General features: G+C 46.6%; 1 protein-coding gene and 1 long non-coding RNA gene across 12 annotated transcripts; one reads left to right on the forward strand and one right to left on the reverse strand.

Annotated features, from left to right (window-relative positions):
* Window positions 1–295: 295 nt before the first annotated feature.
* Window positions 296–109,777, forward strand: POU2F2 (POU class 2 homeobox 2). Of its 11 annotated transcripts, none has more exons than XM_083515492.1 (18): window positions 28,170–28,771; window positions 30,184–30,236; window positions 38,420–38,528; window positions 81,497–81,562; window positions 83,369–83,403; window positions 83,527–83,583; window positions 87,012–87,131; window positions 88,253–88,453; window positions 89,477–89,582; window positions 91,480–91,571; window positions 92,394–92,555; window positions 94,893–95,034; window positions 95,978–96,126; window positions 97,834–98,010; window positions 99,091–99,157; window positions 101,861–102,032; window positions 102,348–102,421; window positions 104,414–109,777. In XM_083515492.1, the coding sequence occupies exons 3-18, from the start codon at window positions 38,429–38,431 to the stop codon at window positions 104,764–104,766; spliced, it is 2,073 nt and encodes a 690-aa protein (XP_083371618.1). In that variant the 5' UTR covers window positions 28,170–28,771; window positions 30,184–30,236; window positions 38,420–38,428; the 3' UTR covers window positions 104,767–109,777. The 11 variants fall into 11 exon arrangements, with proteins under 11 accessions (XP_083371620.1, XP_083371623.1, XP_083371618.1 ...); XM_083515493.1 differs by lacking the exon at window positions 28,170–28,771 and adding an exon at window positions 28,864–28,928 and having other exon boundaries at window positions 101,882–102,032; XM_083515489.1 differs by lacking the exon at window positions 28,170–28,771 and adding an exon at window positions 28,867–28,928.
* Window positions 31,168–38,520, reverse strand: LOC310712542. The gene is made up of 3 exons (XR_014528917.1): window positions 38,418–38,520; window positions 35,157–35,685; window positions 31,168–34,847 (listed from the first exon to the last, which is right to left on the reverse strand). It is a non-coding gene; the product is annotated as an uncharacterized lncRNA (long non-coding RNA).
* Window positions 109,778–129,182: the final 19,405 nt, after the last annotated feature.

A 129,182-nucleotide genomic window follows, 5' to 3' on the forward strand; every position in this document is an offset into this window, starting at 1 on the left:
GCCCCCCACCCGTCTTAAAGTTCAGAAGCACCTTTCTCATGCCCCCGACTTTGATGCCCTCCTTCCCTACACCTCATTTCCAGATCCTAAATAACCCTCACCTTTCTGTATTGCCCCTTCCTTCATTTCTCCCCCGCCCCCCACCCTCCCCCCGTCCCTGCCCCAGCTGAAAACACTCTGGGCATTTTTCTTTCTCCCTCTGCCAAAGACCCGCTCCCCCCCCCCACTCAGTCCCTCAGTTTAACAAATTTGGAAACAGCCCCCCCGCACTCTAAAATTCGGAAGCTCCTCTTATTTCTTCCCTCCCATCTGCTCCCCCCTCCAATCAGGGCTCCCTTTCACGCGCGCCCCATCTCCATCCCCATCTGCTGTTGCTGCCCTGAGCATCTTTCATCCTGGTGCTGATGCTGCTGCATCTTTCTCGTTGCCCGGGCAACCGTAGCCGGGGAATGGGGAGGGGAGGGGGGAAATGATGGAGAGAATCCGGCGCGCGCCCTGGCTCGCGCTCTGACTGCTGCTGCTGCCGCCGCCGCCGCCGCCGCCGCTTCTGCTATTGCTGCTGCTTCCCCCTCAGCCCCTGTGTATCTGGGCTGCACCCATGCGCGCATGGAGGAGTCAGCTTGCGCCCACCGATGGAAGCAGAGGTAGGTGCAGTCTCTATGCAATCCCCCCCACCCCGCCTCCTCCTCCCTGTCTCCTTCCCTCTCTCTCCCATTTAAAAATCTTTAAAACTTTGCATATTAATATCTGCGCTTTGCATAAATCTCACCCGCTCTTTATTGATTGCAAAATGCTTAATGCAGCAGCTGGTCTATTGCACACACACACACACGCACACACACACAAGGCAGTCTATTCCTTTCTCTCTCTTCGTCTCTCAACACAGCAGCTGCAATTGTTCCTTCCAAGAGCTTTCTTTTTTTCCTCTCCCTGGCATATTATTTTTGCTGGTGTCTGTGGCTCAGCCTTTAAGGAAACGGACAAAAAAAATTGCAAAGAGGGAAAAATAATAACGGAGAGATGCATATATAAAAATGCATTTTATTTTTATTTTTTTACAAAAACAAATAAAATGCAAAAATGATACAGGCGTGTTTTTAAAGGGCATTTTTATTCATTGCAAAGGGGAGGCGTTTTTTGCAATGGCAAAAAATGATATTTGCTGGCCGTTCTTTCCTTTTGCAAATGGCTTTGTGCACTGAGCGAATGTTTAAAAAATATATATCTATATAGTTTTTTTTTGCATGGATGAAAATAAAATCAGAAGACAGAGAAAACGCTGTAGAGGATTTTCTGTAAATGTCTCTTTGCTTTTCGGTGGCGGTGGCTCGGCTTTTGATGCTCTGGCGATGGAAGAAAGAAGGGAGGGGAAAAAAGGAGGAATAGACAGAAGGAACCTGAGGAGATGGGGGGTTGTGGCTCCGGCGTTTACGGTTTTGCAAAGCGGGCATATATTGTTAGGAAATGTGTTGCAATATTTGGATTCCTAACCCCCCCGCCGCCCGCCCCCGAAAAAGGGGGGGTTGTGCTGTGCATTAGCAGCGATTGCTTTCATCCACTAAGGGGGGTGTCCTGTGTTTATTGGGGTATAAGTGAGTATATTAGACCCCTCTCTATTATAAACTCAAGTTGCATAATGCGGGGGGTGTGTGTGCGAACCGAAGATAGAATGGTTTGGATTGTCCAAAGAACCGGTGGTGAGGGGGGGGGGGGAGAAAGTGAAGGTTGTTGGGGGGGGGGAGAAGGTGCAATGGCCGAAGCGAGGAGGGGGAGGCAGATACATACAACGAGAACTGGACTCTTCTTTTGTCCATGGACGGGGTGGGGGTGGAGAAGAGGGAGGAAAGGAAGAATGTTATTAATAATTATTAGCAGCCCATGGCAGCTATTGTGTGGAGGGAGAGATATTGCCAGGATCTGGAGGAGGTGGGAGCGTGGGGGGGGGGCGCTGGGGAGACCTGGGGTAGTGGCTGGATGGGTGAAGAGGTCAGATTCTGACGGGGCTGTGTTTTTTTCGGGGTGGGGGAGTGTATGAGAAGGGGACCTATATGAGGGGAAGGTGAGAGGAGGTGGATATGGGGGGGTAGGGTGTGTGGCTGAGGCAGGGAGGAGAGTTGGGTAAGAAAGAAAGGAGACCGCTGGATAGAAGAGAGGGGAGCTCCTGGTAAAGGAAGGGGGTTCAGTGGTCTGGATTCAGTGGGGCAGAGAGAGACAGAAAGATAGAGCCGAAAGAACGATGGACAAAAATTTCGAAATTGCGTGTGTGGGATGTGAGGAAGGGAGATAGAGAGACGGGAACACATCTCCTAAGAATAGGGTTAAGATTAATGGATCTAGGGGTGTGGCTGTTACCTTCAGCCATCCTGAACCCCCAAATCCAGAACCACCTACTCCCCAAATTCAGGTTTGGTGCGATAGCTGTCTCCCAGGCCAAGTTGGAACACCATCCCAGTTTTCCAAAACAGATGCTATTTCTGTTTCTTGAGTTTTTAGAGAGTGAGCGAATTGAGGGATGCCTTCTGTTCTTCTGTCCCAGAGCCTGGCATTTCCTTGGCGAGTCTCTCTCTCTCTCTCTCTCTCTCTCTCTCTCTCTCTCTAAATTGGCATTCCCTAACTTGTCCATAGTTACTTGGAGTTCAGAAATGACTGGCTGGGCTTTTCTTGTGGGGTGAGATGGGCTGGGCACTTACAGGACATTGCCATGGGGAAATTGGGAGCAGTGGTTATATGCTGTAAAGACCCCCTTAGTCCTGACAGGTGGGCACTGGTGTAAGTGAAGCTGGCAACATACTAGGCTGCTTGCCACTGACCTCCCCCCTGTGCTTTGTCAGTGGGTTCATTTAAGACACCAAATTTTTACCTCTTGGCTGCTTAAAGCACCAACAGCACTGTTGCATTTTTCTTTAAGCAGTTGCAAGTCTACCCGTAAGCAGCGCTGGTAGATAATTCACAGGTCTTACTTTTGTGACAGGGAGAAGTGGAAATTACTCTGGAGTAGGTTCTGCAAAAACCTAATAAATGCAGAAGCCGCAAAGAGTTTTGTAACAGTCCTTTCCCCTGCCAGTTGCATTGTTGGGTGACACAACAGCTTTTATTTCTTCTTAAATATCCCCATTCAGGCCTCTGCAATTTGAGATGTGTGTGTCTTATGTCCCTGCAAGTGTACAAATTGCCCCCGTGGGTGTGCATAATCCATCTATTTGTCATCTATGGGAGTTTACATTTTCCTATATGGATTGCCTCCCTTTCTGTTCCTTGTGTGTCTGAATTGGCATGTCAGTTGTGGGGCTGGTAAGTTTCCTTGAACGCATAAAAAAGACCACACAGTTTTGGTTCAGATTATTTATGGGGAAACACCTGTATTTTCCTAGATTAATCCTCACAAAACAGACTGGAACTGCCACCACCCGTATAAAGATTAAGTCAAACTCTGGAAAGAACTCTAACCTTCTATCATTCTTTCATTACCCTAATCTTGTGCACTCAAGTTCAAACGCTTGTGCTCCATATTAATTAATCGGGGGAAACTAACACCTCCTTGTTCGCTAATGTGGATTAGAATCTTTTACTTCATCCATAAACATGGATTGAAAGGGTGAACACCCCCCTCCCAGCCTTTTATCACTCGGCTTGTGAGTACAGTGTGATTAAAGCTCACTATGGGGTAATTAATCTGCATTAAGTGATAATGGGTGTGTGCCCTGTGTGTGTACGAAAGGGTTGTTGAAGTGTGTCAAGCGGTAGCGGCGATACATTGTCGTGCCCTCTTGTTTTGTGCGTGGCCTTGTGGTGTGTGCGTCTGTTGATATAATGGAGCAAGTCCTTCTTGGAACAAGTCCTTTAGTCACCAGGCACTTCCGAAATCTCTTTGCTATTACTGCCTTTTCCTTGGATTCTGCAAAGGGTTATTCCCTTTTGGGTTTGGGGTGCAAATCACGGGAAGAGCTCCTTTTGCCTAAACTGCAGAGAATGTCTCATTCTCCCCTTCAGGTCTGGTCCTGTCAAAAGGTTGGGCGCGCCCCCTGACATTTTGCTGCGGGAGGGAGAAGAGCAAATGTCCCTCACCCTCCCTTCTCAAGCCAAGGTGCATAGTTAATTGGCTCCTAACTGGAATATTTCACAAGAGCCCCCACCACTTCCTATAAAACAGAATAATAAAAAATCAAATGATTCACAATTTGCTGCCTTTTCCTGACATCCGAAACCTGCCTCAGGTGGCTGCTTCACTCTACCTCATGATAGGGCCGGTCATGGTCTCTCCCCCCCCCCACATGTTTACTAGGCCTCGTTTTCATAGACCTATCACTGAAACACTGCATTTCAAAATTACATCCCAATAATCGGTTGATTTTTTTTAAATCTGGAAGAGTTGCAGCTCCTTGCGGGTGGTAACCCCGACTGGGTTTGAGGAGGGAGCTATGAGCTAGAATTTGCGTTTCTGCGTCGGATTTCTCTCATGAGGAGCCATAGTGACTGAGGGGATTGGAGTGCCCCTGACTTTGTGAGAGCTGGGCCTAGTGGCGAGGGCAGAATGGTTAAAGCTTGAAGCCATGTACACAAGATCACTCCTTTACTCTGCGTGATTGTTGATCCGCAATGATTGCGGAATCTCCCCTGGAGTTTTTGCAATCACTAATCTGGATTAGAACCCACGAGTATAAATTGAAAGAGGACACCATCCCCGTGTGTGCAATACAATGTGCTGACGAGTATCGGCAGGCAGTAACGCTGAATATATATATTTGGAGACGTCCCCTATAGAAGTGTGGTGTTGAATCAGTGTCCTTTTATTTTATTTTATGGCACCCACATCTGCTGTGTGTTGTCTGTGTGTCTGACTCCCGTGATTTAATTGTATTGCTTTATGTGTTTAGTACAGCCTTGCCTTTCTCCTGCCCACCCCCAGTGTCCGCTAGATGCTACACATAGGGTCAGAGGAGAAGCGCCGCACTGTTCTGTTGTTGTGTGTTGCTCTGTGGGTCGGTGCGGTTGCTTGTGTGTGTGTCTGCCTTTTTCTGTTAGGTGTGCATCTGCTGTTGTCAAGTGAGACCTCATTTCTCTGCAGTGACCTTTTTTTTATTGCTGCCTGGCATGTGTATGTGCATTTGTATGTGCGGGTGCCTCGGTAACCCTTTCAGCGCTGCAGTGCCTCTGCCCCTTGCCTTCCTCTACAGCTCACCCTACTGGTTAGGTCCAGTGCGGAAGCCCTTCCAGGGTCTGGCCTGCGATTTCCTCAAGCGACCTGCTTACCGGTCCCTTGGCAACAGGGTGTCCTTCACTGCCCCATTTCCCTACATTTCCAGTCCCAATACACGCTGCTCTGTGAGCTTCTCGGTGCCTGCCCTTGTCTGTCTGGAACTGTGTGGCAGCCTGACAAGATGTTGACACCCTTATAATGTCCTCGTTCTCCCCTGTCCTGAGCACCAGGACTTTTAAGTATATGTGTATATATTTTGCCACATCCCTCCATCCATCCTTATATATGATCCGTATATTCTTTGAAACCTCTGCACGATTTTGCCAGTTCCGTGTTTTGTGCGCCATACCTTTTATTCTTGCTCTTTTGCTGTTTTTTCCTCACCTTCCCTTTTAATTTCCTCTACTTTCCCCTCTAATTGTCATTGCATTATTTCCCCCCCCCCCATATCCACTCCCCTTTCTATCACCCATTTCTCTCCTTTTATGTTTCCTTTGGCTATACCTCCTTCCCAACCTCTCTGACAAAACCCCTCCAAATTCCGTTCCTATTATACCATCAGACTTGGTCCCCTTTGTCCAAACTATATTTCGCCCTTAGGCCGCGCTGGAAGTCGTATTTCTGCTGGGAACGGAAGGTGCCTCTTTTCGACCTGGCTTTCCTAAAATCCAGAATGTGAGATGCAGTGGCACAGAGAGAGCCTTTAAAAATAAATAAGTAGTTTTCTTTTATTTAATCCGAACCCAGACTCTTAATTTAGGTTTAGTGGGGTGCTTTACTCCCAATTGTGAGAGATGACGCGTTAGTGGAAAAAGCGATCCCTAGTTCTCCACTGCTACATAAGAGCAGCCATTTCCTGGTCAAGAAACTGACCGCCAGCTCCATCTCACCCGACAAAGAGTCCAGGTCATTTATTCCATGAATGTCACCTGGGGAGGAGGGGAAGGGAGAGAGAGAAAAAGCAGTCATACCCTTCAGCCATCAAACACTCCATCCCCCCACCCTCCCACCACTTTGGTGTCAGTTTCAGTGGGAATTAGATGCTTCCCACCCCCCCAAACACACCTTTACCATATTTTTCTCTAGGGTGGTGGTGGCCAGAAGGCCAGGGATGTGGTTGGTGTGAGGGCGTATCGGGGAGGCAGAAAGGGAAAATGTATCTGAAATCAGGGGTCTGTTTGCTTTATCACAAGCAAAGCAGCCTCACATTCTAGCCCTGGAAGAATAGAGGGATCCGGGAAAGGAAGAAATCATAGAAAGAGGTGCATAAAAGGATTCGTTCTGTCGTTCACCTTGGCTCTCCTGAACAGCTGGAATTTTTAAAAGAAAGAGTAAAAATTACAGACAGATAGAAGAGGGGAGCGATAGAAAGGCAGCCGCACATCTTAAAACGAAGAGCAGGCCCCAATAACAATTAGTAAAAACCCATCGTCGTTCTTGTTCCTGGTGTACAATTTATCTGTTGTGCAGTCTGTGTAATTGTGTGACCAAGAGATTCATTTACAAATCGATGCATGTTAAATGGGAGGCAGTCAATTTAATTACCACTCTTTCTAAAACTTGATTTCCCCATTAGATAATTTATTTTTAAATCTGCATCTTCCAGATGTAAATATAACGATCTTTTTGCAAATCAATAAGGGTAGTTATAAATGACTGTTGTTGAAAAGTTTTTAAAATGTAGCCAGAAAAAGATGGATTTGCTTGTAAATATATAGATCCAGTTAATCCATAAGCAGCAGATTGATTTGTAAATGGAAGTATCAAGATACATCCAGCCTGTATCTTTAAAACAGAACCTTTTGGAATTGTAGGTATAGCAGTTATTCATATATATATATTACAATTGAAGATTTGTATGTAAAGTCTCTCAGTTTGCCTTTCCATATCAGTACAGTACAGTATTATGCAAATATATACACCTGTCCTAAATAGCAGGTGCCTTGCTCAAGATCAACACATCTGTAAAAAACAAGATCAGTGCTCCAATAATGAAAACAAAACGAGTTAACTCTACATATAATTCCACATTTGAAAGTGTCTTTTGTTTTGAGCGTCTGTAATGGATCTATCAATAACTGGATCAGTCAGTAAATACATTCATCCATATCAATAATATCCGGTATCTATCTCCAGAATACAGTTCAATAAATATAAAGGGATCGATTTACAAACCTATAAATAATATACATCACTACATTGTGTCCTTCATTTTCCATTACACCAAGAGCACTTCAAAGCACTTATGCAGTGTAAAAGGACTATTGTGAAACAGCCGATCGGGCCCGCTGCCTGCAGTTTTTAAAAAGAGCCTTAACAGGAATGAAGTGGTAGGCCATAAATAATAACTCTGTTTCTAAATATGTTTGCATAGATTTGCATCGACATTTTCAGATGCAAACAAATTGCATAATTAAGAAACATTTGCCGTCCCCTGCCAAATTGTGGTGCAATATTAATAACTGTGTCTCTCTTTCCTTTTACTTTCTCTTATTTTGGCTTTCTTGTCTGTGTCTGTCTATCTTCTTATCTATTGTCATCTGTCACAGCCAAATTAAGTCCAACCCATAATCAGTTATCCCAGTTCCAAATCATACTTTAAGGTATCATAGATACAGAATAATGGGGCCGGGGGGGGAGATCTATTCTATTGGATCGGCTAAATTATATATATATAATCAACTTGTATGTGTTTTTAAATATATAGCTACAATAGATCCAATTTTTTAAAAAAGGCGTAAATATATAGAAAAGCCGTATGTCATACAGTTTTTTAAAGAGAACCCTTTAGGTGCCTTGACGTGTAATGATTATTCCTTTCTACAGAGTTCACTGCAATTAAAGATTTATATGTGCCTCTTTTATTTTCTATCTTTTATTGGCATGATTCTGATTTATTTGGGAATCTGGGCACCTGCTAAATACCAGATGTGTAAGGAAATTGAGGGCAAACATCGTATAGATATTCAGAAAATTACATTGTAGAATTATACACTGAAAAATGGCTTCATCAGTTAACAAAATTATTATTTTAATCTTCCCTAAAAAAACACCACAGTTCTTCTAATCTGAACATTCTGCGTCAGGATTAATATGTAAATTATTGCACAGATATGAATTGTTAGTGCGAGAGGGAATGTTCTTCTGAAGATTTTGGAGGTGGGTCCAGTGTTATTGGTACGTGGCTGAGAAAAGGGGGTACAGGATTGGTGCGAATGGAAAACAGGATGGGAGGTGGAGAGGACGAGAGGAATGAGTGCAAAAACTCAGCAGCCTGGGTTAGAGGAAAGGCGACCGTGGTGAAATTTAGATGCATGGAGGTCTTGTTAGACTTTTGACATGTTTTAAGTAAATTCAGAGGGTCCATACCTTTTGGACATTGCATTTGTCTTTGTCTGGATGTGTGAAGAGGCAGATATCACCCCCGCTGTCCCAATAATCCCCCCGGTCTACCCCTCAGCCTGCTACTTTAGAGAGAACGGAGTCATTCGGCTCCTCATGCTAGGCTGGCAACCAGTATGTTAAATTTCCCCACAGCTGTGAAGACAGCCACTGCCACCTCACCGCGCAGGAAGGAAACAGCCTCCATGTTCTGAACAATGATGAACATTAATGGAACCCAGCGCAGGAAGCAGACGGGATTGTTGTACGCTATGTCGAGAAAAATAATTGTGCCGCCACGGCGTGAGTTCTATTCGACAGTGGCCCTACGCTGAAAACTACGGTGAATTCGGGTCTGTAAAACACTTTCCCTCTCGCCCTTTTTGTCGACAATTTAGGCTTCGGGAAGCATATTGGACCAGAAGTGAGACAGTTTTTTACAACCCCGAAGCCTAACAGCTATACAATTGACACCTTGCTTTCAACGAAGGCAAATTCTTACCCCTTCCTAGACTGCAGTTTGCACGTAACGTATGGTGGTTGTGCGAAGCCTCCTCTGTGGGTCTCGGCCACATCTGGGCAGAATGTTGTGCAAAACACTTTCGGAAGGTTTGTGATGACATGCCCCATTCATATTCCAACCACAGCCCTGGCTAAACATAAAAATGGGTCATGCATTTTGATCCAGTGACTTGGCTGTGTTCCTGACGACCTTGTTGACAAGTTGGAATAAAAGTACCCTAGAAGACCCATTTTAAACTTAGCCACATAAAGCAAGCTCGCTAAATCGGGGGCATCGCCAGTTTAGTTGCATTGTAGTTAATAGGACCAGCTCGCTTTAAATCTAAGTACTTCAAATTAATTGGTTTTGTGGATCAGTCTAAGAAACATGTTTTGCTTCATTCGGTGGCCTTTGAGTGTATATCTAGCTAGATCAGTAGTCTTTGTACAGAGTTGGGATTAAATGTTACCTTCCAGATTTGATCATGTAGATCATTGGGTGAGTAGCAGTGAATTATAGTCCAGTGTAAAATCTAATCTCCATGCTGCCCCCCCAACTCCCTATTTTAAATATGGAGTAAAGACCCTCGCTCCAGATTGACGCCAGAACATCTGTAGTTTTTGAAACCGAAACAATTTCCTTCTGCCTCTGAAATAGTAAGGTAAATGCTGATAGGTATTTTATTTTGCATAGTGTAGAAAAAAAATGCCTAGGATGCAGTCTTGGGATATTGCAACATGTTTTTATTTGTTATGAAGTGAAATAATCCCACCTTTTACCCTTGTTGAATTTTGTGTGTTGCAAAATATTTTATGTTTGTTTCCACCACCCCCACAAAATAATTGCAAATCATAAATTTCATGTTTGTGTACCTTTTTTTTAAAAAAAAAGTAACTGGCTGTTTCGGGATTTGCCTCTCCCCCACTTTCTGCCTCTAAATTTCTTTTTTCTTCTTATCTTTTCAAAAGAACAAACAGCAAAAAATAAGCTAGAACTGATTGCAATCTTGCACCTGATATTTCTAACATTTAAAGCAGAAATAATTCCTTTTGAACGGAGGCTTGTATCCTGAATGATTTGTGAGAAGATGCAGTTTTGTGTTGCTTTTTGGTTTCCTCTGATTCTTACGGGGGTGTGTCTGTGTGGTTGAAAACAGTATCCTTGCTACTTGTACAAACCATTGTATTCTGTGGTAATTAACCCAGCCATCACAGTTTTGCTGTGTGCTTGAAGTCACTGCGGTGGATTGGAATTCTACTTTGCCCATAACTATACAGTGTGAGAGGATTAAAAAAAATCTTATTTCCCCACTTTTTAATCACCCTTGATTGTTTGTTTTTTTAATTTTTACTGGGATTTGAGTGGGTTTGAGGGTGCACTAATTTCAGAGGAGACCTTTCTAATTAAAGTTCATAATAATAACGTTGATCATTTGATGCTTTCCTAAAGTGTGCGAGTAACTCCCATTTGTTCTCTTCTCCTCAGACAAAACTGTAAACGGGTGGTGTCCGTGCTGGCCGTGTGTGTGTGTGCCATGGGCAAATACACAGCATTATCTGCTGGTACACTTTAGTCTCATTTGGTGCTTGGAGTCAAGTCTCCGAAATTGTAATTCCCACCTTTCCCTGTGCCTCTTTAGGAGTGCGTATTGGGGATGGTAAACCTGTGCTAGAGACTTTGAATGTTGAACCAGGGGTGGTAGTTATTCCAAGTTAGCTAATTTGCAGTAAAGGGGTGTGCTCTTTTGTAAAGGCACAACAGGGCCACCACAATCTGGGGTTGCTCCCCTGTTTGCCCCTTATTTGAAGGGGCACTACTTACGTTAAATGATTGTTCCTTATTCTGGAGCATTACTGCTTCTTTGGTCTTAATGGGTGTCCTTTATTTCTGAAAACTACCGCTCTGGAAGAGCAAAGGCAAAGCAGAGAAGAACGTGAACGAGGCAGTGTTCAAGGAAAAAGTAAAAAAACAACAACCAACCCTAAATGGATTTGCAGATTAAGATCCCAGCAATTGGAATGTGACTGGGGCAGGAAGGAAATTGGTTATTGGCAGAGGAATATAGACAATAGTAAGGAGTACAATAGGGAAAAGGGTTCGCAGCGGCAACCTAGCGTTTACAAGAAGGCCAGAGCCTCTGGTAGATGGGGATATTTAAGTCTATGGAAAAGTATCAGCGATTCTGTACGTTGTAGACAAGGGTCTTCTGCTCGTATTTTCACTATAGCCTTTCTGTTGTGGGTATATATTTTGATTTGGGGTGGTGGTCAGAAAGTAGATTGAGATCTGTCAGTAGATCTCTGGGTCGTTTGCAGTAGATTGGAAACAGTTTCGGACTTCTAATTGCTCAACACACACACACACACACACACACACACACACACACGTTAGGCTGTTAGTATATCCGTGACCTGTAATAACTGATGCAGTGTATGGCTTGTGGGGTGCAGTAGTAGGCAATTGTCTGTCTTCCTGACCACCATTTTGCATCTGGCACCATCCCCCTTAGCCACCATTTTGCCCCACTGGGTTCCAGCTGGTGAGCCACATGGGGTGCTAGTAAAAAAACCAAAACCAATAGACCCCACAAGTCCAGAGTCTTTCCACGCCTGCACTTCTTTTGAAATACTGGTACCTTGCAGATCAGAAACATGAGGGCTGATCCTTTATTGCAAGTCAATGGCTATACTTAAGGTACCATAGCCACTTTTTTTTAACCCTTAATAGAGGCTATTTTTTAATGGCTCCTATGCAGAAGTTCTGTAGGGGCAGGCCCTCTCTGCTTTTTTAGGTCAGAAAAAAAGCACGTCTCTTGGAATTGCTGCCTGTTGTATAGCTGTTAGGTAAGGTAGCCAAGTCTGTAGTTGTGAGGGATTTGAAAATATACTAGAAGCCTGCAAAGAGCTAAAAGTAGGGAGGCTGTGGAATTAAACGGACCCTAATTAAGGTATCGCACCACAAGAGTAAACTTAGTGTACCTGGATTGCTGCAGGCAGAGGAAGGAGTGTGGTAACTTCACCTGAAAAGTGTGCAATAAGGTGCCTGTTTTGGGGTAGAGAAGGAAGAAACAGCACTTTCATAGTTTTCGTAAGTGCCTGTTGGGTCATGCTTGGCTGAAAAACTGGCAGCTCTTTTAAGTCCTTTTTTCCTCTCTCCACGCGCAGGGTGCTTACAGTCAGACAACCTTTTACACCGCCACAATCACTTGAACATACAGCTCATATATGAAAATAGGCACACCCTCTAGGAAAATTGGGACGTCCTGATTGCCACAACCAGTGACCACGAGCACACCATCACCACACTATCATTTCACATTGGGAAAAGTCTCACACTACTTAGTGCTTGCAATAGAAACACTGTAGTTTTTGGGGTATTTTGTCACTCCTTGATTGTACTGTATTCCAGTTTCAACTATATTGTATATTTGGTGCTTGCGTTGTGTTATTTATATATTATTGCACGCTGCCTGGAGAGGTATGTGTAACAAGCAGTATTTAAATAAATAAAGAGAGTCCCTTAGCCTTACCCAGGCGATTAGTTGATGTATGTGTTGCCAGAGCTGCAGAGCAAAGGATGCAACACTACGTAATTTCACTCACTGTGTTTAAAGTGGAGTCCCACCCCTCGCCAAGAGTGTATTGGGTTTGCGCTTCAGGTGCGAAGATGTATGTGGCTGGCCCTGAATGTATAATCGCCTTCTTGAAGGTCTATAGAAAGGGAGTGGCTCCGATAGGCAGGTCTCAAATATGGTTTGTTGGCCGGTGAGTTATGTTTTAAGCATGTCAGCTAAGTCAGCTGAAGCCCACCCACCTCTTTGTGAAGGGGCTGGCGAAACAAAACACAGCGTTTAAACACCTTGCCACATGCAGAGATTGATTAATGCATGTAATTGACACCTCTTGGCTATCGTATTTATAAAAAAACCACGCTGTACATTCACCTGCCGCGTTGCGTCCCAAGGGACTTGCCCAAGGTCACTCAAGAAGCTTGTAGCAGAGAAAAGGAACTAACCTAGACATTTGCCTCTCAGACCAGGGCTCATTGCTCCTGTATTATCTGTCTGTCACCGTCAGGGATAGGGAAGAAATTCAGTTCCCATTCTAATGGGAACCTATCTAATTTGCCCTTTCCGAAACAATACGGGAATAGCTATGTCCTCAAATTTTGTATTCTCTGAATTTTGCAACGCAGTTCTCTAAAACAAAACAAGGTGTGAAAAAACGTACATATTATGGAAAAGTGTGCGTGAAAATGAATTTATTGGTGAAAACAACTCACAAAAGTGCATTATATCATGCAAAATTGATTACAAAAAATTGTATATTGGCATGAATGCACACAAAAATGCTAATAAATTTTTGTGATGGTTTTATTTTACTTTTTTACTTTTTAAAAATGCAGATTGTTATGGAAATGTGGCAAACTTAAAATGGAAAAATGAGAAACTGAGAAGCCTAATACCTGATACAGCAAGGTTTTCATTTATGGTCTTCACCGAATGCTAAAGCTGTTATAGATGTACAAAATGAATTTAAAGTGTAAATGTAGGGTTGCCATATTTCAGGCAGTGAGAGTCAGGACAGAAAAGTTGTTGAGCTTTTCTTTGGCAAGATAAAAACAAACAAACACCGAAAACGTTTTTGAGCCATACGTCTGGATTTCCCCTTTTTGTTGTTGTCCAAAATAAGATTTGTATTGGTACTGGAATTTATTTATTGATTAGAAATTCATAGTGTCCTCCATCCAGAGAGTGCAGAATGCACAACAACCCTAAGAGGTAGGTTAGTCTGAGAGACATTGACTAGCTCGGGGTCATCCACTGAGTTTTGTGGCTGAGTGAAGATCTAAACCCAGGTCTTAACAGTGCTGTTTTGCAAGGGTGCTGTATAGGATATACAGTGGTACCTCGGGTTACATACACTTCAGGTTACATACGCTTCAGGTTACAGACTCTGCTAACCCAGAAATAGTACCTTGGGTTAAGAACTTTGCTTCAGGATGAGAACAGAAATCGTGTTCCGGCAGTGCACTTAAGCCCCATTAGCTTAAGTGGTGCTTCAGGTTAAGAACAGTTTCAGGTTAAGAACGGACTTCTGGAATGAATTAAGTTCTTAGCCCGAGGTACCACTGTAATCTCATAACATAGAACAATGGTCTAGAGTCCTTCAGGATCCCTTTGTACATCAACTCATCTGCGGAGGAATCACTACAGAGGTTCCACAAAACCCCACAGGATTCTGGGTCATCTTCTACAGTGTGCTCACACAGGCTGGAACTCTTTGGACCTCACTACTGTGTCACCAGAACTGAGGGAATGACAAAAAACTGGGGTCTCTAATATGCTGTCCATGGGCAGAGGTGGAGCTAGCTGCTCCGGCACCCGGGGGGTAGGGCTAGCTGCCCGCAGGGGTGGGGCTGCGAGTGTCCCAGGGGGCGGGACAGCAATGTCACCTCCCCAGGGATGACACCCGGGGCAGACCGCACCCATCGCACCCCCTTCCTACACCAGTGTCCATGGGCACCATAGCACCTTCAGAAAATCCACTTGGCACCCACCAAAGCCCACAGCCCCCCTTTTTAAATTGAGGGGTTTTTTGCGCTTTGGTGCTAGTTTCGCTTGTTTTCATTAGTTCCCCCCTCTGTGAAATAGGTCCTTTGTGGTGACTCCTGGCTAAGGCGTGCATCTGTGTTGTACATTTAAAGTGGTATTATACCACATTTAAAGTGGTATTATATTATATATTTGACAGTAATGGCTTCCCTTAAAGAAACCTGGGAACTGTAGTTTCTTAAGGGTGTTGAGAGAGTTATTGGGAGACACCTGTTCCCCTCACAGAGCTACAGTTCCCAGAGTTCCTTGAGAAGAAGGGTTGATTGTTAAAACACTGAGAATTGCAGCTCTCCGAGGGAGTAGGGGGGTCTCATAACAAACTAGCACCCTTTGCAGTTCCCAGAATTCTTTGAGGAAAGCTGTGACTGTTTAAAGTGGCATAATACTGCTTTAAATGTAGTAGCAGGGGAAGCACTGGTAGAGTTGGCAAGCTGCTTTTTCCAGGAACTATTTTCTGCCACTACCAATCTCTTCACCAACGGACCCATCGGAAGCTTCTGAGGAACTCAGTGCTGCCCAGAACACATTTTGAAAATAAAGTTGGCTGTGTAGCCAGGAGATCATTAAGTATCTAAGGGTGTGTTCACATTTCTCTCCTCCAAAACCGGTTGCTTAGTTAGTGGCTGATCTCAGCTTCGGTGGCTGCTCTGTATTCCCTGGAAATTGAGTAAGGGACTTGGAAAAACCCAGCCTTTGCATCAGATTCTGCCTAGGAGGAGAAAGGACTTTAATAAGACACACCATAATGCACTTTAAATTATGCTTTTGTACACACTGCCAAGCTTGTTAAAACATGGATCTTTCCTTCACCTTCTCAGCGGATGCTTATGCACTGAGTGACAATTGTGAACTATGCTGGATATCGTGAAGATCGAATCAGAGGGGGTTGATGGCCAGTCTGGAATAATTATTTCAGAATTAAAGAGCGCCACGAGCAATAAAATGCGAAGAGGCAATGTAGAAATGATAAATAGTAATATTGATCTTTCGGCATACCCCCTTTGATAGCGTTATCAGGTCTCCGCTACGAAAAGCAAAGAACCTCTGTCCACATAGGATGGGACTCTTAACTCTCTCGTGAACTGCCCTGGGATTTTCAGATGAAGGGCAGTATACAAATTTAATACATAATAATAAAAAGGGAGTCCCTTTCTCCTTCTCTCTTTGGAAATGACATGGGGACATGCCACCAAGGGGACAAAACTATTGCTCCTTGCACCACCGAGGGCTAGTCAAAGCCCTGCCAGGGAAGGAAATTGCTGTTGAAATTCTCCATCTTCAGAGATAACCCAGGAGAATTTTGGCCATGGACTCGCTACCTGCTGAGGAAGATCCTAGTAAATGTTTTTGGCAATGAAACCTCACCAATCTCAGTCTGCCCTCAGCCACCCCCCACTTTTCTTCCTTCCTACTTTATGAGTCCAGAGGATGCCTGCCAGCTTCTTCCACAGTAATCTCCATGTTGCCATTGCAGAACTCAGCCGGCAAATGGATGGAGACACAGTTTAGAATGAGTTTCCTCCCACACCTGATGGCTGGCTCCGACCACCAGTGGTTCTAGGATGAACACATATTCCACGACTGGGTCTTACCATTGCCCCATATCAACTGAGAGCACATCAGCACTCCCTTGCAACGGTGGATTGTAGGGGAAGTTCTGGTGGGGCAGGCTAGCCACTTTCAGTGCACTGTTGCCCACAAGTTCTGATCTTTTCATTGAGGAACCCCCTGCTAAGCTTCCAGGGAAATCCAGGGTTTTTTAAATTCATTGCATTATCACTGCTCTAATGCGGACAGTAGCAAAGTTTGCTGGAGGGCTAATTTGAGAACAGAAGACCACCGGTTGGAAGCCAGTCTTCCTTCCCCACCCCTCTTTTGCCTTTGGTTAGCAACTGGGGGCCCAGACTTGCCCCTTCCCCATTTTATTTCACTGCTGCTCTGATGCTGGGGAAGGTTGAGGCCATATTGAGCCAACAGCTGCCAAGGGCCCTGGGAGGTTTTTGATTTTTAGCAAGCAAATAAAGGGGAAGAAAACAGAAGCAGCAGATTGGGAAAGTAGTTGCCTAACGCCATCAATGGTAAAAGTCCATTCCTTAAGTTTGTCGCGAGTAATTCCACTTTCACCAGGGGCGAAAGCACATTGTCACATACATTTTCCTGATATAATTGCTTGTTTCCCTGTCCGCGACAATTGATGTGTAGGGCTTTCATAACTTCAGCATGGCATGTCTTCTGCAGAATTAGGTTCCCCTGGACAAAAACACACAGTGGAGATGGATTCACAATCTATGCACATCACTCTCAGGGTGTATTTCCTCTGTTTGGCACACTAGTGGAGCCCCTGCCAGGCTGGAATGCGAAGGGAACCCTTGCAAATGAAGGCAGAATGCAATGGACAGCTAGCCACTTGGCTGTCCTTTGTTATGGAAGTCCACCTGAGTGCCTGCAAACCTGCTTGCAGAATGCCCAGCTCTAGTATGTATTCAGAGGCTCTGCATGCCTCAGAGGTGTAAGGGTTGCCAGCTTTTTAACCGGCCCTGCTCCTGTGCTTTAAGCAGTTGAAATTTTCTCCTGGCATGTTGATATAGCGAGGGGGAAAGCTTCACCTACCAGTGGCGCAGTTAGATAATGTTAGCCTCTAATACCCTCCCCTTTTTTATTTGGTAATGTGCAAGAACGTAAAGAAGAGACCTGCTGGATCAGGACAAAGCTCTGTCTAAGTCAGGCATTGGCAAACTCGGCCCTCCAGATGTTCTGGGACTACAACTCCCATCATCCCTATCTAACAGGACCAGTGGTCAGGGATGATGGGAGTTGTGGTCCCAAAACATCTGGAGGGCCGAGTTTGCCTATGCTTGGTCTAAGTCCAACATCCTGTTTCACATGGTGGCCAACAAGATGCCCATGGAAAACCTGCAAGTGGGATGTGAGCGCAATAATCTCCACACCGGATCCTTAGCAATTGGTGTACAGAGATACACTGCCTTTAATACTGGTGGTAATATTGGTGCTGACCTTTAAAGCCCTAATCGGCCTCGGTCCTGTATACCTGAAGGAGCGTCTCCACCCCCATCGTTCAGCCCGGACACTGAGGTCCAGCGCCGAGGGCCTTCTGGCGGTTCCCTCATTGCGAGAAGTGAGGCTACAGGGAACCAGACAGACGGCCTTCTCGGTAGTGGCGCCTTCCCTGTGGAACACCCTCCCACCAGATGTCAAAGAGATAAATAATTACCTGACATTCAGAAGACATCTTAAGGCAGCCCTGTTCAGGGAAGTTTTTAATATGTAACGCTGTACTGTTTTTAACACTGATTGGGAGCCGCCCAGAGTGGCTGGGGAAACTCAGCCAGATGGGCGGGGTATAAATAATAAATTATTATTATTATTATTATTATATAGCCATCATGAGTGGTAGCTGCTGTTAGCTTTCCTGTCCATGAATTTGTCCACCCTCCCTTTAAAAAATCGTGCAGGTTGGCAGTCATTTCTGCATCTTGCAGATTTTGTAGTTTTCAGTATAGTGCTGTGTGAAGAAGAACGAAAATGACTTCCTTTTGTCTGGCCGGAAACTTCTACCCTTCATTCAGAAATGTGGTACGTCAGCTGCCTTGCTGTGTTTAGGTGAGCCTCTTGCTCATTCTGTGGCTGGAATCCCTCAACTTCCAGCCCAAAATCCTTTCCCGATGGCGCCACTGAACATGAGAGCAGCTCTTCCAGATAAGTTCCATGCAGTCCAGCATTCTGTTCCCCATCGGATGCATCTGGGAAGCTCAGAAGCAAGGCAGGAAGGCAACAGCGCCCTGTCACCTATTTGTCCTCAGCACCTGGCAATTCAGAAGTATTCTGCCTGAAAACATCAAGCTTGCACTTAGCGATAGAAACTAATGGTCACTGATAGACCTGCCCTCCATGAATTTGTCTAATCCCCTTTTAAAAGCCGGCTGAATTAGTGGCGATCACCATATCTTGTGGTAGTCAATTCCGTAAGTTAATTATGCCCTGTGAGAAGAACTACTATCTTTTCTCTGTCATGAATCTGTCTTGCTTAATTTCTCTGTGTGAGGCTGCTGTTTTAATGGCAAGAAGAAAAGCCAGTGGGAAAGTTGGCAACCTGACAAAGACATGGAGTTCAAGACGAGGGGGAACCTCAAATTCTCCCCAGCCTTTTGGTTTTCAGCATGGCAAAATTGCTGGGAAATCCTGGCCGTTGTGGGGTGTGCGTGAGAATCGAAAGGCACACTGGTGAAATGAACAAGTGCACACCCCCCTTTCACGTGTATTGCAGTAATGCCCAGTATTATTGCTCCTGCATTTTATTTCCATGGGTATACTACACTGTTGAGCAGTGCTGCCAAATATTTAATAATGGGATGCTCTTGCGCCCTGGTGGTGTCTGAAATGAAGGACATCTTTTACATGCTGCGGGAAAAGGAGGGATGCTTATGCCCTCTGGGACTGTGATGCTCTGGGTTAGTGAAGAAGGCAAAGCATGGTTCACTGATGACGTACTGGCCAGTTTTTGCTGGACTGCCTGAAACGCTGTTGGTTTCTTTTCTTTTTTCTTTTTTAAAGATATTTATTAAAGGTTTAATAGTTACAGAAGAAAGAAGAAAAAAACAGTAAAAAATTCACAATACATCAAAAATAAAAACAAAAAAACAATACAACAAAACAACAAGAAAAACAAAAACATTCAAAAAACACACACCCAATATTTCTATATCTCTACCTTTCGTTTATTTGTATCATTGACCTCCTCACACCTCCCTTTTTTGTATTCTTGTTCAATTAGCTATTTCAGCAAATCCTTTCCATCTTTCTCAATTTTTGTTCTATAATTTATCTTAACACAATCTGACCTTAAATTTTACACTTTGGCCCATTAACAATCTATTTTACTTAGTTCTTTATAACATTTCTGCTAAAACCATGTAACTTCATTCCAGCATTCATTAATTTTACAATATTTCTGTAGATATACTTTGAATTTTTTCCAATCTTCTTCCACCAACTCTTCTCCCTGGTCTCGGATTCTGCTGAAACGCTGTTGGTTTCAAGCTGCCGGGGCTGATGGGGGTTGGAATCCAATATCTTCTGGAGGGCACCATGTTGGCTACCGCTGGTCTGTAGGAAAAGGCAACCTTTCCTCCTCTTGCCTCGAACAGAAATAAACCTAGTGATTTAAAATAATAGCAACTTGCTTCGTTCTCCAGCCAATTTGTGGCCCCTGAAAGCAGCACCTTGGCCAAAATCAGCCAATCTTTTGATTTGAGCTCCCGGGAGAAAAAGGTGGGATATAAATGCAGTAACTAAATAGCAATAATAAAGAAGGAAAACTGATGTGGAGTGGTGGTGGCAAGCCCACCTTTGGTATAAGAGAGTTCCCCTTAGGGGGAGGCTTTTGAAAGGGGGGAGCTTTTCAAAGATTACAGAACCCATGCGAGTTTGTGGGACAGGAAAAGCATGGCATAAAATTAACTATGTGCTTGCACTCATTGTGTTTTCTTTGAAGCTGCTGGTAAGCAGTGCCAACCCAAAAAACATCACATCCCAGAAGGAATTATTTCCCAGGTTTTGTCTCGGTGTCAGCCGTCTTGAGCCTCTGAAAAACAGCATATAAATGTTTAAAATAAGTAAAGATAAGGCCATGAAAAAGGCGGTTGGAATGGGTGCAGCAGCTTTGTGTAAAGATCAACCCTGAGCCCCATCGGGTGAGAATAAGACCGAAGTGTTTGCCGCGTGGGCTGATAAACCAGATGCTAACCGCAGATTTATTTTAGGGGTGTGTGTGTCTCCCCCAAACAATGGAGATGTAGTGGGAGGAATAAGAGCTTACAAGATCAGGTCCTCATCCGTGACAGTGAATCAGAGGCTAGGTAAGAGCTTGGGCTATCTCGGCGACAATAACCATCCTTCCTGATCAATAATACATAATGAACACCGCATCATTAAATAATTCATCGGCAGCAAATAATTTCTGTGCCCCGAGGAGGGGAAGAAAAGCCATCTCTTTAGTGCCCCGCTGGGCCAGCCTTGTGGTTTGCAGTGATTAATTAGTTTTATTTCATAATTAGCCCCCATCCTGCTGCCCCTGATAGAAGATTCCCATGCAGGAAAAAAAATAGCTTTGAAAGCCTCAGGGGTTTGGTAAGAAAGGAAATAGAGCAATGCTTGCAAGATTGGACCTGGTGCAAACGCGTTTCTTTCTTCCCATTTTCTCTCCCATTCTTCTTCCTTCTGTCTTTTCTTTCCTGTTGTGTTCACTGTTGTACATCTTTCTTGCTCATTTGCGTACATCCGTGCGTTTTTCTTTGGCCAGCTTTCTACTTCTTCTTTTTTAAAAAATCCTTTTCAAGTTTCTTCTTTGATCCAGACAGCTTTTGTTTAAAACGAGCCAGCAAAATAACCAGCCACCCACTCACAACACCCCCTTCCCCCTTAAGAAAGAGAGAGACTCTTTCCCCAAGTCTCCCCCAAATGAGACAAACCAGAGGACCACGTCTCTTCTGATGTAGAGGATCACAACCCCTGTCGCTGATGGAAGGCAAAGACAGCCATGCAAAGTCCTCGTTTGCCATAAGAGAGTGAACAGTTCTGTGGCCGAATGTCTAATTTCCGTGCCTAAATTATCCCAGCGTATTATTGGTTGCCAAAGGGGCAAAATCTAGGCATCCCAAAAATTTAGCCATGTTGACCCAGAAGAAGAGTCTGTACTTGAGCAAATTGTGTGTGAGGTTTAGAGTTATCTAGAACTCTTCATCATGCTAAATGATAAACAAATCCAAGGTGTTGGTGGAAAAACTTAATTGTCAGCCAAGTTACTGCCTCCTGCCCTCTTTTCTTTGTTTGCCGTATAGCTTGATTAGAACTTTTGGAAAACCTGGAAAAAAAACTTGTATTGTGTTTTATGACATTTTGGTTGGCTTAATAAATACATACCCAAACACAGATTTTTGGAATCCCAAGACTGTGAGAATGAAAAGGTATGTAAAAAACTTGACAGATAGAAAACCATTGGGGGGGGGGTTAATATTCCAGGACTATTTCCGCTGAGCTGGCTTGCCAAAATACCCCCAATATTTGGCTTACCAAAATACCCCCAACTTTTGATCATACAAGAGTTCAGAAACGCCAGATTTATATACCTGCATCTGTGCTTTGACTACTCCTCCTTTCTCCCCACCCTTCCCAGAACATGGAAACCTCTTGCCTCAGCTCCCCCCTCCCCCAGACCAGCCCTTCCAGTCTCCTGATGCAGTTGGAATGTAACTGGATTCCACTAACCGGATTTCTGAAGCAGATTTTCACAGGTTCAGCAATTCCCGACTGGGGATGGTGGGCTGCGCCGTTCTTCGGTTGCCCTGTCCCTGTTTATTCAGGTCCAGCAGTTCGGCAGCAAGCGAAGAGAGAGAAGGGAGTAGGAAGAGAGTATATGGATGAACCTTCTTTCTTCCCTTAAGGATGCTTGGGGATGATGGGGTCCAAGGATGGGGCAGTTTCTTCTCTCGTCTTGCTTCCTGATGGCCTTAGCACGAGCTGTGTTCTCTCTTCCATGGCCAGACCGTCGGAGAGCGCTCCTAAGCAAGATACCTCTGAATATGTAAATGCAGATTTATAGTCAATTGACAGAGTCTGCATTGGGTCACAGTTCCCAGGAAACTTGCATATGCTTCAACCATTCTTACGGACACATTTGGACAAAGTCTGCACACAGCCACATGATTGTGAGCATGAGTGACACTAAGAGCGCCATTTAGCCTGCCACACAACAACTTGGGAGTGCATGTGAATGTTTCTTTGGATGTATGGAGATCCCGTTTTAAAAGGTGGGCCCTGCTGGATGGGGGATTTACATCTGTGATGAAGCTCAGTGCTATGCTTTTCCCACACCAAGAATTCCTGCAGTGCCTAATGAACGAAGGGAAAAGGTTTTGTGGCACCTCGTAAGGCTTTCCAAGTACTCTGCACCTGGCTCTACCATAAGAAAGCACGCAGAGCTCTGCTGCATCAGAGCACACCCCATCCAGCTCTGCGTCTTGCTTCCAACAATGGCCAAACACTGGAATCTGGATGGAATCTGGAATCTAATGGACCTTTGTCTGATCTAGTAAGGCAGTTTCCACAGCCTTATCCAGCAAGCATCGTTTAAATCTCAAGCACTCTTAAATGTAAATCATGCAACTCAGCCCTGAAGTGCATGAAGTTTTGCTCTGCTTTATTCTTCCCCTTGCTTGGTTCACTAAATCTGGAGACTGACAATTGTCTCTCGTGTGATTTCCTAGATAGCTGGAGACACCTCAAAAGAGCTATTGCTGGTGGTCATGTGAATTTTCACCAGTGCTGAACAGGTTTGGCAGGTTTTCGTATTGTTTCAAAAACCTACCAAACCTGTTTGATCAGCGAGGCAAAAGACGGGAACTGATGCCTCTCCCAAATCATTTTCAGTTATCAAAAATTAGCAGCTATTTGACAGATCCATCTTAAGAAAAATAAAAAAAAGCCAGCAGGGCAGAAACATTATTCCCTATTTGGGAGGGGTTAGAACGCAGCCCCCACCCTCTTTGGCCAGTGGTTTTATACCTTTCCATTGTATGCTTTGCAACATGGATGAATTCCTCTGCTTTTGTATCAGTTCCAGCATGTCTGCATGTCTCAGGAGAAGTACCGTATTTTTTGCTCTATAAGACGCACCAGACCACAAGACGCACCTCGTTTTTGAAGGAGGAAAACAAGAAAAAAAATATTCCGAATCTCAGAAGCCAGAACAACAAGAGGGATCTCTGCGCAGTGAAAGCAGTGATCCCTCTTGCTGTTCTGGCTTCTGGGATAGCTGCGCAGCCTGCATTCGCCCCATAAGACACACACACATTTCCCCTTACGTTTTAGGAGGGAAAAAGTGAGTCTTATAGAGCAAAAAATACAGTACATCTTTCCTTTTACGTGCTGTGATGCTGTTTCTGTCTGGGCATCCTTGGTTGTTTGCCACTGCTTTGGTTCCAGTTTCCTCCGCTCTCTTCTTCGGCCCTGGCATATTTTGCGGCCGGTGGAAACACCAGAGCCCCATCACCAGTCACGTCCTCGAGCCATTATTCGTTCGTTGCCCTTGTGACCTTCACCAGGATGGTTTCGAATTCATATTTATGGGGTCACAAGGTGGGGGTGAGGGGAGGAGGGGCGTGCAGGGCAACACAATGGGATCTAGGGTAAACATGACCCCTCTTCTACATTGCAAGCCATATGGGCATCCAAACCAGTCCAAAGCAGAACATGTACTGCTTCAGCACAAGCCAACAGCACACTGTTAAACTTTATTAAAAATAAAATGTGCTAATATCTTCAAACTGGAGTGTGACTATGCTGTCCTGCACCATGAACGATACACACAATGTACACAATTAATTAAAACAGGCTCCGGGGTGTCTGCAGATGACAATATCCTAAAAGCCAGTACCCATCTCCGTTCTCCAGCTTGCTGTGCAACACCCACTCAACTCTCCCCATCCAGAGCCCTGTAATCTGTAGACAGTAGTTGTGCACTGAACATAGAATTGTGCAGCTGAAAGGGACCATGGCAATCATTTAGTCCAACCCCCTACAGTTCAGGAATCTTTTGCCTAACACAGGGCTCAAACCCACGGCCCTGAGATTAAGAGTCTCATGCCCTACCAACTGAGCTAGGCACTTGAATGTGGTCAAGCTGTCTTTTGGGACCAGTATTTGGGCACATCTGAAATTGAGCCTTCGGGAGGTTCCTTCCAACTCTACAATTCAGCGATTCTATTACTCTAAGTGGCGAAGGCACATCAGGTTGACGAGGGTTTTCGGTTACTTGGGATGCTTGACTTATTGCATATTTGCACCAAATCATCATGTGGCATTTACCCTTCCGAAGGAATACACCACGGAGGCCAGCATGGCTGCACAGAATGGGATGCAGAGTACATGCTAATTGCCTCTCAGAAGTCAGATTATCTGAATTTTAGGATGAGATAAAGCAGGCTTACAAGTAGGCACTTGCAAGGTTACCTGTGGCGAGTTAAAGCTTTGTCTGCAGGTGACCAAGCAATAAAGATTTTGTAAAATGGATGGCAGCGGGTACTTTTTTGTCAACGGGCTACAAACAGCAAGCATAGATAGGTGTGAGAAGATGGACTGGCAAACACTCGAGTGGGAATTATTTACAGATTTTATCCAAAGGCAGAATTGGTTAATGCTGTATTGTTTTTAACACTTGATTGAAAGCCGCCCAGAGTGGCTGGGGAAACTCAGCCAGATGGGCGGGGTATAAATAATAAATTGTTGTTATGATGATGATGATGATGATAAAATCCAGGTGTTGTGGTATCCAGTTGTGCATGGCAATATGTCTGACTATCTATCTCTATCTATCTATCATCTATCTATCTATCTATCTATCTATCTATCTATCTATCTTCTATCTATCTTTGATAAAGGATAAAGATGCAAGTAGCTTAAAAACACGCCATAATCTGAAACCTTCACCTACCACCCCGCCCCAGTTGTATTTCTGAATCTCTTTCTCTTTACTTCCTCATCTGTTTCATTCATGCTCCCTTTGACATGCAAATTCACTTGCAGTCAAGCTCCTCCGGCCCATTTTGTCTGCAAAAAGAGATTTTTCTGGCCTTGATACAGATATATAACCAGAATGGGCAACATCAGATTGTCCCCTCAGTGACTTACTGTGCGGCACATTGATGCATACTTAAAGCTCCAGAATCCTAAGTTTCGTTCAGAAACAAACAAACAAGTTTCTAGACCTCGGGAGGGTAGAGATAAGATTTAGATTTAAAATTGGACAGACATGGTAAAGGATTGGAAATTAGGAAGCACACTTTGCATATTATGATAGATGTATGCCTGTGAAGTGCTATTTTATGAGTTGCACTAACTTTTAGAGTAACAGGTCCAAAAGAAAAATGTGGGAAAAGTACAGGATGGCTGTGATGAAGCAGTGCCAGAGTTGTGGAAGTTTTGTATGGAAGCATTATTAACATCGTGTGCCATTGAAATAAGCACATTATAGCTGTGGCCCTCTCATTTGTGGGGGTCTTCATTACTAAGCAAGTATATGGCAACAGGGCGAAGAGTTGGGAAAGTGGCCTCTTTTTTTCACATGTTCACTTCCCCTGCCCCCTCTTTCCCTGCACAGGGGTCTTTTCCTGTACCTTCTTACCCCACAGCCCATGTATTTCCCCTTGCCCCGTTCCTGTCGATAGGTTAATTGCCCAGGGTCAGGGTTATTGACAGCCTGATTAGTGCCCCTGTCAGCTCTGTACCAGGCTAATCTAGGCGGCCACAGCCCGGAAACACCAGCGCATTGATTTTTTGGGGGATTCCCAGCGACCCCCGCGCTGACACATTGATCCGGCTCCCGGGAGCGAACTCTCTGTCAGCGCTTTGCTGCAGGCCTGCCTTCCTGTCCCAGCCGCACGCACTCTGCGCCAAACTCAGGCTGGGAAGCTATATATATATAAAAGGTGCCAGGTTTTGTCATCGCTATACTTGCTGGGATTAAAAATGCCCAATTTGTGATCCCTTGCTTGAACTGCTAGGCCACAGATGTCTCCCACAAGTGGCAACAGTAGAGGGACCTGACTCCCCACTTCACAGTTTGAGGCAAAGTATTGAAATGCCAACCTCCTTCTGCACTGTGTCTCAGAGTGCCTAACATAGAATCAGAGAATCATAGAGTTGGAAAGGGACCCTGAGGGTCAACTAGTCCAACCCCTGGCACGGTAGGAATCTTGCCCATGTGGGGCTCAAACCCATGACCCTGAGATCTCATGCTCTACTGACTGAGCTATCCCAGGACTAGGACATCCCAGAGTTTCCTTCACCTCTTCCCTAAGCAAAGGCCCAAGAGGTTTTGGTGCCTGAGGCCAAACTCTAAACAGTGCCCCCACAGAAGTAAATAACACGGCCAACAACTGCGTCGTTGACAGTGGAGGCTCCCTGTCCCTGAAAATTCATTTTACTTATTTATCAGATTTATACCCCGCTTTTCCTCCAAGGAGCTCACAGTGGCATACATGGTACTCTTCTACCCCATTTTATCCAGACAGCATCCCTGGGAGGTAAGCTAGGCTGAGAGACTGTGACTGGCTCCAGGTCACCCCCAGTGAGTTTCATGGCCGAGCAGGGATTTGAACCATGGTCTGCCAGGTCCCAGTCCAACACTCTTCGCCCTGGTGGGGTTTCTGCTCTTTCATTCTCCCACCTGCGCTGCATATGCCCTGCTTGCTACAGCTTACACCCTTTCCAACATCTGCCAAGGCCCTCCTTACCTCCTTCCTTCCATCTTGGGGGATGCAAATGCAAAAGAGGATAGGGGTCTTGCACCTTGAACAGTGGTGTGGAAGATGGGAGTCAACACCCTAAGCCCTGCTGTTCCTAGGCCCGTGCATCGAGCGGCCACAGGGGAAGGGGGCTGAAAAAGTGCCATTGTGGCCGACCCTCCGGATCAGCTGTTGGCAAGGCCAGTTCATCTCTTCCACCTAACTACGGGCGTCTGCAGCTCCTTCTAGGGCTGCAGGAAAAGAGTCGAGCTGTCGTGATGCTGGACGTTCTCAGGTAGGCGTAGAACCCCCAAACCCCAAATCTGCAACCCCAGAAAGGCACGGAGAGGAAGCTCATGCTAAGAACTCAGCGAGCAGGAATAAGAAATACAACAAGCGGAGCTCCTTCCCAAAGGGAAACAGCGAGCAGAAGATGCCGGGATCCCCCCCCCGCCTTTTCCGCACACGCTTCCTCTAGCTTTCAAGTGCTTTCGTGCCAGACTGGGGTTCCCCCCCTCTTTCCCCTCCCCAACTGCCCCCTGCCATCACTTACACAAATATTGACGCTAATGGTGTGTAGCGGGATGTAGAACATCCCAGCCTTCTAATTGTTGTGACTGGGGATCGGCAGGCCGATTAAACGCCATTGATTTTCTCATACTAACCGCATTGATTTTTAAATTTCCTATTGATTCCTGCCCTAAATCTCTTTAAGCAAAGACTTCACTCCGCAGATGACATCGGCTGATTAGCAGGAACAACTGTGGGTACGCTGCGTAGCCAGGGGTGGGGGGTGTGAGGGGCAGGGGGGAGTTTTATGTCAATTCTGGAGGGTACGGAGTACCAGGACACCTGGATTCCGGCACTGGGAATGGGGAGTGGCTTCAGTGGGCCATAGCAGGAATGCCACAAGCTACGAGCCAGGACTCTGGAAGAGGTGTGGGGGGTCCTAAGAGGACAGTTGTGGTCGTACACTTTGGGTGTGGCCTTATGAGATGGGTTGGGTGTTTGCAAGTGAGCTCTTGCAAATGCAAGGCCGTTTTTTGGTGGTCCCTGTTTTGACAACAGCGCTTATTCCTCTACAAAGGAATTCTTTGCTATGAGCCCTGTTTTAAAAAATGCTCGGAGGAAAATGTTTCATCTGAATTGACCATCCGTGTGTATTTTCAAAGAAAGATCCATAGCGTTGCATTTCTGCTTATTCTTCTCAAGTACCGATTCCGAAAAATTAATGTGGATCTTTAGCTTCCCCCTGTTTCTCCACAAGGGAGGATAAACACAACTTTGGAAGAGGCCCGTTTGTGGATTGCAGAATTTGTGTGCCTCTCCGCTGTAGTAGCTCACTATGAGTGCGCCTACCTTTCTATGTTCTGTGTAATGAAGGGCACTGGGGAATCTTAGGATCCAGCAAAGTTTTATAGGAGTATCCTGCTTTCTGGCGTCTGCAGGTCTACTATTTTAGGTATGGAGAGTCTGGGTTTTTCTATCCTGGTGCACATATAGTTTGGCAAAGGCTACTGTTGGCATAGGTGCTCAATGGTGCTGGCATCAGAGGTTTGTGGTACTCGCAGATAAAAAAATAGGAAGACCCAGCTGTGGTTGGCATAGATCTAGCCGGGGCCTTTTCTCTGCCTTGCCGTTTTGCAACACTATGATCCTACACCCTTTGCATTTCCATAGGATGGAAGCAACTCCACTCTGAGGCATTTGGGGAAAGGTGCATACTATCTCTCGATATGTGGCCCCCTTGCCAGAAAGGTTGGCCACCTCTGTCTGAGGTATACCTACAAAATTAAGTTGCTTTAGTAACAGGCCCTGTCATGGCCGACCCCACCATTAAGCACTATTGTGTAGGATTGGTTCTGTGGGAGAAGAGTGTGAGGCATCCAGGAATGAAACTGTCAGAGAAGGAGGCCACAAATGCACACCACCTTGGTACCAATTTAAACAGCCATGACTTCCCCTCCCCTCACAAATCCTGGGAACTGTAGCTTGTCACAGGTGCCGAGGGTTGTTAGGAAACACCCTATTCCCCTCACAGAGCTACAATTCCCAGAGCGGTTTAACAATTAATCCCTCTTTAGGAGGAAATCTGGGAATTGTAGTTCTGTGAGGGGAAAGGCTCTCAGCACAAATGACAACTCCCAGAATTCTTTGGGGGAAGCCATTGCTGTTTACAGTAGTGTCTTAGTGGGGTGAAAGTGCGGCCTGAGTTTTATTGAGGCTCAACTCCATGTGAACAGTGCCTGTGTTTAAATCTAGGCCCGATTTAGTCACACTTGAAATGGGGGAGCGGGGGCTGGTTTTCTGAGGCATGAGGTCGGGGGGGGGGGCGTTTCAAAGCTGCTGAGAAACCTTCTACCTCAGGAATGCATCTTCCCTTCTCACAGTCTCTTTCCTGAAGTCACTTCTCCCCACTTCTGGGCAACAACCATGGAAGTAAGCTCAGGAGAGAGAAAAGTTTCTGTAGCGAGATGCTATGGGGAGATATGTGGCAGATTGGGGGCGGGTAAGGATTCAGCTCCCCTCGTCCACATATCGCTTTGCTCTAGAAAATGGCTGCACCCCTGCTTTATACATGACCACTGTTCAAACCATTTTTGTCTTGAGTCATTTGAGCCTGGTGGAGAGTGGTCTGAGTTAAAAAAAAAAAAAAGCACCAAGGAAAATCCCCAAACCATAACACAGAGCTAAGGTGAGGCAGACTAGGAAGAGACCACATAGTCTCGTAAGACGCAGGCTCTGTTTTGCGGGGGAAAGAAGGTGGTACCTTTAATGTTTTGCCTAGCTTAAAAACAGATTATATATTTGTTCCCAGATGGTTAAAGGTTGCTGGAGAGAACCACTGTTTTCTCTGGTTATGGAGATTCGCTATTCCTGTGCTATTAGCATATCCGATCAAACAGGTTGTGCAGGTTTTTGGAAAACCTTTCAAAGTCTGTTTGACTGGAGATGACAGTGAGGCAAAATAAATGTGAGTGTGTGTGTCCGACTGAGGTAAAGATACTTTTTAATAACGCTTTTAAAAACGTCTGCTTCCAGTTGGGCCCTACTGAGCATTCAATGAAATCTCATTTCTTTGTGTGCAAGTTGTGCAGTATTTGTGCATACATTGCTGTTCCTTTGACATGTGCCCGTGAGAGTGGTGTTGTCATCCCAGGCCTTTTCTGACACTCTGTTCTCTCCTCAGGTTCTGGACTGGACTGGAGTGAATGTACTACAGCTGCCACTTCTGCCTGAAAGGTCAGTAGTTCTGCAAAGTTTGTTTCTGGGGCGTGTGAGCAGGGGGGGGGGAGGCTATTGACTCCCCACCCGTAAAGAAAAACCAACGAGAAAAAGTCACTAAAAACCACGTTTGGAACTCTCTCATTGTATTAGTGACAGATGCAGCGGCAGAAGTACGTGTTACATGCACAGGCCTTTATCAAAAGATGGCTGCTTTTCTTGGGCAAAAGCAGCACTGGGGAGGGAGTGGTTTCGAGCAGAGAAGCAGCTGAGTGTGCCTTGTGTGCCGAATCCTTTCTCGGCTGCTACTTCTCCACTCCAAATTGCTCCGCTCCAAGCCAGCCCTGTGCACCTCCGGTGCCCAAAACGTGCATGCTCTCTGCAGGGGCTGAGGGTGTGTGTGTGATTTGGAGCCACAGGCAGGGAAGGGATTAAGCACACCCCTGCCACTTCTCTGCTCAAAAATTGCCATCCAAAAGTTGGCTTTTCCCTAGGCGAAACAGTTAGTTGTCAGACTCTTGTTACCCACGTATGCATGCAGTGTGAAGCTACGCTGTAAATATCACTAATGCAGGGTAGAATACGGAAGGAAAAGCACGTATGGCCAACGTAGGCTTTTCTTCAAGGTATGCACCAATTTAAGCGTAAGCTGGTTCCAGGGTCTTTCTTTCTCCCTTGGGAACTGTACTGTGAGGGGAACTAGGAAATTCCAAGGAAGAACTGCCAACCCCATCACCATATCACAATTCCCAGCATTCTGTGGGAGTAGCCATAACAAAGGGACTTTTTCGAAACCAAAATTTGTAGTGTAGATACACCGGACATTTTATGTATGGAAATATCACTGGAGTGTGAATGAAGGAGGCCATCCTACTGAAATAAATACAGAGGCACGTGCTCCAACTTTCTGAGGCTAACCCTGACCCCAAACGCCTAACTGGATGATCAGCCACTTGGGGGTCTTGATTCAGTGTAGAACTACACGAGTATGGCCCTTTAACCCTTTCTCCTTGCACTTCTACCCAGATTCAAATTGCATTCCTGCCCCTGCCCCTACCCCTATCCCAAGAGTAGCTATTAGCCATGTAGGAGGTATAATATAGGTACTTCCCCCCCCCCCTGCAGCTAATAGCAGTAGGTGTGTGCATGAGGTTTTCATTGGTGAAATCAGCACCTGGCATGCAGAGGGTTAATTCCCTTTCCGCTGTTCTGCAGCCCCAACTGACTTTTCCCACAGCTGCTACTTACCTGGAAAGGAAAAAGGTGCTGAGAGATGCATTAATGCCACTCCAATATCATGTCTAGTTGGGGTCTAAACTATTAGCAAGATAAGCAGACAGAGGTATTTTGCTTTTAGGATAGGGATAGCTTCAGCACCCAGATTTCTAAATTTTCTGAGGGAAATTAATGCTTTGATTTTAGGGCACACAGCTAGGAAACCAAAATAACCAAAATATGTATGGGTGGGCAAGCCTTGACTTAAGTGCCTTGTGGGTAGACTCTGTCCTTGCTGCTCACCGACTGTTCGTGTGACCCTTAGAGGAATCCCACTGTCTCTTTTTTGATTCCATCTCACTTTCTGGGCAAGCTGATGGGCAGGGATGGTTCATGGGCATCACTGTGAGTTCTGGCTGAAGATGGGGACATGCTTAGTGACATCTGGCAGTCTTGCCTGCATTCTTCCAAGGGATCTTAACCTGTGTCCTGTGTCAGGAGCAGAGCATATTGTAGGTGGCAGGACCGTTATATTATTTTAAGCACATACAATGAAGTCTGGAGAAGTCTTGGCTATTTGATTGGCCAGGCATGTGAAATTTTGATGCTGTCGGTATCTATCCATGGGTGCCTTGGCTGGCACTGGAGAAGTTGCTATGTCTGTAAAATGGGAATTATAATACTTAACCTTGCAGGGTTATGAACTCGGGAAGATGAAAGAGCTAAAGGGGTAGGGTCCAAATATATGCATGCAGGAGATGGACCCCACACACAGGTAGTGTTTTACTTGCTGTTTTTGCTGACAATGGGAGAAGCCTCTTTTAAAAAAGTGAACGGTGGCTTGATATTTCACTGGTGAGAGCTGCTGCAGTGCTGGCATTTCCCCTCTTCCTGAACATACCTGCCCCTTCTTTGCTTGCTGGCCAGAAACTGTAAGGAACATAAGTGCCAAATACATCATCATACAAAAAAAAAATACTGCTATGTTTGATTCTGTGACATGGGATTTTATTCATACATTTTCACTATTGCCTGCTGCTAATAGTTCAAGTTAGAGGAGCAGGGAGCAAGAACAGATCTTTGTACAATCAGGCCAAATGTCTACATTTTCTACAAAGTGGCAAGGAAAATGGATTTGGCCTCTGTTTTCTTCTAATCCAGGGCTGGAGGGACTAGGTGAAACATACCTATGAATGTGATTCTGGTGTGCATGTTGTCTTTTCTTCTTAACAAGGCCCACTGAATCCACAATACTGTACTTTGAAATAAGTGACAGTCTCCGATTACTTATTTTTCAGGGTGGGTTGAAATTGGCTTTATTGTTTCGTTGAACATTTTTTTAATGTGTAAAGCATCAAACTGTACAATTTCTGATCATGTTAAAAGGCACAGGTTACTGCAGTGGAATTTCGGTGGAAAAATTCAGGATGACACCTTTCCCCAAAAGTCATAAAGGATCACTCTAAAAAAACCAAGCTGATCTCATTGTCCATGTGTGTGATAAAGCAAAGTTGAACATGGAGCCCCGGCCCCCTATTGATGAAAGCTTACCCCAAATATTTTCTCTTTCATGTCTTACATGAGAAAACTCCTCTGTATATTTACTAGTTTCCCACTACAGCAATCTTTTTGCAAATATCACATCCACTTTCCTACCTTCCCTTTTTTAGGAACTGGGGAATGAGGGTAAAACGCTTTGCAGGTATCTCCCTATCCCCTAAAAGAAGATAGAGTGGAAGACAGCCAAATAATGATGCCCCCCCCCCCCATTCATTGACGATATCCCAGCGAGAGTTCCGCAGCAACAAAGAAATCCCATCTTCCATTCTTTTTGTTCCTTTTATTTCCTCTTTTAATTGTATGTTACTTTCTGTAGGAGGAGAACTATTTCTGATTAAATCTCAATCTCTCTTTCTCTCTTTAAATTATCACCTCCTCCAAACCTCTTTCTAGATTTCCCCACTATTGCCTCCAAATTAGCAAATTGCATTTTAAAAAGATAAAATGAACCAACCAAATCTTAATAAGATTTGGAATGAAAAACTGGAAAAGAGTGTTCATTCCAGATTTCTTGGTAATTTTTCAGAGGGTCCATTAATTGCTCTATTAGATCACTTATTGAATTTTTCTTCCAAATCTTTGTTTCTTTGGTATTGAGCTTGTAAGCCACGGCATCATAGTCCTTTAGATCCTTCCATTTCTTTGAAGGTAGGCCCAGGTTGTAGTGAGGATGCTAGGTTGTACAGGAGGAAAGGCTGAAATTGCACATCTTTTTACAATAAACATTTAAATGGTAAACAAATATGATACGGTAGGGGTAGAAAGAGATTTCTTGTTTCCCAGTTTTTAATTCTAAATGAAGACAGGAAGTATCTTAATACATGCAAAAGACATACCGTATCTAACTCTAGAACTGCAAAGTAACATCTTGTACATTGCAGGATAGCAATAATGTTTTCTAAATAATATTTAATAGAGAATGGCTTCTCTCTCTCTCTCTCTCTCTCTCTCTCTCGCTCTCTCTCTCTCATTTCAATTAACCTTTTGTACACGTAATCTGCATGGTTGAAGTGACCAAAGAGTGTGTATGCATGTTTAGTGATGATTCTTATCCATCTAAGTTGTTGGTGCTACTTGCTCTGGATTAATCAGCTCACAGAAAAAGGATATACAAGTTTAACCAATCCAGCAAGAAGTATCCATACATAATGCAGGTTCATCTTCTGGATCAGGATCTCTTTACACTGCAAAATTGCTACATGAGCAGATCTTTTGTTTGGATGCCAGCACCCAGCTATACATACAGTTCCAGATATTGGATTGGGAATCATGCATGCAGTGCCCAGCGCTTCATTGCTGATTGGATCCGCATTAGCACTGTGTGGTGTGGATAGGATATTCCTTCCCATCCATCTTGTGTGATGCAGATGGAAACGCAGAATGCCCACCCCTTACTTGGAGTCTGCACGTAGCTATTACCTGCATGCTAATTAATTGCGTGCCATTATATTTGAAGTTTGAATGCACAAATAACAATGTAAAAGCTGGATTATTTAAGAAAAAGCAAACAGGTGTATGCACACATCTATATGATCTGTCTACAGAGAGAAATTAAGGCCAACATCCATAGAACGGCACAACTGGATCCTCTTACCCAAGGAAGTTTGGCATGCTAGAAAGAAGTCATTTTTGAAACTAAATAGTTTGTAATATGACACGGAGGAGAAAATTTGGCTGTTTCAAGAAATAAATACTGTAGTCCAGAATCCAAGCAGGGACCCACCCACAAGCCATTGAGCTCAACTCTTCGGATGCTGGCTTATAGGGATAAAACCTTCCTCTGTTTACTCATTATTCCATACACTTTTCTGTTCCACGTCTCCTTGTTTAAACATCTTACTCCATGCATCAGTTCTGTTGTAGAAAGGTGGAAACAATGGAAACAATAAATAAACAAAACAATAAATTCTTTTGCCAGCAATTAAATTTGAGATTAGCGATGTATTTAGGATGAATATTTTTTATTTCCAATCCACCCAATTGGTTTAGAGTAGTTACAATATAAAAATAAATCACATTGAAACAATCCTTCTAATGCCCAGTATAGTAGATACTGGTGCAGAAAGGGTGGAGACTGGAAATGGCATATCCATGCTGCACATTTTAAAAGAGCAGTGTGTTTCTTTTAGTTTGTTTGGGATGAAATAGAAGAGGGGGCAATACCTCATTGGACCAGCAGTTATAAGGGCATTTTCGCAGGTGCTGCTAAGAACTCCCTTTCATCTACAAAGCAATACTTTTAAGCATTGTTAAATGCAGATTAGAACGTGGAAAGGAGTAATTTTCAAGGTAGCCTGTTCAGGATTTACATTTGGTGGGCAATTCCAGTGCAGGCTGAAGCAGCTCTCCTGGAAACGAACCAAGTCCTCCTGTTAGGTGACTGCCTTGTTTCTTTGGATGGGTGGATTTGTGATTAACTCAGCTCCTCTTTCCTACGGTGGTTTATTATTAGCATCTACAGACCTTCCTTTTCCCTTTGAAGGCTAAAATGGGGTGCACATGTACCCTCTTCCCAGCTTCACTCCAGAAAGAGAATTTCTTCAGGTGAGATCAAACACTATCCAAAAACAGCCATCATCCCCAGTTTGGCTTTTGTTATTATTTTGGAAAATGTCTACTATAATAGTCTTGGTTGGTTGGTTCGTTTGTGTGTGTGTGTATGTGTGTATGTGTACATTCCATCTTCTGTGACCTAGAGACAGGGAGAAAAGGAGAGAGAGAGAGAGAGAACATATTAACACCCCCACTTTAAGGCTAGCGGCAGTTAATTTCTGACCTCAGCACTGTGGTACTGAATCAAATAATTGCACTCTTTCTATCCCACCAACTCTTATTTTTTCCTCTTCTTTCTCTCTCTCCCCCCTCTCTCTCCTTCCCTCTCTGCCCCATGCATATTCATCTATTTGCCCCTCCATCAATCTGATATCTATCTATATTACACCATATATACCCCTCTCCTCTCTCCTTCTGCCTCTCACTAATATATTTCCATCCCATTCTCTGTCCATCGCTTTCTCCGTCTCTCTCTCCCCCTCCCTTTCATATATTGTCTGTCTGTCTATCTTCCACTCCGCGCTCTCTCCCCACACATTTCTATCTTTGCATCCATCCTCTATCTACTTTCTCTCCATGTTTCCAGGGCTGTTGGAATAAAAAAAAAGGGGGGGGGGGAATCAAATGATACATGAAAAGAGAGTTCAATGGGACACAGATAATGGTATCTGCTGTTGATCTCCTTTTGGACCACTTGTTTGAAATGCAGTTGAACAGGACTTGCAAGATCATAATAGAGTAATAAGGGATATGTGCATGGAGGTGGGGAGAAGAATCCAACTGCACCCAGAGAGTAAATGGGAAAAAAGAAATATCCTGCGATATTGGGGGAGGACTCAAGTTTTGGGGTTTGGCTGGCTCTAGCTGTGACTCATAGCTCATCCACACAACAGTTTCTCCAAGGGCTGATTTGATGCAGAAGCACCAAACTGGAAGTATGGCGGATGGGGTTCAGTGAGGGTTAGTAGTAGCAGGAGAAAGAGGTACCAACTAGCCTGTAGCATCCCTCCACTCCAGAGGGTTGAAGTCACTTCGGAAAAGCGGTCCTCTAGTTAGACAGGTCTGGCAGGGCTTTCCCCCCAGCCTTGTTGCAAAATCCTACCAAACCCCTTTGGAGCATGGCAGCAGGGTGGGTGCAGGAGAAATTTGTGTGTCGATGACAGGCAACGAAGCCTTTAGCGATCCATGTTGGTGAACTCCCTTTTGAAACTATTGTCTGTCTCAAATCTTGCCACCCTGCCAGTTCCGAGGAAGCAGCGCTGGCTGGGGTTGAAACTTACAGCTTACACAGACCTGACACTGTTGGGGGAAGGCAGTTGGGGGAAAATAAGGAAACCAACATCGCCTAGAGAAGCAACATCTGAATGCATGTGCATTTTTTTAAAAAATGTGCCAATTCCTTCAATGGGTGATAAGGCCTGGGTGGGGAGAGAAGCACGGTGTGATCCTGAGCCAGGAACCAAAGTGATCACAGAAGAGGTCGCTTTCTCACACACGTCCCTCCCCAAAGCCTTATAGAGAGAGACTAGGGGATGAACAGACAGGTGCCTCTGCTTTCCCCCTTGAAGGAAAGTAAAAGAAAGTGAGTCTCCTGGAGAGAAGTCAAAGAGTTATTACAGAAACTCTCTTGGCCTCATTATATATCCCATGGGCTGTTTTTTGGGGGTGGGGAAGGTCACCCCTTTATTATTACAGTGCCTAGTAGTAATTATCTGTGTAAATCTCTCTTCTTCTAATAATAAACCTGGAAGGGGCTGTGAGCGCTGAGTGCCTGGTTTGGGGCCACACACACACACACACACACACACACATTAATTTAAGTAAGGGGATGGAGGAGCCTTATGAAGCTGATTAAGGGGTTTATTTTTAGCCCTGGAAAAAGAGGGATAGTGGAAGTGTCAGGTGTAGGGTGTGTGTTAATTTTTTTTTTTTTAGAAAGAAGGCAAGCGAAGGAAGATTATTTGCTTGAGGGGGGGTGTCAATAATTCATCCATACTCTCTTTCCCCTCCCCCCCTTTCAACACCCACACTAAGCTTGTACCTAAGGAATAATTGCTTTTGTCTGGGTGGACTGTATTTGTGCAAAGAGTGAAGAAGGAAGGGGGGGGGAGATGTTGGTAGCGGAGCCCCCCGCGGGGGGGATTGCGAGGGACGGCAAGTCGCTGGCTCGGATGTCATTTGTCAAAGCGGGGTGGTTGGAAGGAGAGAGGGGAGGTAGAAGCAAGGGGGGGGGAGATAACGGGGAAGACAATAAAGTGGGAATCGTAGGCTGTGTGTGTGTGTGTGTGATGGAAAAGGGGGGCGAGGTGAAGTGGGGGGGAGAGAAAGATTCGGACGGAGCTCAGGGACCCCCGTTGATCTAGTGAAAAGGGGCAACACACACACACAGGCACTGTCGGGGGGCACGCAGTGTTTTACACACACACACACACACACACACACACACACACTTGCACGCACTAGCACCCCCTTTTCCTTTTCTGCAAAAGCCTTAAAACGATGCACACTGTCCGGCTGTAGTGCCCAAACCTCACACGTCCTTGCAGCACGGACAAACACACACGCACTTGCCCGTGCACACACCCATGCACGCACGTGTGTAAGTGCAGAAAGCGGAGCAGTGTGTGTCGAAGGGGGGGAGAGAGAGAGAGAGAGAGAGAGAGAAGAGAGAGATTTCCACTCCCCCCCCCCACCCTGAGTTGATTGTCATCCTCGGTCGATCGTCACCTGTCCAGCGTGTGTGTGTATGTGTCCCCCCCCCCCCCACTTCGCCCGCCCGCCACCCCTTTCTCTCCACTCACCCACCCACCCTTTTATATATATATATTTATATTTTTTTCCCTCCGTGGGGTTATGCGGAGTGTCACTCACAGGTCCCCGACATGTTCATCCCACTGCCGGTCCCCTTGGTCTTCCAAAGATCCGCCGGCCCGGAGAACGGATGGCGCCTCAAGTCGCCGCTCGCCCTGCGCTCTGCAAACGGTAAGAAGAAGGGGGTGTAGGGGGCGGCAAGAGAAAGAAAGCAGCCGGCAAGTCAGCAAGGAACATAATGGGGAAAAGGAAGGGAAAGGGGGAAAGAAAAAGACGAGAGAGAGAGAGAATGAGAGAGATGCCACCAACTCTTGCAGGCGAGAAGAGAGAGAGAGAGAAAGAGGGGGAAAGGAGGGGAGAAAAAGGGGAAAGAGGGAGAGGAAGAAAGCGGAGATGGGCGAGCGGGGTTTTTATTCATGCGGTATTGATCCGGAGTGTCACTGCTCCGTATCGAACCTCCGGCGCCGGCATCCTGCGGTCGATAGACGGAGGGGGTGGGGGTCGGTGGGGGTGGGTGGTAAGCAGGGAAAAGAAGCCAAAGGCAGCCGCCGAAACCAACAGCACGCAGATGCCGGTGGAAGAAGACTGGGCAAAAAAGAGAAAAAAGAAAGGGGGAGGAAAAAAAAGAAAAGAGAGATCCCCACACTTTCACTTTTGCTGGGTGGGGGGAACCGGTGAAGCCTTTGCTCCCACCCCAATCATCAAGTTATTTTTATAATATTGCTATTATTTCCCTATGAGGTTCTTCCTCTGTTCGGTATATGGGAAACACCAAGTAAGGTTTAGGGCTAGGCAGGTGGTGGGCTGGTGGGGGAGGATTTTTCTAGCCCAGAGAGAATTAGGGGGTGGGGGTGGGCAGAAAGCACCTGTGAGATCCAGTCTGGGAAGGTGCCCCCAAATAACCCCACCTGCCTCTTCTCCAATGCCAGCCAGTTCTGTCAAATTGTTCACAGCCTCCCATAAGTACCCCTTTTCATCAATTGTCCCCCAATAATATCCTGTTTGAGTTTCAGGTGCAACCCTGGTAAATGGTTACTCTAGTGCAATCATGCCAAACACCCCACCAATATTTTCTGGTTTTATGCTTCAGATCCTCCCTCCAAATCTTCCCCACATCTAGTCAAATGCTTCTAACAATAAGCTCCTGTTGAAGTTTGACTAGTTCCCCCCACCCCATGTCTGCTTATGCCCACCCTCCTCCACCCACCAATTCTGCAAGTTAAATTCTGGAATTGTGAATAGTTCAGATTCTCTGTCTTCCTTGAGATGGGATGCTTCAGATGGGAAATGAAACAGGACCGTTGCCTTGTGTTTAAGGGGGATTTATGTCCCCCTTAACACCCCACAGCATTTGGGGTCTGCTTGTGGCTCACTGCCCCCTCTTCCGATTTTAGACATTTCCTCTGTACTCTAGTTACTGTTTGTTGTCAGCGTAAGATGTATAGTTCCTCTGCCCCCCCTGTGTCAAGCTATTTCATTCTGCTATGCTCCCCCCCCCATCTACACACCTCACTATTATGTCTGGGCGCATCTTAAAAATAGACTTTTGGATTGCACCTCTCGACCATTAGACTATGGACGGTGAACTCAAATGATAAGTGGGGATGTGTTCCTTTGAAGTGGTGGGCCTTCAGAACAGGGGAGAGGGGGGGTTCATGGGGGTCTAGTAGTTAGAGAAGGGAGGTAGGGGAGGGCTGTCTCCAGAGCTGGGGCTCCCGAGGTCTATGAAGGGCTTTTCTAGGTGACCTTGGGGGAAAATTCTCTTCTGCCTCCTAAAATTATGAGGCAGTGGATTATATGGAATGTGCTGGGTAAGAATCTGGGTAAGAACTGGGACGGCAGTGATATTTTTGGGGTGGGATGTGGATGCTTATTAATGAACAAATTAGCAATAACCGCTGACTGGTAGATCTCCTTCTTCCCCTTCCCCTCCCGCTCCCCACCTCATGGGAGAGAACCCAGGCGTCCTGATGACTGATTTCCCCTACTCTAACCAACTATACTCTGGGAGAGCTTCCTTTCCTTGGTAGACCTGACAGCTGGAGATTTAGGAGTATCAGGGATAGGGAAGGGTCAGGGCATGAAGAGAAATGTGGGCATTGGTGCATCAGTGGGTAGGGAGAGAAGCAACCCCTGAGAAAGGGTAAAGGCAAGAACGGGGCGACCCAAAGGGAGGGGGGAACGACAGGAGGCAGTTTTATAATCTGTTTCTGACACATTCTATGGCTGACGGGTGGGTGGTGGGGGTTCAGAGAAGTGGCTTTGCAGAGCTGGCCCTGCATGCACACCCCTCCCCCCCTGCTCTGCTGCAGCCAGCGCGGTGTGGAAATTGTATTGGTGTCAAGCCCAGTCCGTGCTAATGAACCCGGAGATCTGGGAAGCGAAGCTTGTTCAGAGGCAGAAATCGATTTTCCAGCCTGTAGTAACTGCCCCCACCTCCACCCTCTCATGCTCCTTCCTTCCCTCTCTTTCTTTCTCTCTCTCTCTCTCTCTCTCTCTGGTCAGAGAAGTCAGTGTGTTTGGTGTGTGTCCATCCTTCCATCCTTGGCGCCTTCCACATCTAGGTCTGGATGTGGGGTGTCGTGGGATGGCACAAAGCCAGCCAAAGTTCTTTTCGTGGTGGGTGTGGAACCTGGATGGCTGTGCACGAGGGGAAAATGCGCATTGTGGACCATGTTACATTTGTGTTGTGCACTGGCAAAATAACCATAAAGTAAAACTCCATGGGGCAGCCATCAAGGTTTTAGGTACTAAGATCAATTCAGGGGAACTTAACGTTATTGGGAATCAGTTTTCCTTTTCTTTTCTGGGCATGATAATATGTACTTGGTCAGCTGAGTGGGAGGCAGAGGCCCAGATGGTTGGACAAGCATCCTGTTGCTGTAGGATAGTTACACCATGCCCTCCTGCATGCAATGTGTGAATGTGTTTTTTTGCAGGAGTGTTTGCCACTGGTATCTCTACACAAGGTTGTGCCTCCTTAGTGTCTTGTGGTCTGTTTACAGTGACACGTACATCCAGTTCATGTTTTTGCCTGTGATTTAGGCTGTGATCTAGGCTGCTTTTGCATTTTTAGCATTACCTAGCTCCATAAGTCAAATAAAAGAACCCATGGTAGATAGAACATGCATTTCAAATTGTGATGTCTCTATTCAAAAACATAATACATTTTGAAAAAGATTTTTTTTAAGGTTTAGGAACATGCCTTTTTAGTGTGTTGCTTCTAGTTTTTAATGTTGTCTTTGGAAACTTTAAAGATCCATGTAGGTAATACCTTCATTTCACCAGTTTTGGTGATGGCATAAGGTTGCAAGCTTTTGAGCTGGTCAGAGCTGTTCTTCAGACAGTAGGCACCCGTCTTTGTAATATTAAGTGCCAGAAAGATGAGAAAGAATTTGGCAGTGATGAAGGTTGCTATGATTTTATTTAAACTCCCCAGATGTATTGGGTGATATCCAGTGTTTGTCATACACAGAGTAGACCCGGTGAAATCAGTGGACTTAAGTATATTAGAAGAGTCTTTCTGGATCAGACCAAAGACCCAAATAAACCATTATCCTTTTCACACGGTAGCCAGCCAGATAACTATGGGAAGCCCGCAAGCCCAACAGCACTTTTTCCAAATATTCTCCCCAGCAATTGGTATTCAGAGGCATACCACTTCGGATTCTGGTTGTAGTACACAGCCACCATGACTAGTAGCCATTGATAGCCTTATTCTCCATGAATGCATCTAATCTTTTTTAAAAGCCATGCAAGTTGGCTGTTACAGTAGGAAACTCCATCTTTGAACCATGTGAATAAATGTGGATAAATATTTCCTTTTGTCTGTCCTGAATGCCAAGTCCAATCATTTCAATCATTTCTGCTTTGACTATGACTTGGATATCACCCAGCGCAGGATGGCAGAATTCGGAAAGGCACTGTAACTCAATAGGCAAGCCACCCCCAAGCTGACCCTGAGCCTCCACAGTGTATTTCGGATTCCGTTTCAGACTTGAGCATCCATTCCTATTGATGGCTTTTGGGATTTGATTCAAACCCATGGAGAACTTCAGCTTTGAATCTTTCATTTGGCTAAACTTTGATTTGGGCTACATTGCTTTGGTCGCTGGGAGCTCGTTTAGTTTGCTTTGTGGGCTGATTAAAATCAAAGCAGGCACCTGTCAAAAAATCTGAGCACAAGTTATATACTGAATTCCCATATACCCAGTTGACACTGGCAAGTAATACATTTGCTAATAGCAAACTAGGCCCTCAATGAGTGTGGATTTCAAGGACAAAGTTTCTGAAAGGAAGGAAAAATTCCATGAATGTGCATTATTTTGGACTGAAATTTATTATTTTATAATATAGCACATCATAAAGTGATATGCAATCTCTACTTTACTGCCTAAGTACTTTAGAGGTTGCTCTTATTTCCATTTCATATATTGAGAACCTAAGCACCAAAGCGGATGGACAATAGCTTGTTTAGGATGTGCCGGTAGCAGTCGATGCATGTAGCCATTTTCATTGTAAGGAGTGCATTATGAAACCACCAAACATTTGACTTTTTTTGACATGGTGAGAGGCCTTTTATGAATGCTCTGATATGTATCCGTTCAAACCAGATATATAGCTATTTGTTTGACCAGAAGCTGGTCAGCTGAGTAGACCAGGCATAGGCAAACTCCGGCCCTCCAGATGTTTGGGACTACAGTTTCCATCATCCCTGACCACTGGTCCTGTTAGCTAGGGATGATGGGAATTGTAGTCCCAAACATCTGGAGGGCCGGAGTTTGCCTATGCCTGGAGTAGACCATTCACATCACAGGAATTTCATGGCATCTTCCTCATGGTGATTTTTACATGCCATTTTTCCCAAGAAGTCTGTGGTTGAGGTGAGTGCAAAACTCAGGTCTGCCATACCCACAGTTTGGTTCTTGTGGACATTGTATGTTTGCAAGTGCTTTATTTTTAACCATGCACAACTGATGGTAATAGCTCATGGTACATGCCTTTATGTGTGTATGAATGACTGCCGCCAAATAACTGGGTTAAAAGAGAAAGGATAGGCAAACAGATGGAGGAGACACTAACGTTCGTACTCAGGGGGTGCAACTGCTTAAACTTGTCAAAAAAGGCATGGCTGTATACGATACCTAAATCTCCTACTTCCTCCGCGTGGGCAGATCTTTCCCTCTAGGCTCGGTAGCTGTGCTTAGAAGCCCTTGCAAATGGTCCTCTCTTAGAAGTGGGATATTTGGTGAGATGGGACAGTCAAACTGATGTGGTATGGTGGGGATTCTGCGTGGGGTTATGTATGCAGGCAAGTGATGGCTATGGCACTGGGCTTGATAGTGTCTTCGCTCTCCTATGGTATCCGGGGCTGAATCGCCATGTCATTTCCAACACCTCTCGATCCAGTTGTGCTCAGATCCTGGGCGGAGCGGTTTCTTCTTATGGCACGGGCAGACAGGGATGTGCCCCTTGCTGGGTTGTGCCCTAGCTGATCCCAGACAATATGGACTCATAAGGAGCCTGGGCAAGGGGGATGGGAGATGATTAGTGCATGTGGGGGTATTTCTATACAGTGGCTGCAGGAGGGCCGGCTTGTCTTTGCAAAGCTCCGGTCCTCTTCCCCCCTCCCCCCGCCTCCCTTTGCTGCCTCCTCCCCTCCTTTCTCCTCTCCTCGCCTCTGCTTTTTCCCTTAAATAATAATCATAAAAAGGTCAGCGGCAGGAGAGCTGCACACCCTGATTGGCCGAGCTCTGGGCCCTTTGTTCCAGCCGAGCCTCCGGGCACAGCCACGCGCCAGGGTCAGCAGGATTGGGGGGGGGAGGAGGACAGGCCTCCCAAGGGACTGGCCATTGGTGATGGGAGGGGGGGTCAGTGCTGAGGCTCATGTGTGTGTGTGTCTGTGTATGAAGGGGGGGGGGAGATGAGGGCAGGGTGAAAAACCTTCTCTTGCAGAGACAGCTTTTCCACCCTCCCCGACCCCTTAGCCTCTGCCTGCTTCTTTTCCTCTCTTCCTCTTGCTGTCTCTGTCCACCTTCCTCCATCCATATCTCTTTTTGTCTTTTCCTCCTGGAGAAGATCTCTGCGTGAGGTGGGTGCACCTTGAAGTCGCCCACACATATATGTGTCGACCTGGTATCACTAAAAATTGTGTTGGCTTTGGGATGTAAGCCAGTGTTGCAGAGGGTGCACCTGTTTTCCCCACTTCTACAATCCCCATGTACACCTTACACAGTTTTCACTACGTATTGGTAATATCCTGCCCTCCTGGCCTGTGTAAAGTGCCCTACTCATCTCTAACACCTCCACACTATGTTTCCCATTTCATCTGCCTTCCTTATTGTACAAGCCTTTCCACTCTCCTTGTCCCCAGATCTTTCCCTTGTTCTTTTTTGCCCGAACGTGCAACCCTGCCAGCTGCATCAGTTTCTCATCTCTTGAGTTCTTTCCTCTTCATTCCAAATATTTTGGCTTTCATGCTTTTCTCTCCCCTTACCCTGGAATTGTTTCAGCTTGTTTCCCCTCACTCCCGTGCTGCTACAAATAAAGGTTTCTGGGGTGACACCTATTTCAGGACAGATGCAGCACCACAGAAAACACCCACACCTAGCCCCAAAGTGTGCCAGGTTGTTGACATTTTGCGTGGAAGCTGCCAAGTTGACCGAGCAAGCGAGAGACGACAATGCAGTGGCTGCAAGTTGCTTCAGGGTGATGGCTCACCCAGGAAATCACCAGGAGCAGATATTTGCCTGCACCAATACTTTCTCCTACTTTGAATCTTCCCTACTACCTTGTGCCTTGCTGACAGCACACCTTTCCCAGAGTCAGGAACCCTCTCTGATCTCCGCATCTGCTTGCATTTCCCATCCTGCTACTTCTTCCAATTTTCTGCAGTCCTCCTTTCTGTTCAGCCTGGTGGGTCTCCTTCACCAGTTCTTGCAATTTTCACGTGCCGAAACTCTCCCTGTAGCCCCCTTTTTCTGTTCTTTTTCTCTCTTCAGCCCTGTCACAGACTGGACACAGGGGATGTTAATTCTGATAGCTAAGGTAAAATGGCTGCTGTACAACAGTGGGCATGAGAGCTGTCACTAGGCTGGTGTGTGTACTAGTGGCAGTGAGAGCAGCATATGGATAAGCACATTGAGCAGCTACTGGGTTAGCCAGCATGAGACTGATACCCATACCCTGGTTTTAGACAAACTCGTGGTTGGTTGGTTTTTCAACCAGCGTATTCTGCAACATGTCGTTGATGCAATAACAGTGCATTAGTGGTGGATTTACAAAGGACCATCCACACATTGTTCCTCTTTATTGAGTGTTCTGTGATACTTCCTCAATGCTGCTGCATTGCTACTACCTGAAGGGGCTATAGTGCACAAAAGTGGGACAACCCCCACCCCAAACCTTAGAAAATTTGTGCTATTAAAAAGTTACAGGATTTCAGTGGTATATTACAGCAGGACATGCACTGATTGGAAACGAAGCAGTAAGGCCATCACAAAACTCTTGCAGGTGCAAACAGTATTGAAATCATGTGTAACTGCCCTGATACCATCATGTGCCCGAATGGTGTCCTGAGGGGCCTTTTGTCTCTTAGGTTCACTCCCCTCCCTGAAATGTATTATAGGGGATAAAAATAGTGGCCCGTCTTATAAGTGTGTTTTGAGGAAAAGTTGCAAAACTGTACCCAAATGCAGTGCTTTCCTTTTCCCCATAGCAGTGAATGGCTGCTTGTATAGTCTATCCTATAGAACTTGATGCACATGTGTCTTAATGGTGGGATTCATGTAGATGCATATTGTTTGAATCATTTACAAATTGCTCACATGTGAGATGAGTTTTGTGAACTTCCATGAAGCTCATAGCATGCTGTGGGGGTGACTTGAGGACAGTGAGTCCTCTGTGCATACATCCAATAGATTTTTTAAAACAAGAAAGGATCTAACTATGCTCCAGACTAGAGCAAAGGTGGGCAGACATTAGTTCAGGATCTTCTGGTAGATCTTTTGGTGATTTGCAGTATATTAGCAAGAGTTTCTGACTCCCAGTTGTTTTAAGAATAGCAATAACTAAAAAGCTTCCCACCTCCTTACCCTAATTACATTGCTGAAACAAAAACCAAGAGGTGGGTGGGTGTGACCAGCAGTGGGTTTTCATGTGAGTGGACTTATCAGATTGGTTCAGGTACTGACTGCAAATTCCTGGACTGAGCATATGCTCAGAGACACCCTGCTCCTCAGTTCTTACTGTATGTCTGCCTACCTGAGCTTCAGTTTTACGCCAGGCTCTAGTTGGTGAACTTCAGGTAAAAAGCAAGCAAGCAAGTCTGAGGTCTGCCTACTCCAGCTCTGGAGGAAATGGAAGGAATATGTGACTGCATGACTACAGATTGCATGGGATTCTGTGAGTACAAAAACACATACAATCCTTTGTATAGATCAGTGTTTCCCAAACGTTTTTGGGCAACGGCACACCTGTTTACTGAAAAAAAATCTCGCGGCACACCACCATTAAAGCCCCGGCCCGTGACGTCAGCGCGCAGCGTCACGCCGGGAGGGACGCACAAAAGTGAAAGTTTTTTCCCTCCCCCTTGCTGGGGAACCTCCAAGCTTTGGGGGTGGGAGGAGGCAGCAGAGCGAGGGACTGAGGGACGGCGGCAACTGAGGCGGCGGCGGCTGAGGCAGAGCTGGGAAGGGGGTTTCCAGGGGACACGGCAGCTCCTCGAAAGGCTTCTCTCAGCTGCGCTCAATCCGCCTCGGAGAGGATTTCCCCTCCGGTCCCATGCGTTCGTTTGGGGCATCGCTCCGGCTGCTCCCTCTCCCGCCGCGCAGGAGCGATGCCTCTCTCTGGCTCTCCCTCCGCGCAGGCTGAGGGAGGGAGGGAGGGGCGCGTGTGACCCGTCTCTGCTGGGAGACCAAACCCAGCGAGGCAGAGTCGCGCGGAGGCGCCCAGGCAGCGCTGCCGGCTGCGAGGAGGAGCGCCAGGCAGCAGCAGGAGGCGCGGCCTCTCCTTGTCGCCGCCGCCCCGCCTCTCGCCACCCAACTCGCCCGCCTCCCTCCAGGCATCTCGCGGCACACCAGGCAACGTCTCGCGGCACACTAGTGTTCCGCGGAACACCGGTTGGGAAACACTGGTATAGATTCTTGCAGAACACGTGTGGCATGTGTGGGATATCTCCTTGAGCATTGTGGAAGGGTGGCTGTGCACTGTAGGCTGAGTCTCTTGGGTTGAGTATGTGCACGAATGGCTATTGGACAGCCGGTTGCCGATGCCACTTGCTGCTGGAAAACCATATCGAATGTACAAGGTGCTCTGGTGGAACAGTTGCAGAACAACTGTTGGATTATTGCATGGCTACATGTGCTGGTCTTCATGGTAGAGTTGGTCATGTGTGTGTGAGTCGTTGTGGGGTGACTGTGCATTCAAGTTTTTGGAAATACACGGTTTTTATTTAATGTGCCTCCAGATTACATTATTGATGTGGCTAGCGAGTGTTTGCATTCTCACAGTGTTGGAACCTTTTTTTTTTGTTCCAAACCATCCTCCACAAACTTATCCAATCCTGTTATGTCAGAGTGAAGTCCTTTGTGTATGAACAGCAGAACATTTTAGCAGCCTTGAGATGATGAAGTTCAAGATATGCTGTGCCTGTGAGTGCCAGCATATGCAGAAACATGTAGGCTTTAATTGAAGTGGGCAACTGAAGGAATAGTTGTTGCACAGATGGAACCAGCCAGAACAGAAGAAGGCAGATGGATTTTCTCGGAAATCCGTGGTTTGCAACTCAAAGGGAGAAATTTGCAACACAATTCCTGCTGTGGGTTTGCACATCACCACCGAGAGTAGGACCAAGTATGGACTGCTTAGTAGAATAGAATTCCCGCAGCAAATAGTTAAAGGGTTTTCTGTTTTGATTTCAAGTCAGGGACAGTATGGTCCAGTAGATAACATTGTGATTGTTTATTTACTAGGAAGTCATTATGACAGGTGGCATGTGTGTTTGTGTGGAGAGAGGACTTGCATATTGCAAGGACTCATGGGGGGATAGTAGTGCTTCTCTTTGTAATGTGTACACACCATGGGTTCCCTGTTGTTGAAGGCCAGGCCACTCAGAAGCAAGGGGATAGGGCTTTTTTTGCCCTCAACACAGAACTGTCCCCAGGTACAGTACTTTATTATCCCCTATGGGAGTGAATGGCAACTGTTCATGTGTGCTGGAGAAAGCAAGGAGTTGAATTAAGGCATAATAACTGGGATAGGGGCTAATTCTGCTCCCTGCTCTTGGGAGGGAGCCAAGCTTGCCTCCATAGGCATACCTCCACCCTGGGTTAGTTAGATCACTTTTGTTTTTGGCTCCTTCCACCATTGGCTCTGGCTCCACCCACCACCAGCATGTGGGCCCCGACAGATTACCCCTGAAGGAATGTGGCCCTTGAGAGGAAAGAAGGTTGATTTCCCCTTCTGCATGCTTCATTCCTCCAGGGGACACATGGTGGAGGAAAGGTGTGCATGGTCCCTCTTTGCACATCTTTTGTCTCCACTCTCACATCATGCGCAAATGCCTTTTTTGCTTGAGCATCTGTGCACTATGAGCCATAGCAGCTTGTCTCATGAGTGGCGCTGTGAACGTGGAATAGATGAAGATTGGCTTTGCTCGTTAAAAGTCACGCATAAACGATGAGTGAATATAATTTCTATAATATCAAGTTGTCCTATATCGCAGCGTTGTGACCAAATGGGAATGGAGCACTTTGGGGAATTCAGGTAGTAAGGCATGTAGTAGTAGTGTAAATGGTGCACTTAGTCTAATGGGTCGCTCTGCAGGTGGGCAAAAAGGAACAGCTTTTATGTTCCAGAACCCCTGTTCTTCTTCATATACACTTTCCGCCCAATCCTATGCAGAGCGAAATCCCACTTAGCAGAGTGGAACTGTACTCTCAAATAAGCACGCGTAGGATTGCTGCCTTTGGGTGGATCTCCATGTTACGAAGCAGACACAGCATTCTCGTGTTTGCCTGGCAAGGCAAAGGGGGAAAGGATGTTTGCAGGAGAAAATCCACGCATGGGGGCTGCTCAGCACTTCTTGCGCCTGTTGATTCTCTTCTGCAGAGATCTCCTGCTGCTTCCATCCTTTTCCATCCCTTCATCCCTTCCCAGTTGGCCTCTGGGAGCCTGGAGGGAAAATGGACTCATTTGCAGAGAGGGAAATCAACAGGCAGAGGAAAAACAACAAAGTAAAGTAGACGCACCCCCTTTTTTACCCACTGATTTTCCTTATGTGTTCCCTGCATTTGTATTACTTTAGCAAATTTAGTTTTGGTACTGTGTGTTTTGCCTTCAGGTGAAACCACACCTGTGTTGGTACTATTCTTCTGACACATCCCAACCCTGTTCTAACCACTTACAGGGACATGTAAAGGGGGGAAGTTAGGGAAGAAAGCTGCAGTGGAGGATGTTAGGACTTTGTACCTTGCCCATTAGATGGAAACAGCAAGGATTTATTGCATCAGTTGTTTAAAACATTTATATCTTGGCCCTTTCCATTACTATCAGAACCTCAATGCAGCTTCCCAAAATCAAAACACTCTGCCAATATAATCTGATAAAAGCCACAACTAAAATAGAGAGCATCGTCATTTGTCAAAAAGTCCAGGCAAAGAAAATTGTTTTTAATTCCTGTTAAAGGGCAGAAGAAAGGATGGTAAATAAATGTTTCTGAGGGAGGCATTCCACAGTCTGGAAGCCATCACAGAGAAGGCTCCGCTCCAGATCACCTCTTGCCTAATCCCGGTGTGCCTGGAGCAGGGCTTTCAAAGACCATCTTATGGGCAGAAGACAGGGATGTGTGTGTAGAAAGTGGGAAACTGGGAGGCAAATGCTCAAAATGTGGCTAGAGATTTGCTTGAAGGCTAGAAAGTTCTGCAGACGGTTTGTGAGGTTGACAGGTTTTATGGCCAAATCATTGAAGCAAAGGGTCTCATTCACAGACGCAACTTCTTTGCCCCCTATGGCAACGGTTCTGTTTTTCCTGAAGTGTGGTTACCATTGATGCCTAATGACTAGCTGTGTAGGTGTGAAACAAGATTGCTGCAGTGATGAGCAAGATCCAGGGTGGGGGATGGGAGGGAGGGAGGGAGGAAGGAAGGGGAAAGTTCCACAGCAAAAATGGTGCATATAAATATCTACAGGACCCTTGCAAGCCTGGTTTCCCCACCTGCCACTGCTTTGGACTACAACTCCTGATCCATACTATCTAGAGGGCACCAGGTTGTTGAAGGCTGTTCTGTAGTATCAAATATTAGAATACCTTTGTTTGAAATTTGTTAGCTTTGTGAATCTGGTTTGATTTCAGCAACGTCCAAGTAAAACGTACCTAGTATTGCAGGCTCATGCTAGGTTGGGGAACCTGTGGTCCAGCTCTATCAGCATGGTTGATGGCCAGGGACTATGAAAGCCCAACTGGTAATATGAGGGACTCAAGTTCCCAACTCCATGGTGCAACAAATCAGGTGGTTCTTCTGGAGGTAGTTAATTTTTTACTCAGGGAGGGCGAATTAGTACAGGCGTGGCTGTAACTCACTCTACAGGTCAAGGAAAGGGGAGTGCAGAAATAGTGAGAGTGGTGTGATGGATATACAATTGGCTTTGTTAGTTCCAGGTCTAAAGCCTTCTCAGCCATGAACCACACTGGGTGAGCTTGGGCTCGTCATCGGCTCTGTTGGCACGTCACAATAAGCAAAACAATGACTTACCATGAAAAACCAAGCATGCTCATGCACAGGAAGAAAACAGTGTCCTCTTCACTACTCACCTGTTTCTGCTGCTGCCACACTGCTAGGTGCTAAGCCATGGTTTGGCACAGCATTACACCAGAGCCTGGACTCATGGTTTGCTTCCTCTAAACAAACTCTGAGCAGTAAGCCAAAAACAAACTTTGGTTGCAGCTCATGGTTTCTTTTGCAAACCACCCTGTGCTCCTTGGAGGATGGACAGGAAACCAATGTAATATATAGAAAGGATAGAACATGGGTAGGCAAACTAAGGCCCGGGGGGCGGATCCGACCCAATCGCCTTCCCAATCCGGCCCACGGACGGTCTGGGAATCGGCGCGTTTTTACATGAGTAGAATGTGTCCTTTTATTTAAAATGCATCTCTGGGTTATTTGTGGGGCATAGGAATTTGTCCATTCCCCCCCCAAAAAACAAATATAGTCCGACCCCCCACAAGTTCTGAGGGACAGTGGACCAGCCTCCTGCTGAAAACATTTGCTGATCCCTGGGATAGAACATTGGCAGAGTGTCACTGGAAAGTTCAGGCTGAAAAGGTCTTAGTGAAGAAAGGGTAAACTTAAGCCACAGCTCCTTGGATGTAAGGCCTGGAAGTTTGAAATGCTGGATTTGAACATTTTTGTGTCTAAAAAACATGTTCAGTGGCTTATTTTTGTTTATTTTTTGAATAGGGGGATATATTTTGAATTAAGGCGTGGAAGCTGAAGGTCAACCACACTGGCTCTATCTTGTAGCATTCTTGAGTCATGCAAGAGTGTATGTGGGCATCAGCCACGGAAGGTGTGTGTAGGGCTATGCCCTCCAGCTCTACTCTCACCAGAGTCTTCATGCATTTTTCTGAATATGCTTAGAATCGTTCTTGTGAGGATTGTGATTTGGGAACCCTGCATGCAGAGGATTCCTGATTGCCAGAAGGTTTCTTCATGTATTCAGCCAAACATGCAACTAATCCCATGGTGGGTGGCTGGGTATGTAGTAAGTGGGGATGGGGATAGAGACAGGGAAGACTGGTCCAGTTGCTTTTACAGTTGTCTGCTGCAAATGAACCTGGTGCTGGTCTGCCAAAGCCACACCACCCTTGCAGTACTGAGGGCAGGGCTAGTGCCCAGGACCTCCATAGTTTATTCCCACAGTGTCCTTTGAACAGGTTGAAGAGGGCTACTGACTCACTCTTTTGTGTTGGCAAAGGGGGCCAGATGGAAAGCTTCAGGGGGTCAGATTAAGTTCCTGGCCCACCGGTTGTCTACTCCTAGTTTAGAACTTTGGAATCTGACACTTTGGGAAGTTTTGTGGTTAAGAATCTTGGAGCTGGAACGTTTTCATGCTGGTATGTTGGGAGTGGTGGGTGGGAGGGCCACTGTGAAGAACCTTGGCGTTTTGAAATGCTCCCTTACAGACATTAATGGTAAATCATTGGCTTATCTGATGTAATTTGGGAACGGTTTATGACTCAGAAACAATGAAGAAATACTTAAAAAAACAAAACCCAACAGGCTGTTAAAATCTCTGTTTTTTAGTAGCTCAGATGTAGGTTTTTGCTTCTGTAGGCAGGAGATATAAGGGGTGATGTGGATCATTAAGAGGCTCTGACGCTGAGCTGCCACCACACAGGTGGCTTTGCTTGGTCGACACTAGGGGCGGGGGTCTAGGCAACCCCCCAACCCCAAAAATCAATCCTGCCCATGCCTGTTCTAGACTACAGCATGTTATTTAAACACACACCCCATACTCAGTTATTGTGTGAAGCTTTAATCCTCTTTACATTACACAATGAGGTTAGATCATGTGGGTTCCTAGCTGCTGTATTAAGAGGGGGACAAAATAAAGGACCCAGGTATGAAATGGAAAGAACGAAAGAAAGAAGAAAGAAAGAAAGAAAGAAAGAAAGAAAGAGCAGATAAGCGATTGATCAAGCTGAGGTTTAGAGAGTGATCACATTTACGCACGCTCTTTCCTGCTCTCTCTCTCCCCTCATCATCATTTAATGAGGTCGGAAGTGGAGCTGCTTAATGAAGTTTAACAGGGTTTTAATTACTGGCAACTCAGAGCCTGCTCTACTAGGACAGGGCCTGGCCGCCAGCAGGAGTGATGGGGGGAGCTGCTTCCTTGCCAGCCTCAGAAAAAAGGCTGGATCTTGGGCAGCCGGCAGCGGGGGGGGGGGGAGGGAGGGAGGTGGAAGCACTGGGGGAGCCCCAACTTTGCTTCTTGCTTCCCCCTCCCATTAAGCAGCAGTGACTCTATGGCTGGGAGGCTATTGCTCTGCTTTCCCTGAAAGCTCTGCTTTCGTATCCCCTTTTTCTCCCCACATATTGTCAGTTGGGGGTCAGTTTCTGTCAGCACCGAGCACCTGGTGTTCAGCGCTTGCCTTGGAAAATCCAGAGAATGGGAATTAGCAGGTTTAGGCAGGTGGGCTTTGCTCGCAGCCCAAAGTCAAAGGGAAACTGCTGGTTCATTGGGATGGGAAGTGGATCTGAGCAGGGTTGCCACCTTTTCTTCTGGTTGCTACTCCTGTGCATTTCATGGCAACCTGATACATTGAAATATATCAGGTGAAGCTCCATCTGGTATAGAGATGAGTGTTAGGTAGAGCTGCGGGTGTTGTGTGTCAGCCTGCTTTTAGTGGCATGGGAGCAGACCCAGGACAAGGGGTGAGAGGAGATGGCAACCATAAGCCCAGAGAGTTGTGTGCCTTCCCCCCTAGTCAAGGACAGAAAGTTTGTTTCTTGCTGCATCTGTTCCTCACACATATATAAGGTCTGAGTTGTATCCAGGTTCTTTCTGACATGAGTTAGAGTTCACTTTATATGGTTTTCTGTGTGGAGGGTTGTTCTCCTAGTGGTTAGAGCAGGTGTGGTGTTTCCTCCCTTCCGTCCCAAGACAGAGACATTGGAAATCTCCCTGTTCTGGCACGGGGGGTGGGGGGAGAGATAGGACTACCCCCTTTGTTTTAGGAGGGGGCTTTGCCTTGACCCCCCCGACCCTACTCTCGACCCCCTGAGGGTGCAGCGTCCCCACCTCGCAGCATGGCTCCTAGCGGCCGACGCGGGCCTGACGGACAGGTCTGGCAATCGGGCAAATTGTGTGGAGGAGGTGGAGCATGAGGCCCAGTCGCCGAAAGCCAGCAAGGGCCAGCGCCTTGCAGGTCCTTGTCTTGGCACAGAGAAACCTCACTATCACATGTACACAGGGAATTTGGTGCACATGCTCCATTGGCAGAAGCACTTATGCGTTGGCTGGCATGGCCACCCACCCTCCAGGTCTCTATGTCCTTTGCAAAACAGGGCACAGATGCATTTCAATGCAAGGGTGTGTCTCCTCTTGAGTGCATTGTGTGACGAGTGCCTACAGATGAGACTGGTCATGGGGAGAATTTGGGGAACGGGCACAGGCTTCAGGGGAGGACAGCCCTATTAAGTGGCTGTCTTGGGTGGTAGATGTGGGAAGTCACCAAAGGTGGCAGAGTGACAGGGAAATCTTCTGGCAAGCTATCTCACCTAGGTCCAACTGAAATAAAATGTGAGTAGTCCTCTTACACAGCTCCTGTTCCTTTAAATGAGGCTGTGCTGGAGAACGCCCCAATGGGTTGTGGGCCCCATGCTTATCCATGGGTGTCCCATGGGTGTCATTGGCCCACTGACTTCAGTATTGTCTACATTGACTGGCAGCAGCTCTCCAGGGTTTCAAGCAGGGGGCAATCTCAGCCCTATCTGGAGACACCAGAGATTGAGGCTGGGACCTTCCGTAGGCCAAGTAGATGCCACTGAGCTACAGCTTGGATTTTTAGACTTTGGACTTTGTGGTCTTCTTCTATAATGGCGGGGGGATTTCTTAAGCTGGTAATGCTTCACTTACTTTGATATGTGGCAAGCAGACCCTGCTGCATCTGTAGGTACTCCTGTACACTCTGATGGCGCTACTGGACCCGCCTCGGTTTCCCGTGGTTCCTGTGTCTCCATCTTTCCTTTTCTGCTGTGTTTTGTCCCGGGCTGAAAAGAAGGAAGTGACTGGTGGCTGTGATACGATTTGTAAAGTACTTTGCAGCCTTTGTGATCTGCACATCAACAACCCTGCAAGATGGGTTGCCGCTCTTCCCATTTTACAGCTGGGAAACGAAATTGAGAGAAGAGGTGCTTGCTTGAGATCATGTTGTTGTGAGCCTGTTTTAGGGGTAACACCTGAACCCACAATAGGCAACAGAGAGGAAGCCACCTTTTCCCCAAACGACACATTCTGTCTGCTGGCTCCAGTGTTGTGAACAGCCTGCCATTGCGATTGCAAAATTCTTTCGGGGAGAGGTTTGAGGCCCAGGGTGGGTGGGCAAAAGCAGAAGGTGGGCAGCTGACATTAATATTAATTCTGCTGCAGTATGTCCTGGGTGCTGGACAACAGGGAAGGGCAGGCCTTAGACTTACAGTATGGGATCTACTTTGCGTTTTACTAGCAGCCGCAAACCCACCTTTTGCAACCAGGTGCAGAAGATGTAGAATTAAAGAACATGGTGCCTCTGAACAACGGCCGAGCTAATGGATTTGTTTTGAGTTTCAGAACTGAGCTGAACTCACAGTCCCTCCACACAAAAATCTGTTCCTAGTGACCCCAAGCTTTGTTCATTTCAGCAGTTCAACTGTGGGAAGGGGGGCTCATTTTGTTGTTGCTCTTGTTAAATAACCGGGAGCCAGAAACACTTGCTGATCTACTGCGAAAAGCCTGTCAGTAGATCCCAATTTATCTTCTGCTCACGCTTGCTGCACAGTACAGAGCTTTCAACCTACTGTAGAGTAAACCAATGTGGTGTAGTGGATTTGGATGTGGGAAACCCAAGTTCAAATGCCTACTCGGCCACAAAACTCATTGGAAGGGGGCAAGATTCTATGGGCTTGTCCATACTACACAAGAGTCGAATGTGCATTTGCACCTACCTGTCTCCTTATTAATGTTGGCGGGTGTCCAACATTATGTCCTCCCCACCCTAATGTTGTGCAGGACCTTCCCCCATCCCTTTAAATTCAGGTTTGGTTTTTTTTGTTGTTCTTGGGTATTTTAGACTTTCTAAGGATTGCAAAAGAACACCCAGCAATTTAAAAGGGAAAGGTGTGAGAAACACTGGCATGGGGAGAATGTCATGTGACTGCGCCCTTGCATTAATGGGGAGACAGTCACAAATTCACATATCGTTGCGGTGTGGACAAGCCCTCTCTCTGAGCTTAAGCTGCTTCACAAGGTTGTTGGTGAGGATGGGAATACTGTGTGCACCCTCCTATTTACTCTTCATCCAGTGACACCCCCCCCCCCCGGCTGGTTTGGGAAGTGGTATATGCACAATGTTAGACACAATCCATATTTATTCTTCCGATTCTCATGAAAGACTGCATTTTGATGCGTTTCCTCCCAATCCAGCTTTGATCCGAATTGAGACAAAGAGCAGCCTTTCAAGCATGTAATGTGTACACACAGCCACACTTGTTGGGAAGGGCAGGAGGTGAGTTTGAGGGCTGGCTGATGTCTTGTGAGGACGGGGTATAGGGAAGACTCAAGTGGAAAGACACAGATTTAGGGAAATGCTTTGAAGACAAAGGGAGGCAGAAGGTGGAATGTGGAGGGAAGAAAGAAAGAAAGAAAGAAAGAAAGAAAGAAAGAAAGAAAGAAAGAAAGAGTGGGTTTATATAGAGAGAGGAGGTGTGTAGTTGAAGGCAGAGGAATACATGTAGCACTAGGCATTAGGGGAATGAGAGATGGAGAAGGAGATAAAGGTGCCCAAGATCAGATACGTAGGAAGATGGAAAAGGGGGTTTAGGGGAGAAGAGACAGCATCAGACTCCTGGGCAAATACGACTGGTGGAGAACACTGTGGTAAGCCGGGTGGGTTTGCTAAGGAAGCAGAACTTGGCCTAGTCCCTGTCTAAGACAGGGATTCAGCTCTTGACCTTTGGGGGCTGTTCCCACCTCTAGGAGAGCGAATGGGGTCTTCAGTGGACTAGCTAAACCCATGGGTTTGTGGCACAGTGTGGGGCTAGAGAGAGGGGTGGGAATTAGGACTTGTGTCGCTGCTTCCAGCTCAGCCATTGTATTTGTGTGACCTTGGCAGGGAGTCTTCCTCCCACCTGCACCACTGAGGATGGCGGTGGAGGTACCTGCCTCTTTGTAAGTGGCTTCTGGAGGCCAGAGAGAAGGGATTTTGGTCACTTCTTGGTTCTTGGTCCAGGTTTTAGTTTAATGGTATAGGGTGGGGGGGGGGAGAAGGAAATAAGTCCAGCTGTTCCCCCAGGTTTTGCTGCTGTTATTGCTTTTTTTTTTGTTGAAAAAAATTATTATTACTATTATAGCTTTGCCAAGGCATGCTGAGAACTGCGAAATCGTGACACAGAGAGAGGGAGAGGAGAAAGAGAGAGAGACTAGACAGGGTGGGGATGTCACCTGCCCCCCCTACCATTCCACCACCCCCCAGTCTGCTGCAACGCAGAAACCAGGGAATGGAATAGGAAAGAAAATGAAATGCGTCTGAAGCGAGGAGAAGGGAGAAATCGTCGGGTGGAAAAGGTGGGGGGGAGGGCGAGAGAGCCAGCGAGTGAGCGAGAGGCCTGGCCCTGCCGTAGCTCCAGCCCCCCTCTCTCCCCCTGCACAGTATCGATCGGCAGCCGTGGCTCGAAACCATTTTCATTGTCAGGCGCTTGGGCTGACGGATGCCCCCCCCCCAACAAAGCGCAGCCGCTGGGGGATGGGAAGGGATGCTGCAGCTTGGGGGCTGGTTCCCCACACCCCATCATATTAATCCTATTTATCATCCCTGCTTCAGTTTTATCCCTCCAAAATAATATCTCACTGCAAATTCCAGTGTCCCCTATTCCTCTCCCTTTCTGCCCCCTGTCCCCCACCCTTTCTTTTCTTTGTAGTTTGTTGAAGGGGACCATTGTTCATCGGAAGCTCCCCCCCTGTACACACCCGTTTCTCAAATTTCCCTTATCATAGGGGGCATACTCCAGATCCCTTAACATGGATTAGTTACCCCTTAACACAGATTAGATATCCCTCCTTACTTGCAGCCAGGACCGTTAAAGAGAGGCAAAGAGGACAGGATTTCTTTTTCACCCTTTCGATGTACGCTTATGGGTTAAATGTGATTCTCAGTGATATTGGGGGTGGCGTGAGCATGGGTTTGGAGTCTGGGAATAATTCCCAATGTACTAAACCCATATCAAAATTGAGGAAAAGTCCCAGTATATGTACCACCTCCCCCCACCATGTATTGCCAGGCGTTGTTCTGTCCTGATCGCAGTCCGAGTGAGAATTATATATAGTTTAACTGATGGTTTATCGTGCTGGACCATGTATTGGGATTCAGGTGCTGGATCACGACTTGTGTCCCAGACTGGGGGTGACAGAAGGGAACAGAAGCTTTGTGGGCACTTAGAACAGTTTCTGAAACATTTCATAAGGAGAAATCTGGAGATATGAGTGGAAGGTGAAGGGAAATACTCAAGTGTGCAGTTGTACACTATGCACATACAGAGGAGGTGTTCTGTGGTAGCTACTCTCTCACAATCCCGGATACATAACGTGTGCTGATGCAACCATTTTTGGCTAATTTGTGATTAGAAGCCCATCTGACTTCTCAGCAGGACGAGAGGATTGTGTGATTATTGCAACCCCATCTCCAGATCACCTCTCCTTCATCCTCAGAAAAGTTCCAAGTGATCCAGAGACTGAGTTGTTGAAATGGGTGTTGAAATAATCCCATAAGCACGCTCCGTCATGTAGCAAAGGGAGCTCGCTTTGGCTTCCCACATCGCAAATGAGCAATAAAGCAGTTGCGTGAATCAGTTCTGATGCGTGCTTCTACTTTCACATGCAGGCATATTTATTAAGCCACACTCCCTATTCATTATCCTATATTCTTTCATGTTTAACTCCACCATCATGTGCACCTACTCGTTTCTGTACACGTCATCCTGAACATGAATCAATGCTTCATCTCACATGCTTGTGCCTTATAATTTTATTTCTGGGCTTTTTCACCCTAGTTTTTCTCCCCATAAATCTGCTCAAAACACACTTTTACACTTGAATACTAACTGGCAAACATTCTCTCTCTGTGTGTGTGTATGTCTCTCTATTTCACAGACGCTTCAGTTCAGCTTGATGATACTTTTTAATTGCAGGAGAAAGTATAAATAATCAAAATGAACTTCACAAGCTGAAAAGGCTTGTGTCCCCCCCCCCTTCCTACACACGCTCGCACAAACATTCAGTTTAAATTGTCTTTCATGGCCCATTTCTGCCTGCATCTGAATAAATTTCATCATCTTTGCAGCACATCTTCATAAGGGAGTTTCCTGCATTTTCAAATCTGCTTGCAGAGCTAATCAAAAGTAAGCACCCCAAGCTGCCATTACAAATGTATCAGCACAAATGTTTGCCTGAATGAGTAAGGAGGATCCTCCCCCCCTTTTGAAAAAAGTGATGTTAGATACTGAGCATTTAAAATGGTAGAGTTGGAAGGGACCCTGAGGATCATCTTTTCCAACCCCCTGCAATGCAGAAATATGCAGCTATTCCATATGGGGATCAAATCTGCAACCTTGGCATTATCGGCACCATGCTCTAACCAACTAAGCCATGAAGGACTTGTTTAGACGAGGGCACAGCATTGGCACATAACTGAAAGCATGTGAAGCAATGAAAGGAAGAAAGCAGGATTACGGGGCAGGAGGGTTTGCACAGGATTCTGCTGCATGGACTTTGCTTCCTGCCCTGAGTCCATGATTTCTCCCTGACCCACTGTGGACTACCTGTGCCTTTGGCATGTTGTTACCATGGGCATGGGATTTGCTTGGTGTGTCTGATTTCTTGAATCCCTGCCCTCTAAATTCAGATATTTAGAGGGAGCTTCGGGCTTTTTTAGCGGTGCTAGAACAGGCACTTTGCACACGATCAGAATCAAGCTACATTACTGAGCCTAAGCATTGAAACAAGAGTGCTGAGCTTTGGCTCTGATTAGACCAGGGGATTATCCACACCGAAGGAAAATGTGGATCCTGTCTTGTTGTCCTGGACCTTTCCTCCTTTAAGTGCAGGGTCTTTCAGTTCTGGGCTTTTTGGAATTTTGAAGAATGGGGGGGGGGGGGACCCAACAATTTAAAAGGGAAATGTCCAGGACAGCACTGGGATGGGAAGGATGTCATGTGGATGCCCCAACATTAATGGGGAGAGAGGCAGGTGCAAATCCACATTTTGGTCCTGTGTGGACAAGCCCTTTTTAAAATTACCCCTCCACACACATCCCACAACTACAGCTGCGAATATGCTCACAGAGTTCGTTTCCTTGCAATCAGTGATGGTTATTTATAGTGCATAAAATAAATGAAGTGCCACACAGAAATTAAAAATGGTCCAAATGCTTCTGGTGTAATTGTTGGCAAGGCACAGATGGGAGGGAGACAAGAATATTCTTTTTTTAAAAGGCATTCATACAAATGTGGTGATTTGATGCCCCCTTTGCTTTCTCCCTTATTTATTTTTTAAGATTTATAAAAACAAAAGGACGAAAAAAGCAAGAGGAGGAGTATTTTAAAAGGAAAACAACAACCAAATAAGACCACATAGGAAAGAGCTATCCCAGGCTGTGTACACATTACCAGTTAAAAATTCCGCTAAGTGGTTCTTTTTCTCTATTCAGATTGAAGCTGCTTTGGGGGGAAAACACATCAAAACGCAGTATTTCATAAGAAACGACAGGAGAGATATGGATTTTGGCTAATGTTGTGTGTACAACCATTTCCCAAACCAGCAGTGGGAGCGCACTCGGAGTAGAGCAAACGGGAAAAAAAGATGATAGCAAAATCAAAACATTCCCTTCTGTCCCAGCTACACACATTTTTAAAGACCATCCCCACGGCTGCTGATTTCTCTGCACACATGGTTCTGCATGTGTAGGGAGGCTGGAGCTAGTGAAGATCTGAGTGCTTTGGGAAACTGGAAACTAGCACTAGTGTGTTGAGGAAGGTTTATTTGACATAAGGCATGTATGACACATGTGTGTTTAAGGCAGAATTTAAGGAGAACAAACAGTGTTTGCTGTTGCAAAAGGAGAGACAAGTGTGAAAGTGCAAATAGTAAAAATGTGCTGACAACAAGGACTCTGTGTGTATGTGAAGAAGCAGATGAGTATGAAAAAAGATGAGGACAGAAATGTGGACAGCCAGAAGAGGAGTGTAAATGCAGAGAGCTATAAACGCACAAGCTAGGTGGAATAGAGTTATCCTTCCAGTTTCGCTCACATATAGTGCATTGCAGGGGGTTGGACTAGATGACCCTTGGGGTCCCTTTCAAATTTACAGTTCTGTTATTCTGTAACCAAGTCTTTTTCATGTATGCCTCACAACCTGAAAGCATTCCCTTCTATGCTATCTATAGAGCTTCGGAGCTTCTGAGATTTCATCAAGTGCTTTCAATTCTGTCTTTGCAGCAAAACGGTCCAGAAAGTTGCATTTTTTAAAACAGATGAATGTTAAGATTATCTGAATGCCAAAATCTGTGCCCACAATTTCTGCAGATGTCCTATGTGGCTGCAGAACAGGGGGGCACATACGTTCCTGCCTACAGTGCTTCAAGGTTTATAGCTAGTTCACACAGCCATTTCTGGTTTGGTTTTACACAGTGAAACCCTAACATGAACCACACAATGTTGCTCAAAGTTGGCAAGGCTAGGATATGTTGGATTGTAATTCAGACACCTGTTGAAATTTGGTGACCATGGTCCAAAAATGAGATCTGGATTGATTTCACATTGAAAAATAATCCAGAAAGGGTCACATCAAACAGTGTGACTTAGGTATGTTATAATCCAGAATGGCCGTCCTAACCTATACTGCTCATTGAAGTATCACACAGCCATATTGCTGTATTTGGAAAATGCCGAGGGTGAAACCCACACCTCATCAAGAACATAACATTGGCTAGAATCCGTTTTTTGTATCTGCCAATGCATTCACACGGTCATGCAGGTGTGTGATGAATGACAACCACCTAATTTGTGAAGGCGTCATGTGAAAAGGTCTGAAGAAATAAAGGTTACCTCAGGATTAAAAGCGATACCTGCCTTATATCAAGTGGTTGTATGAATGCATTGAGGGAGGGACTGTGACTCAAAGGGTCCCAGATTGAATCCCTAGCAACTCTCATCAACCCTGTCCATTGGCCATGCTCATGGGGGCTGATGGGAGTTTTAGTTCAGCAACATCTGCACCCTTGCCCTAAATGGCTCCTTCTCAAGCCCAGAGGCCAAACTCCAAGACTGGGAAGATCCATCAGGGAATGCCAGAACTCAAGCCTCTCATTTTTGAACTAGGGTGACTCCTTTCATGACCTGTGAAAAGTCCCTGTTCTGCACAAATATTAAAGTACACATTGGCTTCCTTTGCCTTTTCTATTGCACACATGCCTTGGAAAGTGCCTTTCCAGTACTAAGGGGCCTGAATGCATTGAAGGATTGGACTTCTCTATCTTTAACCAAGGGGCCGGTTGTCATGCAGGGGGTGGGGAAAAGTTCATTTGCCAAAAGAAGTCATAGTCAGGTTATTTACATGCCACATTTTCCACAACTACCTCAATGCTGAAAGTGCTTCGTGTAAAAACATTCAAAAACAGTTAACATAAAAGCAAAGTCTAAATAAGTAATACAATAACATAATGAAAAGTATAATTTAGCTACAATGCTAAAAACAACAACAACCCAGTAATTTCTGCATCAACATTTAAGGGAGCATACAGCTCAAGGAAAGAATACCAGTGACTTCACATCCAAATTTAACATCGACACACTTTGCAATGCCAACACCCCTTTTTATACCTCAGCCCAAAAAGCCAGCGAATCCTCTCAGAGTTGTTCCAGCAGCCTCTGCAAAGGGGCCATAGTAGAGCATTACCTGCCCTTGTGAATTCTGTTTCAGTTTTACCTTAACTGGGCTGTGGTGGACGCACTGCCTTTCCAAAGGGATGGAGACCATGTACCTGTGTGGCACAGTGGGGCAGGACTCAAGTCACACCCTGGTCCTTCTGCACCACGTGTTCTTCCAGTTTTTGTGGTCCTTTTACAGTAACTTTGAGCTTGCCATTTCCACCACTTGTAGAAATCCACTGCCTCCTTCACCTGGACACCCCCAGGTTGCAGGTTTTGGCCTATAGCAAGCAATGGGCCTAAATGTTGTGTACAGCGCTTGTGTCAATAACTCTTCAAATTTGTCCATGGAATGTTTTAGTGCTGAAGCTCTCTGAGGGTGAGTTCTAAATATTTCCCCTCCCTTCTGATCAACTCTTTCAAGGTGCAGAAGTCCCACCAGCTCCCCTTTTCAAAGAGTGCCAGATGTGAACCACACTCACAAAGGGATAATTGGGAGGATGCAGTAAGGCTCCTGATTATTCCTTTGCCAGTGTGTGCCAGTTAAATTTGGTGCCTGGTGCCACACTACTTCAGCTGGGGTTGGGTGATTTGCCCATGCACCATGGATCAGCCCCACCCATCTGTCAAATGTGGCTAATGGTTTCAGGCACAATTTGACCCGGAAGTGGTTCCCTAGCCCTGTCTCAAAGGTACATGAGCTCTCTTTCCTGCTTCGCATCTGGTTACCTTAGCCTTAATCCAAGAATGCAGATTCTGTGGCACTCTTGATGGTGTTGTATTCCAGCAACTTCCATCATTCCTGACTGGGCCGTGTTGGTGGGGGCTGATGGGAGTCCAACAATATCGTTTACCCCTTCTTTGCCTTTATCTTCAACGTGAAGCCATGGTTTGTGTGTACTTGGCCTTGTAAGACACACACTCTGCACATGCTCACAGGCAATTTCTTTGCCCCTGCCATGTGGTCTGTCAAAAAACAAACCTGCCAATTGAGCAAAGATGTTAATGCGGATACTGTGAACAGACTGGGGACAAGCAGGGCCGCTCGCTTGCGTTAATGTCCTCTTGTCAACACCCTCTGGTCTAAGAAACATGAAGCTGTGTCCCAAGAGAAGGCGCTTAAGGAGGGGAAAGACCTCTCTGTAGGACAGAGCAGTCAAGAAGGCCTCAGGCCTAGACCTAGGGCTAGGGTTGCCACTGAAATTTCACCTGAAGCAAAATTCGAGGCAAACATGCGTTGTGTTCCTCCAGAGGCGAAACACCCAAGGGAACTCAGAAGGGCACTGATGAGACGAACAACGTTTCACGGTGATCTTTTGCCACCACATTTCACTCAAAGTGAAATTTGGAGCTTGGAAATTCCGGGGTTTCTCCTCAGGCGAAACGCCTGGGGGAAAATCTCAGGAAAGCTAGAAGTTTCGACACAACCAGCAAAACAATATAGATAACAATCTACAGCAGAGGTTTGAATACCCCTGTGCCATGGACCCAGGCTTCTTTAGAGGTGTGCACCTGCAAATATTGGTGTGGAAATTGCCAGCCGCCTATACAGGCAAGGGGAGAGATAGTGAGCCACAGACCCCCTCCTTCTCTCCCTGCACTCCACCCCATAACTTGTTGTGCCTTCTGCCACCTCACCCCCCCAAAACCTGCCCCATTCCCTGTACTTTCCCCCCGCCTGCTGCTCCCCTCCCCCGCCCTGCTCCCCCGGGAGCGCACTCTAATAATGTATTTGATCGACTGGCGGCCGCGGACAAGCGATTATTGTCTTGTAGGGAGTCAAAAGTATTGATCGGGGGAGAAATATGAGCAGCGCGATGGAGCCGGCGCGTCACATACAATAACCACAGCCCCGGGGGAGCGCCCGCGACACCGGCCGTCTCCTCTCATTACCGCCCGCCTCAGCCAGCCGCGGGGACAGGGAGACAGGGACCGGGCAGGGCGACTCTGCTCTTGCCCCTCAATGCTGACCCGCAGGCCTATTGCTATTCCAGCCACAGGTTCCTCATAGACGGCATGGGTTGTGAGCTGGGGGGGGGGTAGGGAGCATGGCTGGCTCCTTAATGAATCTCTTTGCCCCCCTGAACAGCTCGGCTGGTGTGTCGCAGTTGCAACCTGTAGCTCTCCACTCCAGCAGAAAGAGGTCCTAATACTCAAGGTGGCCTGGGAGCGGGCATCTCTTCTGACCTGAAAGTCTGAGGATCTAATCCCAGAGATGTGGTGAGGTTGCTCTGTACATGTTCAGAGGCCCTCTGAGCTAAACCTTAGGTCAAAGGAAAGCCTGCCTGCGATCACATTCCCAAACTGGTTCACATCTCACAACTTTGGTACCCTAGTTTGAGGGCAAACTTCAGCCTTCTTCTTGTACCCTGCATCAATGCATCGGCATCCCACCGTCTAGCAACTGCTGCTGACCTAACTCACAGTGAAGGATGCAGTGAGAATGGAGCATGAGGACTTTTTGCTGCCAGTCTAATTCGGGAACTCCTACTCCAAGAATTAAACACCGGTCCATTGTTCTTTTGTCACAGTAGAGTCAAACAGCCTTGGTTGCTTAGACTGCAGTCCCAAGCCTCCTAACCAAGCAATAACTCCCATTAAATTCAATCGGACATAATTCCAAGTAAGCATGTTTAGGATTGGGCTGCTGAAGTTTAGTTTAGTTTTAGTGATAGATCCCCTCTCAAAATCACAACTGCAGTGTTCCTATTTTGCAGGGCAAGAGCTGTACAGTACTTTCAAAGCTGCAAAACTGTTTTTGCAGTTTTTCGTTGTTGTTTGCAATGACTCTGTGAGGCAGGGCACTGTTCCCATTTTACATACATACTGCTGTATGTATTTTACATACATACTGTTCCCATTTTACAGGGACTGACATTGGATCACTGGCTTAAGGCCTCTTAACGAATAACTTGTTTTAATCCATGCTTTCCTGCTTTTGTTCACAAGCTGCTGGGCCCTTTTAAGTGAACGTGTATATAGAGCTGTCTTTATAGAAAGAGTTCTTCTAGTCCAGTTATTGCCTACTTTGACTGATGGTGTCTCTCCAAGGACTCAAACAGAGTTCTTTCGCTTCTTTGCAATGTTGAGACTTTTAAAGTGAAGACACCAGGCTGGAGTCTAAAACATCTGGAGGGCACTAGGTTGGAGAAGGCTGCTCTGTTAGTTCTGGTACTATGTGTGGCGTGTGTGAAGTTTCTGTTACTCTGGGGCTCATAGCCCTCTTATTCCAGCCCCTGGGCTCTCTAAACTTACATAAGCAGCTGTGGATATGTGCTTTTAACTCCCATACACCCAATTTGTCTAAGCCTAAATTAGTAGAGGCGTGTGTGTGATTTTCTGGACGGCGCAAGTTTTCCTTGAAATGGGTTAGAGCAAAGGTGTACAAGATGGGATGTAAGCAATTTTCTGTCTTGGGAAATTGTTATTCATGGGTTTGTTAGGGGCATAGATTGTAGGTGTGTCTGGGTGGCCATGTGTCACAGTGTTCCTGGATATGTGTGCGCACAATTGCTTTCTCATGTATTTTAGGGGCTTTGCCCCTGGGCAAAGTCTGGCCTCTCAGTTGCCAATCCTGAAGGCAAAAGTGGGATGTGGATAAGCAGAACATGTGGCAATGAGACTTGGCAGCTGGTGAGCATGAATTGGGGCCTTTGCGCTTCAACCCTCACTCCAGAGTGGCTCTCTGGCAGAACTAGCTGCTGATCTGAGCTGTGAATACAAATGGCTTGCTCCCACGTAGACATTGCATATAAGGGGTTCATGGAGAATAAAACTATCAATGGCTACTAGCCATGATGGCTGCGCTCTTTCTCCATTGTCAGTGGCAGTAATGCTTCTGAATACCAGTTGCTGGAAGCGAGAGTGCTCTCTTGTATTCAGGTCCTGCTTGCAATCGTCCCAGAAGCATCTGATCGCATCTGTGGTTGACCACTGTGAGAACAGGATACTGGACTAGATGGGTCATTGGCCTGATCCAGCAGGCTCTTCTTACGTTCTTATCTTGCATATAGTAAATAAATGATCTCAGGTCAGACTACTTGCATTACGAAAACCTCTAACCAATGATAAATCCATAATTATCACTGTCTGTATTTCTCTGTTTTTTCTTTCCTTCCTTCTCACTTTTAACAACTCCCCCCCTCACCCCATCCCAAGCCATGTATATCTTTACCTGCAGCTCCAGATAATTATTTCATACATCTGATGAAGTGGGCTGTGGGCTCGGTCATAATAAATGTACTAGTCTTTAAGGAGCCACAAGACTCTTCATTGCTTTTGCTGCAAGAGACTCACACAGCTACCCCTCTGAAAAAAGCAAAACTCAGGGTACTCCTGGCTGTCCAAATGTGTGAGACTGTGAGTAGTAGTGTTTGGTGGATGCACTGATGCTTTTGTGTACGTGTGTGTGTGTGTGTGTGTGTGTGTGTTCGTGCATGTGTCACATTGCCGAGAGCGAATGTGATGGTCATCATGTGCAAGGGAGAGCCGTTGGGTGGGACCGTGCTGTCTCTCAGACTGGAACAGGCCACATCGCCACAGGTGAGTGTGAGAACTGGTGGCATGCTGCTTCCCCCCAGTGGTGAGTTGGCGAAAATGCAGAACCAACTGCTAGCATCGAGCAGCAGCTATCTGTTGTCTTACTTACTTGGCTTTTATGGGGCTTAGAGTTTATCCACATTTACCTTTTGCCCCACTCATTCCAGGCATAGGTCCATGCTTTCAAGCACTGTGTCTGATTGAATGCTAAAGAGCGGGCTTTTGCAGGGAAAGCTCTGGGACAAAAAAAGGGGCGCTCGGACTCAGAGCTTTAAAGTGTGGACTGTGTCTGGAAAGAGCAGAGGAAAGGTAAGTGTGGATAAACCCTGAGCCCCAGAATCTGTTTCTAATGCCAGAGGTCAGCCCTAGAGCATATGATGCAATAAGAAAACTGCCTCTGAGTATAAACAGAGTGGTTTTCTCTCATCACCAGTTAACCACAGCCAGGCCCCACATTTCTGATGTTTGGGGCGGGTTTCCAGGGTTCATCAGTCTGGAGTCACCCCAATTGGGAAGACAGAAAGGTGGTTCTTGTCTCTTCAGGGATAACTAAACCTGGTTGAGTAGATGCCTCGCCATCTTAACATAATAAGCTCTACATTGAGTTGTCCACAATGAGCTGTCAGGATATTCAGTTAAGAAGACCATCATTATGAGATTTCCTGTAAGAGGTAGGATGGGATTAGGATTGCTAGGTCCAGACCCTCAGAGATTGCATTTACCGTTTCAGGGCTGTTTCTCTGTCTTATCATCCAGACAGTCTGAGTCCTGCTGTACCACCTGGGGACCCGAGGCACTTGCCTAGGGCTGTGTACACATTACTGGCTTAAAACACAGTTAGGCTGCTTGCCCCCCCCCCTAAAATCAGATCGAAGCTGGTTCTGGTTGGGGGTTGGGGGACTGCATAAGAATGTAGTTTTTCCTAAGAAATGACAAGGCAGATACAGACTATCTATGGATTGTGACCAACCTGGTGCGAACGCTGCTTCCCAAAGCAGTGGTGAGGGCACACAGGATGCAGTGCAAACAGGATTGTGCGTACATAGCCCTGGACAGCATTTCTCCAGCCACCACCAAAGGGGTTCAGTTTCCTTTTTCCCCAGTCCCACATTAGCACACATGCTTCCGCTGCTAAGGACATGCCAACCAATAGATAGGGATTGTGACAGCAGCTGCAGAAGGAGTACCTAGTAGGCCTGGGAGCCAGGTTTTAAGGATTGTCTGGATGAACAAGTCCTTGACCCAAGAGAACTAAAGTCCACTGAGAGGTGTCAGGGGCAGTGGCAAGCTGGAGGTCGATGGGAAATGTGTTGTACATCCAAGGGAGGTCCTAAGGCTCTTGACAAGCTATTGGCTATAAGCAGTATTTGAGGTGGGATGTAGGACTGGAGTTGCAGGATCTAGTTTGTGTGTGTGTGTTTTGGGGAGAGGAACTGTGTTGCTGTTTTAATCTTTCAGCTAGCATGCCAGAAAGATTATAAATGGTCCCACCCACATTGGGGTTTGGGGCTGGACATTATTCCAGATTCAAGAGAAAATTTGTCATGCCCAGGTATGTAGTACAGCATGTGTGAGAGAATGTGGTGCCGTGGTGAGTGCATTTTGCACAACCCTTCACACCACATCTCTGTTGGGTGTCCAGGAGTGTATGCATCAGAGCCCTGGGTATGGCAAGCACAAAGGGGAGGGCAGCACCTGTGGGCAACAAGGGTAATTGGCAGGTAACACACATGCCCACGCACATGTGTTTGTTGTGTGCCAGTCCTTGCAGTGTTCTTTGCTCCCACCCCCCAACATACCGCTATGGCTTCTTCCTCCCAGCTGCTTCCTGCCACATTCACTGTTCTTGCTTCTGAAGCACCAGGGGACTCCCCCGGCTCTGCCCCAAGCTCAGAGGCCCTTCCTTGTCCCGCCATCCGCTCTTCCCCTCTCTGGAAGAGGTACTGGCTGTCAGCGGCAGGCAGGGCTCTCCAATGCTCTCTCTCCTGCACCAGAAGCATCGTTGCCATGGTGAACTCAGGGCTGTGGGCGGCAGGTAAGTGCCAGAGGATATACTGGTGCCAAACTGAGTGCATGGGCCACAAACAGTGCTGCCCCTGTCACACCCCACTTTCAGCACTTTTTGAAAACTATTGTCTATCGCCAGCCCTGTCTTCTCTGCAGCTCAGTGCAAAGGTGAAGGGAGAGGATAGGGTTAGGGGAAAGAAACTCCAGTAGGCCTGAGGTCAGGGCTGGAGCATGGAGTTGGGGATAAGTGGCAAAAGCACACTGGGACTTACGGATGAAAAGTATTTGAAACAGAGGGGAGCATTCTAGCTTTTCTCTAGTGGGGCTCCTGTGCCCAAGAGCTCCCTGCCAGGCAGAAAGCCAGCTGGAATGTTTTTGTCCCTGCATAGAGATGTGGGCTTGGGGGTGGGATGGTGGGAAGCGCCACACCTAATTTCTGCTGTTAAAGTCACAGGAGCCCTGCTGGGAAAAAGGTGGCAACCTGACTAAGAGCACAGGCCAAGATTTCCAACTTTGCAAGCAACCACAGTAGCTGTGCCTTCAGCAACAACTTGATGTACAGCCATTAGCAAGTGATGCTTATCTCCTTGCTGCGAAAAGTTTCACTTGCTGATTTCTGCAGAGCGAGGTACTGTTAAAAGCACAGGCTCTGGTCACTATGCAAACCGAGCTGGCTGCGAGGGTAGTCCCAAACTTATTTCTATCCTGCAGCGTACTGATGAAGAACCTGTGGCCCTTGTGATGTTGCTGGGTCACAGTTCCCTTTAACCCTGTCCATTGAACGAGCTGGCTGGGGCTGACAAGAGCTTGAGTCCAACGACATCTCTAGAGTCACTGCTTCCCCACCATTGCTGCATAACTGTAGACTGAAGCAAACAAACCAGTTTACTCTCCCTGTTCCCCTCAGGCTTCCAAATTCCTGCAAGGCTTCCTGAAATCCAAGGAGACAGCAGGCTGTCCCATGCAAAAGAAGACACTGTCCCTGTATCTGTCATAGCTGCTTGCACAGTACTATTTTTGCAGGTGCAGCTTGTTGTGCAGGAGCGAAAACAGATTCCCATTCCTGCAAAATGATTAAAATGGCTCAGAGCTCTGCCTTCCTTTGTATCTGGCTACCTTAGCTGTTTCCATCCCAGTGTTTTCCTGCAGAGGGTGCTGTAGAGAGCCAAGGCAGGAGAATGAGGACCGGCTGCTAGGGGTAGGAGGAGCACTGCCCGGAGGCTGGTTTCTGGGCTTCTGTTTTTAGCTGGGTTTTCAGTAAATTGGAGTCTGTTTTTAAAACATCTAAAAATGTGAAAGGGAAGCAGAAGTGAAAGCCAGCAAAGGGTGGCCGGCAGTTTGGAGGACTGCGGTGGAGGAGGGGAGAGGCTGGAGAAGCATCATCTCTCAGGTCCAGCTGTAGCTGCCGGGTTCCCCTGAGAGAGAACTTGTGCAAATTTAAGAGCCATAGTGAGGAGGAAACTCCTGAAATTATTTCATGAGTGACGTGACAATTGGTAAAATTGCCACTTTAAAAAAATAGGCCCTGCTCCTGTATCTCTATAGCAGTAATTTGAGATTAAGACATTCAGCTGGTGAAGCTTTTCTGGATGTGGAGATAAAACTTTCCCCAACAAATTTCTGAAGAAATTCTTGAATGTCTGGCTGCTGTTAAAGGCAGAGGGGCAGGACCCCTGAAAACGTCTTACTTCCCTAAAGCAGCAGTCTTGGGCCTTTTCAGATTCAGGACGCACTTTTTCACGCTGCTGTGCAACTTCAGACCCACTCTTCAATTTTCTGCCATTTGTACGTTTTTCTTCTCCCTCTGTTTTTTGCCATTTCTGGGCTCTTCCTTAGTGTCAACATCTTCAGATGGGATTCCATCGCATAGTGACACATTCAGGCTGCACAATTTGGAGTTCTTGCTCAGCAAACCTGCTTCCCCAAAGAAGCAGACTTTCTGTGGTAAGCAAAGTGGAAACCGTATGATGACATCCTCTTGACAATAAGGATGACAAAATCTACCCATTTGGGTTTCTCTGAGTTTCTCATTTTTCCAGTCTTAAATGCAATTCTCCACATTTCCACATGAGCTTGCAACTTAAAGAAGAAGAAAAAGTTCTCACAAAAACTCACCAGCATTTTGGTGTGAATTTCCCCTAATATATGCACACATGTCTGTGTGCAATTTTACCTAACTCAGAGAACTGAATTTTGAAGAATGGCTGTGTTTTGGTTTGTGTATTGTTTTGGAAAGTACGTAAAGTATGTAAATTCATCTTTAAATAAGAACTGAATAGGATCCCACCCCCCACCCAATCTCTCTTTGAATCAGTGTCTCCTGCAAACAAATCAGAATAAATTCTCAATAAAAAGCCAGCATAGTCTAACCTCCTTGCAAACAGATCAAGATGATTGCTCAAGAAATAGATTGTTTGGAAGCAACATCTCTCTGCCTCTCTCCCCTTATCTTCTCCAATTGTCTGTTTCTCTGTGTGTTTCTTTTCCTTTTTAAAAAAGACAGTAAGCAAAAGAGTTTTGGTGCCTGTGGTCTGACCAACTTTAGGTGAGGCTGCAGTAACTCACTTGTGGGTACCAACCCCACCGGTTGACGACCAGCGCTGAAGCATCTTTGAATGTGGGATGGCTCAGTTGGTAGAGCATGAGACTCTTAATTTCAGGGTCACAGGTTGGAGCCCCCACATTGGGCAAAAGGATTCCTGCATTGCAGGGGGTTGGATTACATGACCCTTGTGGCCCCTTCCAACGTTACAGTTCTAGGATTCTATGGATGCTACAGGTATTGGAGACACTAGCTGCCTTCAGACAAGTCTGAGAAGACTGTGAAGAACAGAATTGCCAGATTGTAACCTAGAGAATTTACTTCTGCTTTAAACCATACTCACATAGCAGAAGAAGTTGCTGCTTCTGGGCCTCCTACCCTAACCCTTCCCACATCTTGCTGCTGAAAGAATGAGAAAGGAGGATGGAGGGCAAACAGAGGACTGACTGGGACAGGAGATGCAGCTGGGCACGCTTTCACTGCTTTTGTGTGGTTAAAAAGTAAAAGGTAGAATCTCTGGGTTGTAACCTGATAGCCATAGTGTAAAAATATATCTCAGATACAAACAATCCTGTTCATAAACAATATGTTTTCACACACACCTGTTACTCACTTCGTGCACATAGATGCACACAGCCATGCATAACACCCCAAGCACCTCGCACGTGCACACATTACCACTTTTAGTGCTGCTGTTTCAGTTTGGTTGAGTGTCAGCGGTGTGCTAGGCCCTGTTCAGAATTTGCAAGAAAAGAAAAAATTCAGTAAGAGAAGCCTTTGCAGTAGGACAGAGTTTTAGTTGTTGTTGTTTGCAGATCACAACACATTTTTCCTGCGATCCATATATTATTTTTATATTTCTTGTTTACTGAATATATTGGTCGCTTTTTAACCAAGGCAAGCCAAAGCAGCCTACAGTATATAAACAAACACACCCATGAAAACCGGCATAAAAAGACAAAGAAAAATCTAAAAGGCAGATCTATTTTTTTTTAAAGCTAGATTAAAACATCCCACCCACCAGGGGTGCCAACTTGAATAAAATATTGTGGGGGCGCAGGTAAGCCCCACCCCACAAAATTGATAACATGATGCAGTGCGCACACACCATTTGAATGGGAATGCCCATCAACTTTGTGGGGACCTGGCCCCCTAAAATACTTTATTGTGGGGGCCAGTGCCCCCACAACCCCCAGGAGTTGGCTCCTATGCCACCCACTCAAAGCTACAAAAAATTAAAAGCCAAAGGCCTGGGGGGAAAAGTAATGTAATGTATTGATGGTGCCAGGCGAGCCTCACCAGGGAGAGCATTCGACAAACAGGGAGCCACCACTGACAGGGCCCGTTCTCCTGTTGCTGCCCTCTGGTCCTCCCATGAATGGCCTCAGAGGACAATTTCATGGGTTGGTTCATATGGGGAGAGGCAGTCCTTGAGGTATTGGGGTCCTGAGCCACATAAGACTTTATCTGTCAAACAAACACTTTGAATTGGGCCAGGAAACTAATTGGCAGCCAGTGCAGTTGGGCCAGGATTGGTGTTATGCGCTCAGACTGTACTTCCCCAGTGAGAAAGACCTCTGCAGAACTACCTCCTTGTACATGCCACACAAGTGTCACTTCTCTCGTCTTTTCGGCACCTAATTTTTCAGCGCCTTCCTTTTTTCATAAGCCTTTTAAGCAAAGATTTTTAGATGGTAGATATACCTGATTTGAATTTCTATTAATTGTTTATGTTTTTATTGTTAACTATTTTGAAATGTTTTCATAAGCTGAATAAGTAATTGTAAATAAATAACAGAGAAACTGACATAATTCTTACAAACTGTCAAAATATTTTAGGGCTGCCACATTTTCATCTTGCTGGGCTCCTGCGTCTTTAGCATTTGTTAGTCCTTTGTAATATTTGATCCCGGAACTCCCTGACAGGCAGAAATTCAATACTGAAGGGTTCTCCTATCCACATCAGAAAACGTGTTGCCATTTAAATTTTCTGTTTGTCACAGAAGTCTTGCCAGGAGTTTGGTGTGTGTGTGTGTGCACATACCAATTCCTGATAGGGTTTGATCAACAAAATCTAACCCTTTGGGGTTTAAGAATGGTACTTTAATTCCTTGCATTTGTAAATTGAATGAACGAGCCCATTGATGGGAAGGTGCATTTAATCTGAAAATATGGCTCTTCCATTTTTGGTACTGAATTAACAACATTCAAAGAAGGTGAGTTTGGATGTCATGTTTGTGTATCTTGTGGGTGGGCGGGGGGACTTAACCCTTTAGCTTTTTATTCTTTCTCAAAACCAACTTGCTTGCCTCTTACTCATACATACCTACTGCCTCCCCATTACCTTTGATCAGAGGTTATAGAAACTGCTGATTTTTATCATTCTCACTATCGGTCGCCTTACTGTAGGTTGCTTGCAGCAATGAGTTCCACTTATACTGATCGTTCTGTGTACAGTGCTGCCACCTGTTCCTCCTGCAGTTACTCTCCTGCCTCTAACAGCAGTTTGACACTCAGAAATGGAGTAGGTGAACTTTTGCCCATCATTTCATCAACACAGCAGGAAAAAAAGCTTCAGCTGTTTTATTTCTGCTTGTCATTGTCATTTTAAAAGGAGGCAAGCTAATTGTGAATATTCCTCAGTATCGTTTTGAACCTTCTTTAACTTCTGATGTTGCTTCACATCTACATCACCCCCTTCTAGATCTTGATTGCCATGAATCCCATGGAGATATCATGGAGGGGAATGGTTGGATTCTGAGGATGAATGGGTGGAGCTCGGGGAGTTGGAAATGGATGACCTTGGGGAGCGTGCTAGTGAAAAGGGGAATGTGACATTGGGACCCTGAGATGTGCCTGAGCCTGAATAGTAGGCCAGAAGTCTAGGGAGTGGAGAGCTGGATCCAGGGCAGGGTTGGCAGAGGGCTGTTTCACCGCATGACATCAGACACTCCTAGTCAGATCAAGCCAGTGTGAACCAGCCAATTTGCTTGCAGTGAGGACCAGGACAGTTTGATTGAACCCCTACAAGCCCAGACTTCACATCAAGACTGGTGACCAATAATTGCATGGCAACAACTAGGACAACTTCATTGTAACCATGGTCAAGCCCTTCCAGCACCCTTACAAGAAGAAGACACCCACACGTTGGCTTTAAAAATCAGAGGCATGGGAGAGAATCAGTGGGTGATTACACCAGTGCATTTAGACTGTAGGCCCAGGACTGGAATTGAAATGAAAAGGTGTATATGTTGCAGTACCAGTTGAGGCTAAATGATGAGATCCTTGATGAATTGGGGCAAACAGCTCTGCCTGGCATCTGACCAGCCCTCATTCAGCTGTGCCTGAAAATAGGCGGTAGACCTGAAGGTTGCCTGGAGTTCCAGTACCACGCTCCGGCACACATTTCCCATTGTAGTGTGCGAACATCGTCAGTTTCAGGGGAGGAACCTATTGCAGATCGGATTAGCATGTCCCCGGTTGATAGAGGATGAGAAGACAAGAAGGTGAAAGAAGTGTGTGTGCCTCTGTTGTGGGAAGGTGAGGCACTGTGCCATGGTATGGCACAGTGGGAAGGTGAGGCACTGTGCCATGGAATGTTCAGCCAAGGTGGTTGTCAAGACTCTGGTACTAGAAAACTCAAAATCCTAACTTTGGTAGAGGTCTGGGAGCTGGGACCAAAGAAGGAGTGTGGATCTTCCCAGAAGGCCCCTGAAGCTCCACCACCACTCAAATCAGCCATCACCTTGCCTACTGTCTTGCACACCCCTTTGGGGAAAGGGGTGCCTACTTGACTTGAGTCATGATAGACTCAGGACCCTCTAGCAATTTCCTGGATTGGGACATTGCCAATCAGCCGGGCATTGGTTCATGGGAGCTCAATGAGTCACTCTTCATGGATGCCATTGACAGTAGAGCAATGGTGCCTGGCACAATCATGCGGGTGACTGCACCTTCTACTCCTGAAGTTGCTGGACCCCCAAGAAGAGCTGTCATATTACCTGGCAACCCCACCATGCTTTCCCATTATGCTGGGGGCTGCCCTGGTGCACTCAGCACAACTTGTGCATCTCGTGGGGGCAGCGGTCCCTGGCATTTTCACTTCTATCAGCAATACTACAAGAAAACAGAGGATGTGTTTGCTGCAGCCACTGCACTTTCTTCCCCTGAAAACACCTTGCCCCCTTTCACAGCAAACAAGGACAAACTCCCAGCCAAGTATGACATCTTTCAGGATGTGTCCTGCAAGAAAGAGGCTGGCAAGCTACCACCACACTGTCCCTACACTGTGTCTATGATACCGCAGCATCCCCATCACCACCGAGATGGACCCAGGCATAGTGTGGTTTGACCAAGCAGCCACATGGGGTTCATAAATTACTCCTGGAAGTTCATTGTCTCCTTCTCTTGCCTCACTGTGCCATTGACCAACTGCCTCAAAGGTGGGAAATCCTTTCAGTGGACCGAGAAGGCTCAAGAGGGTTTTCATGGTTGAAAACAATGCCTCTGATGTGCCTATTGGGGTAGTGTTATTGTAGGCCAACCAAGGAGAAGGAGTTGGTTCTGTGCGCATACGATTCTCAGAAACTGACCCCTCCCAAGCAGACCTGCTCCAAATGGAAGAAATGAGGAAAATGCACTGGAATATGTGGGATAACGCTCACTTGATGAAACGTCATCTGATCTCCCCACAACCAAATCATGATGAGTACTTATTAATTAGCCAACATGGCCAATCTTTCTGCAAACAAAGCAGCCTAGATGCTCATTTAAAAGGTTGCCTGGAAGCGACCAATAACATTCTTATCATACCTACTAATAGTGAACTCATGAGTGCCATTCCCTAGGAAGCCAAAACAGCAATAGGGGAGGTATTGGCCAGCTTGGAGGCATCTTGTGCATTGCAAAAGTAGTTTTTTGGGGGGGAGAGACCCCAGAACAGCACACTCGGTAGTTATAGAATTTTGAATGTCCACTGGAGTGGGGATGAAATCAAGTATCTGGGGAAATGGCATGACTGGCTGGAACCCTGAACCAAGAGCATACTGCTCTGCAACATTTTATTGCATGTCCAACTTATTACCCAGAATGCTTTGCTTATTTCTCTCAGCATGGGGCTAATTGAAGGGTGCTGGAAGGCAGAGCAGGAAGCAGAGTTTGGGGAATCTTGGTGTGTATTTGACCCTATCCGCACTGTACATTTAAAGCAGTATCATACCACTTTAAACAATCATGGCTTCCCCCAAAGAACCCTGGGAACCATAGTGCTAAGAATTGTTAGGAGACCTCTATTGGACTTACAGAACTACAGTTTCCAGATTTCCCTGGAAGCAGGGATTGATTGTTGAACCACTCTGGGAATGGTATCTCTGTGAGAGGAACAGGAGTCTGTTAGTTCCCTCACAGTTCTACAATTTCCAGAGTGGTTTAACAGTCTACTCCTCCTCACAGGAAATTCTGGGAACTGTCATTCTATGAGGGAAATGAGCGTTTCCTAACAACTCTCAGTACCCTTAACAAACTACTTTTGCCAGAATTCTTAGGGGGAAGCCGTGACCGCTTAAAGTGCTTAAACCATATGGTGTGAATGTGGCAGATGCCTGAGGCTGGTGCGACTCAGCGGCCAACATCTGGAGGGCCACAGTGCGCAGGGCCAGCCACTCATGAGGCAGAGTGAAACAACTGCCTCGGGTGGCAGAATACTGCGGGACGGCGCTCCCACAAGGTTGCATAGCAACTGCAGTGGCAGCTTCCAGTGAGATTATATAGTAGTTTATTATTTATACCCTGTCCATCTGGCTGGGTTTCCCCAGCCACTCTGGGCATCTTGCAACAAAACACTAAAATACAATAACATTAAAAGCTTCCCTAAACAGGGCTGCCTTCAGATGTCTTCTAAAAGTTTGGTAGTTATTTTTCTCTTTGACATCTGGTGGGAGGGCATTCCACAGGACGGGTGCCACTACCAAGAAGGCCCTCTGCCTGGTTCCCTGTAACTTGGCTTCTTGCTGCAAGGGATCCACCAGAAGGCCCTCAGTGCCGGACCTCAGATTTCATGTTTTCCAATGCATGCATGGCAAAAATTCTCCTTTCTGGTGGAGTTAGGTGATCAAACTAACCCAGGTGAGAGAGAGCTCACCTCAGAGTAGTTTGCCCGTTGGCAGGAACTCTCTGTGCCACACTGCCTGGCTGCAAGTGGAATCCTTGCCCTCCTCTACCATCCCCACAGCTGCTCCCCCCAGATTTCTGATCAGGTACAGAATACGGTGCTGCACGTTGCCTAGAGGATGTGTTTTATGAGGTGACTAATATAACTAATAAATAAATAAGCGTGGTAAAATTCTCCTCAGCCTTTGACAGGATGATGCAGGGTACCGATACAGATGACCAAACTGCACCCTGGGAAACGTATAACCGTTTGTATATCGTCTTGTCAGGAGAATTTTTGCCACACGGAAGGTAGCAAAATGGTTGCCTGTGATGGACTTAATGTGCAGCTACCACTGTTACACATGCACTTCAGCTACAATTCGTTGGATGTTATTCATTTAATGAGAGGACCCAACTCAGGGGGTGGCCCCACTTTTTCTTGGACTCTCCACCCGTCAACTGCCCCCCACATCGCATGCTGAGGTCTAGCCTAGCTCAACAGGGCTTCCTTATTAGAGTGTGACTCATTAAGCATATGCAAATCAGACAAGAACAGCCGGTGATAAGGCTCCAGTCTTGGGGGTGGGAAACAGAAAAGACATCTTAAGAGGAAGGCAACTCTCTACGCCCCCATCCCTGTCCTGCACTGCAGGGCTGGTCCAGGTAGGAGCTGGAGGGCCAGGAGAGGGCAAAAGAGACCCTGGAAGCAAGGAGGGCGTTCCTTTTTTAAAATTGCTTTGGGTGAGGCAGCTTTTAGGCCAGACTGGAGCAAGAAAAGCAGTGTAAAACCTGCTCACTAAAGCTTTCCATTGTGAATGGTGGGGGTGGAGGGAGAGTTGACTTCGATCACTTTCAGTTATCATAGTATGTAGGCCCAGCCATGCCCGAAATGGTTACAGTTGTGTTCCTCAGCTGTGGCTGGTTGTTATTAAGAAAGAAATTTCCCCCACTTCAAGCTAAGATACGTGCAGTTCTAGCACGGGACCAAAAGTGCCCAGAGCGGGGAAGTCCACCCTCTGACTCTCCCCAGTTGCATCCAAATCACACCTTCCCCTCCCAGGTACCTCACAGTGTTGTGCGTGCCTTGTTTGGCTGCATCTACTGGCAGCACGCTCACTAAGGGCAGGATTAGGTAATTTGATTTGTGGGGATCTTGGGGGCCAGGAACTGATATGGATGACTTTGTGGTTTTAGCAATCTGTGGAAGTTTTGTTTTGTTTCTATTCCCCGTTTCTCAACTTCGTGAAGTTGGGCGAGTGGTTGCCTAGGCCCTCCTCTTGCAAGGTTTCACTTTCTGATCTGAGCTGCTGGGGTCTCCCCAAACATATTGGGCCTTTCCAAAGAGTGTTCTATAGAATAGATTTCCGTAGTGCTAAAGTCACACAAACTAGGGTCTAGCATCTGTAGTGCAATATCTTACTCCTTTGCAGTGTAGCTTGGGCGGTGGTGGGAAGGAGAGGGTGTAGCGTATGTTGGAAAGCAAAAGTATGCCTCTTTTTATTTATTTTGTGCACATGATCCATGTTAGAAGAAAGCAACCTTTAGCTCTCATCTTTGCACCTTCTGCCATGCCATGCTATTTGGACCCAGTTATGTATAAATAGGGGTATGGGAAAGCGGGGAAGGAGTCAAGTTTGTTGGTGATGCCAAATTATTTAGGAGAATCAAAAAATTCAACAGAACTAAATGAAAAACATGATGGCAGTAAGATTGCAAAATGAGATGATGATGATGATGCAAAATGAGATGATGATGATGATGATAATACCCTGCCCATCTGGCTAGGTTTCCCCAACCACTCTGAGCAGCTTCCAGCAAAAGATAAAAACATAATAAAATGTCAAGCATTAAAAACTTCCCAATACCGGGCTGCCTTCAGATGTCTTCTAGAAGTTGTGTAGTTCTTTATCTCCTTGACATCTGATGGGAGGGTGTTCCACAGGGCGGGCGCCACTTCCAAGAAGGCCCTCTGCCTGGTTCCCTGTAGCTTCACTTCTTGTGGGAGGGAACTGTCAGAAGACCCTCGGAGCTGGACCTCAGTGTCCGGGCTGAATGATGGGGGGACCACCTCCTGCAGTGAGCACTGGAAGGGAGGATAAGTGGCCTTTAGAGGCCTGGTCCTCTAATGGATATTCCTCCTCTGAATTTTCCGCTTCCATTAAAAATAGAAAGAAAATATTGTTTTTACTTGCAGGAGGTAACTAGGAAAAACATGCAAGCTATTGCTCACCAAAAAGTAAACTGCTTTTCAGTGTTGGCCACTGAAATGTCTTTCCATTATATTGGTCAAGATATAGTAAGACAGAGATGGGAATCTGCCAGAAGTTATTAGACTCCATTTTCCATCAGCCTTAGCCAGCAGGGCCAATGGTCAGCAGGGCCGGAGGCTCCAGAGGGTGGCACTACTGCCACTGTGCACCCACTGCATGCCACCTCCAGTTGCCCACAGGGCACAAACTGCTGCTGGGTGACCTCTTAGAATCATAGAATCATAGAATCATAGAATCATAGAGTTGGAAGAGACCACAAGGGCCATCGAGTCCAACCCCCTGCCAAGCAGGAAACAACATCAGAGCACTCCTGACATATGGTTGTCAAGCCTCTGCTTAAAGATCTCCAAAGAAGGAGACTCCACCACACTCCTTGGCAGCAAATTCCACTGTCACCTCTTCCTCCTCCTGTTCCTCTGCCACTGTGACTGTGTCCTCCCCACTGTTGCGTCTCCTCTTACACCGCCTGGAGGCAGCCTGGCAAAGCTGTGGTTTGCTTGGCTGGCAGGTGGTCTGCTGTGTAAGCTGTGGAGAGGTGGGGATAGATGGGGGGCTGCGGAGGAGGAGCAGGAGCAGGTGCCGAGCACTGGGCAGTAGATGCCCAGCGCTGATGAAGATCAGGAGTGGGCAGAGGAGGGGGGATAGCTCCAGGGCTTTTGTCTCAAGCAGCAAAACGACCTGGGCTGGCCTTTAATGGTCAGGGATGATGGGAGATGGCGTCCAATAACGCAGGAGAGCCACAGATTGCCCATCCCTGATTCAACTAGGCATATATTTTCAAATTCTATGTACTGTAAACGTTACTGTATTGATATTTAAATACTTTAGATTAGTATTTAGGTTCTGGGTGTTCTGCTCTGATTCCCCCCACTGCCTCTTGGTGTACCGTCACAATCTGATGTAGCGCTCACCCCCATTTTCTTTCCACCCTCTTTTCTTTCTCTCATAGAAGTAAGAATGTCTAAGCCCCTGGAGCTGGAGAAGGCGCGGCTGGAGCTGCAAGAGGAGCACACAGGTAGCAGTGCCTGGAGGGAAGGGATGGGGATTTGGTCATTCATTATAATTTTTATGAACTAGCAAAATATCTGTCATTATGAGCTTTGAAAAGTGGGTGAGGGATGGGAGACTACTGTGATGTGCACAGTGATCTCTAGAGTGATCTCACCTCAGTACAGACTTCTGCGCTCCCCCATCACCCAACAACGGTGCCCAAAAGCCATTTTCCTTTGTCCCATAACCCCACAGTTGCAGGGAGACCATGCCTCAGCTTTCATTTGCATTGCTCTGTCCTGAGTTCCATTCTTTGGTCCTAATGGAATGTGACAAACCGACTAGCTTAGGAACTAGCCTTCATATAATATATGAAACACATGTTTTGTGATATGTACACTTCTTGTTTATTTTGTAAACTGCCCTGGGGTGATCATCTCCTCCTCCTCCTCCTTACTGTTATTGTAAAATAAATCCTCCCAATGTTCTGCATTTTAAAAAGTTTTTCAGACCCAATAAATTAGACTAAGCAATAAAAATGCAACTAAGATAACATACGATTTGCACTAGCAAGTTTTTGAATGAGTCTTAGTGAAGCAAATTTGGGGGAGAGGGGCAAATTTAGGCATGATGAAAAATGGTCATGTGGGGTGTCTGGGGGCTGAGAAGAGAAGCAGTGAGAAGTCCTGAAAGCGATTGTGTAATGGGTATGAGTTACTCGTGCGTAAACTCCCGCCTCTCTAGGCTTAATTGCCTTGGTTAAACCATTCGGACTGCACAGCACATCTCCATGTGGCTGTCTCAGTCGCTGGCAGAATCTGTCTGTGGGCGTTTCTTAAACCTTTTCCAGCATAAAAGCTGTCTGACTCCCAGTCGCCTCCTTCTCTCACTGCGCGGGAGTCTTCTGCGCAGGGAGGGCGTGGGTAGTGGAGGGCCTGTGCTCTCCTCACTGATCTCCAGAGAAGAATCCCGGAGCTCTCCCTCCGCTTCCCCCATTTGCCCCCCTTTATCCCTGGGGTTGCGCTGATTTCCTTCCTCCTCTACCGAGCTGCTTCTCCCCCTGGTGATGGGTCCTTCGCCCGCAGAATCTGGGAGCCTTCCCTTCGCCTCTCGCTCTGATGTCAGTTCCCTGACAGATTGTTTTAGGGGAGCAGAAGGAATGAAGCAGAGAATAAATGTTAGAAGGAAGGCTGGGTGGAAAGAAGCAGCCAATGTTTGGTACATGGCCGTGCCACTTCCCGTAACTGTTTAGTGGGCCAGATTACCCCTTGGTAGAAAGAAGGGAAAGCACCAAATATCAGACAAAAAGCGGGGAGACCTCAGAGGTTTGCCTACCTCTATAAACATGCTACATGTACAATGCATTAAACATTCAGAAAAAGCTTGTGTCTTTAGAATTTACTGTAATGTAGAAATGAATGCAAATATTACATACATAACCACCTAGCCTTTATATTATAACAACTCATTTCAAAAATGTAATTAAGTCCCTTTCTTTAAAACCATACCAGCATTGTCCAAAATGCCAGAATTATAGTATGGTTTGCATATATATCTTGATTTTAGAGTGATCCTACACTTGGGCATGTGTGTTCATGCACGTACAGTACCATAAGAAACCTCATAGCCATGACTGAAATCCTGCAAGTGACAGAGAAAGGCACAGGACCTGTGGGGAGAGGAGGAGAAGAAACAGGCATGGCAGGCTTGATGTGGCCTTTGGGACTCTTATTTGAGAATGTAGGCCTTGGGAGGAGGGTTCAAGGGATGGGGATTATTGAAGTGATGGCTTTGTATGGAAGCTTTATGACAATTATCTCCTTGGTTTCAGATACAGAAAGAAATGGACCTGACACAAACCACCAGGTGAGAAAGGTTGGCCAGAAGCTGGAGGTTTATAGTAGTGGCACAAATGTTGTTGTGGCAGGCAAGGGGCATGCTCTTAGTCTGTTGATGCTGACTTCCTTTTTCTCTCTTTGTCCCTTGCAGACCCAGCAGAGCAAACCTTCCCCGTTCTCCCCATCCCCAACCAGCACCGGCACTAAGGTAAGTGACATCCTCTAGCTCCCACTAGCACCACTGCAGAGGAAATTGTTTCTCTGCCAGTTCTCACCATACTCAAAAGAGAAGACAGTTTCCCATACATCCTTGTAATAACAGTGGTCTCCGCCACTAGGCACCATCTTCCAACAGTTTGCAGGGCTGCTTTTTTGTGCTTCTTTGTGCTCCCCTATATGGGGAACAAGGTTAAGTTCAAATCCCCGTGGTGGGGTGAGCTCCCGTTGCTCAGTCCCAGCTCCTGCCAGCCTAGCAGTTCAAAAGCACGTCAAAGTGCAAGTAGATAAATAGGTACCACTCTGGCGGGAAGGTAAACGGCATTTCCGTGCACTGCTCTGGTTCGCCAGAAGCGGCTTAGTCATGCTGGCCACATGACCCGGAAGCTGTACGCTGGCTCCCTCGGCTAATAAAGCGAGATGAGCGCCGCAACCCCAGAGTTGTTCGCGACTGGACCTAATGGTCAGGGGTCCCTTTACCTTTACCTTTTAGGTACCATCTATGGGGAATAAAAATGTCACCTCTTATCTGCAACTACCATAGCCAAGTCTAGGAGAATGGAGGTCAGAGAGGGAAGAAATCAGGTTGCAGGTTATAATATTAATGAGGAAATAGGAATCCAATTTTGCAGTGCCTCTGACTGGGGAACCTCCGAACTTTGGCACCCAAGCCACACTACCCCTCCACAAGGAGGAGAGATTTGCTTGTTTTGTGAATGGATGTGTGTGTGTGTATATGTTAATAGGTAAAAATAAAGGTAAAATATGTTAATAGTTAATAGGTGTGTTAATAGTTGTACGTGTGTATGTTCTGGAATGTGGATTCCAGCAGCTTCTAATGGAGGTAAAGTGGACCTTGGCTCTGTGTCCTGCAATAATGCTTTATCATAAGTAAAGGTAAAGGGACCCCTGACCGTTAGGTCCAGTCGTGACCGACTCTGGGGTTGCGGCGCTCATCTCGCTTTTCTGGCCGAGGGAGCCAGCGTACAGCTTCCGGGTCATGTAGCCAGCATGACTAAGCCGCTTCTGGCGAACCAGAGCAGCGCACAAAAATGACATTTACCTTCCTGCCGGAGCGGTACCTATTTATCTACTTGCACTTTGACGTGCTTTCAAACTGCTAGGTTGGCAGGAGCAGGGACCGAGCAACGGGAGCTCATCCTGTCGCGGGGATTCAAACTGCCGACCTTCTGATCGGCAAGCCCTAGGCTCTGTGGTTTAACCCACAGTGCCACCCGCGTCCCAATGCTTTATCATATCACATGTTAAATAATAATAATAACATGGGTCAGTGGGAGCATTTGGGTGAAAAAGGAGGTTGAGGTATCTAGCTACGTTCACTAGCAGCTGCCACCAGAGGGAGCACAGTATCAATTTGCAGTGCCCTTCGTGAAGAGGGTAGCCGAATTCTAATCTTCACAGTGATTTGGGAGGTGCAAATCAAGCCAGCTTGTATCAGAATTCAGAAAGAACAAATTCCTGAAGTATCCCTGTTTATTATGATAGAGGGGTATAAAATTATGCATGGTATGAAGAGAGTGTATAAGAGACTCCCCCCACCCCCATCATAATACTAGGACCTAGGGCCATCCAATAAAGCTACATGTAGGAAGTTTCAGAACAGACAAAAGAAAGTACTTTTTTCACCCAGCACGTATTTAAACCATGCAATTCACTACCAAAGATGTTGTGAAGGCTTCAAACTTAGCTGGCTTGAAAATGGGATTAGACAGATTCATAGAGGATAAGGCTATCAGCAGTGGTGGAGCTAGCTGCTCCGGCACCTGGAGCAGGGCATATGCTGGGCGAGGCTAGCCACCTGCAGGGGCGGGGCTAGCCGCCAGGAGTGCCAACGAGTCTTTGGGGGGGGTGCTCCAGCGGTGAGATCCTTTCATGTTGAATACGCTGATAAGTTTAGGCATTAGGTTTATTAGAGTGAAAAGAATTTGGAAAGGACAGGAAGCCAAGTTTACATTCCATTCTCCTTCTCAATGCTCCTCCTTGACTCTCTGAAGACAAGTGGTCCAGAGGGCTGTTTAAATGCCTTTTTACAAAAAGGATTTTCGAATGGCCTATGCTGTGCTTTGAAATCCCAATGAGTGGGGCTGCAAAGGGTAACATGACCTGCCACCCATCTGTCAAATTTTGCCCAGCAGGGTTGGAGAGACAAGGATCCGACCCACTCGCCAGAAAATGTTCTCCACCTCTGTTTATCAGTGTGTTTATCTGTCTTAGTTGACCACTGTTTCCTCCAGATCTCCTGTGGTTCTCTAAATGCTGTACTGCAACTCCCATCATTCCATGCTAATGGGAGTTGGAGTCCAAAGACATCTGTGGGCCACAGGTTCCCTATCCCTACCCCAGAACCAGCTATGGTGGCTGTAGGTGAGTGAATTCTAAGGAAAAGTAGCATTTCTGCAGTGCCATGGAGTATTATTTACTACATTTCTATTCCTGTCTTCATTTGGAAAGCAACTTACAGATCCCTCAGGATAGTCCTCCCATCAGGTCACTAACCTACCGGTACCTACTTAGCTTTAAAACTCTGGTTTTTTTTACAGCCCCTCTATATTTTCTAGTTAAACATATGTTGCTGTGTTTTGAAGCACAACAGAAACCTGGAAAACCCATTTTGTCCCAGGACTGGAATCATGAAGTAATTCAATACCCCCCCCCCCAGTTGATTGATTTCTGAGTAACTGAAGAAACTTATTTTTTATTTTTCTGGTATAATATATAGTTGAGTGGAAGGTTGGGTGGGTCAGAACCGTGGGCAGCTTTGTACTTTTGTAATCAGTGTGGTAGAGACTCATGAATCAAGTTTGGTTTTGCGGGGGAATTCCCTGTGCCTCAGGCCCAGCAGCAAAACAGGAAGCCAACCTAGCAATGAGTCAGAGAGATAGCATCAACTTCCAGTTGTTGGGATTTTGGTGCTTATGTTGCTCTTTGTCCCTTTAGCAAGTCGCTTGCAGCAGCAGAGTGAATTAAACACGTGCAGAGCTGCTTACTTAGCATAATGTATTCAAGTTGCAGAATTTTTTTGTTTTCCTTGGTGTTGCTTAGCAGCACCCAGCACCTTGGACAATGTTCCTCAGTTCCATTGGGCCACCATCCTCTCCCTGCAGTGACACAGATAGGACTCCGTATTTTCAATGGTAGCCTTAAAACCCGATCCTTTTGCGCTGCCCTGTGAGAGCTACCCATTGCCATAGCTCTGCTTAAGCGCTTCTTCCAGGCTGGTAGCTCGGATGTTAGGGAAGGGGAGATTAGGGGCACAGGAGAGGGGGTCAGGAAGCATGGAAGGAGAAGGAGGACAACATCAAATTTGTGTCTCAAACAAGCAATGTTGAGCTGCAACAGGAGCGGACAGCTGGAGAGAGAGTCGTAGTGATTCTCTTTCATCTTGTTTTCTCCCTCCAGATCAAAGCTGAAGACCCAACAGAAATTCCTCCAGCTCCAGCCCCAGTCCCGGCTCCCCCAGCTCAGCAGCCACACCTGCCCCAGGCCCAGCTTATGTTAGCTGGCAGCCAGCTGGCTGGGGTAAGTGGAAGGTCCTGTGGCCAGACATAGATTACGGAGTTTGGCTTAAGTGGCCCAGGGGGTGGCAGGGAGGTGGATACAAACAAAGGGCTGTTTCCATGACCAGTTTTCTAACAATTGAAAGTCCTGAACTCAAGAAGCATTGAGCCAAGGTTCATTATGTAAAAAGCATGGTTATTATTTGATGGGAAGCTTCTCTCTTTCCATAAAGTTGTTTCATAGATTATGTAGTAACAAATCCAGGTTTGTAAGTATACAGATTAGAGAGAGAGTGCGTGTGTCTTCTGACAAGCACACTGTATGTGTTTATTATTTAGGTGTGCACTTGGCAAAAATAGTTAAAGAAATCATGTACTAAAAGGCCTGTGGTATCAGTTAATGATTCAGAATAGTTTAAGGGAAATAGAGGGTTGATAGGAAGATGGTAGCTGGGGAGGCATGGCTCCCTGGCACTCTGGGGTGGACACTGAAGGATGATGAAAAGGAAATGTTGATTTTGAAATCTCATCCCTCTCCTCTCCTCTGAATGTGGTAGGTAGAGGCCTGGGGAAGTAGACATTTCTCCTGTGCAGGTGTGGCTTGTGGAGGGGCTTAGATTGAAACTAAATTCTCATTCTGCATTGCTCTAGCAAAATGCTGCTTATACCTTCCTCATATAAGCAGTAAGGGACCCAGAATGGTGTTGTGTGTTCGTCAGCATTTCTCAGTAATGTGAGAAGCTTAGGTTTGCCCACTCCGTTCCTCCTCCTGTGCCTTTCCCAGGAGAAATTCAACACACACAGGATTTCCTGTCCCTGAACATAACGTGAAAGAACAACAGCCCTCATCTGCTTAGTGAAATTGTCCTATTGTGTTGAATTATAAGCACAGGCACTGCTGTCAGGAAAGGAGTTGGCAACCAAGAGGAATATATTGCTTGGCTCTCTGCTTGCTGGGGCTCTTGCTGATGCGCTGGGTGGGAGAAGGACCCAACTAACCAGCTTCTTCCTTCTCTCTGCCTGGTTGATTTCTCCTCCTCCCCTTTTTCGCCTCTACTCCCCTTTTGCCTGGTCACCCCCTCCTGGCCTGCCATTTGCTATGCTGCCCTGGGTACACCTCTTCTCTGCCTTCCACCAACCCAGCTTACGGCCCTGATGCCTGCCCAACAGCAGCTGCTTCTGCAGCAGGCCCAAGCGCAGCTCCTGGCAGCCGCCGTGCAGCAGTCCAATGCCGCAGCTGCCGCAGCCTCCTCTCAGCAGCCTGGGGCTGAGCTGACGGCGCCACAGAACCAGCCCCAGACGCCACAGCTTGCCCTGTCGCAGCCAATCCAGCTCACTGCACAGGTAAGGGCTTGTGCACGGGAGGCTCAGCTTGCCGGGGGTCTGGCCAGAATGGATTGCCCAGCATTACACACCACCACACAGAGAACAGGGCAGAAGTCAAAGCCTATGACAGGCTGCTCATGCAGACGTGGCCTGATCCATGGTTGGCATCCATCTGTCTCAGGAGACAGTGGAGGGGTGCGCCTTTCTGGGCGAGGTCAAACTGTTGGAAAGTTGCAGTGCCTGCTGTGGCTCTAGAGACCGATGCGGGAGAGACATGTTTTGTTGCAGCTGGGACAGGTGAAGGCACTGCGGCATTTCTTCTCTTATGTAGGGATGTGTATAGAAACTAGGAGAGGATGTGTTTGTTAGATATTATCCTTCAGTTCAGCAGGGTACATCCCTTTGTCGGGCAAAAATAAGGAACCTGTTGATAGGTTAGCTTTAACCTTTAGTTTTAGTAATCCAGGATGCTTTATTGCAGACTGGATTTCCTGTTATTTCCCCCTTTTCTCCCTTAAAAACAATAGACACGCCAAACAGTCTTCTCATAAGTAAAGATAGATTTACTCACTCAGTTTCACAGTAGCATTCTTGAGGCAGGCTGAAAATGTAGTTGCAGACATATACAGTAGTTTAGATCAAAATGGAGTTTGAGCTGTGACTCAGATTCAGCACTTGTCCTTCATCCCTAGTCACTGATGAGGCATCGAAGAGAAGAGGAGAGAGAGATCGGAGATCAGGAATCAGAGAGAGACCAGGCTGGGAACGTGACCGGCTTATATAGGCTGTGCCCCTTTACCTGGCTGTACACAGTGGAAGTGGCTCTCACAGGGAGGATTTTCTGTAGACCCTGTGAGATCCAACTTCCTCTGTGTGTGCCTTTCTAGCAAACACACATTGCCACTCGCCACAACAGACCCTGGTCAACTGTAGGAGAATCCTCAACACCTTCACCGGACTGCAGTCCCCAGCATTAAACTGGCATAAATTTGCATGGTAGATATACCCACACTCTTCCTCCCCCTCGCTTCTCTGTTCTAGGACATCCAGCAGCTGCTCCAGCTCCAGCAGTTAGTCCTCGTCCCAGGGCACCACCTCCAGCCGCCTGCACAGTTCCTGCTGCCACAGGCCCAGCAGGGACAGCAAGGTAAGAATGGCTTGTGTGTGAAAAAGAGACTGCATAGGCCACACTCCGCTTCTCCTGGCAAAAGGGTATTTGCAGGCAAGCAGTTCCTAGTGCAACGAGCCGTTGTTTTTCCGCTGTAAGCTGCAAATGAAATTGCCATTGACTTTATGCCCTGATGGGGGGAAAGCTCAGTGAAGTGCTCTTTCCCAACAACTTTTGAGATGTATAAGAAAAACGTTCTAAAATGTTGTGAAAAGTCTGAAAAATAAAACATTGGCACAGGATGAAAAAACAGCAGCATTTGAAAATCAGCACTATAATTCTCTTCCATAGAAGTGCCATGGCATGAATACTGTAATATTTAAAAATGGTTCTAAAAGCATTTTCAGTGTTAATTAAAACATTTTTTTAAAACAACAACAACAATGTAATGAAATGACGCTGACTGGAAAATAATAATAATGAAGGTGAAATGGCAATAGGTTCGGCTGCTTTAGGCATCCCTGCCAAAACCAGATGGAAAAGAAAATGGAAGAGTAACAATACTACGGTGATTTACACCTGTAAAGATTCCACTAGTGTTTATTATTATTATTAATAATATTAATATTAATAACAACAACAACATGGGATTTTTTGTGGTCTGTCGAAAACCAGAAGCAGCAGCACAGAGAAGACACAGGGGGGAGACAATGAGTTGATGATGTCATGTACCGGTAGATGCTGATAGATGCCCTATAAAAAGTGAGTGAACCAAGTGTGAGGATAGTAAGCACCTAGTGTGGAAGCACTGTAAGGCAGGGATGGGGAATCTGTGCCCTCCCCCCTCCAGATGCTCTTCGATCTACCAAACTACAGCCAATGTGGCCAATGGTCAGGAATGGTGGAGTTGTAGTCCAGCAACATCTGAAGGACCACACATTCCTCATCCCTGCTGTAAGCCTTGGACAAAAAAAACCAAAACACAGAGTTCACTGTCAGCCTACATCTTCTTACCCCACCCTCACCAAGCCCAGGTCTACCAGGAATTATGTTAAGTCCTGAAAGGTGATAAAATCATGTGTCTGAATATTTTCAAAGTACTGTTCCCTCACCACAGAATTCCCTGTTTGTTCCCCCCCATTCTGGGATGAAGAGGCAGATTAGGGAACTGGAGAAATCTGCCTCAGCATAAAGCATTTTATTCTCTCAAATTAGAATCATGTGCTGGATGGTAGGGGTGAGACGATTTTCCAATTTTGCTTCCTCTTACTTTTTCATTTTTCCAATCTTAAGTTTCCACACCAGTTTGCAATTAAAAAAAAGAAAGTCCTCGTGAAAATTCCATCAACATTTTTGTACGAATTTATCCTAATAAATATATTTTTGCAGAGCAATTTTCTTAATATAACACTACATTTCTATGTTATTTTCACAAATATATGATTTTTTATGTAGTCTTTACTCTCATTTATGAATCTTAGTGCAAAATAACCTAGCTGGAGAACTGCGTTGCAGAATTTGGAGAAGTATGAATTTCAACAAATGGCTGTGTTTCAGTTTACACTTTGTTTCAGAATGTGTGAATTAAATAGGCTCACCTTCAAATTCCTCCCCAGTCTGCAAGAAAAGACAAACAACTGTGAAGAATAGAAAAAACCACATTTTCTAAATGCTGCAGTGTCCAGCTAGGCTTTTTCCTTGTCTGCACATTTTCCGCAGTAGCTGCTATTGTGAATTTTTATTTTCTCTTCAGCCAATGAGGAGTAGGATTTTACTTCGCTTAAATAACAACAGTGGAGGTTTTTAGGGGTCTGAAGAATGGCACCAAACTGGCAGGTTTTTATTCCGGGTTTGGTCAGTAACTTTTCACACGGTGGAATAAGGTGGTGCTTGATTTTGCGAAGCTGAGCTGTTCACTACATCTTTTCCCTCACAGGGCTGCTCTCGACACCAAATCTCTTTCAGCTACCTCAGCAAAACCCAGGGAGCCTCCTGCCGAACCAGCCTCGTGCAGGACTCCCAGCACAGGTGAGTGCGTAAAATACTCAGTGGGAACGCAGAGATATTACCAGCCTTGGCCTGGCAGTCTCATTCTTCATCTTTTAATGCTGTACTCTTGTCTACTCCAGTATATCTTGCTTTGAAGAAAAGACTGTTTCACCACAGTTAACGCAATGCAATGATCATTTTGTCAGACCCTTGAAGGCAGTGGCGATCAGGAATTTGTTTATTTGTTTAGTACATTTACACCCCTTCCATTATGGAACTTCACGTGGTGTGGATGGAGGGGGGATCCTTTCCCAGTCAGTCTTCCAACCAGGCACTGATCAGACCTCTAGACCTGCTTAGCTTCAGCATGGTGGCTCTGTATCCTGTGCCCTGGGACTATGAGGATTGTGATCACTCATCTCACCTTTGCCTCTGCTTAAACAGTTTCCCAGGTATTGTTTCAAAGACTTGCAGAAATGTCTGACCAGAGCCAACAATGGGATATAAGTAATATGGTAATATTGACACCACCTGGGAAGCAGTGTCCTTTTGTCCCACTGCTTGGCCCGGGAGGCAGGGAGGGGGAAATCACTCTTTAGAGTCCAACTGAAGCGCACAACAAGTTGGGTTTTCTCCAGATTTGCTCCAGTTTGGAGCTAGAGTGCAGGGTTTCCCTGGGAAAGGAGTGGGTCAGGCAGAAGACCGCTTGGCCCCGTGCTTTCTAGGCATGGGACTGGTGGAAGTGTGGACGAGCCCTAAGCTGTTTCACTGAGGTTTTGTTCATACATTATTCTTTGCCTTCTGTTTGGTGCTTTCGTGCAACTTGGTTCAGCGTTTCTGTGTCTTCTTTCTGCTCCCCAGCAAGTGACTCGGCCTGGCCTCCCCGAGTCCCACCTCACTCACTCACAGCCGCCCAAATGCCTGGAGACCCCTTCACACCCCGAGGAGCCCAGCGACTTGGAGGAGCTGGAGCAGTTTGCCCGCACCTTCAAGCAGCGGCGTATCAAGCTGGGCTTCACACAGGTACAGGCCAGGGTGTCTGGCTTAGTCTAGTCCACGATGGAAGAGTGGGATGTCGTTGGTTTCCTTTAGGGGGCTGTGCCAGATGTGGCCCTGTGAACATTTTCACTGTGAAATTATTATTATTATTATTATTTTCTCCCCCCCCCCAAGATCTTTATTGAAACTTAACATATATACATAATAACCAAAATTCCCAATGATTCCCTCACATAAAATATAATATCTAAATTACAACAGCTACTTAATTATATACATAATTATAAAACCCACCACCCACCCTCTACTTCCCTCCACAGCAATTCAACTTCTTTATATTTCTTTCTACCTTTTTTCCTTGCATTCTATAATAAATTATTTTTGTTACATTCTGATTTTTCCTTCTTTATTGGTTTTGTTATTGCTTACATTTTTCATTCTAAGCTTATTAGCATGTCATTTTTAGAACAATATTTTGGCATAGAATCTTCGAAATACTTCCACTCCATTCTTAACTTTTGATTCGATTGGTATCTTATAATTGAAGTTAATTTTGCCAATTCTGTATACTCACACTGAAAGCCAGTGTGGTGTAGTGGTTAAGAGTGGTGGACTCGTAATCTGGGGAACCGGGTTCACGTCTTCGCTCCTCCACATGCAGCTGCTGGGTGACCTTGGGCCAGTCACACTTCTCTGAAGTCTCTCAGCCTCACTCACCTCACAGAGTGTTGTGGGTAAGGAAGGGAAAGGAGAATGTTAGCCGCTTTGAGACTCCTTTGGGTAGTGATAAAGCGAGATTTCAAATCCAAACACTTCTTCTTCTTCTTCACTTAATTTACAAACATTTTCGCTGTGAAATTACTGTTCCGTTTATTAAATTTCTATATCGTCCTCCATCCAAGGACCACAGGACAGTTTACAACATAAAAACACAAGAACACATAACATAGTAACAAACAAAAACAAGAATGACTCTCCCCTCAGTTTAAAAGGCCTTCAATTGTTTAATTAGCCAAAGGCCTGGGAGAAGAGGAATGCTTCTGCCTGGCATCTAAAGATATGTAATGAAGGTGCCAAGCAAGCCTCTCTGGAGACAGCATTCCACAAGCGGGGAGCCAATGCAGATAAGGCCTGTTCTCCTGTTGTCACCCTCTGGAGCTATTGCGGAGGAGGCACACAAAGAATCATAGAACTGTAGAGTTAGAAGGGATCCCAAGGGTCATCTAGTCCAACCGCCTGCAATGCAGGAAAGAAGAGCCTCGGATGGTGATCGCAGGGTCCAGGTTGGTTCATATGAAAGAAGCATCAGGGATTGAGGCGGCAATGTTCCCTGGGGGGAAAAAAGACTAAGGTCACTTCCAGATGACCTGTTTATTGAACATTCATTCCAATTTGTTTGCCCAAAGTTTGTGGGGTGGTTAGACATTGTTAGACATTAGAGGCTTTAGTTGAGATTCCTGCACTGTAGGGGGTTGGACTAGAGGACCCTTGGGATTCCCTTCCAACTCTACAATTCTATGATTCAGTGATTTAGCATTCATTCTTAATTGTTCACAGGGAGCCTAGATCATGTTGATCTTTTGATGAGGTGGTCATGTATCTCCAAATCACATTTAATTGTGCAACCTAAACTTGCCTGAATGTGATGCAATCGAAAATAGTGACATCCTGGAAGTGCCCCAAACATACATAGAACTAGGAGCAGCTCTAGAAAGTACATTCCCCATGTTGGTTGCATAAGCACAACCTTCTCTTTGGGATCAACCTGAGGAGTAAGGCAGAGATCACGCCAGTTTGAATGCACAGCCTTAAGTATTTTTTTGTGTTTTTTTGTGTTTTGTTGTTGTTGTTGCTTTTGTTTTATACACAGGCTTTTTTACTACTTTTAGCCAAAAGTAGTAAACTAAGCAGTTTATAAGCATCCACAGTACAAAACCAGTAATATTTTCAAGATTTTTTAACAGTAGAAATACATTATAAAACAGTGGGTTGTATTCAGCACTTAGACCCACTGAAATCAGTGGACTTTAGTTAGTCTTGTATTTCAGTGGGTCTATTCAGAGTATGATGCAACCCATTGTCAGTAATGCAATAAAATTGAAGAGGAATAAAATCAGTCAACCAACTAAAAATTCCATAATATAAACACCTGGGCAAATGAAAAAGGTTTTAAGCATGTACCGAAGAGAAGAAAATGTTGGTGTCACCTGTACCTCCCTGAGGGGAGTATTCTACAGTTGAGGCACCCTCTGGTGTTTATTTCTGCTAGAGATGGGCCTCCTCTGATGATCTTAATGCCCTGGCAGGTTGTATGCTCTCGGTAACAGCTTCTCTCCCCACCTCTGTCTCTCTCCTCCACAGGGTGATGTGGGGCTGGCCATGGGGAAGCTTTATGGGAATGACTTCAGCCAGACAACCATCTCGCGCTTTGAGGCACTCAATCTCAGCTTTAAGAACATGTGCAAACTCAAACCTCTACTGGAGAAATGGCTCAATGACGCTGGTAAGTGGAGAGGAGGAAGCGAGCAGGAAGAAGCTGAGGTCTGCTGGAGGAGGGTTAAGGCCTCTTAGAGGCAAAAATAAAAGAGCTTTTGGGGGTGGGTGGGAACAAGCGATTAGAAGGAAGGTGGATCTCAAGATCTGAGATATTTTCTGCTGAGGAAGCTAAGCCCTGATTGAGTTGGTGGAGAGGAAAGATGTGGAAATGAGCAGGTGTGAGGGAAATCATTGTCAGGGCTGGGGAGAACATAACGGAATAGAAAAGAATGACTTCATTATCTAAGAATGGTCCCCACATGTCTGGCCTAATGCAGGTGTCAGATAGGCCTGAACAGGCCTTTGGGGAGCCGGTGGGTGGACAGGGGGCCTGGCCCAAGCCTCCAAGGACAGAGGGAGAGAATGCTAACTTCAGGCCTTTAGGAAAAATCACTTTATGGGCTCAAAGTTCTGCAGATTACTTCCCAGTAAGGCAGAACATGGGAAAATATTTCCTCAGCATATACATTCAACTTTAAAATTGCCCCTTGACTGCTACTAAGATAGATCTTCAAAGGTTTCGTTTTTTGAGCTGAGAAGCTGCTGTTACACAGGCTGCTTAAAAGCCAATCCAGTGTGAACTCTCTAAAGCAGGACTCCAACATAGCTCCCTCCAGATGTTGCTAAATTCCCATCAGCCCCAGCCAGCATGAACAGTGGCCACAGATTGTAGTCTCAACAACATCTGGAGGGCACCATCTCTAAAGTCACAAGGAGATGGCAGAGAGGCAAGGGACTGGTGTCACTTCTCAAGGCAAGCAAGTGGAAACTAGGCCCAGTAGAGGGAAAGATGAAGATAGTGAAACTGGATCAAGCCATAGGAAGGAGGTAACACACCAGGTGGGGTGCTGTGCACTGGGTGTTGATGTTTGCAAGGTGACTAAATGGCTCCCCCACACCTCATGTTTCAGAGACAATGTCTGTGGACTCCACACTTCCCAGCCCCAACCAGCTGAGCAGTCCCAACATGGGCTTTGATGGGCTGCCAGGCCGGCGCCGCAAGAAACGGACCAGCATTGAGACCAATGTCCGCTTCGCATTGGAAAAAAGCTTTCTCGCGGTGAGGCATTTCCCATTGTCCAGCCCCCCACGTACCTAAAGTATGATATGGAAAAACCAGGTTTCAAATTCCTGTTCTCCTGCGAAACTCTGACCTCGGCTAGTACGGTTCCTCACCGAACCCACATCTCAAGGCTGCTGTAAGGACAGAAGCAGATAAGGCCATGCATGGGCCAACCCGGTTTTATTCTCAGGAAGTGTGTGACATATAAGGAAATGAATAAAAACAAAATTAAGCAATTTTACAATGTGTTCAATTTAGATTGTATATCACTTTCCAAGGCTTTCAGCAACTTTTCCTTATCTCTAGTTCTTCATGGGGAAAAGCTGTTGGGGGAAAAGGCCAATCTTACTGCCCTTGGCAGCAATTGCAAGAAAACCAGGGGTTATGCCAGGGAATGAGAATCTGAGGAACCAAGGCAAGGGTGGGGAACCTTTTTCAAAGTAAGGGCCACATTCCTTTCTGGGCAACCTTCCAAGGGCCATGTTAGTGGTGGGTGGGGCCAGAGGCAAAAGTGAGTGAGCCAATCAATGTACATAGTAAACCTTTGCACAGTAGGCAAGTTTCTATGCACACCGCTCTAACCTCAACCCAGACAAGCAAGAGGCATTATCTGTATTCAGTGACTCATTCCTGCTGGGCAAAAAACACTTGTGAGAATCGAGGCCAGCTATGCATGGGGCCTGGAGAAAGGAGGCATAGCCAGAGAGAGTGGCATGGAGACTCACATTCGGCGCTTGATCCTGAAGTTTCTCATCCCTGGACCAGGCACTGAGTCAGAATCAAAGAAAACACAAGAGCCAGGAAATCCACTTTGCTCTGGCAAACTCCTGACCCAAACAGGAAGCCCTCTATAGCTCTTCCTATTTAGGAGGGCCCAATGGCCATCCTAGGAAGAGCTTGAGAAGACTTCATTGCCCTACCTAGAAGGTGCTCCAAACTGCTGCTCTGGTGGCTCACACAGAGCCAAGGGCTTCTGATTTTAGTCCAGGTAATTAATGACACTCCTATTTTACAACAAATGGGAAAACAAGGCTGAGAGAGTATGACTTCCCCAAAGTCTATGCTAGTCTTTGGCTGAGCTACCACTCGAACCCAGGTCTCCCAAATGAATGGCTGACTCTCTTCTCATTTGATTCCAGCTGATAGAAGTGTGTACACACCATACATTTTAAGCACATTACTTCCCCCAGAGAATCCTGGCAGCCACAGTTCACCCTTCACAGCACTACGGTTCCGAGGATTCTTGAAAAACCATGTGCTTTAAATGTGTATTGAAATGCAAGGTGTGTGCACAGCCTAGGTGTGTGTTCTGGGTTGTTTTTTAAGTTCATTTACCGTAACTCTCTTGCATTTAACTGATAGGTCAGCTTTAGCCTCACGTTATTGGTTGTCAGAAGCAAAGGCAGGGAAATTCTCAGCAGGATGACGTTTTGTTATGTGCTGTGTACCAGAAAGAGCAGAGAAAGACCAGAGCAGCAGCAGTTCTGTGCCTCATCCTTTCTAGTTTCATCCGCTGCCTGTATTTCAGGTTCACGTGATAGTTTGGCAGCAGATCTAACGTTCTTTAGAATGAGTAGAACAGCCCCCTACATGTTTCTATTATTTGTTTTGTGTTCCTGTTGGGACTCTATGCCATGACTTGCCCCAATGTCACACCATCCTGTTTCCCCCCCCCCACTTCCAACACCTTCCCCCAAACTGCAGAACCAGAAGCCTACCTCAGAGGAGATCCTACTTATTGCCGAGCAACTGAACATGGAGAAGGAGGTGATTCGCGTCTGGTTCTGCAACCGCCGCCAGAAAGAGAAGCGGATTAACCCTTGCAGCTCTGCTCCCATGTTGCCTGCCCAGGGCAAGCCTCCTGGCTACAGCCCTCACATGGTACGTTCCTACACACGTTCACTCCCCCCCGCCCCCTCCCCCGGCACAAAACTCCATGGAATATACCTGTATGGAACATGCCTTCTGTGCTGGGCAGGTGAGGGCCTCTTGTAGATACCATCTTATCAGGGTGTCCATTCTGCACAATAGTTGAATTTGGCCTTTAGAGCTTATTTATTTCAGAAAAATTATATGCTAGGGTTTTTTGGGGGTTTTTTTGTACCCCTCAAAGCACTTTACAAAAAAGCAATAAAGTTTATCGCTTTTAAAAAAAGATAAAAGCAACTGTTTAAAACTTTCAAAAAATTTAAACCAGTGATGTGCTAAAATAATAGTAACAGGTGTTGTGGTGCCTACCTGTTAAATATTGGACAGGTGCTAGCTCTGTTTGTCTTTTTGGCACCTGCTGAAGACTTTCCTCTTCCAGCAAGTCTTTTAATTAGTGGCCTTTATCCAAGTCTGCATATGTGTCAGGATTATTTCTAAGATGCCTTAATAGTGCTACTTTTTCTGAATTTGCTGCCCTGGGCTCCTTTCAGAGAATAGACATTTAATAAATAAAAATGAATAAAATTTAATACATACATGTATTATTTTCCTCTGCACTGCATCTTTAATCATACACTTAGCTTCACAGTTTGGAGTGTGAACCCCACCCCCGCTACTTCCCCCAATGGACAATGCCTACATTACTTGCCCCCCATATGATACAAAGCTTCCTTCCTTCCTTTTACATGATGCATATATTGTGCTCATACAAAACTCTGCCTACCTACCTGATCTTTCACTGCAACTTCACTGAGCTTGCATTTACCAATCCACTTACCACCCCATTTGATACATGGTACAAACTTTCCAGGTCCCTAGGCTTCTTACCTTAACTTCCTCAAATAATGTACATTCCTATTGTTCACATTACAGAATTTATGTCTAACATACTTAAATCGTTCATGAGTGTCGCCCCAGCCTAGTCTGCTAGTTGCATCTTAGATATGATCCCCAGTCAGGGGAGAAAGGTCTTTATGTGGATTTTATCCATTGTGTCTCTGACAGTCCGTTTCTCTGCTGCATCTCCTCCAGGTGACCAGCCCAGGCACCGGCACAAGTCTGCCCCTCTCCCAGGCTTCCAGTAGTCTGAGCACAACAGGTAGTTGTCTTTTGGTGACACATTCCCTTCTCCCTGGGACCCCCTTTCCTTTGCCTCCTTCTAGCACAGCTGTCCAGAGGTGGGCTGCTGAGAGCTCAAGGTGTTGAGGTTGTGGAAATGACACAAGAGCAGTCTGTTGGGTTATGAGTGAGAATGCATCCTGATGTTAAGACTTCCAAAGGCCCAAGCGCTTTTGAGGACCCACTCTTGGCACTTGCAAAATGCTTAGTCATTCAAAGCACCTGCTGCCTCCATTGCCACCTCCTTCCCCAGCCCTGACCTGTATATCTTACCTTGGCACAGCAAGAGGTGGCAATGGCAGAGAAGGCAGCAGGTACTCCAGAGGCCCCAGGAGAGCATGTTTCCATGCCAGGGAAGGACTGGGACTACCAGGTAAGAAAATGCTGCTATGCACATATTATTCACTTGAGATGATGGGGCTAGTTGTCCCAGTCCCATACCTGGTGTGGAAACAGTGCAACACTCTTGTGCTCTCCATTTAGCTCTGCAAAACTTACCGGTAACTTCTTGCTACATGCTTAAGGGGACTTGGAAGCAAGACTTGGAGTGCTAGTGAGGCCAAAAAGAGCACAAGAAAGTTGTGCTTTGCTCCCTCTGCTCCTACCACATACCCCACACACTGGGAAATTGCCTCTGAATTGTGATGACCTGGCATTTGTAATGCTGCTGGCAATGCTATTGCAGATGCAGACATAGGAATTGTTTTGAACTTGGTGAGATCTGCAGGCTGGAATCTGGGGTGATGCTCAGCCAATGTTTCAGCAGCAGGTGATGGCAGTTGTATTGTCTGGTTACACCACAGCATAAAACCAATGTGAAGCCATCCAACCTGACCTAGTGCTGATATATTCAATGACATGTTAGCGCAGGAATATGTTTAACAACATCCAACAATAACATTTTTTTTTCTTTTAATGAAAAACATTCTTAGGAGGCTTCAATTTTGGGCAGACATGTGACAAGAAGGATCTTAACTATTTGTGTGATGGGTTTTTTTTAATGTCCAAAAGCATATGCGCTTAGCTGGCTTAGCTCTCCATAGCGCTCCCAATGTGTTTACCCCTGCAAATTCTCATCTGGCATTCTGTAGAGGGAAAAGCTGTTTTGGAGAAACTGTCCAACTATTTGAATAAAACACAGAGGGCTTATTCACACTTCCCTTTTGCCCCGCTCTTTGCAGACACAGGTTTATGCTTAAAAGGTCAGTGCCTCTGGATCTTTCCCTGCGAAAACCTGCTCTTTAGCACTTTTCTAAAGCAAACACCAATTTGGGTTTTCTGCAGATTTACATTTACTCCAATTGAGCGTTAAAGAGCAGGTTTTTGCAGAAAAAGCTTTGCAGCAAAAAAGAAGGTTGTGTGCGCTTGCTTGGACACAGAGTTTTAAAGTGCGGAGTGTGGATAAGCCCTAAGCCACAAACCATGGTTATACAAATTACACACAGCTTGAACACTCCTGCTTTGCTCTTCTCTTCCTCCAGTGGGAAACAATCTATGGAGTTGTTGGCTTAGGGCAGGACCTGAGTGCAACAGCGCTACTCCCCATTTGTGATTCAGAGGTATACTGGCTTCAGTATTGGAGTTAGTACGTGATCATCATTAGGCCTGGGTGAAATATCAATACATCACCCAGGACTGGTATGAGAGGCAGACCACGATGGTGGCTTCACCTGGTGGTATATCGCAGGTGAAACTGATGCCACTCCTGAATTCCTCTGCTACCAGTGCCACTTTCAACATTGGGCCGCTGGTAGCAGAGGGACTCAGGATCAGTGGCGGTTTCACCTGCAATATACTGTCAGGTGAAGCTGCTATCACTCCGCCTTTCATACCACAGAGGGAGGAGTGAGCTGTATTGCCAGGCCAATACAGCTTGTTCCTCCTTTGGCTTCTTTAAACTTGTCCCCAGCTGAGCAAGCCCCTATGCTAGAAGTATCGGGGCTTGCTCAGCTGGGGGTGGGGCAGGAGCAGTTTAATGCTCAGCTGGGGAGGGGGAGCTTTCCCACCCACCAGCTGAGCCTTGCAAAAAAGCCTCACAAAAAAGTTGTCACGGCTTGCGAGGCACTGGGGTGAAAGCGTCTCTGCTCTCATGGTGAGAGCTGCGGCAGTTTCACCCCACACCTCACTGTATCCAGTAGTAAGGTAAAGGGTAAAGGGTCCAGTCGTGACCAACTCTGGGGTTGTGGCACTCATCATGCTTTATTGGCCAAGGGAGCCGGCGTACAACTTCCGGGTCATGTGGCCAGCATGACTAAACCACTGCTGGCGAACCAGAGCAGCTCACGGAAACACCGTTTACCTTCCCGCCGGAGTGGTACCTATTTATCTACTTGCACTCTGACGTGTTTTTGAACTGCTAAGTTGGCAGGAGGTATCCAGTAGTAGCAAGATCTAAATTTTAATTACGTGCTCTGCAAAGATGTACTTAGTTTTGTCTTGACTCTGAACATTCAGGGGATGAGATGTCACACTGAGCTTCAGAGGAACTTGGAAACATGCAGAGATCTTTCACTTCTGTGTGCCTCTGAAGCTCAGCATGCTGTTGTGAGGATGCCCTCTCTGGGGGGAGAGGCAGAGTTGGTGCAGCTCCCAATAATGGTTGGCTACCATGCCTGTGGGCTCCTGATTCTGACCACCAGCCTTGGCAACTCTCCTTCACTTTCTTTGCTCTTCTTTTGGACAGTTACTACCTTGTCCCCCACAGTCTGCTCCCTGACCCCCAGTCGGACAGCGGTGGGAGCAGGGGGCACCACCCTCAACTCGGCCACGCCACCCCCAAGCAACAGCACAAACCCCAGCCCCCAGAGCAGCAGTCACCCAGCTATCAGCTTGCAAGGCCTGAATCCCAGTACGGGGTAAGTGGTGTGGGAGAGAAAGGTATTTGGGGGGGGTTCAGCTTCCTCAATGGTTGGACTGTGGGAAAAGAGGTTTGATCCTGGCTAGGCTCACACCATTAGAGGGAGGGGGCCTTGGGGGACAGAACCCAAACAGTACGGGAATTAGAACTCACCTGAAATAATAGACTCTCCATAAAACAATGTCTCACACGTCATTTTAAGCTACCTTCTGGACCCATTTCGAACAGGTGATTGTGGGGGTGGGTGGGTGGCACTCTAGTGTTAGCACTGTAGATCCCCAACTTTAACCTGCTGCCTCTGGTTTGATTTCAGAAGCACAGTGCTAGGGGTGAATGCAGGGTTAAACCCAGCGCTAATGGCCACCAACCCGCTGGCCACCATACAAGGTTTGTGAAAAAGAAGATCAGACATGATGTCATCACTGCCATTTGCTCCACTGGCCTGTCTGTACAAGACTGTGTGGGTGTGGGTGAGAGAGAGAGAGAAGAAAAAGTGTGTGTATGTGAACAAATACACACAGAAGGAATACATAAACCCGACACACAGCCATTCTTCAAAACCGATTACGTATTAGGAGAAATTCACACTAAAACATTGGTGAATTTTCATGAGGATTTTTAAAAAAATAAATAAATCACAAACTAATGTGGAAAGCTGAATTTAAGATTGGGAAAATGAGAGACAGAGAAATTGGCATATTCACTCATTCCTATTCTCAACAGATGGCAGCATTGAGCCAACCATGAATTTCTCTGCCCACTTCTTTCAGTTTACCCCTGTTGTCTGCTCACTGAGGTCATCATATGGCACAGGGTCTGTGATGTAAAACTCTGTGTCCAAGGCTGAAGTCCAACATCCTGTTCCCCACAGTGACCAGCCAGAAATCACACTCGTAGATGTGCCTAAAACCAGCCTGTAAAACTGGTTACCCACCATGGGCAATGCAGTCATGCACGATGGCTTATCAGAGACTCATTGAAACCAGTTTTTAATACCTGCTTAGAACTACAAAAATGGGATTGTCAAGCCCATGGCGCATCACTGGTGTGCCTGTGTTTTGCCTTGATGGGTTACAGATTGAGCAGATAAAGCTGTCTTGCCCTGAATCAAACCCCTGGTCTGTCTAGCCCAGGGTTGTCTATTCAACAGGAGCTCCTATGGGATTCAAACAGGGTTCTTTCAGCCCTGAGATCCTTTTAGATGGAGATGCAGGGCATTGAAACTGTGTCCTTCTGTAGGCAAGGCATGAGTTCTACCACTGAGTTAGGGACCATCCCCATGTACAGGCCTGTCTTTAAAAACACCTCCCCCTCTATGATTTCAAGCATGAAACATTTGAGTCTAGGTGAAAGTGTATGTGAGATGCTGCTGTGCAAATGTCGTGCGGATGCATGAGTGCAACAGGTCAGTGGAGTCCCTCAGAACCTCCTCTCATTCCTGTTGAGGTCTCTTCTCCATCCCATCCCTTAGCTTACCTATGGTAGAAAGCATCCTACTTCATAACATCCGTCTGTAACATTGCACCTGCTAATCATCTGCGCTCACCCTTCCCGCCACACACCATGTGTCTTTTTCTATGTGAAACGTGCTGCGGGAGGGAGACGGTGATGTGGAGCTGTGGTTGGGAGCAGGTGTTGTTTGAACTGCGGCTGTGCTGAAATGTGCTGCTGCCATTTTGTCATGGTTGGGGGCCTTGGAGGCTCCTGAGAAAAGATGACCCCCACATCAACACATCAAGAGGAGAGCCACAGCGCTAATGCAGTTCCTCTGGGCCCATTGCATGCTGGAGGCTGGGATAGCTCAGTCGGAAGAACAGGAGACCCTTAGTCTCAGGGTCGTGGGTTCGAGCCCCACGTTGGGAAAAAGAGTCTTGCATTTCAGGGGTGTTATGTACTGAGTTGAATAGGATCCAAAAGGCAGCAGTCTGATTGGTCCTAGAACAATAGGATTCAGAATGCAGCAGTCTGATTGGTCCTAGAACAATAGGATTCAGAATGCAGCAGTCTAATTGGTCCTAGAACAATAGGATTCAGAATGCAGCAGTCTGACTGGTCCTAGAACAATAGGATTCAGAATGCAGCAGTCTGACTGGTCCTAGAACAATAGGATTCAGAATGCAGCAGTCTAATTGGTCCTAGAACAATAGGGTCCAGAATGCAGCAGTCTGATTGGTGCATAGGAGCCACCCAATCCCGCTCCAGGTGGAAGTGAATCCGCAACCTCCGAGTATATTTCAAGGGGGTTGGACTAGATGACCCCCGTGGTCCCTTCCAAATCTACGCTTCTACGTTTCGACGATTCTGTGACCAGAAGCTACTGACATCATGCTGGCGCACATGCGCCCTAACTGCTGTTCTTTTCCCCCTCCTCCTTTGCAGCATTGGCCAGTGGTGGAAGCCTGCCAATTACCAGCCTTGATGCCAGTGGTAACTTGGTCTTCAGTACCAGCGGAGGCACGACTGGAAGCCAGAGCATCGTGACTTCGTCGCTCTTCCTCAACCATGCAGGCCTGCCCTTGCTGAGTGCTGCCCCGGGAGGCGTGGGGCTGGTGTCGGCGGCGGCTGCTGCTGTGGCTGCCTCCATGCCCAGCAAGTCGCCCACCCTGACCTCCTCCTCTTCTTCCTCCTCTTCCTCCTCCTCCTGTTCCTCATGCAGCTCGTCCAGCGAAGTGGCGCAGACTCTGGGGCAGGCTGGTCCCGGATCCACCGAGCCGGATGCCAAGACGGAATGAGGGCTGGGGGGGGAGCATCCTCCCCGCCTTCTCGACACGTGGGGGTAGTAAGGAGCGGACGTACAAACCGACGAGTGAAACCAAAAAAAAAAAACCAAACAAAGAATTGTCAGCAACAGCCAAACGAAAAACCAACCAAAAAATAACCCAAAGCAACCAAACAAGCAAAGCAAAAAGGGACAAAGGAAGAAACCAAAAAGAATTCCCCAAACTTTTAGCATTTATTTTTTTCCTTTTTTCTTTTTCCCCTCCGATGTTCAGGACAAAATGCCTTGCAAAAGGTGACTTTGTCAATTGTTTGCTTGAATTATTTTAATTGATTTCTCATTCGCTAGTTTCCTGGACAGTTTCAGAAAGGAAACAAATAAATGGGGATCGGTTGTTCTTTTTTTTTTTTTAAGAAAAAGAAAAAAAGAAAAAACACATTTAAAATCCTTAAGGGGAAAATGAATCTCACACCAAAAATCACCAGTCCTAGCTTCACCCAAAGCTTTTTACAGACTTTTCTAACTTCTGTGTCTGGTCGAATGTCTTTCAAAACTCTTATTTATTCTTATTTATTCTTTTACTTTTCTTTGGGATCCAGAAAGGGTTGGACAGGGTGGGGGTATATTGGTTTAATTTCAGGATCTTGCTATAAATATTTTCCTTTTCCTTTTTAAAATGCTAAAATAATATCCTTTTCTGCTGTGTTTTTCGGAATAAGCTTTATAGTTTAGAGGGATTCTCATGAGATACGAAGGCTAGGATTTTCAAAAGGCAATAATGAGAATTAGGTACCAACTTCCCATGATGGTTTCCTAACTGATGTCCTGCAATGATTATTATTATTTTGCATCTCTGCTTCTACCTGACTCAGCCTTGCAATGAACTAAAAAAAACACCCAAGAACCTCTAGACCACAGCATCCTTGGACCAGCTTGTTTGCCAATGCATTCCTATATATATAGCCATTTCTGGCTTGAAAGGAGAGCTGGTGGTGGTGGGGAAACTGCTCCCTGTCTAGTTCCTTACCTCTGATTCTGATTCATCATAAGGCCAGAGTATCTAGTGCCTGGGTGAGAACTCTGTGCCCCTTCAGAGGTTGCTGTACTACATCTCCCATCATCCCTCAGCATTGGCCATGCTTGCTGGAGCTGATGGGAGCTGGAGTCCAGGAACATTTGGAAGGCCACAGTTTCCCCATCCTGATCTAGTGTATCGAATGCAGATGGAGGAGCCTAGACATTTCCCTCTCCCTGTTACCCCACTGAGGACGGAATTAATTGCATCCATTCAGGAGTAAGCTTATTAGTAACATCTGGGTTACTCACAGGGTACAAAATGTAAATACTCATGTCTTTGCAAGACAGGAAGCCTTATTGAAAGTCTTAGCCTTCAACTGTTTCAGGATGGGCAGCACTAAACGTGTACGTTTTGTTTTATCGGCTTTTTCTTTCTTTCGCCAGTGTTCAATTTTTCTGTAGCTTTTCTTTTCTAAATTGATTTTTGCCTGGGGTTAGTATCAGGGGTTATTTTTCTGAAAACAGGGGATGTGTAATTTTTATTCTTATTCTTTTTATTTTTATATCTGTGTTCTGAAAAAAATAATAATACTCATATTCCAGTGCCTGACAAAAACCAAACCAAAACAAAAAAAACGGGAATTTCAGCATTCTTTACATTTTCCAGAAAAAAACCAAAAATTGATAGACATCACTACAGAAAACAACAAGATGAAGACCACTGGGGAATAAAAATGAAACCACAGAAGAGGGATAAAAATCCCCCCCTTTTATGTGGCTCACAGAGACTCGGAGGCGAGAGACAAAACTTTTAACCAAAAAGAACCAACCAAGTGAACAAAGGAAGCGTACAACAAAAAAAAAAAACACCCCACCACACAAAAAACTTTTAATTGAAGAAGAAAGGATGAAAAAAATACGTGGGAATAAATGGGAAATCTTTACTTTCTCTGGTTAGACAAATGGCTCAACCGTCTTTCTCTGTCCTGAAAAAAAAAATACCTCATGGAAAGGTGCGTTGAGAAGCCAAGATTTTATAAGTGGCAAAGAGACAAAATAAATAAAAGTAAAACGAACCAAATCAATGGAAGTTGGGAGGGTGAGATCAGAGGATCCTGAAACTTCCTCCCAGAAGTCTAGAAAGCTTTAAAAATGGCTTCTCAAAACGCTCTTTTTATTTTTTTGTTTTTAAACTTTTATTTTGTACATTTTTTGTTGGCTTCCTTTATTTTATTTTTTAAAAAACTGGTTGGTATGGGATTTTATTTCTAAATGTGTTTGAGGGGTGTTTTTTTTTTAGTCAATGTTTTGGGGGCTCTTTGAATGTTTGTCTTTTACTTTCAACTCCTGCGAACCAAAGTCTTGCTGTTGCAGAGAAGGAAGTTAGCCATGGCATACTGCGATCTGGTAGAAAATAAAAAACCAAACAAAAGGACAGAGTGGAAAAAAGATAAACAAGCAAACAAACAAACAAAAAAGAACTTTGAAACCTTTCTTAAAGGGAAAAAAACCCTCGACCTCATTTTATCTCCTGCTTTTGCTGTGTTATAGCGTTCAGGTGGGTTTGAGATAACAAAAGAAAAAAAATACTGTGAAACTTTCCAAAAATGAAACAAACAAACAAAAAACAGGAAACACCTAGTTTTAAAAGACTTGAAAAAAAGGTTTTTCATCCCATTATGTGCGTGAGTGAGAGAGAACCGGCGAGTATTTATCTGTCTCTTTTAAGATTCCAATCATGCTATTATGGTGGACATCTGGGGAAAAAAGAAGGAAAAACATTTGGGGAGTCCAATTTCTCTCTCTCTCTCTCATGTGCTACTGAACGTGTTACTAGGTGGAATGTAACTGTTTTAGTGATATTTGTTACTCTTTTTCTTTCTTTTTTTCTTTTTTGGGGAAAAAATTCTTTTGGGGGGTATCTTCTATTTTTTTTTTATAGAGAAAATTCTATGTTCCGCTTTATCGCTTCTTACTGTATTAAAAAAAAGACAAAAAAACAAACAAACGCTAAAGGTTTGCAACAAAAAAAGATAAAAAAGGGAAAAAAACTAAACAAAAAATCAACAAAAAAAGAAACAAAAACCAAAACGTGTTTTTTTAAAAAAATTGATTCTAGACCAAAAATGACCCTATCTCCATGTGCGGAGCTGAGCGGTGGGTGAATGGCATGGAGGGGAAACAGCCAAGATATATAGGGCAAGCAAAGGGTGATGGAAAGTTGGAAAGGTTGCTTAGATCCTGGAGAGAGGCGTTTCCTTTTTCAGAGAGCTGAAAGGGGAATGACGAGTGGTGATGTGGGCATTCTTCCCTCTCTCTGTCTTCAAAAACCAGCCGGCTGTTTGACCAGAGGCAATAGTGGGGCAAGAGAAACAGAGTGAGTGATGTTGCCTGTCTCAAATCACTTTCAACTCTTTTTTTAAAAAAAACAACAACGACCGGCTCTCTCCAGTTTTAGGAGTTGGATATATGGGAGGTTGTGAATTTTGCAACTGCGGACTCAAGCCAGAGGGGTACCCCCACTTCTTCCCTCTCCCCCAAATTGGAGACTGTAAACGAGGCAGAGTTATCGCTAGCTTGGGGAGGAAAATTTTGTTTTGGTTGGTCTAGAGCAGAACTACCTGGGACTCATTTCAGATTTGGCCACTGGTCTTGTGGGGCAGGATGCGTCGCTGTCTCCGTAGCCATCCTTGCCTCTCTAGTCCACATACTTCCCCCCCCCCAATGGCTGGCAAGAGAAAACAGGCGTGAGATGCCAGGCTGCCCTCTATGAAAAGCCGCCACATCTCTCTGTTCCGCCAACCTCCCGCGCTCCTAGGAGTTTCAGAACGAGGAAGGAAACAAGCTTTAAAGTACAGCTGTAAAACCAAATATTTGCTCACACGCCTCCGTGCCGGTGCCCGACCCAGGGTTGGGGGGGCACAAGGGAGGGGGGCAGGCTAGACCCCCTCCCTCCCCTCATAGTGCCAAGACACCCACCATAAGGCTCTTTGGAGATAGCCCGCCATATACCTCATATACTTTAATGATAAACCAAATAGAAAAGCTTTATTAAGGGTGTGTGCCGGACGGGTCTGTTTGGGGCGGTGGGGATCAGGTGCAGCATCCACTCCCACCCCCAGGAGAGAAATCAGGAGGACGGCCAGGCCCCCCAAAAGGCGATCCATTCCCTTAAAACCTTGGTGTCCTTTTATGGAGACTCTTTTCCCACTGTGTTGGAAGAGGAGGCTCGGCCGCTTGGGTAGAAGAGGTGTCGGAATCGTCGTAGGGGCAGATGAATCTCAGTGGGTCTTGTTTACATAAAGCGGGTTCTGCCCTAATATAACGGGGTTAATTGCAGGACAGCTCTGGTGCCAGAACCTCCACTCGGGCGCCGTCCGACACCCAACGCAAATTCTGGACCGTAGATCCCACTGAAGGCTCCATGGAGCATCTCTCTCCCATCCTGTCCTCCTGACTTCTTCTCCTGGGTGCTTGTTAGGTCCTCGGTGGCCCGTATCTGGGTCACGAGAGAAGGGAACCTCATGAGGCGCTTCTACACCAGGGAGGGTGTCTGTCACATTTTGATAGCCCTGGAAGAGTGGGTCAAATGGGCTGACCTTTGCATGAGGGATGCTGCTCCAGCCCCCGACTCCCTTACCACCACCACCCCAACAAGACTGGCCTGTTGCTGTAGCCAACCCGGGAGCAGTGGAAAAATCGTGTGATAACTTTGCCAAAGGTAGTTAGTTCCTAGTATTCAATTTTTATTTTTATTTTAATTTTTAAATCTTCCGGGGTCTGATCCTGTCTCGTTAATTTATTTGTAACTGTGGGGCTTAGAAGTGACTTGAAAAAAAAATTAATAATGATGATGATGATGATGATGATGATAATGTAACAAATATTCTGAGTGATTTTTTTTTATTTGTTATTTTATTTGGTTCTGTCGTGGTTTGTGTTTTTTTTTCTCCTGTCTTTTTTTTAAATTAAAAAAACAAAAACAAAATAAAAATCTTGCAACCAAAGATGAGTTGAAAAGGAATTGGAAGTCTGTCATGGTGGCTGAATGGCGTTGACGGTCCTGTGGGGAATGTGATGAATCAGAGACTCTCTTGCTTCTGTAGGATCAAATTTTGGGGGGTGGGGGCAAAATCTCCATCTGACTAACGAGGAACGGTAAGGAATCTCCAAGCACTTCCAATCAGATCCTCAGGGAGGGTCATTAATTCTGGCTTTACCCTTACAAAGTGCTGGTTACCTTATCAAAGGGGATGTTCTTGTCTGTATCGACCACTGGCTCCAAAAGCCGCTTTCATATACACGCCCGTCAGAAAGCATCCTTTACTTTGCCTCTTGTTTCCAAGCAAGGATTGATCTCCCACTACTAGGCCAGGTCTTTCCAGACAGGAAATGACTCCGCAGGCTGCTTTCCTTCCTTGTCCGCAGTTGAGAAGGAACAGAAGCTGCTTTGGTCCTGGGGAACAAGAGAGAAAAACAGCATGGAGCCCTGAGTATGCACTACCTGGTGTGTGGGGGGGGGTCCAAATTGTCTGCTGACATTCAACATGCTACTTGCTTTGCAGTGTAAAAGGGATGTGCAGATTAAAACATCTGATAACGGATAGCCGGCCAGCGCTGCTCCTGAAGCAGCTTTATCCAGCCCCTGGCTGGTGACCCAACCAAATTTAAATCGAGATGTGCTTTTTTTTTTTTTTAAAGGTTCCTCCCGGTTCCATTTTTATGGAAAATGAACCTTTTTTCCAAGTTGTAAGAAAAAAGAGAGGCTCCATGTTTCAATCTTTGATTTCAGATGTGATGCGGTGACACTGTCTCAGCGACTGTGCTCCATTATTGTGAATCTGCTAATGTTAAAAAAAGGTAAAGGACCCCGACAATTAAGTCCAGTCGCAAACGACTCTGGGGTTGCGGCGCTCATCTCACTTTACTGGCCGAGGGAGCCGACGTTTGTCTGCAGACAGTTTTTCCAGGTCATGTGGCCAGCATGACTAAGCCGCTTCTGGTGAACCAGAGCAGCGCACGGAAACGCCATTTACCTTCCCGCCGGAGTGGTACCTATTTATCTACTTGCACTTTGACGGGCTTTCGAACTGCTAGGTCGACAGGAGCTGGGACCAAGCAATGGGAGCTCACCCCGTCGCGGGGATTCGAACCGCCGACCTTCTGATCGGCAAGCCCAAGAGGCTCAGTGGTTTAGACCATAGCGCCACCCATGTCCCCAGTTTGCTAATGTTAGATGGCATCAATTTATTATTGACAGGTTTGGACTAGAGGACCCCTGGGGTCCCTTCCAACTCTACAACTCTATGATTCTACAGCTTGACTCACGGCGAGGTGTTTGGCTGTTGTAACAAGATATAATTGCAGCCCTTGCGTAAGAATGGAGGAGACCCCAAGAGGGTGGCCATCTTCTTTCTAAGTGTCACACGAGATTCTGGATTTTCTAAGTTACATTGGGATGTCCATGTTATCAAAGGCTGGAGATTTATAGTTCCAGTTACAGATAGGTAGCCGTGTTGGTCTGCCATAGTCAAAATAAAAAAATTCCTTCCAGTAGCACCTTAAAGACCAACTAAGTTAGTTCTTGGTATGAGCTTTCGTGTGCATGCACACTTCTTCAGATACTTCAGATCCACACGAAAGCTCATACCAAGAATTAACTTAGTTGGTCTTTAAGGTGCTACTGGAAGGAATTTTTTTATGGAGATTTATAGGTGACCCTTGAAGCACAGCAGTTGTTTCAACGTCAACTTTATCTCTCAGAACCACCATGCTTCTATCCCTCACATGATTATTTGTAAGTTATTGCAACATATTTTAAAACCACATCCCTTTTCATGATTTAGATCTCAGAGTGGCTTCCTGCAATATCAATATAAAGGTAAAGGGACCCCTGACCATTAGGTCCAGTTGTGACCGACTCTGGGGTTGCGGCGCTCATCTCGCTTTATTGGCCGAGGGAGCCAGCGTACAGCTTCCGGGTCATGTGGCCAGCATGACTAAGCCGCTTCTGGCAAACCAGAGCAGTGCACAGAAACGCCGTTTACCTTCCCACCAGAGCGGTACCTATTTATCTACTTGCACTTTGACGTGCTTTTGAACTGCTAGGTTGACAGGAGCAGGGACCGAGCAACGGGAGCTCACCCCGTCACGAGGATTCGAACCACTGACCTGATTGGCAAGTCCTAGGCTCTGTGGTTTAACCCACAGCACCACCCGCGTCAATATACAATATGCAAAATTACAAACATAAATTTAAACTAATATATATATATATAAAACCCCATAAATTTAAAATCTCCGAAATTTTTACCAAGAACATGAAAGAATTATAAAACATCAGATAAGCACTTGTGACTTCTAATGGGATGGAGATCTAAAGATTTGGACCAACAAAACTGAAGACATGTTCTTGGCATAAATCCTGCTTCTGATGTTCCCCAAGGTGATCTCATTGATTGACTTGGGGTAAACAGATACAAAATACACAAGTCACATGTTAATTCAAAATCTAGGTTTTACCTGTGCATTATTATTTTTTATGCCACCTATTCATATAATTCATAGGGATATAGATTCTACCTCTGTTCTTCAAAATATAACTCCCATCTACTATGTTAAGTTGCAGCAATCCAGTTCTGCAAGGATGTGGGTTGCTTTTTTTTAATAAAAAAAATTTATAGTGTCCTTCAGCATAGCTGTCAATTTAATCATTTAAATATTTTTTGCAATAGGTCCCCTTTTGAGGATTTTCCCACGTTTTTTGCATATAAAAACACTTGTCGCAATGAGAGTTTCCAGAATCATAAAACTGTAGAGTTGGAAAGGACCCTGGGGGTCATCTAGTCCAATGTCCTGCAATGCTAGAATCTCAGCTAAATCATACATGACAGACGGCCATCGAATCTCTGCTTTAAAACCTTCAAGGAAGGCGAGTCCACAACCTCCCGGGGGAGACCGTTCCGCTGTCAAACAGCTCTTGCAGCCAGAAAGTTCTTCCTGATGTTCCCTCGGAATCTCCTTTCTTGTAACTGTACTTGTTTTTCACTGTCTTTAATATAAACCAACAGACATATCACTGGGTCTAAAACTAGCTTTATCTAGACTTGACAGATCTGGTCACACACTTTTCTATGGAGAATCTGGATGACAGTACCAAATGGTTGCATTCGACTGTTCTCTGCACTTTCTTCCATGTTTATGTTTAGACTCACTTTCTGGTGATTCCCCCCCCCCAAAAAAAAACCCCTGCTGTTACAGTGCCAGCCTTTCCAGGGGACAGGCAAGTGCCATGAAGGCATCTAAGAACTACAGTCATACCTTGGGATAAATACGCTTCAGGTTGAGCGCATTCGGGTTGCGCTTCGTGGTGACCTGGAAGTAACGCCGGGTTTCGCTGCTCGCACATGCACAGATGGTCAAAATGACGTCACGTGCATGCGCTGACGCGTCTTACGTTATAGAATCATAGAATCATAGAGTTGGAAGAGACCACAAGGGCCATCGAGTCCAACCCCCTGCCAAGCAGGAAACACCATCAGAGCACTCCTGACATATGGTTGTCAAGCCTCTGCTTAAAGACCTCCAAAGTAGGAGACTCCACCACACTCCTTGGCAGCAAATTCCACTGTCGAACAGCTCTTACTGTCAGGAAGTTCTTCCTAATCTTTAGGTGGAATCTTCTTTCTTGTAGTTTGGATCCATTGCTCCGTGTCCGCTTCTCTGGAGCAGCAGAAAACAACCTTTCTCCCTCCTCTATGTGACATCCTTTTATATATTTGAACATGGCTATCATATCACCCCTTAACCTCCTCTTCTCCAGGCTAAACATGCCCAGCTCCCTTAGCCGTTCCTCATAAGGCATCGTTTCCAGGCCTTTGACCATTTTGGTTGCCCTCCTCTGGACACGTTCCAGTTTGTCAGTGTCCTTCTTGAACTGTGGTGCCCAGAACTGGACACAGTACTCCAGGTGAGGTCTGACCAGAGCAGAATACAGTGGCACTATTACTTCCCTTGATCTAGACGCTATACTCCTATTGATGAGGCCCAGAATTGCATTGGCTTTTTTAGCTGCCGCGTCACACTGTTGGCTCATGTCAAGTTTGTGGTCAACCAAGACTCCTAGATCCTTTTCACATGTACTGCTCTCAAGCCAGGTGTCACGCATCTTGTATTTGTGCCTCTCATTTTTTTTGCCCAAGTGCAATACTTTACATTTCTCCCTGTTAAAATTCATCTTGTTTGTTTTTGCCCAGTTCTCTAATCTGTCAAGGTCGTTTTGAAGTGTGATCCTGTCCTCTGGGGTGTTAGCCACTCCTCCCAGTTTGGTGTCATCTGCAAATTTGATCAGGATGCCCTTGGGTCCATCATCCAAGTCGTTGATAAAGATGTTGAATAAGACCGGGCCCAAGACAGAACCCTGTGGCACCCCACTAGTCACTCTTCTCCAGGATGAAGAGGAACCATTGATGAGCACCCTTTGGGTTCGGTCAGCCAGCCAGTTACAAATCCACTGAGTGGTAGCATAGTCAAGACCGCATTTTACCAGCTTCTTTACAAGAATATCATGGGGCACCTTGTCAAATGCCTTGCTGAAATCAAGGTAGGCTACATCCACTGCGTTCCCTTCATCTACCAGGCTTGTAATTCTGTCAAAAAACGAGATCAGGTTAGTCTGACATGACTTATTTTTCAGAAATCCATGCTGACTATTGGTGATCACAGCATTCCTTTCTAGGTGCTCACAGACCGTTTGCTTAATGATCTGCTCCAGAATCTTCCCTGGTATTGATGTCAGACTGACTGGGCGGTAATTATTTGGGTCCTCTCTTTTCCCCTTTTTGAAAATAGGGACAACATTTGCCCTCCTCCAGTCTGCCGGGACTTCGCCTGTTCTCCAGGAATTCTCAAAGATGACTGCCAGTGGTTCTGAGATCACATCTGCCAGTTCTTTTAATACTCTTGGATGCAGTTCATCTGGCCCTGGAGACTTGAATACATCTAGACTAGCCAAGTATTCTTGTACTATCTCCTTGGTTATTCTGGGCTGTGTTTCCTTTGCTGAATCATTTACTTCAAATTCTTCAGGTCGGGCATTGTTTTCTTTATCGGAGAAGACTGAGGCAAAGAAGGCATTGAGGAGTTCAGCCCTTTCTGTGTCCCCTGTTTGCATTTCACCATCTTCTCCTCTGAGTGACCCCACTGTTTCTTTGTTCTTCCTTTTGCTACGAACATACCCATAAAAGCCTTTTTTGTTGCTTTTAACCTCTCTAGCAAGCCTGAGTTCATTCTGTGCTTTAGCTTTTCTGACTTTGCGTCTACACGTGCTGGCTATTTGTTTGAATTCCTCTTTGGTGGTTTCCCCCCCTTTCCATTTTTTGTACACATCCTTTTTTATTTTAACTCAGTTAAAAGTTCTTTAGATAGCCACCCTGGCTTCTTTAGGCACCTTCCATGTTTCCATCTCATTGGTATTGCCTCACGTTGTGCTTTTACTATCTCCCTCTTAACAAATTCCCAGCCATCATGAACTCCCTTTCCTTTTAGTATTACTGTCCATGGGATCTCACCCAGCACTTCCCTAAGTTTTATGAAGTCGGCTTTCTTAAAGTCAAGAAATTGAGTTCTATTATGCTTGGCTGCTCCTTTCCACTGTATAGTAAACTTCAGAAGAGCATGATCACTTGCGCCTAATGATCCTTCCACTTCTACCCCACTAACCAGGTCATCAACATTGGTTAGGACCAGATCTAAAATGGCTGTTCCTCTTGTTGCTTCTCCCACTTTCTGGACAATGAAGTTGTCTGCAAGGCCAGTGAGGAATCTGTTTGACCTTATGCTCTTCGCTGAGTTTGACATCCAAGAAATATCCGGGTAATTGAAGTCCCCCATTACTACTATCTCTCTTCCTTTTGCATGCTTGGCCATCTGTTCCAGGAAGGCATCATCTATGTCCTCTGTTTGGCTTGGGGATCTATAGTAAACTCCCACAATGAGGTCACTGTTATTCTTCTCTCCCTTAATTTTGACCCAAATGCTTTCACTTTGGCTTTGAGGTTCTAAATTTTGGATCTCTTCACAGGTGTCAGAGCTGCTTGAAGATCCTAGCTCACAGAGGATCACGCTAGCCAGCGGTCATTAAGTAAAAGTCTTTATTGAATTACAGTTTCCATTCTCACGCTGCTGCGCGCAACTCTACGCCTAGTAGCTAGGTCGGCGAAGCTCCGTCTGAGTCTCCGCCCTGTGTGCACCAACTTAATATCCTAGCCTTGCTCCACCTTTTCCTCCTGACTGTCCTCCTCTGGGTCCCTCTACCCCCCGGGGCTTCTTCCTTCCGGGATTCTTCTGACGCTGACCCAGACCCTCCTGCCTCCTTGCGCCGGGCTTTAGGACCTGGCTCTCTTTCGGGGCTGCTTACTGCGCCGCCTTCCTCTGCATTTGAACTTGGCGCGCGCGCCCAACCTTCCACTTTCCTCTCAACCGTTTCTTCGCTCCCCGATGGAGGTGTGGCCATCCCCGACTCATGTCCTCCCTCCTGTGGAGGTGTGGCCACTCCTGACTCATGTCCTCCCTCCTGTGGTGAGCTGCCAGCGCTTCCCCCCTGGCTCCCTTCCTCTTCCCTGCTTCCTGGCGGTGACGCTGGTCCCGATTTCCAGCTGCTCCCCCCTGAGTCCTCTCTGGCTCTGTCTTCCTGGGGTGCCCCCCTAGACTCCCCCCTTGCCCTCGCCACTGGTGCTCCTTTCTGTGAATCCTCTGATTCACTGGAAAGACTAGGAGATCTCGGGTCGTCGTCGTCACTCATCTTTTCTTCTGCCTCCTCCCCTTCGCTCTCTGTTTCCTCCCTTGCCCGTGCTTCTGCTCCTAAACCCCTGACATCCATCCCCCCCTCGAAGCCCCCCATTCCCCCCTCCCCTCCTTCCGGTGCTGGAGCTGGGGGCTGCTGTTGCAAAGGGACGAACGTCGGGTATCGGTCGCTTCCCGTGGCAGGCCTCCATCTGAAGTCTCCCGGGTCTTCCTCCCCGCTCTCGTCGACGACAGTCACCTCCGCTTCCATCTCTGTGCCGCCGTGCTCGAAACCAGGGTCGTCCCCGAAAACGTCCATGTCCGTCTCTCCCTCACTTCCTCCTGTCGGTGTTGCTCGTCCTGGGCCTTCCAGCCACCGTCTGCGCCACTGCTCCTCTGGCCTATCGTCCCACCAATACGAGGGTTCTGATGCAGATCCCGAGGGTGACCCCTCCGGGGAACGGACGTCTTGTGTCGGGTCCTCGTCCGAGTCGAACCCCCGGAAAGTGCTGGCCGAAAGTGTGGGCGTGAAAAGCCAGTCGTCAAAATATTCTGCTGGCATAGGTCTATGGGGAAAGAGGGCATGAAACTCGTCTTTGAGGAGAGGTTCGTCCAAGGCGTAGCCCGGCACCCAGCTGTTCGCACTGGCCGGGGTGCCCTCCTTGGCGAGAAAGTATTCTACCCCCTCTTCCCCCCATCTGGAGTCCAAAATCTCAGTGACTTCGTTGATGCGCTCCTTCTGTGCCACTTCCGCGTGCCCTGTTCTGTCTCTGACCGGACTCGGCGCTGTTCCGGGTTCCTGGAACCTGTGCGGTGCCTTGTAGGGAGTGAGCACCGATCTGTGGAATACCGGATGCATTCTGGAACCCTCCGGAAGTGCCAGTCTGAAAGCTACCGGGTTGACCTGCTCTTCGACTTGGTAGGGCCCCAGTTGCTTATGCCCTAGTTTCTTCTTGGCCAACGACCTGGCCGGCACTGCGTGGGCTGCTAACCAAACCCAGTCTCCCACTTGGAGCTCTTCTCCAACCCTTCTGTGCTTGTCTGCTTGTACCTTGTATGCGTGCTTGGCCAGCTCCAGGTGGCGCCTCAGCTGATCGTGGACCTCCTGCAGCTCCGACGCGAACGCATCTGCTGTCTGCGGCTCCCCCTCCCCCATTCTTTCCAGTCCCGGGAAGGTTCTGGGGTGCCTCCCGTTGTTGGCGAAGAACGGCGTGACCCCCGTGGACACGTGCTTCGTGTTGTTGTAGGCGAACTCGGCAAGCGGTAGGTAATCCACCCACGTCGCAGGCTGTTGATTTGCATAACATCTCAGGTACTGCTGCATGATGGCATTGACCCGCTCCGCTTGCCCGTTGGTCTGCGGGTGTCTCGCCGACGCCAGGTTGATCTTGACGTTCAGGAAGCCCATCAGCTTCTGCCAGAAATTCGAGATGAACTGCCGCCCCCGGTCGGACAGAATAGACCGTGGCAGACCATGAACCTTGAACACGTGGTCTATGAACAGTTTGGCGGTTTGCTCCGCCGTGGCCACCTTCGCACACGGAATGAAATGCGCCATCTTGGAAAACAGGTCCACCACCACCAGCACTGCCGTCTTGCCCCTTGAGCTGGGCAGATCCGTGACAAAGTCCAGAGCCACCCTTTCCCAAGGTTCGACCGGAGTTTGCAGCGGTTCCAACAGTCCGGCCGGCGGTTTGTGCACTGGTTTGGCCCTCTGGCAGGTGTCGCACCTCGCCACGTAGTCTGCGACCTCCCCTCTCATTCCAGGCCACCAGAAATCCCTGGCTACTAATTCCACCGTCTTCTCCTTGCCAAAGTGCCCGGCCGTGGGCGCGTCGTGCAGCTGCTGCAGCACCTTGGCTCGAAGTTCGTCTCCCGGCACGTAGATGGCCCCTTTTCGGATGAGCAATCCATCTCGTAGCCGGAAACCGTCGGCCGCTGCCTTGCCCCTTTGCACCTCTGCCATCTTTGCTTGTGCGAAGGAGTCCTCCTGCAACGCACGTCGCACCGCCTCTAGGTCCACGGTCGCCGCGGCGCACGCCCACACTGCTGGTGCGAAGATGTGCATGGCGGCCGCTGGCGTTGCGTCCTCCAGATACTGTGGCTTACGGGAGAGAGCGTCTGCCATGATGTTGGTGTCCCCCGGGACATACTCTATTCGGAAGTCGAAGTTTGCAAAGAACTCAGCCCAACGTATCTGCCTCTGGTTCAGGAACTGTGCCGTGCACCAGTGCTCTAGATTCTTGTGGTCCGTGCAAACCTGCACCGTGTGCTTGGCGCCGATCAGAAAGTGCCTCCACGCCTTGAACGCTGCGTGAATGGCCAGCAACTCCCTGTCCCAGATGGTGTAGTTCTGTTCGGACTTGCTGAGCTTCCTGGAGTAAAACGCTCCCGGTCGCCACACCCCCTGCGGGTCTTTCTGCAACAGGACCGCCCCCACGGCTCTGTCCGAGGCGTCTGTCTCCACCCTCATCGGCTTGCTGGGGTTGACATGAAGCAGCTGCTCTTCCGACGCGAAGAGACGCTTGAGTGCCTGAAAGGACTGCTCCGCCTGCGCTGTCCAAACGAACTTCTTCTTCTTGGAGCTAAGCGTGTCAGTGATGGCCGCTGTCTGCATCGCGAAGCCCTTGATAAACTTGCGATAGAAGTTCGCAAAGCCGACAAACCGTTGGACCTCCTTCCGGTTGCGCGGACTCTTCCAATCCAACACCGCTCGAACCTTGGCGCTGTCCATGGCGAGCCCCTTGTCAGACAGCTTGTAGCCCAGAAAATCCACCTCCGGCACGTCAAATTGGCACTTCTCCAGCTTGGCGTAGAGCCTATGTTGCTTTAGCCTGCTCAGCACTTCCTTGACGTGTCCGTCATGCTCCTGCTGCGACTCCGAAAAGATCAGGATGTCATCTAAGAAACAGACGCACGTCTTGTAGAGAAGTCCCGCCAACACGTGATGCATAAACGCTTGAAAAACGTGGGAGCCATTTTGCAATCCAAAAGGCATAACTCTATATTCGTAGGTCCCCAGTGGCGTGAACATGGCTGTCTTCCACTCATCTCCTTCCCGCATGCGAATGAGGTTGTACGCCCCCCGCAGGTCCAACTTGGTGAACACTCTGCCCTTCCGTACCTTTGCGAGGAGGTCGTCAATACGGGGCATGGGGAAGTCCGATGGCCTAGTCAGACTGTTCAAAATCCTGTAATCCACTACCAGTCTTTTCTGGGGCGTGTCCCGCTTCTTAACAAAGAATACGGGACTGCCCCCCACTGCCCTGGACTCCCGGATGAAGCCGCGTTGCAAATTATGGTCAATGAACTCTTTGAGTTCCTGCAGTTCGTCCTCTGACATGGAATACAGTTTCCCTTTAGGCAGCGCCGCCCCCGGCAGCAGGTCAATTTTGCAGTCATATGGTCTGTGAGGGGGTAGCCTGTCTGCCTCCTTCTCACAGAAAACTTCCAAAAATTCAGCGTACTTGTGTGGAATCGCTTGCAGCGTGCCTAGCAGCAGCTGTGACTCCTCTTCCTCTCCTTCCTGCCTGGGCACGATGCAGTGTTCAGCACAAAAGGAAGAGCCGAAGGTCAGCTGCCTCTGGTACCAAGCCATCGCTGGGCTGTGCTTGTCCAGCCAACTCATGCCCAATACAATGGGCGTGTCAGATAGTCGAGTGACGTTGAAGCTGATGATTTCTCTGTGATTCCCAAGTCGCATCACCATTGGTGGCGTCTGCTTCACCACTTGCCCCCCGAGCAGCTCCCTGCCATCCACCGTGACAACCTGCAGGGGCAGTGTGGCCGGCAGCAACTGCACAGCGTGCCTGTCGACAAAGTCCTGCCCTATAAAGTCCGCATTGCTGCCTGAGTCAATGGTGATTGGCACGTCCATGGTGATTCCATTGGGCAGTTGGAGAGACGCTGTGAGCCTCACTACTGGTTTGGGCGGGAGGGGGTTCACGGGCTGTAAAATCGCTGGGGACTGCGTCACTAACACGTCTGGCTGGGCCCCAGTGCCTCTTCCTCCAGCCAGACAGCCTCGTTTCCCTGCTGTGGTCCTCCTTGCTGTGTTGCTGCAGTCACCATTGCTGAGGCTGCAGTGAGCTTGTGGGGCCTCTGGGGACACTCTTTCGCCATATGCCCTGGCTCCTCACAGACGTAACACTTCCTGTTCCCTCTAGGAGGCTTCGCTTTCACTGCTGCTGGTGCTAGGGCTCTGGTTGCTGACTGAGCCCTTGCACCTCCCACCTCCATAGGTTCGGCTCCTCCTCCTGGCGGAGGCGTGGATTGCGCCCGCGCTGCTTCCCTGGGAAAGAAGGAGGGGCCCCCGGCTGGTTCGCGCCCTCCACGCCCTTCGTCCCTGTTCCACGGACGTCCTTCCAGCCTCACCCCCACTGCCAGTGCCCTCTGAACGACCTCCTGGGTGGTTCGGGGTCTCTCCCCCCTGGCGATCTCATCTTTAATCGAGTTATGCAGCCCCTCCCAAAAGAGGTCTCTTACAGGAGCCGAATCTCTGTCCCATTCCAGGGCACTGACCAAGGCGAAAAAGCGGGCATGGTACTGCCTGACGCTGGCCCTCCCTTGTCTCAGCCCATGCACCTCCTTCCGTGCAAGATCCACGTCAATACTTGATAAAAAACACCCATCCATTGCTTTAATAAAGGCATCTGCATTCTGTAGCGCCGGATCCTTATCTCTCCATAAATTGCGTAGCCATGCTCTCGCATCCCCATGCAGATGGGACATGATGAACCCCACTCTCTCTTGTTCATCTCTAAAGTCTTTATGCAGCAGTTGCAGTGCGCACAGTACGTCGGCTCTAAAGTTGGGATACTGTTGCAGGTTCCCATCGAAGTGAGAGACCAGCCCGCCTGTCCGTCTCGCCAACCCAATGCCCTCCTGCCGGGGTGTCTGCTTTGTCAGCACGTCTAACCTGACCTGGAGATCCCTGCAGGCTGCGGCTGCTTCCTCCTCCCTCTTCCTGGATGCTAGAGCCTCGGCGTTCAGTTGTGCCACCGCGTTTCTGAGTTCCTCTATCTGCTGCTCAGCCGTCATGTCGTCTGCCGTTCGTGAGCTTGCTAGTAGGCACCTGTGTCTCTCCCCTCCTCGAGGCTGTAGATGCCCACAAGTGGAGACGGAGCTTACTGTCAGAGCTGCTTGAAGATCCTAGCTCACAGAGGATCACGCTAGCCAGCGGTCATTAAGTAAAAGTCTTTATTGAATTACAGTTTCCATTCTCACGCTGCTGCGCGCAACTCTACGCCTAGTAGCTAGGTCGGCGAAGCTCCGTCTGAGTCTCCGCCCTGTGTGCACCAACTTAATATCCTAGCCTTGCTCCACCTTTTCCTCCTGACTGTCCTCCTCTGGGTCCCTCTACCCCCCGGGGCTTCTTCCTTCCGGGATTCTTCTGACGCTGACCCAGACCCTCCTGCCTCCTTGCGCCGGGCTTTAGGACCTGGCTCTCTTTCGGGGCTGCTTACTGCGCCGCCTTCCTCTGCATTTGAACTTGGCGCGCGCGCCCAACCTTCCACTTTCCTCTCAACCGTTTCTTCGCTCCCCGATGGAGGTGTGGCCATCCCCGACTCATGTCCTCCCTCCTGTGGAGGTGTGGCCACTCCTGACTCATGTCCTCCCTCCTGTGGTGAGCTGCCAGCGCTTCCCCCCTGGCTCCCTTCCTCTTCCCTGCTTCCTGGCGGTGACGCTGGTCCCGATTTCCAGCTGCTCCCCCCTGAGTCCTCTCTGGCTCTGTCTTCCTGGGGTGCCCCCCTAGACTCCCCCCTTGCCCTCGCCACTGGTGCTCCTTTCTGTGAATCCTCTGATTCACTGGAAAGACTAGGAGATCTCGGGTCGTCGTCGTCACTCATCTTTTCTTCTGCCTCCTCCCCTTCGCTCTCTGTTTCCTCCCTTGCCCGTGCTTCTGCTCCTAAACCCCTGACAACAGGTATACACATCCCTGACATATAACGCCTCTCCTCCTCCTTTCTTGTCTGGTCTGTTTCTCTGAAATAGATTGTATCCCCCCATTATTACATTCCAATCGTGGGACTTATCCCACCAGGTTTCAGTGATGCCTATTATGTCATATTTAGTTTGCTGTACCAAGAGCTCAAGCTCATCTTGTTTATTTCCCATGCTTTGCGCATTAGTGTACAGACATTGAAGTCCATTAATCATTCCCCCGTGTCTCTTATTTAAGGATTTTTTCCTCCCACCACTAGGTCTGCGTGGTGTTTGCTCCATTTGGTCTATGACATTTGGATGATCATCTTCATCAATTGATAGACTCCTACCTTCAGGAGCACTGTCTCCCTCCCCCACATTAGTCAGTTTAAAGCCCTCCTGATGAGGTTTCTGAGATTTTTGGCAAAAATATTCCTCCCAACCGTTGTGAGGTGCAGCCCATCGCTTGCCAGAAGTCCATCTTCAAGAAACTGCAGTCCGTGATCTAAGAATCCAAACCGTTCCTGTTTACACCATTTGCGAAGCCAGCTGTTCACTTCCACTATTTTTCCCTCTCTCCCTGGGCCACGTCGTTCAACTGGGAGGACAGATGAGATGACAATTTGTGCATTTAATTGCTTCAATTTCCTGCCCAGAGCCTCATAGTCTCTTTTGATCTTCTGGAGGCTATTGCTTGCAGTGTCATTGGTTCCCACATGAACCAAGAGGAAGGGGTATTTGTCAGTGGGCTTTATGATTCCTTGCAGTCGTTCAGTTACATCTTGGATCTTAGACACGGGGAGACAGCACACTTCCCAAGACATCTTGTCAGGCCCACAGATCACTGCTTCTGTTCCCCTCAGTAGGGAATCCCCTATCACCACTACACGCCTCCTCTTAGGTTTGGTCGGGGTTCTTCCGTAAGCTGTCCGTTCCAAGGTCGCCTGCACATTCCCTGAGGACTGACTTTGCTGCTCGTCTTCATATACCTGATCGACTGTAATGAGGGAGAGATCCTCAAATGGAGTCTGCTCTTCGTCTTCCATGCTAGGGGAGAGGACCTCAAAGCGATTGTGTATTTCTAAACAATCAGAGCGAACCCTGGGCCTCCTACTTCTTTGAGTCACGTTTCTCCATATATCTGGCTCCTGTGTTGGTGAACTAGCCTCCTTCTCAGGAGAGTCCCCTGTCTCCTCCTTGGTGGAGACGGTGTGCTCTGTTGCTTCCAAAAAGAGCTCCAGCTCTCTAATTCTTTGGAGCGTAGCTACACGTTCCTCCAGTTGCTGGACTTTGTCTTTTAAGAGGGCAATCAACATGCAATTGCTGCAGGTAAAGCTGCCTGCAACCTTTGGCAAGATGGCAAACATTGCGCAGGAACCGCAGGCGACTGCAGCTGTTCCCTCCCCCTCCATCTTGAGAACGTGTCGTTGGGGGTGGCTACAGCTGTCCTCCATCATAAAAAGGGTGAAGACAGGAGAAATGACTCCCCCCACAAAAAAACCTAGGTCTCCCCCCACAAATGTTTGAGACTAGCTCCCCTAAACCTAAAAGATGGATCAAACTGCACACGCCACTAGGTGCGCGCCGCTGTCCTGCAAGCTCTGATAAGCTCCTCCCACAGCTAATCACCTGCCTCAACAGAAACCCTGCCCCCTCTGACCTTTGCACAGGGAGAACAGCTAATCAGCCACAAAGAAACACACACACACAAGAAAACCCTTTTTGCTCCTTCTTCAACTGCTGCCCTGCAAGCTCTGATGTTATGTTCAGGATGCAAACGGGGCTCCGGAACGGATCCTGTTCGCATCCCGAGGTACCACTGTACTGTGACTTTAATTAAAAGTATTTTCCTTGCAGGCTCTGCCCCCTATTCAGTCTGCCTCTGAAGATTAAAGACTTGTAAAGTCAACTCCTGGCATAGTGGGGTTTTTTTAAGGAAAACGAATTAAATAGAGGTTTCTTTTCCTTTCTCTGCCCTTTTGCTTATTCTGCAATATAGCAAAATAGCAGTTTCTCACAATAAAAGAAAGAAAGAAAAGTAATGTAAACCAGTAATTGAACTTGCCCTCCCGCATAGGGAGAACAAAAGGTGACTAATTAGGGTGCAGTTCATCATTAACCCTTCTGCTATGTTGTTCAGGAAGCGATAAAAGGGGCAGAACCTACAAAGAGGTTGCAAACATAGACTCCATTCATGTGGCAGCTCATTCCTTTTCCCAGACTTTTCCCTAACTGCTAATTTCTGCATTATATCTGAGCTTTCACATAACGTAAATGCCACTTCTGGAAACATAGCAGAATATAGTGCTGGTGCTTTTTTCAGTGTAATTTGGTTCCAGGGAAGGTCCATACCCTCCCAATATTTCTCTGATGAAAATAGGGGGCGGCTTCTGTAAATCTGGGGCTGTCCCTGGAAAATGGGGACATTTGGTCGGTCTGCTAAATACAGCAGTTCTCAATGGCATGCTGTTGCTTCCAAACGACATTTTGTTAAGGTTTTCCATGGCTGCTCCCGGTTCCCTTTTTTCATGATCAATTTTAGCCTTTTCCCTGTAGAAGGCAGAAGCCCCTCAAGTTCCGGGACTTCTGCTGGCGTTTTTCAATTTTAATCAACCAAGGCTAGATTCTCCATATCGTATGCGTAGCAGATGCCTTTCAGACTTATTCCTATTCAGTCCTTAAGCCAACACTGTAGTCTTCAGATCACTTGAGTTCTGGTTGATTTACAATATAATAATATTATAATAATTTATTATTTGTACCCTGCCCATCTGGCTGGGTTTCCCCAGCCACTCTTGGCAGCTTCCAACAAAGACAAAAAATACAGTAAAATGTCACACATTAAAAACTTCCCTGAACAGGGCTGCCTTCAGATGTCTTCTAAATGTTAGGTAGTTGTTTATCTCTTTGACATCTGATGGGAGGGCGTTCCACAGGGCGGGCGCCACTACCGAGAAGGCCCTCTGCCTGGTTCCCTGTAGCTTTGCTTCTCGCAATGACCATCAGAAGGCCCACAGTGCTGGACCTCAGCGTCCGGGCAGAACGATGGGGGTGGAGACGCTCCTTCAGGTATACTGGGCTGAGGCCGTTTAGGGCTTTAAAGGTCAACACCAACACTTTGAATTGTGCTCGGAAACGTACTGGGAGACAATGTAGGTCTTTCAAGACCGGTGTTATGTGGTCTTGGCGGCCGCCCCCAATCACCAGTCTAGCTGCCGCATTCTGGATTAGTTGTAGTTTCCGGGTCACCTTCAAAGGTAGCCCCACATAGAGCACATTACAGTAGTCCAAGCGGGGGATAACTAGAGCATGCACCACTCTGGCGAGACAGTCTGCAGGCAGGTAGGGTCTCAGCCTGCGTACCAGGTGGAGCTGGTAGACAGTTGCCCTGGATACAGAATTGACCTGCGCCTCCATGGACAGCTGTGAGTCCAAAATGACTCCCAGGCTGTGCACCTGGTCCTTCAGGGGCACAGTTACCCCATTCAGGATCAAGGAGTCCTCCACACCAGCCCGCCTCCTGTCCCCCAAGAACAGTACTTCTGTCTTGTCAGGATTCAGCCTCAATCCATTAGCCGCCATCCATCCTCCAACCGCCTCCAGGCACTCACACAGGACCTTCACCGCCTTCATTGGTTCTGATTTGAAAGAGAGGTAGAGACATAATATATTTGTGTCCTCTCAAATCTCCCAAGAAACTTGGGTTTCCTTCACAGACTGAAGTTTTTCAAAGTTCTTCATGACTGAAGTGATCGGAACGGAGATATTTATTTCCAGTATTTTGGGTTTTACATCAGTCATGGCTCCACACTCACTGGGACAGATGGATTTGGATGGAGCCCCCGCCCCCTGCCCACTATTTGATCTCAAAATGGTGATCTCATCTCAGAAACGGCCTTGTTGCATAAATTCCTGAAACAGCATTCTGGAGGGCGTGCTGTCCTTGCTTGGGGCAAGAGAGCAAAACTGCATTGCTGTTGCGGAAAGTGCCATTTGAGCCAGGAACATGAGAGCTTTTGAAAGGCGGCATCTGATTTCACGACAGGCAAAAATACCAGGCTGGCTAGGTGACGAGCGAGACTTATTGGAGTAACTACCTCTCGTTCCTGTGATCCACCAGCAAAATCGCATACAGTATTTGAGATCTGAGGGAATGATAAGAATTCAAGGGTTACGCCCATTCTATTACCAGCAGACAAAACTCACCAAAGAAAGACTCATCTGGTAGACTTGACTACTAAATGACTTGCAGGGCTGGCCCTAATATGAGGTAGATTGAGATTGCTGCCTCAGGTGGCAGGTTGTGAAAGGCAGGGAAGGGCACTTAGGTGCTGGAGAAGATAAGAGGAGTTTTCTGGAACAGGCCAAGGGCCTAGGGCCTGTCTATTCCAGCATCCAGATCCTGTTCTAAGTGGAAGCCCAAAAGCAGGACCTGTGTACAACAGGATTCTCGTCACTTATGATTCCCAGCAACTGGTGTTTAGAGACATACTGTCTCCAACAGTAGAGGTTGAACAGAGCTGTGTGTGCTGTGCATTTGGCCTGTTTCTCCTAAACTGACCTGTTGTTCTCAGGTGGGTAGAGGATAATGTCCCCATCACTAGTTTGAAGATTCAGCTGGTCTGGTTGGCTTCTGCAGACAAATAGGGGGTGCTATTGTGTCCTTCATCTAAGGTAGCAGATGTATTGGACTGGCCCCACTGATTTGACAGCTTCCTTGCCATGGAGATGCTAGGCTTTGGGGCCAGCGAGATTTTATTTTTTAACAGCAGGCCCTGTATTCTTTCTTTACACTTGGGCAAGCAGGCGGAAAGAAACAGCCACATGGCTTCTCCCAAAGAATTCTGGAAACTAGTTTGCTAAATGTGCTTGGAATTGTAGCTCTGCTGCGGCTAAACTATAACGGCTAGGGTTCTTTGGAGAAAGCGACACCTTTTATAGTGGTATAAATGTGCTTATATATGTGACGAACCACACAATCAGTGCTTGCTGTCACCCTTTCAGCAGTTTGAATGTTAGTTGGCCCAATAAACTAATGATAAAGGGAATGATAAGAATTCAAGGGTTATGCCCATTCTATTACCAGCAGACAAAACTCACCAAAGAAAGACTCATCTGGTCATTTGTTCTGCTCGGGGCTTTAAAGCTGCGAGGTAGTGGTGGTACCAGATATTTCATAATTTTTGAAAATGTTATGGGATTTCCTCCATTCCAAATTCAAGCATGGCAAGCTCCATTTCTGAATTTATAGCTCTCAGCATAATTCTACATAAATAGCATGCTCTTTTAGCCAGATATGCAATTATCTATGTTTTCTGCAGTCTAGTGCTATTCAAATAAATTAAGTTGTACTTTACACCAGCAGACTCCTGCATTTTTATCAATACCTGATGCATTTCAAACACCAGGAGAAACAAAATTATAGAACAATGCTATGTATACTTTTTGCTAGTTACCATTTTAAGAATAAATAGCTTTGAAGCATGCAAACATTTAACTAGTAAAATGTGGTTAATTCAATCTGGAACTGGCCTGCTTTGTTTAATTCTTGCACCTGTACGCTGAAGCCTCTAGACAATTCTGTTTGTCAGTCGAACAAGACAGTGACTTGCCCAGCAGTTGAGTGGTGATTTGAGTTTCCAAGAGGGAGAAACAGCTGAAGACACAAAAGGCTGTGCTCACATTAACAGCTTAAAATACAGCCCAGCCTCATATAACCAACATGCTTAAGTCTAATTAATACATGAAGGAGTTAATACCATAGAGTATGGTGTCCTGCCAGGCTTAGCTATGCCACTTCCCTTTACCTTGGGAGGAAATAGGTAATCAAGCCCTTGTTCGCTCCCCATTTATCTGAGAAGCCATTTATCTGAGAAGCTCAGTGTCCTCCAGCTCAACCACATGGCTTTCACCAGCCACTCTTGAGTTCCTATACCAATACTGTAGTCTAAGAACTTTTACCACTTAGTAATTAAGCTAGGTTTTGCTGCCAGTTTTTCTTATTGATATATGGAAAAGAGCATGAACCAGACCTTTGAAGAGTTTGTAAGTAAACCAATTTTTAACTTATCAAACGTGGTTTTTTCCTATGTGGGGGGAAGAGGGAAATTTTGGAACTCGCTTGAAGGGGCATAGTTTAAAGGTCTAACAGCTTATGTTTGCACACTTTAAAGGTAAAGGTAAAGGGACCCCTGACCATTAGGTCCAGTCGTGACCAACTCTGGGGTTGTGGCGCTCATCTCGCTTTATTGGCCGAGGGAGCCGGCGTACAGCTTCCAGGTCATGTGGCCAGCATGACTAAACCGCTTCTGGTGAACCAGAGCAGCGCACGGAAACGCTGCTTACCTTCCTGACGGAGTGGTACCTATTTATATACTTGCACTTTGACTTGTTTTCAAACTGCTAGGTTGGCAGGAGCAGGGACCGAGCAACGGGAGCTCACCCCGTCGCAGGGATTCGAACCGCTGACCTTTGGATCGGCAAGTCCTAGGCTCTGTGGTTTAACCCACAGCGCCACCCGCGTCCCTTTACTTTGTTACATATTTTGTGCCTTTAGCATAGCTCAATAGCTCAACCAGTAGAGCATGAGACTCCTAATCTCAGGGTGGTGGGTTCAAACCACACCATAGGCAAAAAGATTCCTGCATTGCAGGGGGTTGGACTAGATGACCCCTGGGATCACTTACAATTCTACAATTCTCTGAT

The sequence above is a fragment of the Podarcis liolepis genome, assembly GCF_965112155.1.
Source record: "Podarcis liolepis genome assembly, chromosome: 7".
Taxonomy (NCBI): Eukaryota; Metazoa; Chordata; class Lepidosauria; order Squamata; family Lacertidae; genus Podarcis; species Podarcis liolepis.

What these genes read in the sequence shown, in the direction of transcription:
- POU2F2 (XM_083515492.1), top strand. Translation starts at nt 38,429, where the DNA reads ATGTTCATCCCACTGCCGGTCCCCTTGGTCTTCCAAAGATCCGCCGGC. An exon ending in GCTGCAAGAGGAGCACACAG is followed by an intron (nt 81,563 to 83,368) that starts GTAGCAGTGCCT and finishes CCTTGGTTTCAG; the next exon opens with ATACAGAAAGAAATGGACCT. An exon ending in CTGGCTACAGCCCTCACATG is followed by an intron (nt 98,011 to 99,090) that starts GTACGTTCCTAC and finishes CATCTCCTCCAG; the next exon opens with GTGACCAGCCCAGGCACCGG.